At 35.2% G+C, this 139,778-nt stretch overlaps 1 protein-coding gene across 2 annotated transcripts; it reads left to right on the forward strand.

The window, feature by feature from the left end:
* Nucleotides 1-12,403: 12,403 nt before the first annotated feature.
* Nucleotides 12,404-87,731, forward strand: LOC138333074 (adipokinetic hormone/corazonin-related peptide receptor variant I-like). 2 transcript variants are annotated; one of them, XM_069281201.1, is made up of 6 exons: nt 12,404-13,878; nt 74,516-74,720; nt 77,595-77,699; nt 79,831-79,894; nt 81,757-81,845; nt 84,860-85,169. In XM_069281201.1, exons 1-6 carry the CDS (start codon nt 13,237-13,239, stop codon nt 84,961-84,963), a joined length of 1,209 nt encoding a protein of 402 aa, XP_069137302.1. In that variant the 5' UTR covers nt 12,404-13,236; the 3' UTR covers nt 84,964-85,169. The 2 variants fall into 2 exon arrangements, with proteins under 2 accessions (XP_069137302.1, XP_069137301.1); XM_069281200.1 differs by having other exon boundaries at nt 12,408-13,878; nt 85,032-87,731.
* Nucleotides 87,732-139,778: the final 52,047 nt, after the last annotated feature.

Raw genomic sequence — 139,778 nt, forward strand, 5'->3', positions numbered from 1 at the left:
TCTCTTTAGAGCTGAACGCGTGTGAATGAACAGTTAGAGATGATTGACGAGTACTTCTGATATAGAGAACTGTAAGCTCTTGAATAGGCTACTCTGTTTATTAGTTGTCATTGGAAACCTTCTCTGGAGTTTTTTTACAGTCTATTAAGAAACTAAACATGGAAAAATATCACGTAGAGTGTTTTAGTGTTTTTGGGGGCAATTCTTTATGAAAAATATTGAGCAAATATTCAAATAATTTCTTCTGTGTTTTACAGTATATTCTCATGTCAAGGTGAACAAAATTTGTATCATAGTATTTAATTCTGAATTCTAGACTAAAGAATTAAAAAAAATATATCTTTGCATAAGGGAAAAACGCTACATATCAGCCATCACACCTTTTCTGATGACTTTGTGATGCGTGTTTGTCACGTAGTAAAACATATCGGTTGCTAAGAGGAATAAATATGATCAATTTTTTAACCTCCCTCTCGCCCGCTTGATTTACGACCGGTAATTGTTATTAAATCCTTATTATGTGGTATCGGATTGCAGTCAAAAATCTAACTAGTTCTTTGCCCTTGAAAATGATGATTTTTAATTACCATTAAAACTGTAATATAAAGACCGATAACAGGAATTCAATAACACATTTTGGTTTTGGGCAATCTCTTTTAATTAATATTTGTGTAAACAAAATGTCATTGCTAGGAAATCATCCGTGAAGAATTAGATCGATATGCCGAAAAAAATGTTCGTTTTTTTAATTTATAATAATAAACTTATATAAGTGTAATTTGGAGAAATCGGAGAGTACTTGTTCGTGTTCTTTGATATTTGAATAATCTTTTTGTAGGATCAATCATGTTTTTTTCGTTGTTTTTATACTAAAGCTGGCGTTTTGATTGGTTAATTTTTTATCATAGCACTATATTTACATTTTCATTGCAGTCACACTATGTAATCTCACCAAGCGTAGTTGGCAGACATAGACTATGAACTCCAATCGCTTATTATGACGTCATCTTCATTGTGACGTCAAAATTGCCATGCCAGCGATCCCGGAAAACGGCTGTTAAAATGGCTGTTCCATCCTTAACGATAACGAATGATTAATTCATTTAAGATGCAACATCCCTTCTTATCTGAAAATAAAATTGAAACCAAATGAAAATATATGCATTGAACGTCTTTCACTAGGAATTCATAGCCAATATGAATGCGAACTGGACAGTGGCACATCCAACATGAAGCCTTCGCTTCATGGAATTTGCCTCTGTCCAGTTGGCATTCATATTGACTACGAATGCGAACTGAAATACGTTAAATGCTTCAATGAGAGAAATCCGAGAATGGTGCAAAAACCCGACGTTATCGACGATAAAACATTAACTTAGCATGTTGACTTAAAAAAAAGAATCACATGTAAAACCAAGCGAATGGCACATATAAATATATTTTTTATTTTATCAAAATAGTCTTAAAGATAACGTTATTTATTTTTACAGATTATAACATTTATCGGAAGCCGCTACGCGGATTCACACAGTTTGCGCACAACCCGATGAAATTGAAAAACAAATTAATAACACTTGATTAGAGTATAACAAGTCTTTTGTCGAAAGGATAATGCATCAAATCGGTTTTCTTGTCGGAGAAAGGTTAAATTTACCAAACCGTTCGTAGCTTGATTTTACTCATAATGACAAGTGTGATACTATGACAACATGAACATCACATTATCAAACACTCAAGTCCTACACCAGTATCGTATGGCATATGTAGGTAACCCAACCAATGGATTATCTTAATATTTTTATACAATCTAAATCAAATGAGGCCTACTTGCTCCAGTAGAACGACTTTCCTTGTAATACTTGTACACGATGATGCAGTCCGATCTACTACAGAGTTACTTCCCTTCGACATATACACCCAAAAGACATTAATGTTTTTTAGATTGAACAAGACAAAATAACCATCCTTAGTAGCTTTGTTTTGGTTGTTGTATTGAATTTTAAATTGATAAATAATAACAACAAAATAATGAAAAACAAGAGAAAAATAACACTATGTTGACGTTTTGAGAAAACATTCCTGATACAAATGTTGAATCACAATATAATAAAAGAAAATAATATCCAAGGCAATAGGTTGTGCTATTTCTTTTTTCTTTTTAAAGTCTCGCTGACATTCACGTATCTGGACTTGAAGGTTTACAAACCTTTAATATATACTTCAACTGAAATAAAAGTCATTGGATTTTACGGTTTCTTGTAAAAATATTAAAGAATTCATTTACGACGTAGCTAAGGTAAGTTAACGTTACAACATAAAATGTGTAGGTGGTTTTAAAATTAGATCAGTTAGTTCATTGATTTGCTTGTTTTACACGTGGTTAGTTGTATACAAGTTAAGGAATATCAACCATGTCCGTGAAGATTTTGGTATGGTTCGGGAGAATAAAACATGTAATGTATTGATTTGTCGTCAAATGATATTGCAGAGCATACGGTATACAAAAAGTGTAAGTAGATGTGCACTCTATATTTCTTTGGTGACCTAGTTTGGAAACACCAGTCTCTCAACGTAATATATATATATTTTTATGGTTATATTAATCACAAAGCAACAATAAAACACATCGATATTAAATAAGGTAAATCGCTTTCCAGCTGCGAATGAAAATCTGTTTTGCCAGCTGCACGGGTATTTTTCTTTCGATTGATACTATGTATGTACATTTATAAAGGGAGGTAATTTGACATTTCGAAATAGGACATCTGTTACCTTACGTTTGGTTGAACTGCTCGGCTATAATGGACACTAGCTCCTATAGGAGAATTACCCCGATTGACACATGCTGAACTTTGCATAAAAAACATCTATCTGTACCAGATGAGGACCTGAAGGTGATGATGTAAGGATGTGTATATCTTATTTTGGCCAATTTTGTGCTGTCAGTTAGTAGCACTGAAACCTGATTCAAGGACTGTTCGTAATATAACTTAAAAGCTGCTTACTGTTGTAACCTGACCTTATAATCTTTAGATGTCGGTAAAAAGGTGTCAATCTAATTAACAAACACTATTTGAACAGGATAGGGAAATATATTACCGTTTATAAAACAGGTTGTTAACGCGGATCAATTCTTTTTAAATATAAAACGCGATTTTTTTTCAAAAACGGAAAGAAATTTTATTCAATAGACATGTAAATAACAATTTTCCTTTCACAGAAGGACTCGCACACCAATTTCCATATTTAAATTTTGAACATAAACTTTCACCACTTTCACATTAGTTACAGATATATTCATTATTTACTCATTTATACCTCTCCATCATTCATATCCATAAATAAATTGATACTTTGTATATAATATTAAACGCGATAATTTAATTTTACCGGGTTTTAATTTTCGCGTTCTGGTTTCCAGGGTATAATATGTTAACTTTATACGATCATAGCAATGTACTGTTAGAATTGCGAAAGCATCATCCCTGCAAAAATAGCGCTAGTTATACGATACGGTAAGATGCTAACGATGAACACTACATTGTATGCTATATACTTGTAAGTCGTAAGGCTGAATGTTTGATAAACAAGCAATCAATCAATTTGGAACTATAGGCATACCAATAACTCTGTGTATTTGACCTTTTGAGTTAGGGTCAAGGGCAAATAACATTACCCATTAGTTGTTTAAAAATATAATTTATCACATCCTCAATTGTCAAGAACGTCTGGTAAGTTGAAAATATTTTGCAACAAAATATCGACTGGTGTGATTGTGATAACCAGACGAGTAGCATGTTTCTGATGACGTTGCATAACTATTATTCGAGATTCGAGATTACATTGTACATTACAAAACCAGTGTTTGTGGTTTCCTGCGCGTTGACGTGACAAATTAATTTTAAATTCTTTTATGATTGTGCACCGTGGGCGAGCCAGTAGCTGAACATGTGACATATTAGTGCAAAGCATGTCGACTTGGCAATTATTTGTCACAAGGTTGCAGCTAAAATACATCAGAGAGCATTGACGAGGGTAATCATACTGCCTCCATGTTTAACCTGTCATTTACAACGTTGATTCATCGCCAGCCAACACAACACGCTTTTTATGAAAAACCATTTGATAAAAAATCTATTAAAATTTCCATTTCATGAATGATGCCTAAAATGTAATATTCTAAAATCCATTTGGCGTTAAATGTTTAAATTATGTTTTTTTGTATATGCAAATGGATACTATCTGTGGAATGGAAATAAAGCAATAAAACAATGTATTGATATGTAAATCTTTTACTGACGATATTGATTGGTTTGGTACAAACTCCTGTCTGGTCTCGTTTATAGATAATTCCATTGTTCATCACCGTATTAATTTAGTATTATTTTTCAGTTTGTTATTCCTAACATATCAGTTATTGTGACATATGATGATGTGAAATTGATTTCGAATATATCTTCTCTTGTCTACTAGCATTCAAATAAAAAATTCTTTGATTTGTATTAAATAAACCGTAGGACAGCTGGATAGTAACATGCCCTTTATTTTGTTTCAAATTTAAAGCGGGGGTATGCGAGAAGTCATGCCATTTGGAAATACTAATTGGAGGTACATGCACATGAACTTGCCATAATGCGACTACGTAAAACGAAAGGTCATATTGTAGAAGGACACCAAAGCATTATATTCCACGTGCATGCCATTGATAGGAATCGAACCCGAGTCAATAGTATTATGAATTAAACTCTATCGTTATCATATCTAGAAGAAACATGGACCACAATGATCAAATCAAACCAACTCACTCCTTGATATAATTCTCCTTTTCCTAAATATTCCGCCTTCTGTGGATTATTTGATGTAGAACTACATAATTGTATATATGTCGCCTGCCTGGAGCAAAACAATCCCGGATCTCCGTCATTATAAATACAACTATACCATCTGAGCCAAAAACGTCAGTTCAATTCCCTTTTGATAGAGGCTACATTGAGGCACAAGTCACACTTACCCTCTCCTTTTACAATTCTGTATTATCCCTGACATTTATACATTGTATTTACCCAGACGATATACCTGAAGGCCGAATGATTGCAAAGACTATAAGATTTTAACTATTATAGCATCTTTATGAGAACTTTGTCGCCAAGCAATGTTTTACTTAACAATTCAGACAACAGGCGTCAGACATTCCTTATGTATTATGAAACTATTTTCAGAGATATTTTGTACGGATAATACTTTTTGATAATGTATTAAAAACGACACTGTTTAGAAATTAAGTGTGTTCTTTAGCTTTATAGATCTATGTTGGTCGTGTTCCGTCCGCCGTCGTCTGCCGTGCGTAAACGTTTCATACCAACAACTTCACCTCATTAATCGCCCCATGGTAGTAATATTTGGCCTGTAGTATGCTGGAGTAATAGACTACCAAGTACGTAGATGGTCACAGGTGTAAAACTACCCTGAAGCTTTAAACAACTTCTTGCCAATAACAAAGAGGTCCAGAAACCTTGAAATTGGGCATTTACCAGTTTTGTACAAAAAATGATCCCGCTCGCCATTCAAGGTCATATACAATGTAAGTCAAATATCTGATATTGAACATTTGACATGCTGGAATAAAGAGATACAATAGATCCAAGGTCTCAGAGGTCAAACGCATGCCGATGGGAATCTTCTAATAATATTTATGTACTGTTTTTAATTACATGTAATATGGAGTCATCAAAACTATCGTGGGAACAGCCTTTGTTTAATATGCAGTTTACATTGTATATCTCCGTCATGTGTATTTCCTAATTCCCAGCTTTATGACGGCTTCGACATTGACGTCCAGCATCATTATTTATGTCTCATCCATTAAAGTCGTGTTTTCGGTTTTCATTTGCACTAATTTATATGATATTGCGACCACTTTGAAACCAATACTTAGTTTTTGATACGTACGCTGTTGTCGCCAAAATGTTATAATGAGTTTAAGAAGGATATATAAGATTATACAAAACAACAAATTCATTATTTACTTTATAAACATGATAGAGCGTAAAATGAGTCATTTCAAGCTATAGTATTAATAAGATTAACCATTGTACCATATACACTCATTAACCTACATTTAGTTTCGCATGCGATTTTAGAAATTATTTAGACCGTTTTATTAATGAGTGACGATATCGATCTCTTCCACTCTATTTCCAATACCGGCAGTTGGTAGTCCTAATTGGTTCGTTTTCTGATATATTAAGACATTTTATTACCATTTTAAATCTCCGGATTTAGAACGATAATGATACATAAAAGCAGTCGTTAATATATATTTCAGAGAAATATCAGAACATCTATGTAGCAGCTGTCGACCAATAAAATAGGAGTGGTTCACTGCCGTACAGTAATCTACATGGCTTTCAACTCTTGTTAACTCAGATTATCAGTCGATATAGGTAAATCATGCAACCTTTTTTCTAGATGAAAAACACCAAAGCACGATTATGGAGGTACACGTATTGTTAGGATAACAGTTTATTCAAAGTTTACCTTAATGCAATGGGTATATAATGACAGCAAAATTGTGTTGATAACCTGCCCAAAACCGTGTAATTATACTTAATATATAGTTGTATTAAATGATTTCATAAATCCTTGAAAATCGTATTGTTTATCAATTTGCAATTTAAAAAAAGTAATTTAGCACAGGCTTCCATCTCCTGTTTACAAATGGCAATAAAACGCATGTTCTTGAAAAAATAAATATGGATTCGTTGTTATCATTTGTGACAAATTGACAAAATGAATAACTAAATCAACATGCAATCATAAAATCAACATTTTATGAGGCTTTCTGGTGCATCGCTTCAAATAGAAACATAGTAAGCAAACAATAGTCAGCGGACATTTTTATAATTTGAATATGCCGCGGTCGTTATTGTTCAGTAATTCTGAGGAAACAAGGATGTAACCAAGGCTACAGATAATAAACAGGAGAAATAGCCAAATAGAAGGAAATGACTAATCCTTTGTATGCATGTTCATAAAAACGGAGGTTCTAAGCTGTATAATTCCTTTTGATATATTTCGGAATAAAATGTGTTTAACTAGCGGTTACGTGAGATTATAGGTAATACTGAAGCCTATCATACTTCCCCGTCGGAGACAAATTCTGTGACATAGGCAGTATTGGACGGTCAACGACCACGTAAGCTGTCTGATGTCAAATGGCTTCAGGGTTTAACCCAAATAGGAATGAAGTAATTCATAGAATTACGAACGAAAAAGGAAATAAAGCTGTAATACAAAACGTGGCTCATTCATCTTTTTTTGTCCTGATATACTGTAGTGCGTACAGAATTACTAAATATAGTACATTTATTTTTCTTCTACTTTTTGAGCAATCTTAAATTGACAATTTGTGATAGCAAAATATTGATTTCTAGGCATTTGTCATTTGATAAATCTAGGTTGTCTGGTAGAAGTAAGCTTTAATCATTGTAGACTAAATACTATGACCACATTCTATAAGAACACGATAGAGTAATCATAGATACCCTTTGTATATTTCGGTCACAAAGAAACGTGTTTTTTGTATTTATAAAACCAACAAAGCAATATGGCAATATTTGAATTTGAGAAATACTGCTTTGGTTGTTATAAGGCGTCTGGGTTTCAAAGAGTTACACCATCGCTCTCTTTTAGGTACTAAATCGAAAGGCTAAGTACAGATTTTTTTTTTTAATTTATGCATTGTTGATTTAATATTAAAATAGGATGAGTTCAATTCTATAAAACCAATTACAGGTACAGAACAGTAGTTTAGATAAACTCAGAAGTATTGAAAGATGTCTGAATACATTTTAAAAGATGCATAATCGTACCGTGATAAAAAAATGACTGCCATTTTCAACAAAATGTTTCCAAATGTGACAACCTTGGCATGCATTAATATAATTCATAGCATGCAATAGAAATGTGTTAACTATAATTTAGTGTTTCTTTCTGTAGTATGTAATATTGAATCATATCGGCAAAATTCACTTTAACGTCAATTCTGGCAATGTAAGTTAAAAAGTTTTAAATTGAGATTAAAATAAATAAGCACACTTGTATTTCAAGAATCGTTTATGAGACAACCCCCTGTCGAGATCAGCCATTTTTGTTTTTCACTCTGTCTGTATCCGGTGCTCTCACCGAACCCTATATAAAGCGCGTGAATCGACACACGTGCGCTCAGCTATACGCGTACATACACACCTAGCAGTTGTCCACTGTGTATCACCTACTATTACGTAAACAAAACACTTACCTACAAAGGTATTTGGGGCTTGTTTGGCAACAAAATACATCAAATCCTTTAAGCTGTCATTTACATGTTTATTAAAATAAAATTTCCACACATATGAATAAAAATCCAAATGATTAAAGCTGACAATGCAAGTTAAAAAGTTATAAATTGAGATTAAATAAATAAGCACACTTGTATTTAAAGAATCGTTTATGAGACAACCCCCTATCGAGGCCAGCCATTTTTGTTTTTCGCTCTGTCTGTATCCGGTGCTCTCACCGACCCCTATATAGAGTGCGTGAATCGACACACGTGCATTCAGTCTATACACGTACATACACACCTGGCAGTTGTCCACTGTGTATCACCTACTATTACGTAAACAAAACACTTACCTATAAAGGTATATGGGGCTTGTTTGGCAACAAAATACATCAAATCCTCTAAGTTGTCATTTACATGTTTGTCAAAATAAAGTTTCCACACAAATTATAGAAATCCAAATGATTAACCGTCCACATATCTCCACGTATATTATCGTAACCGAAGTACTCGACTGGCCATGTGCACGTGACTACCTGTCCCGAACAAGCGACAACTACGGTACCAAGGACACACACGTGTCGGTGTACGTATAAAACCTAGTGTATATTGAAGTCTTTCAACAGCTCGTTTTGGATATTATTTGGGATTTAGTTGACAACACATTCATGCATTATTTCAATGAAACCTTGTCAGGAATGTGCAGTGTTTATTTTCAGTTTGACATTGTTATTTGCAATATCGGGGCATGTGTATACGAGACAAGTTATGTTTGAAATGACGCACGTGTGTCTAGTCCCGTGCTTTATATAGGGGGTTGGCCAGTGAAGTTTACTAAGCAGAGTAAAAATAAAAATGGCTGCCACTTCCTTGGATACGACACTGTCATAACTGGGGAATATCTCAGAAACAATTTTCCCAAAAAAAAAAAAAACATTAATTTTTTTTAATTCCAATTGCATGCTTTTTAACTTGCATTGTCAGCTTTAACCGTCCACATACTGTATCTCCACGTATATTATCGTAACCGATGTACTCGACTGGCCATGTGTACGTGACGTGACTACCTGTCCCGAACAAGTGACAACTACACTACCAAGAACACACACGTGTCGATGTACGTATCACAACGGAATTTCCAGTAGTTGTAATATTTTCCTTGTCGCGGTATAAAATCCAAATCCATTAGTTGTTCAAATACGAATTTATCAAATCACTTTTCTATGAGTCGGAAGGCGATTTCCGGAGTGTCCGAAAATCGACCCGTAGAGACCGAGCTCTAGATCCTAACTGATGACAAAATATGAGACATGGAATTAAATGTACAATTGATACAATGGGTGACACCTGACATTATATGACTCTATTAAGGCTGGTCGGTACTCGGACAGGTGAGATAATTAGCTTATCTATTGTCTGAGTCGTAAGCCTACTTCAAAGGGTAGATGAGCTATAAAAACACAATGAATAAATTACAATTAACCATATGTTATATATGTAGTAATTAACTGAAACAGAGTGAATAGATACATGTACAAAATGTAGCTTTAAAATATCATGTCACAAGAAGAAAATAAAGTTAGGAAAGTTTGTGGAAATCAAATTAAATAATACTGAATTAAAATTTTAACCAATGTTCAAAAAATACATAATGTAGCACTTATATCATAAAATTCTTCATGATATACGTGTAAAGCCTACTGTATATTGAAGTGTTTCACTAGCTCGTTTTTGACATTATTTGGGATTTAGTTGACAACACATTCATGTATTATTTCAATGAAACCTTGTCAGGTGAGTGCAGTGTTTATTTTCAGTTTGACATTGTTATTTGCAATATCGGGACATGTGTATACGAGACTTTCGAAATGACGCACGTGTGTCTAGTCCCGTGCTTTATATAATAGGGGGTTGGCCAGTGAAGGTAACTAGGCAGAACAAAATAAAAATGGCTTTCACTTCCTTGGATACGACACTGTCATAACTATGCAATCATTTTTTTTTCCATTTCAAATGCATGCTTTTTAACTTGCATTGTCAGCTTTAAATTTAGAAATCTTTAAGTTATATGTTATTCTAGCATCACGGTGCGTTGCGCTCGACAAATACGTTCAATGTAATCAATGCAGATCCCAATCATAGTAACGCAAAAAATAGTTAGGCTCTGCAAAAACAGTCATGCTCTATTGATCCTGAACTCCTCGGTTAGACACGTACGTATTGCTGCAGTCGAGCCACACAGTTATAGGTGCAGAGGATGTGTCTGGCGTTATGTCAAATCTGACCATCTTTATAGGACCATCAAAGCTGGCCAAATCTATAGTCGATAAGACAAGTCAAGGACTCAGTTGTTGTGGACAGTATTGTGTGATTAGCCCTGCCTTCACTTCCCTGTTGGGACTTTTCAAATTTCACCACAAAAATTGCAGCATTATGATATATATTCTAGACACGCAATTCTGAAGCCCTTGAGTAGTCTGCATGTATGCAACACCTCACAATATATTGATCTCATTAAAACCAAACTAAGGACTGTACGTTCTATTTGTACGAAATACTTTTATAAATATTTACAGCTGAAGAACATGCCAGAGGCTTATTTATAATAATAAATTCATCATCAGACCTAAAGAACCAAAAATTGCAGACAGGACTTAACCTCCTCAATCACAATTTAGTATTTTATTGATTGTTTCCAACAGATGCATTCTATGGTGCATTCTCATCTAGATTTTGACCTAGCCATTCTGACAAGAAAATATACAGTATGTCTCGTTCGTTGGAATGCTTTTAATACATGCATCTGCATTAATTACAATTATTATCATAAGTATTAGCAAACCAAACCGTTCTATATAACTACTTGTAACTCACTGTGTCCCAGTACCTAGACGAGCAGTATGACGACAGGATATCGAGATATGTTTGTAATGAGTTATTATAGTACACTGTCACCAAATGAAGCTAGCAAGGCGCTGTGGATCACCAACTGAAGGTAGCAAGGCGCCGTGGATCACCAACTGAAGGTAGCAAGGCGCCGTGGATCACCAACTGAAGGTAGCAAGGCGCTGTGGATCACCAACTGAAGGTACATGTAGCAAGGCGCTGTGGATCACCAACTGAAGGTAGCAAGGCGCTGTGGATCACCGACTGAAGGTAGCAAGACGCTGTGGATCACCAACTGAAGGTAGCAAGGCGCTGTGGATCACCAACTGAAGGTAGCAAGGCGCTGTGGATCAACAACTGAAGATAGCAATGCGCTGTTGATCAACAACTGAAGATATCAATGCGCTGTACATCAACAACGCTCGAGGCAGTCATTCTCTGAAGGTGAATTAGTAATGACTGCTCGCCACAGTTGTCACTAACAGATATCCCAGTTTGTTCTCGCCTATTTACGCTAACCTTGGATGGTCACAAACAGGTTGTTTTTAAGTAAACGAACATCCTTGATATTGTAGTTTTCACCTTCACAGCCACATCCCTATTCTGAACCTGTTTATAGATCTATCAAAGTGTTATCATCCAAACTGCGTTTTTATTGCAATGTCGTTAAATCATTTAATGCATGTAAATTGAGCGTCTATATTATCAATGATATGAAAACAAAGCACAGAAGCAAATGTATACACTTGAAAAAAAAAACCCTAATTAAATTATCGATACAGGAAGACATAAAGAAAAAAACATATTTTTCACAATATGTAATTGCCATTCTTGGCAAAGTAATATATATTTTACATTCAAAATATGAAACCAACTAAATTATATACCCGAGTAAATCTTTAAAGGCCGTAAACCTATTGATATCAACACATATTGTGTAAGTTAATACAACAATGGACTGCTCCTGGAATGATGTTGAAAATCACTTATTTTGCTGAAAATTGTAATAAATTTTCTTTATATTTCAGTATTATTCCTGACAATTGATATGTAACCTCAAGATTTAGATATATCGGTCGATTCAGCAATGCTAACTCATACTCTTAGCGGGCAACACGATAATGCGGATTCCTCCTAATTCGATTTCGAAGTTATACATCAGCTGAAAAGTTAAAAACCGGTAAATTACATTGTGATGTCTCGAACAGTTAACAACAAGCTGTACAATAAATGGATTTGGCATTTTTTGATATGACCTATTCCTTCATACGGTGCCTGTTTAATGCATACATTGATATGTGGTTAATGTGATAGGGTTTCTGAAATCGACCTAAGGCGACTACAAAGGATTGGCAGCCAGAGAGAGAGAGTAAGGAGAAAATCATGGGAACAATAGATTAAGATCTCGGTTTTAGAACCCTTATGGTGCTTTGCCAAATTCATGTATGTATCGGTAACAACAATATGATGAAATTACGAATGCGGACACTGGATTGTCCTGAGATAGGCGTGAGTTCTGTCCGAGTAACGCGGGTATGATCAGCATCGACCAGGGACTAATTATAAGCCGATACAATACCTAACACCACACACTGCACAAGCTACACGTCACAGTGCCTAATGCTTCGGCGTGGCTGATAGTAGGCTCTTCGCTACTACGCGCCACAACCATTCATCGCCAGCGCTGTAAACATCTCTCCTTCTGCGCATGACTTTAGATCGAAGACTATTTTTTGTATATTTTAGATCTGTTCGGACTGACAGTTTCATTAGGGATTCAGACGGGATAAAATGTTAACTGATGTGAGCCCAACTTCATGAATTATCGCTGACGGATAAAGATTGATCTGTATCGCATCAGGGATGATTTAAATAATTGTTAGCTTAAACTCCAAGTGATGGCCTCCATTCGGCGGCATAATATATCTCGGAAAACGTCAAACTTTTTCAACATTAAATATGTCAAATGATATAATTAATACTTCATTCCTTCTAAACATTTGAAATTTTTTTAAACATGTGATATTTTCATGGATATAGGATTTGCACAATATTCCACGATGGACTACCAAGACAGCATTTTTTCAACATTCCACAATAAAAGTTCAGAAAACTTTCAACAGTTTCCAGAGATGACGTTACAAGTTACCACCCCGATGCCCTGTGTGCCCGTGGGGTCGGACAATATGACAGAGTACACGGGGAACATGACGGGGTGTAAGTCCGTCCCACCGCAGGGTCTTCCCGAGGATATGACCTTTAATGAAAACAGTGTGGTGGCGGTGGCTGCCTATACGTGTTTGTTTGTGGTAGCCGCATGTGGTAACCTCACAGTATTTATCACCTTGTTTAGGAACAGACACGTCAAGTCTCGTGTCAACCTATTTATCTTACACCTGTCCATCGCAGATCTCATCGTCACTTTCATTATGTTACCGATGGAGATCTCCTGGCACATTACCGTAGCGTGGACTGCTGGAGATTTGACTTGTAGGATTCTCATGTTTTTCCGTGCTTTCGGACTTTATCTATCATCTTTTATTCTAGTAACTATTAGTTTGGACCGTTATTTTGCTATTTTGCATCCATTGAGTTTAAATGACGCCGATAAACGAGGGAAAATAATGCTGACTTTGGCCTGGAGTTTTAGCCTCGTTGCAAGCATTCCGCAGGTAAGACAATACTAAGTACCTCTTATATTTAATGACTTTATATACTGAAGACAAATTCTTATTTGTCCTCTACGCAGACTCACGAAATGTCCTTATACAGAGAAACAAACAAATATCTAATTTTATTTGAATTTTACCTGAAGATTTACTGATTTCATCTTTTATTGCTAAGAAAGGTAAAGATATTTTGAACCAGCGATACAGTTAGTACTAACTAATAGAGAAATCACCATAACCATAATCTAATATAAAGTTCATTTGATTATAATTGCATGTATAATGGCAAAGTGCCATTGAAAACCGACGACGGAATAGCTATTAATCATTAAAGGAAGATGGTTTTAAAGACGTCAGTAATGCTTATAGACTGCATTCCTCCATTTAAATCTTGGATTATTTATGTTAAGGGAGGTGTCTAGATACATACTTACAAAATCACCATAATATATAAAACTTTCAATAATTTACCTCGCGTGTGTACGTGAGACCGGTCTATTACACAAACGTTTGATAAAGAGATTGATAATCTAATTTGAAGTTAACGAACCGTTAAAGAGGCAATTTGTGGTTTCGAGAGGAAAGTAGATAGGATTCTTACGAGATAGGCAATCTGTTTTTGTTTACCCATCTGAGGCCGGATATCCCCGCCAGCGTTAAATAAATCATCTGTAGTAGTGCCGTTGATAAAATGGCCAAAGTATAGAGATAATGCTTACACAGCTCAAGAACTGGATTTTTTCAAGTCTAAGGAATACCAGAAAATAGATAAGAGTTACCTTTTGTTTCATATTAGAAAGTATGACTGCTTCGTAAGTGGGCGTATATTTCGTTTGAGTAACAGGCGCCACTACAAGTTCGCAAGCTTTGATGATGTACGAACAATATCATCCATTCGATTAGTGCTTCAAACATGCATGCCCAATTTCGTTTTTACAAATTGATTCAATATGTTTTGTCAAAATCGGTGGCGTGATGATAACTAGCTTACACTACCGATAGATAAGTTGTTATCGTTGATTCAAACTCAAGTGTTTAAAACAAGATGTGACTTAAGATATATGCAGATATAATGATGTGTTTAACACAATCTTTTAAGGCAGCATACACATTTTTATGAAGAAGAATTTCATTTGTAACGGCATTTTTTATAAAGGTCTATGTCAACATTGACCATGCAGTTTCTTTTGCTTTAATTTTGATTCAGATATTGTTTTGGTTATATCCATTCGTAGCTTGGTGAGTTACTTCACGTGTTAGTCATTGGTTAACATTCCCTTAACCCATGTGCTCCACAAGGTAAACGGAACGCGAAGACTGCCCTAAAGACCCGTGTGGATGTATGATGTTATAAATGACAGGCTCACTGAAAAATAAAACAAAAATCAAATAAATGCAGCTGTTAAATTACGTTATAGTAGTTAACAAAAAAATGTTTGATAAAATTGATTAATATATGTTAAAAAGGCAATAAATAAAACATGTATATCACTATCCCGACATAACTTGACTATTCATTATAATATCGAAGAACTTTTCTTTCTGCCTGTTATTTAGAGTCTTCATTACAACTACGCTGCAACAAAATGATAATATACCCTCGGTTTTTCTCTAAGCTGGTATTCAAATAGGTATGCTAGTAATCAATGACATTATAATGCCATCGGATGGGGTTGCCTTTAATCAACAACCTTCTGTAATATACGTAGTGCTCATTTAAATTCCACATCATTAAACACAAACTAATGTGTCCAGGAAGTGAGAGCGTCCTCTCTTATTTTGACACTACTAAACAAACATGAGCATTGTGTTTAAACTCAAGTGCCCAGTTGTCCAAAAGATAATTAAGCAGTTAAACAACAATATTTTTTTTTCAAGTCGAGATGAAATAAGTTCTGTGAGTATAAACTAATAGAATATTTAATAGCTTCTTTGCCTACTTGCTGATTTTACTGAATACATAAAATTATCGTCATTGCCACCCTCGGAAACCCAGTGTCTTAACTCCACTACGACCATATGGTGATTAACGTGTGTAACCGACGATGCGATATTGCAGGAAATGCGAAATGATAACTTTTTATGCATTGCCTGCTTTTTTGTATAAGTAGGAATAACAAAAATACAAAAGTGCTTTCCGATTCCTGTTTAAGAATCAGCCAGTTATCCAGTAAATTGACTATATCAAAGTGCATACATATATAATGAGCATCATATGACATTTTACATCATGTGGCCCCCTGCGCTTTTGCATTATAAGTTGCATTGGAAAGATATAAGGAAACAGTTGTCACGGAGGGTTCATAATATACCCCGATATACGAAACACTCTTTAGCTTGCAAAAATAAACCCAGTATAAGACTCGTATTACAGAACCTCATATAACATCAACACTCATTTCAGATGTATCCATTGTGTCATTATATTTATTTATATATATCGTAGTCTTCATTTGTCGCGTTTTTCAGACAATACCGATGTCTTAAGAACTTCGGTTAACAAGATCATTTAAAAGCATTTACTGGGGAGTTGAAAAGTATTTAACAATTTGTTCCATTAAATGCCCAGGCTTAATATGAGACAGATGTTTGAACATTACTTGGTATGCTATTTAAAAGATAATGGTGGCCATATTTACTAACAGAGTTACGTATTCCATAAATACATGCGGTACATAGTTTCTATTAAGTTTTCGTGTGGTTAACATATTTCTATATTGTAGAATCTATGCGCAGGATCAGAGAAAACTATCCTCTAGAAATCACTAATGAAGAAACCGAGGTAGTTTGAACCTTTGGGGGTATAATAGGCGTAATGTAAGGTTATCCAGCCAGGATCCAGACGTAGGCAGTGATCTTAATTGATAATCATGTACTCTGATAATTTATCTTCAGTCAAGAAGAAATCCACACCTCTCTCCCAGCTACATGAGCCAGTCAGTCCAGAACACGAATTTACTGTTATAATATACGATTCACAAAATGACTGCATGTCTTATCACTATATAGATTACATGTTCAAGTTTAAAAGTTAGTTTGTGATTCAATGAGTATAGCCGTATATATACTCGTATTTTGCAAAACAATTCATCTTGCCTGTATAACGTCTGACCTAATGAAAATGTCAAAATTCACAGTTATCAAACCAACAATACGTCACACCTAGATCATTATTACACATGATGTTTATCATAAATAATATGTAAATGCGTTACGAATTTTATTGAAGTAAAGATTAAAGTGTTTTTCAACCTGAAACGTGTCTAACTTAACTTTTTCTTAGCATCGGTCCTTCGATTTTATGCTTTTTACTAAGTGGGTTTTCATTTTAATTTTTATTCAGAAAACTTCCCAGCTTAAGTTAATATAGCTAACACCTTGGTATGATGTTGTTCTAGTTTGGTGTTTGTAACGTCATTAAAATAATCTTTTTTTTTGTGTGATTCGTAAAACATTATTGATGATGTGTTGGAAAACCTTTTAGGAAAGACACGTATCTGTAGACAGTTACGGAAATTAAAATACCGATTTAGGTTTCTGGAAAAGAAAATTGGTATAATCAAACGAATCAATATGAAGATAAACGACCTTGGCACCTCAGACTTAATTAATGGTTTACTCTATTGTGATGTTCATGTAACCAATTTTATAACACCCTGTTACTCTTTTGTGAGGATAACATATTAATAACCCTTAGCAAAACTCAGGATGTTGTGGCGATGTAATAAACCATTAGGTTTCCCATTAGAACACTGAAAGGGTGATATCGGACAAGTCCTCGACATAGAATACTTTTTTTTCTCTATTTTTCACACTCAGTATGGGACTGAGAAGGAGAGTAGAGTGTAAAGAATAAACCATGGTTCAGCGCATAATTTAAGTGCCAATAGGTGCCAGATCAACATTGCTTATCATCATAGCGTCTCTACGCCAATTAATATGACGCCACTATGGTGGTCGATGATGATTGTATGTTCGCTACACTGGCTATGAGATGGATGAACGGAATTACAAGCAATTGTTAGTCGTTAATCATTTAAAAGATATCATTAAAATAATAATTGTAGCAGGTCTTAATTGAGTAAAGTGGAACGGTCGCCTTCAAGCTTCGCATTGTAAAAACCTGCTATATAATCTCCATGTATTAGTTTACATTCAAATGTAATGGTGTTCAATGCTGGAACAGCTGAATCATGCACATGCTGCATTGTCTATAACTTAAATCATAGCGGCTACTTAAACGAATGGCTGTATTGTTTCTGTAAAGATTGCAGACAGCGCATTCAAAACTTGCTGAATAATTATGTAAACATTCAGAGATACATGTAGTTTGACAAGTTCTAGGAATTAGTTCTAACATTTGTAATTACCCTTGTTTTTTCTAATTAACGTTGTAACATTACAAATTGGAAAATACATATTTGTATCAATAATGTAATGTGTAATTTTCCGTGTCACCTCATTTACTGTTATATCACCGATCCCAGATAAATAGTCTTCATAACAATGGTGTTTTAACGTTTATGTCCTCGTTATATTCCCTCATTCTGCTGCCGTGCTGATACTATGTCAGGGACAATTATCAGGTTCAAATTAGTATTCCGAAAAAGGACTAAAATTGACAAAAGAGAAGTGTCATATTGAAGATAATTGATTATTCATTTTAGCCTAGAGGCTATACGTGTTAACGTTAATTGATTTCATCTACATTTTTGTAATGTTCAACTTAGACTCATACAAGCGAAAGACAATATACAGACCGTGGTACTACTTGGGACCCCAGAGCTCTTATTTTAGATTCTAAACGCGAGGAAATTGATGACAACCATACCCGAAACATCCAATATAAAGAAATGAAACTTGAAAGTGTCAAATATGTCTGTAATAATGTATTCATATAAAATTTCTAGAAGGCTTTAATTTCGGTAGGTGTGTCATAAGTGTCGGGTATTGAGTTTCAATACAATATTTTTATTGGCTGTCGAAACAATAGCAAGAACAGCATATCGTGTACACGAGACATGTTTGGCCTGATGCCAAATTTGAGGCAAAATTGTTGCTGTGTAATCAAAGCCAGGGGTCTTATATGCACTCTAGTATGTTTTCTTACACACACATGGAACTTGGTTAATAAATAAAACGGTCAAATTAAGTGATATATGAGGCAACATAACATCTCATGAGGGCAAAACTTTGGTTACGCTTTTATTCGTATTGCCAACAAATTGTATACACTGGGGTTTAAATTTTGATAATATACAAATTCAATTGAAAACAGAAACCTTATTTCACTTGTATCGTCCTAACAAGTCACCTATATCTATTAGTTCTTATTTGGGTCACGTTACTTACGTAGCTAAAGTCGAAAATAATTCACCGTAATGTTTAGTCATCATATCTATATAATATATACTATCAATTGATAGACGCAAAAGATAAAACTTCCATGGAAATGTTACATGATCCGGGAAAAGGGCCATTACCAATCATACAAAGGCGTGAATGTGTTGAGGTCATGGATAAGTAATGGAAACCTATACCAACTCTCCAGACTATAACTACCACGTCGTTGACCATAATGGCCTTTATAATAAGCGGAAAGTGTCTTGCTTTAAGGGTAATAAATATAACAATCGTCCGTCATGTACATCGTTATTGGTGGACGATTCAGGGCCTTGGTAGACGTTAAATAATTTATAATTTGAGTAAACAGTTGTACTGTTAAGACACTTGTTTAAATTCTACTCATAAAATCAATAAAAAATCAATTATAAAATAATAAAGAATTAGCGTGTTCTGCGATCGGTCTTATTTATTTAAAGATTCACAAGTTTAGGCACGAAACGAGAATCTTGAATATCTCACCTGCGAGAAAAATGGCCCAAATCCAAACAAAGCACGAGCAAGGGATTATTATCATGTGTATGCCTAAATCGATATAATCATATAAGAAGACAAATAATCTTCAGAAAGCGACTTCAGTATTCTATTCAGAAATGTTTTTTTTATAGTTTGCTTGAAGCGACTGTGCAATTGTACTGTGTTGAAGAAAGATCGGACTCTTCGTCATCATTTTTCTTTCCTGTTGACCGTTTGCTTCTCACGTTTGAGATTTTACTTTTTCCGTATATAGACCTCGGTACGGGTATATCCACAATAAGTCACTGAACCTCGTATTTCTAATCAATCTGAGTATTCTCTTGCATTTTGTCTGGCCTTACTGTGCATGGATTTAATGTGATTCTTCAATCTGACAGATATTGCTGCCGCCAGGTTTCAGATCGAAACACATATAGGGTTTCATATATTACATCATAGACGATGCCTGAGGGATCGTCTTTTAGACACATAATTTAACATTAATGAAAGATCAATAACTTAGTCTCGAAATTCCTTTTGCTTTTGCATAACCATACTCCCCAAAGCCTGCAAAGGCTTATTAAAAAAACTGAAAATATTATTCTATTTAAAACATAGCAATATCTATCAAAAATAATTTTATACGCCGTTAAAACATGGCTATGATGTCCTCTTTTGTTGTCCCCAGTACTTAATTTAGACTATTGTTCAAGTACTTGTTCTGTCTGTAGATTAGTACACCTTTCACTGTACATTAGTTTACCTGTAGCTGTAGATTAGTTTCAACTAATCTACAGTGCCAGGTTAACTAATGTACAATGAAAGGTAGAGAGTGACACTACATGCAGCATTGTAAAATTGGACAGATAAATAACAAATAAAATCAAATTCAAAATAAATGTAATAGAAAACTTCAATAAGACATATTATTACATATTTTCTGTTTTATATATTGATTCGTGAACATCGGCATAATCCAATCACATCAACCACAACGCATACAATTACTCCTTGTGTTGAAAATCAAGACTCTTTAGTATTTCGACAGCACAGGCATTCCTACAATGATGTTTTAATTTTAGATAGATATGTGTACTTTCTTTCTTTGAAAATTGAATGAATGCTTTCGGTATATTTCCCAATAATTTTACTGTTAATTGCTTCATTTCATGAATACATACACGTAACACATAAATCCACGTTTCCCAAATTGAATAATTTCGGTATAATTCCTTATCCAAGAATCACACAAAGCCTACTGAACAAATTTAAAATTTTAAGCTTTTTTTTCATCACTTTGCCGTTTTCACTGAATATTTCAATGTAGTTTCCTTTAGAATCCACTAAATCTTGATATTATGTTTTAGGACCAATCATATTCTTCATCTCATAACGTGAAGTGGTATATTCAAAATTAATACGTTTCCATGGTAATCCTCCATATCTTGTGAATTTCCGACAAGTTATATCCAAGTGAATGGCCTGCCTCTGACATAAAGAGCAGTTAAATTAATATATCACAAAATATTCTCTCTTATTGAAAATTTGATAATCATTTTAGATAGTTTGACTTCGTAAAGATCTGATCTGCATGGTCTGCTATCTATATATATGTTGCCTCTTGTACTGCTCCACTCAGAATGAAGAGAACTCAAACTCACAAAAACTTCTCTGGTAATAGCATTGGTATGGAATTTCATGAAAAAATTCATGCAATGCATGCACGACCAGAGTAGACATATTACAACAATTACTGTGCTGACATGTTCAGTGTCAAAGATGGTTGAAGGCCTTACCTGTAGCTGTAGATTAGTTACACAATAGTCATAGTTAGCATTGTACATCAGAGTTCCATGTTTTAAGTAAGAGAAAAACCTCAAACTGTAGATTAGTTACACAATAGTCATAGTTAGCATTGTACATCAGAGTGCCATGTGTTAAGTAAGAGAAAAACCTCAAACTGTAGATTGGTTACACAATAGTCATAGTTAGCATTGTACATCAGAGTGCCATGTTTTAAGTAAGAGAAATACCTCAAACTGTAGATTAGTCAAGATAATGAACAATACTCGGCCCTTTCGGCCTCGCATTGTCCATTATCTGGACTAATCTACAGTTTTTGGTGTTTCTCCTATACTTAAACAACAGCATTAAACAATAAATAAAAGCCTATAGCTAGTTGATTACTTAAATTACAGTTCTAAAAATCTTTAATCATACTTTATACTACATTGTGTTCAATCAAGTATTGACGAAACAGACAGGAAACAGATTGATTATTATCTGTAGTGTTATTTGTGTCGGTTCCAGCGTTAAAATATAATATATTAATCCCGCCTGTTGTATCGTTTTAAAATTGATAATTAAGTATGGACTTCACATAAAGCTGCCTCTACACGTAATTCCGGAACATGTTTTGTGTCGTAGCTTTGTATGAATGTGGCGTTAGAGTCCATGCTATTTTAGGATTGTATGTTTTTCTGAGGATTTGCGACTGGATGTTATAACGAATATGCCAAATTTAGATATAAATTTTATCAATAATTAATGTTTACTGTCTTCGGGTATTGATATTTTGTCGGTAGAGCTTGGTTATTGCTACAAAACAATGGTGATTTTCCATCACAAGACCATTCCAGTTCATACGGTTTTCCCGTTGCAAAGTGGTCCTTATAGCTTTACGTTCGGGAGGCTTTCAGAGTCTATATCAATCTTATATTTGTTGTTCGGTCCTTATAGCTTTACTTTCGGAAGGCTTTCAGAGTCTATATCAATCTTATATCTGTTGTTCTATAAGCTGTTTCCCTGTCTCCTATTTTCCTTCAGCATTCGATTGCAACATCTCGTCTAACATAATTTTATGGTATTCATTAGACAAAAATAGATACATGTAGACACATCTTTATCGACGCAGTTTTTCCCTATATTGTTGATAATCTAAAACCTGCCATAGAGACCGTTTCTGTTTAATCACTGACTCTTCAATAAAACCACTATACTAAGGACAAACACGATCAGTTTTAGTATATTTGAACTGGTGTGTATAAAGATAACTTGGCTATACAGTTCATTGTCCAATAGTTAGTGCATCGGTTTAACTTTAACGTCCTATTAACAGCCAGGGTCATGTAAGGACGTGTCAGGTTTGTTGGTGGAGGAAAGCCGGGGTACCGGGGAAAACCACCGACCACCGATCAGTACTTGGTAACTGTACCACATGGAATTCGAATCCGGGTCCCAGAGGTGGAGGGTTTGTGGTAATATGTAGGGACATCTTAACCACTCGGCCACCGCGGCCCCTAGTGCATCGGTGTACAAATCCTCGGTACCCAGTGATGCTGCTGTTTCAGGAGACGCTCATCCTTCTATACACCTGGTCATAGCTCTCCTAAAAAAATAAAAAATGTGTCTGTTTGGCGTACAGATAGATATGTATAATGTCACGGTGTTGGTATAGAAATTTAATAATGTATGAAATGGTACATAAAGTATCAGGTCATCAAGTCACTTTCATGAATATCAATATATGCGTGTATATTGATATTTGAGTAACATCTTTTCGGATTTCGCATCAACGATTTTTTTTTCGCGTAAACAAAATCATTCTTATCGGCATCTAAAGCTGAATATATAATCGGTGAGTGACCGTCTAACACAATGCTGCGTATTAAGCCGCTATATTTGGTGCCATTTCCCTGGCTTCGTGGTCCCTTATCAATAAGTCAGGAATTATGGAAACTCACAGTTTTGATAATTTCTGTATTTTGATAAAGCTGACAAAATACAATGACAGCGAAGGACAAGTCACGCGAGTCAATTATTAGGGGAGCTTCATATCGTTAGTATATGTGTCCTGAAGTATTTTGTATATGGCGGATGTTTTTTTTTAAAGTTAACTTATGCTGATTTTGTTTCAATGCCTCCATATTCTAGATAATGATTTCAGTATGGCGTAATTAGGAATACTAAACCGTCTTTCAATACTAAATCTGTAATAAGAATAATGATACGGTACAGTTATAATTTTCTACCGAATCGACGCTGTCTATGACATTCTCGAATGACAATTGCAATTGGTTAACGACTTGAAGAGCTGGACAAGTCTAATCTCCTCCCACAGAAAACAGAACGTTTCCCGTCAATACCATTATGAACGGTAGACTAGATGCGACCTAAGCTGGTAATTAGACATGGTTCCCGGAACATGCAACACAAACATCTATATTAGGTGTCCCTCGCGTGTTGTTTGACGATCGTGATATACTATTGTATGGACGTGCTTGTGGCTTGGATCAGGGATTATATTGTAATGACTTTTTATAGTTTCAAAGCTGGTGACCGAACGCACCGCACGCGTCATGGACACTTAGCGCTGATTAAAGGGTCGCCATTACAGGAACTTCTCTATTTTACTTGTAATGTCTATTTTACCTGAATTTTATATAGAAAACTAAGCGATAAACCAGGTCATTACGGCATAAGGATAACAAGGAAAAAGGATGTAGTAACTACTTTATACGCGATATGTTTGATGCCGTAATGATCAGTGTGGGACTCATCCAAATGTAGCTTAATTACCTCGCGGTGACATTCTTCCTCAAGTAACAAACTTACTTGATCTTGATGTCTCTGCACGAATCGAGAAAACGCCTCGGTACGACTGTACTTAAAAATACAATGTATCGCCAAGTAAAATAATTGTACATCCTATCGCATGTTCCCATGCATCATAAGAACACATCTGAGCTTTCTAACAACGCCATCCTGTTTCCAGACACGACAATGGTATAAGGAGATGGTTGCGGATTTGGCCGCAGTTGGAGTCTCCTTCTGATTTGATATGCGGACACGGGCTTCTGTTGTACTGTTACATGAGGCAGAAGAGTGATTATGATTATGAAATTTGGTCTTTCATTTATAGTAAATTCCATAATGTTTTCCTCACAACATAGCATCTCTCATTTATTGTAAATTTTATAATGTTTTCCTCACAACATATATATATAGCATCTCTCATTTATAGTAAATTTGATAATGTTTCTCACAACATAGCATCTCTCAGTTATAGTAAATTTGATAATGTTTTCATCACAACATAGCATCTCTCAATTATAGTAAATTTGATAATGATTTCCTCAAAATATAGCATCTCTCATTTATAGTTTTGATTTAATAAAACCTTCCTGTGCCACAGATCGCACTGCGGTGTAAATCAGACAGATTTTCAAAAGTCAAATGTTTCCGGTGAATCTGCTAGACGAAATAGGATCCCATGTTTTATTCTCATAGTGTTTCATTTTGTTTTTGCGTGTATCACAGTTAAAAAAGTGTGTGACACTAAATACTATATAGAATCCATGAAATAACAGAAATTGTACAATCATTTATAATTAAATGTAGTATTTATACCTGAGAGAATCAGTACTTTTGTTCCTTTAAATTGTACAACATTATTTATCATATCCACAAGTAAAACAAATCAGCATTTGCCATGAATTAACTTCAATTGGAAAATGTTATGTATGATTTGAAGAATTCGTCACGACTGCCACCTTGTTTCTATATATTTGTAGTTGTTAGTGGAGTACTTGGGCAAAACCAGCATTCAATGCGTTGAGGGGCAATTTCTTGAAAACTGATGCACCAAATGTGTCTGGGTTTTATCGGTAACGACGGGGTACAAAGGTTTTAAACTTCATCAAACGCAATGGTGATCATTTCTGTCGAGGAAATAATTGCTTGGTTGATAAAATACTTGTGACAGAAAGTATCGGCTGTGGATAGTTAATCAACGTATAATTTGAAAGATGATTGCATACCAAGCCTTTACTTAAGTTTTAAATAGTCGAAAAAGAAGGAAGGCATCGAAATCAGATAGCTTCAGATAATTAAAAAGACGAAACTGTATCTTCATCGACGTTTGTTTGCGTATCGTCTGTTACACGAACGGCTGTTATCTTCCGTTCAGTCGTTTGGTTCCAGTACATGCCTATATGTGGTATCGAGTAATTTCATATTAATATCTATGCATATTTTTTTTTATTGAACTATTCCAGTATTATCAGGTAGCTAGTGCTGAATAAAGACCAGACAGAAACTCGAAAATAAATATAAATGGATATTTGATCAAGGTGAGAAGTTTATCGATAGTCGATTTCCTTTCAAAGATTGTCTAGCTTGTTCATTTTCCACGCGTTTTGCAAACAAAAAATTATGACCGCTAAGATAGTTTCTGCTTGTTAAAAAATGAGTTCCCGATATAAGCTACAGGGCTAGTATCTAGTTGTTACATGGTGATTCGGAGATTCATTTAATTATAAACACATATTTACCCTATCCCAACTTTGTAACCTTGTCAGTTGAAGTTGGCGGTTGTTCAGTCACCAACTGTTTCCGCTTATCTCAACGTCAATATTATTGTGACGTCACAATTTCAGCGATCACAAAAGATGACTGTTCCGTCCACAACAATAAAGATTTTTTTTTCATTTTGAATCCAAAGTCTCTCCGGCTATTATTATTTAAAATTGTAATTAAATGCACCTATATATATATATCGACATTGAATTGCATTCAGATAGAAATTTGGGATTATGAATACCTAGAAGTGTCAACTGAATGCAAGTCAAAGCTGAAATAACGAACTGTACATCGTAAGACACCATTACCGCCTAGTCATTGATGTCCCTATCACAAAGCCTATCACACATTTTGTTACATCGTCATCTTGGTAAATCGCCTGTTTCCTGTGATTGATTAACACCATTTTTAGTAGGTAATTTAACACTATATTACATAAAAACACATTTGATTTGAATAATTAATATTTGTTTAATCAGATATAAGAATGAATACAGTTTAACACGCGGAAGGACTGTCTTCGTTTAATAGTTGATGTGCGTGAGAGAAATCAATTTTAATGTGAGAAAAACCCGATTTTACGATGGGCACGGGAATTTCTACTTGATATTTTATCATCTCGTTATTTAAAAATGAAAAAATTAACACCCATTTTTTTTTTTAAATTCTATTTTAACTTCGTTTATTAAAATTTGGACTTTTGGTGATCTATGTATGGTATATGTATATTATCCTTTATTTAAGGACGTTTACTTTGTGTGAAAACTCTTCATTCATAGTACATTAAGATAACTCCAACACTATATTTACTGTGGTGCATTTTGGTACTTGTTTACTAGAAGATACATTGTATATCTATATCTCAGAGTAATTTGCTTTTCTATAATATTTACTACTTTAAGTAATTCCTGCCCTACATACATTTGTAAGAATTTAGCGTTATACAACCCTTCCATTTCTGGCCAATATAATAAATGTATAGTTTCAGGTATGTCTAATTCTAAGATTTATTTGCATTACTATAATGAATACAATGACATTATCATTTGATATTTTTTATTTCTTTACACTCACTTAGTAGTCCAAAGCATATGACATGATATTGTATACGCCTACAAATCGTTCTAAAACAGCCTTAGCATCACCATAAGGGCACAAGTTTTATGTTTCAAGAGGATATATGCGTGTGAATTATATAAACTGCATCAGGACAGCTCACGAGTAGTTGTATAAGATCCAGCATTTGTTCGACCTAGCCCCGGTTTCGCCTACGTAACAGTCCTTACGTTGATGTGCCTTGACAAAAGTGTCGTCATTCTAAGGAACTAAAGATGTTATGGAAAAAACTCGGAAGTTATGGAAACATCCGTATCTTTTGCAATGCTTTCGCCTCTAGACAATTTTGAGGTACAGACTTTTCTAAAGCACAGGAATGTTGGAATAGGCTCGTATTGGAACAACATAAGCGTTGGTTTGTATTCGCCCTTGAAGTAGAAATATCAAATGTCACTCCGTGCTGACACGACATGTCAATACTGATAATGACGAAACAGTGACGGCTGGAAGTAACTTTACCTAAGCCTGAGGGAATTCAATAAAATGTTATATTCATTTATAATGGTGTAAAAACTCAAGTATCATTCTTGAGACTTTAATCTTTATCAAACTCAATAAATGTATAAAAAAGACTATAGTGGAATAGAAAAAATACGTTTAAAGCATTTTACTACAAACCTTGAGGAAGATATTAAGAACCTTTTTAATGCCCAAAATAGCTGTATTTCCTGAAAATGTGTAAGGGATGTTTACAGCAAAGGTTATTGTACGATAGAGTAGATTATAACAAAATAATGACAAAAGGCGCAAAATCTAAATAGAATGTATCAGAGTCTTCATTACCAGTAGTCACCGTCGGTTTAGGACTTTTGTTTTAAAGTTATAATTTGTTCCCTTGTTAAGAATGTCCATCTTGTCGTTAACATCCGTTCTCGCTGGTGAGGCCGCAGTGGTGGCTGAATATTTCATTGCTTTTTAAATACATCGTGATGTCTGCATATTGTATTCCACTGTTATGAGTATACAATTACACATGATAATTAGAAATAAATCACAAGCAAGTTAAGGTACAAAATGATGACTTTAATGACAATAAAAGAAATACGACGTATTCAGATATGAGGATGATCGAGATGACACATGTCGCCCACAAACCAGAGCTAACTGCATGATCACATATACTTTTCGTCAACGGCATAGACAGACTGAATCCTACGAACAAGTACTTAGAACTTAAAAAAATCATTAGGTTGCATAGCCGTGTGTTGGTATGGTGCCAGACGTTCTAGTTTACGTGGTTATTTCGGGAAGTTCTTGTAAACAATGATTATAACCAAACTACGTACCATATTGTTATATGGTCTTAGTTATGTGTCACTATTAACATATTTTCTATCATGGATCACAAAAGATACGCTATACCATCCTCAACAACACATTTGTGATAGATGAAGAGGCTTGAGTTTAAAAGGATTTGTGTAATGTCCACAAAACTATTCGCTTCAGAGAAACGAAAACGATATCTTCGTAAAGATCTCCGTAAAGATACCAACTATTGACAGTCGATGACGTACTGCTTATCACTAATATACATCAAATATATTCATATGCAAAATTGTTCATAAATCCCAGCGTCATTACTTTTAATGGTTATTGGCATCCAGTCAAATGTTGTTAGTGGCGAGGGTTGATAGACACATATGTTGAACACATTGGTATCACTGACAATATATCAACTTTAATGTCTCGGATTCGTATCATTTTTATGATCATTACTGTTTTGCTCCAAACAACGATTTTTACAACACATATCCTGATCATACGGATGCCTTTATTCTCATTAGTTTGACGTCAGATCTGGGGTGATTAGTGGTCCCAAGTAGATATAACTGTAAGGGTGCTTGTGTGCTTATGTATAATTATTTACTCTATTTCGGAGTTATTCCGGAAATTATAAGATGATAAATCTATATCATACATATGTATATCAACTGCCAGATGTATCTGATCTGAACAGTTTGGTTGTCTGTTAAACATCTCTTGCCATACAAAATTATTATTGCATACATATGTAATTAACTAGTTTCGTTGAAAATTAGTTTACATGTTTGTGAAAAACTAAATTTCAAAATTATGTTCTAATAAAAAGGCTACTAGTTGTCAGTAAACTGTTTGTGTAAATACGGACCAATACTAATTGTTATCAATGATACTCACTATAATACATATTTGTAACTTTTAAGGAAAAAAATAAATGGCAGTTTTTTCAGTGAGACTTGACAGCCGCAACACAACAACATAAGGAGGTGATTTATTTCATTGGTTATCACCATAAATGTCAGGTTAAATAAAGGTAACCATCGTGACGTGTACAACAACGATAGAAATGTGTGTTATTTGAAGAAGCTAACAACGCAATGCGATGATATCGACCAATAAACTTTCCTGTAGTCTTCGCAAATGTCAACATAAAATACACGAGTGTTGTTGTGTAGTAATGTTCTCAGCACTCTCAATTGATATTTCTAATCTCTAATTCAGTAACTTCTATATGTCAAAAGATTAACGCAAGAGAAATGAGAATTAAAACTAATGTTTGTATCTAGATAATCCTTTTTAAGCTACTTTTTCTTTATTCAAATTAATTTTGTAAAGTAAAGTCAACTGCCCTTTGAGACCTTATGGAAACAAAATAGCTGACACATTAAATTTTTGACATTTAAGTCAAACCTTAATGTCAGACATTAATATTGACATTAATAATATTAATGTCTTAAAAGAGTTTTACTGTTGTCCCCGTATACAATATACTCGGTAACCCATATACTGAGTCATAAGTGAACGTCACGTGATCGTACAGATTCGGAATCTTCCCTGATATATTACATTAACTTGATATAACTAAGGAGATAAGTACAGCCCATAGGTGGCAGTCAGTCGACAAGGGTATCGGCAAACCGCCGTCCTCGATTGACTAGGCTGTCTTCATTCTAGAGATGATTATGTGTTTCCAAATACAGAAAACAGATTACCGATGCGCGTTTGAAAGATATTTGATGACTGTGGATGGCCAACAATCGGTGTACAGCGTGATTGTTTGAGTTGGTTGAGATTTTTTTATCAACCGTCTGAGATTTCTAGTATGATTTTATTGTACTGTGTCTACACCTATAACAAACCTCTATTTCAGACATCATCTATTATGGATGGCATAGAGTCCGAGTGGTTTCTCACATAAGACTTTTTGTTTTACTGGTAGTAAATGGCCACAAAGACCAGAAAGTGATTTATTAGTTTGAGTAATGTAACTTACATAGGTACGCATGATTATCTTACATATAATGATGAATTGCTCATCAATATTGGACGTAAAACACAAAACGTTACTGTTTGTTTGTTTGTTTTATATCTGTATGATTTGTATGCTAACTTTTCAGTATGTGTTTACTGCTTCACAAACACTCTCTCTCAGTTTGACCTATGTTTGTAAAAGACCTATCTTTCCTTATGCTTGGTTAAGCTGTGACATTTTGATGAAACTGAAATACCAGTCTTTCATTTTTATAAAAAAATCCATCTTCTAACACATTGTAGTCCGAAAGCTATAACTTTTCAAATAAATATTTTCATATTGCTTCAATTATTCATCTCGCCATCAATGACCCGATTTTCAGCATGTCTCGTCTTGGTAGTGGCTACTATCGTAGGTGTTGAATCAGAGATACGGCAGTCTGATAGCGTTATAGAAAACCATGTATTGTAGCGTGCCTGAGGATAATTCAAAACCAAAATTTGAGAAAACTTATTGAAGCTGGTGTCGGACAGTCTAGATATTATTTAAAGATATTGGCATCAAATTAATATGACTCCTTCCGGCACCATCACCATCTGAATATATGACGTAACTTTGACCTAGTTTTGGATGATGTCTACAACGGCGCCTTATTATCTCTATCAAAGATCTTATTCTCCTGTGTAACTGTATATACTCAAGAATCTTTATTAGTTTATCTAATGCAATTACCATATTTACATTGATTATCAATCACGGTTTCGTAAATGTGGTCGACGTTTTTTCGCTTATTTCATATATTGACCTTTATACAAATTGTTAAGTTAATGCATTAAAATAAGGGAAAAAAATGTTTTATTCGGAAAAAATTACTTTTCTTCATACAAAAATAGCTTTTAAATGATACGATATGTATATCACTGAAACATAAAGATCATGTCCTTTTCAGATTCATTTTGATCGTAATCAATGTTCGGAAATAGAAGCAAAGTTAATATCACTCAATTGTGATGTAGTCGTATCCGACGAGGACCTTGTTCAGTTTCCACACTGACCGACATTGATGTATTGACTTTTTGTATGCGTTGTCACAACTAATTTAACTTTGTGGTAAAATAATAGTAACGTTATTTCACGTTGTTTCAAAATGTTAGGTAACTGTTGTATTTAAAATTATTGTTGTTTTTTTGCTTTTGTTCTTGATTTTGCTTGTTCAGGTTTTGTTTTTCTGTCTCAGTATTGGGTATCTAAATCGCGTGGGCCTATTCAGCCTTGTCAATATACCATACATTAACAGAAAACAGCCAGTGGTTAAACTGATTCAAGCGGTTTTTTCACCATGACGTGTATATTTTTTTTACCTATATTGAGGATCAATGAAAGCAAGGTATCATAAAACATAGGCTGTAGGTCTATTATCTTTTTGTATCTCCAATGACAAATTATTTCTTGTGACCTTTTTAGGGATTCTCGTGTTCATACAGAGGTGATGCACTGCATTTGAGTCGTCGCCCTATAAGTACCCCATGCTGTGGCTAAACCCAGGGTTTACTTGCCAAGGTGATAGTACACCATGGTTTGTGATACATTCATATGTCGTACAGCCGCATAATCTCTTCTGCACTTCATCATGAAAAAGTAGTTCCTTTCAATTGGATCAAAACGAATAAATATTAAAGCAAATACAAATATATTCTGGTCCCAAAGGTTAGTTGGTTGGCATTATGGTTCCATCTTTGTCAGAGCATATATGTGTGACACTGCGATGTTTTCTTTTCATGTAAAGGGCGAAATTATCTCGCTGATATTACATTTATTTTAGTCACAAACTCGTTTTGGCAGTTTCTGTTTTTCATACAAACCTGGATTTTCTGTAGACTTAATCTGGTTCGCTAAGCCAATCAAACAAAGTCATGGGATGGTTACTCAAACCTGCATTCACCGAAGCAAAAAGATACTCAAAGTGCAAGACTGCCAAGCTTAGTCAAAACTAAATATTACTTATGCAAAGATTTCAACTTTTACAAATATACATATCTATGAAATTAAACACTAATTTCTCAATCTATTCTTTGGTATTTATCGATATTAGAGCAGTAAGGACGCAGAGTTTGAAATTAAGGCCAAGAAAAATAATAAAAGCCTTTAAATGTTTACGATAATTAAAAAAAAAAAATCTTAATGCGGGAAATTGAATTTCCGATATTGTGGTGAACTCAAACCTTCTGAAGAATCTACACGGGTACCTGCTAGTTCAACACTCTGCCTTTCATTTGTGTCTCAAGAACCAAGTTTAAGAACCAGGCTATTAACTAGTTTAAGAACATAAACCAAAACCAAAACCGTCCATTTGAAACATGTCTACCCAAAGTGTCTAATAACGTATCATTGAAAAACGCCTACGCCGTTATCAAATGTATCTTATGTGTAATTATGTGTAATATAATTTCAAAGTAAATATAAGATATATTTGTGGTCTCAGTCTATCATCAAAACCTATCTCTTACAGAAGTAAATATTCAAAGGTCAAATGCAAATATCACGATATTTATAATGCAATATTGATACTAAATTGAATTATAAATATGTTACAGATCGTATCATGTCATGCAACAAAATTTCGGATACGTCTTAATATTTTAAAAACTAGAACAAATCACAGCAACCTGAAGTAAACGGAATTGGCTCCATATTTTGATCTAAATGTGATGTGGTCGGTATAAAGTAGGATCACATTAATATTCAACTGTTTAAACATCAAAGTTTTCTTATTTTACATCGACACAAAGTAAAAATAGTCCAGTTTTAATTAATATCTTTCAACTTAATCAGATCAAATCATGCGGATGTAAACGGAATTAGCCCCTGAACAATAGACACATACGTAAAACATTCAAACAATAAGAGACTCTTCTCAATGATATATCCATGTGTGCTGACGATTCGTTTCGATAGATTCGACTTCAATTTTGCTGAAAGTCCTTGAATCAGCTAAGTCCCGAGTGTTTATTTATTGGCGATGGTTGTGTGTATGGGTATACCTCGACCAGGAGAGATAACCCAGAGACTTCTTGACAAATAAGATGTATGAGCAATGCAAAGAGATGATGTTTTCATAACGTGCAGCATTCGAGCTTCATTCTGGATTGTCATAAGTTAGTAATTGGATTTATGGTCTGTCTAGACCTTGATATGAACAGATACGCTATGCAATCAACAAGGCGAGATTCATGATCATCCTATCTGACCTTTGGTTCGTGCAGGGCCTGTCGCGCATAGTATACAAATTACCAAGGGATTTGGAAATGTAGCACATTTCTAAAGGACGAGAACTTAACAATGCTGTTACCATGAAGTGCATGTCTCCACAAACAGTCTTAATAATGTCATTATTTTCTAAGAAGCAGCACGATAGTAGTAAAATATGGTTATAAGCATAGAAGGTATAGCGATGTATACCCGCGATTGACACTCTTGCTCTATTTGATACGCTGTATAACCTGCATAAAATAGCCATTTGTGCTTCTATCCTATTAATGAAACGACCCACGGCATTCAGCATGAGAAATGCAGCATTCGGAATTTTTCATTTCAATTATGCCTTCAAAGAATGTAAATGCATACTTTAGAATATAGCTGGTACAGCTTCGATTTTTTGCCGAACGCAGTTAGTGTTTTCCTGTTATATTGCACAGATATCTCGGAAATTTGAAATCGATTCATCTCGTCAGACAATGATCGTTTAGGTATCACAAAGAAGTGTCTGGTATTCTAGCATCGGTTTGCCCGATGTATAACATGTAAAGAATGTAACCTTCCCAGACATTTATTATCAGTTATAATACCATATCGACGGGAGAAAGAAACAAACGAATTGAGGTACTGACAATAATGGGTTTTAAACATTCCGTCTATTTATATTCACGATTTCAACCCAATTATTTGTTTCATAATTTCCCGTTGTTCACGAGATTCCACAAATAATTGAATTCGGTGCTACTGAATAAGTTAATGACATGCCGTTTAATTTTAGGATTTAAAGGGGTTTCACAATAACAATATCATGTCACTGCACCCCAGTAATTCGGCGCGAAGCCAACACCGGATTTGTCTTTTCCTCGTATAGTTGTAGTTGTGCTGTTTGAAATACGCAAAATGCATATTTAATCCCAATTTCTTGCAATAATCATGTCCTTCATATGATGCATAACCTAAGTAAATGTTATTTGTTTATATATATATCATCTTTATCAAGTTACGAGATTAAAATCACAAGAAATGTTATTGTTCTTGAAATATGTACGATGTTATTGATGAAAGAATTAAGATTATTCAAAAATTTGAAACGCTATAGGTAAAAGGTTTTGTTTCCGGAAATTGAACCTATATTTGGCCGACCTTAGATGTTTGTCTGGTTACCGATATTTATCTCTGATAAAAAATGCCTACTGGGTAAAAAACGGTGAAAGGGGAGGTTTGTCTACAAGGTGTATATGTGAATTTGGTGGAAAGTATAATCTTATCACCACTTCCACCATCAATACTACTGTCTATATTCTTTTTAAAACGTTTGTTCGAATCACATTCTAACTATAACATGTATCATTGATAGGGCCTGTGACGTAAAATAACTGTAAGGTACGATGACAAATGGGAAGAGTGTTGCTAGTGTTTAAAACTCTAAGCATTTGTTGCGTTTGATACTCAATCTATCACAACTAATACTAAATAACTGAATGGACGCGTACATAGATATATAGAAATGCATATGTTTCTCCCGAAAACTCAAATATATAAATTTCTTATCATTTTCTCATATTTATTGTTTTAAATGCTTAAAGAGAATTTAGTTGTTAACGTCTTATAAAGAATCTAAGTTGGATGGCTAGTAGTGATACATGGGAACGTCGGAAACATTCGACAACCATGATGTCTAACAGAGGCCCCGATCGGCTATAGATCTAAACGAATTTTGCAATCCAAATAAATTCGTGAAAGTTTGTCTCAGCGATCTTATATATACATAATTGATACTAAAAATGAATGTCCAGATAATTTGAAAATCTTCGAATGGTAATCTATGTGAAATAATGTAATTAAAGAATAAGTTAAAACTCGACAGACTGAAGATTGGTTGTGAATAAGGGCAGGATTACATGTCAATATAGACCTGACATATTACGTTGAGTATGAAGGCATTGACAATACGGGAGTTTCGAGATCCCAAAACGACGTGGGTAAAGTACAATTTATCGTCGATTTGTCCAACCATCCGGTGATTATGACGTTATAATTTGACGTGAGTTTCGTGACGTCATAATCACCGGAAGGTGGGACTAATCGACGGCAAATTGTACTTTGCCAACGTCGTTTTGGGATCTCGAAACCCCCGTATCGTGTTACGTCTGGTGTGAGATTTTGGTAGAAATGTCCTGGTCAAGGATGTACACACGCACTAGCCAACGACGAATGATTTGTGACGTCAATACTAGTGTTAAAATAGAAAAGTCTCCAAATATGAACACGTTTTACCATACAGACGAAATAATATGTGTTTTAGAACATAGGCTTCTTAATCTAAACTAAACTTAACTAAAATGTTCATGGAACATCATAAAATAAATATAGATGGTGAAATTATATTTTGCAAAATGAATCATATGAAGGGCATGATGCTTGCAAGAAATTGGAATTAAATATGCATTTCATATCCGGTTGTGGTTTTAAGACGATGACATTCAATCGACTGTTATTACTAAACTTTCCATTAACCGCAGCACCTGATGTATTCTACGTGTACAATGGTGAGACTACGGCTTCTTCTATTTCTGTGTGAAGAGAGAAGAGAATGGGAGGACTGGTTTGTCTTCAGACAATACCATGTGACTAAATAAAACTTTATATATACGCACCATGTCAAATATACTACAAACACCTATGGACCAGCTAAAATGTAATTATGTCTGTAAAATGCACCAAATAACAAAAAATATTGATATAGTGTTTGGTAATGATTGCATGTACGTAAGGTCATTTGACCTAAAAAGAGACCAATTACTATAATGTATCCCTAACGATTTCCCAATGAAACACAGTAAGTAATGTAATGCGTTTTAAACTCTTCTACGATGGAGTCTGCGCGAACGGTACCAGGAAAATGTAAAGTGCAGGCCATGTTTCGAAAATTTGAATTTATTAAAAAAAATCTAATTGCTGTCTGATCTTTTAAAACGTCAAGTCGTGCGTAATCGCTCTGTGCAAAACACATGTTTGCATTTAAATTCGGTGAAATTACTCAGAAACAAAAAAATCAAATTTCTTGTATGCATTTTGTTGCTATTTCCGTATTTTTCTGCGGAATTTGGCCATATGCAACGGATGCTGGATCTCGGTGCAATAGCAATGAATTGGCTCGGATCAAATCAATTACAGATATAACAACAATTGTACATTCCCATGTGACCATGGTTAAATTGTTGAAACTCTGTTGCAAATCATTCTGTTATTAAGGGTTCCCGATAGTGAGATACCAGGGATAAACATCCAAGCAAACATCTTCTACATGAACACAATCACACATCGCCAATCCTATGTTAAGGTAGTGGTGCTGCTATCATAGTTAACCAGATATTGATCTTCCTATGTCTGTATCCCACTTAACATCACGTACAACCTTACGTCTACAAAACACATTCGGTTTTCACCGAAAAGACAATAGAACTACTACATATTTTCAAACTGTCAATGGAAATATCTAATATGTAAAATTAAAAAAAAAACTATATTTCAATAATTCCTTTACCGAACGATCAAGGCTTACACCTACAATTGACACTGCAGAATATCTATATTGATAGCTTTAAATGGAAATACAAAAGGAATCTACGTTTGCGGTCTACCGATAGTGTAAATCCAGCAGATCATAGGAATATTCAGATGATAACGTTCAACTTTCGCCGTTGATATTGGAGCTCACTCCTTATTACCACTTTCAATTGGCATTTGTTTACACTATATATGTGCTATTGGGACTCGTCACTCTTGCTGAAATTGACCCAAGTAGAACTTGAACAGTTCTAACCAGATTTTCATAATCCATTAGTTGCCGAACAGAAGCACAAATTTAATCAACTCCATTTCTTTTTGAAAACAGCCACTGGGTCGGGATACATTCTGTCTGGAGCTTTATTGTCAGATATTTCCTATTTAGGGTTCACGATCCGAAATCCATGAGTGTGAAAGTATACACACTTCGACACTCGACCGTAATGATATATGTCTGAACTCTGTGTACTTAGTGATTGTAATAAGAATGTGCAGATACCGCGATAACATAATAGTCTGCCAATGATTATAGATCTTTTGTCCGGTAAGGTTCTTTTTGCATTCTCAGGAAGTGTTTGTTTTATCTCATAAGCAAATGGATCGAAAACTAAATGGCTTCGACATACGGTTTCGAAATCATAACATTTATATCCACAGTTTTTTGTTTGTTTGTTTGTTTCTTTTTTTGATTGGTTGTTCAGGAGTTAGATTACATTGTACTTCCTCTATTGAAACTGTACCGATTCTTTTGAACACAACAATCTTGAGATCGGCTACGGTAGAGCTACTTTGTAGATCGGCTACGGTAGAGCTATTTTGTATTTGCATATTACAAAGCTATCTGCTTTTTTGGATAGGTATAGATCACAGGGACCTGGCACGAAAATTTTTAACCAATAGTATACATATATATATATTATAGTATCAAGGGTATGAACTCGGCGATCGAAAAAAACGGACCTATTTTTTTAAAACCGTGATTATTTTAATAAATTGGTTCTATACAACATTGACGGATATCTTACATTAAAGAGAAATAATTTATCTTTCCATTGAGTGCTTGATGAACGAAATTGGCCAAGTATTGACGAAGTTATGGCTTGATGAATCAGGAAATTTACGTCAAATATGCTAGTAGACATTTCCCTGTCCGGTCGAAATGTCGTCTCGGCTCTAATGGGTACCTCAAAAACCAAGCCAAAATCACAAAATCTACGCTTGTGGTGGTAAACAGTACCCATAACTGTGTTCATCCACAATCTCCTTTGGAGGTGTCGTGACCCGTACTTTGTAGAAACTCCATTTAAACATCGTGTAGCTCACTTACTTTAACCGTCACCGCCATGTTCATTTTTCTCTCGGAACGCCCCTCGACTTTACATATCATGACTACATTATGCAAATTATGTAGTGTTGTACTTGTGGGTAAACTCGAGAAGCGTTCCGAAAAACAAATGAACATGGTGGTCACGGTTAAAGTAAGTGAGCTACACGATGTTTAAATGGGGTTTCAACAAAGTACGGGTCATGACACCTCCAAAGGAGATTGTGGATGAATACAGTTATGGGTACTGTTTACCACCACAAGCGTAGATTTTGTGTGTGTTTGTTTTATCTCATAAGCAAATGGATCGAAAACTAAATGGCTTCGACATACGGTTTCGAAATCATAACATTTATATCCACAGTTTTTTTTGTTTGTTTGTTTGTTTCTTTTTTTGATTGGTTGTTCAGGAGTTAGATTACATTGTACTTCCTCTATTGAAACTGTACCGATTCTTTTGAACACAACAATCTTGAGATCGGCTACGGTAGAGCTACTTTGTAGATCGGCTACGGTAGAGCTATTTTGTATTTGCATATTACAAAGCTATCTGCTCTTTTGGATAGGTATAGATTATGACGTCATATGTTTGCGATGTAACGACATACCGTTTGAAGAAAAGTAACAAAATAATGACGTAACAATCAGTGCCTACCCACAAGGGAGCTTACTCTGTAATATGAGACGGAATAGTTACAAAACAAACAACATCGAAACGTCATATTTATTCCATCATATCGATATTGATAATGAGCTGTTTTAATCGATTTATCAAATCAGCCAGGGTAATAAGATGAATGAGAAATGTTAACATAAGCCTTCTATATATCGTATCAGCACTACCAAATCATTGTTTCTGCAATTTTCGAAAACATATTGGTCATATGCGAAAGTAGATACCGCCAATATAAGATATATTTAAATAATAAAATTAACACTAAATAAAATATTTCGGTAAAGAGAACGTGTTTGATTTAGACAATGATGTCAGCTCACAAAATCGCAATATCACTTTTAATATGTTTACAAGGAAGATAAGTTAAAATTAATTTCTATGTAAAATTTGTCATACGAAAATGCTCAAAATAATCACAACATGGTATATAACATTACTAAATCCGCATTTGTTGTTCGAGGTTATTTAAGATATGGTGTTCCTTGAATATCAGTAACTACCAACACTATTTATCATGTTTCTTAGTGAGGTTGAAATTGCCAAACAAGTCATAGATGAAGCAATGAATTTTTTTTTCAGGAAAAAACCACTTTTAAATAAATATCGGTGACACACGACTTTAGAAGCAGAACTGCGCAATATGATTTGTGTTGTCCATTAAAATCTTGTTATAAACGCTATTGGCAGTATTGTGACAGCGCTAATCTAGTAAGGGATTGGAAAAGACATTTCGCAGATCTACAGCTAAGAGCTAGGTGTATAAAACCGTCAAACAGAATTTAAGGCGATTTGATTCAGAAATACATCTTTATATTCAAAGGACGTAGCTTCATCTTTTTGTTGTGCAGTAATGAACTGCGCATGCCCATGGCTCAAGGAAGCAGACTACAATATGTACTTCTAACGCAATTACAAAACTTCCGGACATCGATCTTTGGGACCGAGAATAAATGTGGACGTCAGACCAAGTACATGTAGGATGATGCTCGAGTTCCATACTAAGACGAGTACAGCCTTTGTCTTTTATATTCTTTTATGGCTGCTTTGTCTATCGCACAATCCCCAAAGGACTTAAAACTGCACAAAACATCAACATGGAAAGTACAATGATATTGCATAAATACCTTATATTGTCTGCTATTGAATTTAGAAAGTAAACTTATTAAATTATTCGCATTTTCTTACCACTTTTGCTTTTATTTATTTTGTTAATATGATTATTTCCATCCATTGTATTTTGTTTTTATTTAAAAGTCAACCAAATATATTATTAAATTCATTTTTTGTTTTTCAAACGTTTGCCAATAATGGTGTCTAATGCAAAGTGCAAAGTTGTCTTTGTATTTTAAGCAAGCACAGACTAACTTACTTCTTTACTTAACCCTGTCCTCGCCAAACTTGTCATTTCTGATTCACTCAAGATGAAGGATATAATCTATGTTAGTGTTATGACATTACGTGGTATTCTTCTTCCGAATTGTTGTGTACATCTCGCAAATTAATGATGTTTTATCCCGTATTAACACCCAATAGTACTGAGAAGCTTCTTACACGCTGTGTCTAACAAACCTGAAAGCAATTTCCGCTGCTATGGCTACAAGACATAGCGTATTATCATACAATAGACTTATCACCTGATTATCTCCCTTCCATCCAGACCAAGCTAAATATTCATTTTATGTTTAAAGTTTGTATAGGATCATTGCAGATTAGCGAGATATACGATAGTTGGTGTCAATGAGTATGTTTTGGGTATAAATGGATTTCTCCGGAATATCAGCTTAGATGGTCTATGCAAGGTTTTGCGCATTTATAGTTTTGCGTCAAAGCATTTATACGTTTTCTAATTCTTAATAAATCTGGTTATTATACTAAGTACGGATGTACCAGGCCGCGCACATACACAAAGCTGTGTTCTATATCACGTGACAAAGCCTGGATGCACGCTTACAAAGGCGTTAAACTAAAAAAATAGATGTGCAAGGTTGTGTTTTATTTGGTCGATTGGGTTAAGCGTCCTGTTTACAGCTAATGTCATTAAAGGAAGGCCTGCTACAGACATTATTCTGTGTGTGTGTGAATGTCTGTATGTTGTGGACGGCTGCGGATTATTTATGTTTTGTGTCCTTCTAATAGTGGAATTCACTTGATAGATGTGCACAAAATGAATATTTTGGTTTAGTTAATTATTTTACATCCTATTGATAGCCAGGGGTATTTAAGCCGATCACCCGTATATGTGGTGTCTCTGTGTGTAAAATGCGAGGTGTGTGTTTTGGGAGACTGCGGTATATTCATGTTGTGTCTTTTGCTATTTATAGTGGAACTCTTGCCCTTTTTAAAATGCTATATCGCTGAATCAGGCCGCCGATCGAAAACACCAGGCAGTATATCCAATTCGGTCACATGCAAGTTCAATTTTACACAACTAATTTAGTCATATAGATAATTACGAATTGATATGAGTGTTTTTAAGATATGTTAAAATTTTTCTTGAATATACCAACCGTATATTTCAATTGCAATTGTTCGGTCTTTTATCTGAAGCCAATTTACATTGAACAATGGATGTCTTTCAAAGAAAAATGATTAAAATTTCTAATCAACTCCATCTTGAATTAAGTGGCTATCCTCACTGCTGAGTTAGTGATCACTAAAATGTAGATCAAAGGGCAACGTCATGAAATATATAAGAGCCAATTTATATAAGATCCTGCAGATTGATTTGGTATATTTCCTACCTATAACATTACGCTAACCATGCCATTAAGGACAGGAGCTTCCTCAACAAAGCCGTCCATGGAATTAATCAGTCGTAGAAGTTGTAACGTAATCGGCGCATTCCGTGAAATTGAATTGCAGAATCCAATCAAAATATCTCGTACTTGCTGGCCTATATGGAGGGTTGTCCCACTAGTGCTAGTCCATGGTGATCAGATGGCAGAACCTTCATTTCTGCAGTACAATTTAAATCATAGATGCATTAATATTTCCGTTTTTTTTATTAGTCAACCAAATAATCGGTTCAGGTGAATTTGATTTTCGATTATATTTTTTCTTTCTAACCTGACACGAGGAAACAATTATGATATTGTTATACTGGTTTTTGTTCTCAGAACCAGTCAAGTATCTCTCTCACTGTCTACAGTCAAATAATTGTGATTAAAACCACAAGATGCCTTTTAATACGATACTTACAATAACCAATGCTATGGAAAGGTCATCAACAACATCAATAACAATCGTTAGGAGGTTCCCAGTATGTTGGATATTTTTATGGTAAAGTTACAGATTATTGAGATAGGACGTGCTTCAGAGGCTGTATCCTGGTGTTATATCTTTTCCTCATTATCTACTGAATGTAATGTTCTATTGTTGTGTGTTCGTGACTGGATAACGCATGAAGTATTAATTAACAAAATTAAAAAAAAATCGTGTCTTGATTTAAATGAGAGCTAAACTATTTTGATTAAAGGCATGCTTAGGTTTTAAGATACTCATTCATTTTTCAAGGATACATTTCAGATTATAATAAATAATATGAGTAATAAACGTCATACGTAAAACAGATATAAATTTAAGTATTACCAGCAAGTATTACAGTCCCTAGTATGTAAAGTATTCAAACACATTCCAACCGTTTTATTTAGTATAACGTCAATCAGCCGTCAGTGACGCCGGTATAATTAAAAACGTATCTCCTATAAACCATATTTATAGTTATAAGAATTAGCCCATACTATGCTATTGGGTAAATGACGTGATTACATGACTGGCCCACCGTTCATTGCTAATGAAGCTCTACAATGTGTGTTTTCTACCTCAGGGTTTGTTTTATATGACCTAATAGAACAAGATTTTAGTGATGGATGATATATTCCCTTAGGAACAGTAGAAGTATGGCTTTGAAGGAGTTGACGAGCCCACTGATCAAGGAGAAATCGACATCAAAGGAAACATAAAGCCTTCATGGTTTATTTATTAAATTTTTATTTAATGGACAGACGCAAAACAACAGTAACACAGCTTTATATACAGGGACGTCCGTATTACGATATGTAATGGGATATCTAATATAGCTGGTAAGCGGACGTAATCATACTATAATGATGATACATCGGGGATTACTTACTCTCATCCAAGACCCCAGTGTTGATATAGATTACGTAGGTGTACGATAAGTGTAATCATCCCCAAAACGAAACTTGATTGAAATCATTACAAAACGTAACTCTGGGATCACAAATTAGATGTACATAACAAAATGTTCTATCAAATAAAAATACAATAAATAGTTAAATAATTTAACATTTGCATGAGGAGAATATCTGTTTCATGATTCCTGTTCAAGATACCTCATATACTGCATTATAATTGTCTTTTACTAGAAATCGCTGGACATAATATATCCTTTAGCAGCCGTATGAAATGACTCCGGTAAACTCAGTAAATATGCCTATAAAAGATCAAAACATACTAAAATCAGAAATTGCAATAGATTAAACACAGTAATATAATACTTGTATATACCACGAATTGTGTGGGAAGCGGATTACGTAGGTATACACGTACCAAAGTCTTGTTGACAAATCGAATATAACTTTACTACCTTTTCCCCAAGTCTTATGAACAGATTATGTTCCGACAAATGTTATGTTCAGAACACCAATGATGTAAAATCGCTTCTTTTAAAATTGTTTCGAAATACTCTATAGGAAAATGTTTCGTACCATAGTACGCAATTAATGTTCCAATACATGACTGGATGTTATACCTGGAATCAACATCGGAATATTCGAGTTACCTAGTCACTAATCTGTAATAGGAGGCATTTTATAACTCGACTGTACATTAGTATCATCTAATTACAATATTAATTCTAATATAATAAAGGTGATAAATATTCCCCTGTAGAAGGGAATATGTGTACCCCAGTGTTCTATTTCTACTTTATACGTCCTCAGAACACGGAATATCGTTTTTGGAATAAAGATCGGTATGATACATAAACCGACAAAAGTCATAAACATATCATAAATTAAGCCATACGTCGCCAGTTAATCCTACCGATTACTTATCAATGGCGTTTTAATCCATACATACCGCTAATAAAAAACTTTGATGTGATTGCTGACAATATATCGCTAGAAATAATTGAATGGTTATAGGATGCTTAAAGCTTACTATTCTATTCAAGATGTTAAGCAATTAAATATTTCACAAATATCGACTTCTTTTATACACATTAATGCTAATTTAAATTACTCGGTAACATATGGTTGTTACTTTGTGAATGAATCATGTTCTTAACGTCAAAAGGCCTGTTGATGATTTATCACCAAATATCTGACTATTTCTGTTGTTTTCACTTAAATAGTTTCATTGCTTCTGCCATTGCTTTAATTAACCTTTCACCTTTTTTTTCGGATGCATTTAAAGTGTTTGTACCCTTGTTCTTATTGAGATCAGTTCATCAGTTCTATAATGTCTCTTATACTCTATGTGGTAAAATTGTTGCCGTTTAGTTTAATTTTGGTTGTTTAAGTTTTATTGATGTAGAGAATGTATGTTCGCTATCATTTAAATATTAACTTGAATACATTTTTTATGTTATGGAGATATTACACAAAAATCTGAGTGTACTCTACAGAAACAGCGAAGCGGTCTATGATGAGAGCACACTAAGATTTTTGTGTTATATCTCTATAACATAAAAATCTATTCAAATTAATGCTTATAATTCAATTAACTAAAGTTAATCTCTTTAATATTCAAAATTCATTTTGGGACTCTTTTGTCTATGAAATCATTACGCCGTCATCTCAACCAATCAGAATCAACGTTACAAACGACGACGCCATTTTTTCCTTTATGGGCTGATAAAGTAAATTTATAAGCCAATGAAATGCTCGTAAGAAGCAAAATTGAATTATAACATCGTAACGTGATGTACAGGTAGTCAACAGGGTTATATATATACATGTAACTTTATTTCAAAACTCAGAATGTTTTAGTATTTTGCTTTTTTACTTGTAACGTTCAAATGTCTATAGGAATTGGTCACTTTCAATAAAATACCGAGTTACAAACGATAATATATCATTACAAGTTTCTGCTGTTCACCATTTCTATGCTGCGTGCACGTTCTCAGACTCTAATGAAATTCATTAATATCTTTTTGACATACCTTTGACACATGTGTGATTTACTTGTATAATATTATGGAAATCATTTCAGTTTCGGAGATTTGGTTTATAGTATAGTTGCATGATTTATCTCATATTTGCCCATCATGCTTGCGTCATATTGCACGCGCTATCTTTCCCTTGAGTATACAGTATAATAGATATTTCGGTATCTTTTAATTTTAGCTGTTAACATATTCTCCCCCGAAAGCAAAGCTACGCTCAGACTGATATACGATGTTAGCATCAGTCTGGATGTGACACGCGAAGGTACTTTGAAGGGCATATACCAATACAACATACAATATTATTGTTTATTGTTTTCAAATGTTAGTGCTTATATGTATAGTAATATAAACAGTATGTCAGGTTAAGTCGTATATTAATTCATATTAATTTTACTTTGGCTTCTGGATTGGACAATAATAATCATATTTTTTTTGTTTCACGGGCGATTTCGAATAAATCCATTACAAGGAGATGTAATAGTAGGCAACTGGCGCCTGAAACATATAAACAAACACGAAATAAATGACTCAGGTCAACGGAAACACATTGCAGGAAATACACCTTTATACATCGTGATTGTTCCTATGTCTTAATCGATTTTTAGTGATCATCTAACCAAAGATTGTTTACCTTAACCGTGCTTTACGATATTAGTCTCTTAAATGTCCATTTTCTTTCCCTATAAAAGTAATGCAAATCTGGCAAATCTGAATAGTGATAATAGACTTGCTACATCAATACCAACTGGTATCAAATAATTGTTAAGTAAAATCTATTCCAATCACGTTTCCAAAGAGCGAGGAGACATAATTTTAATTAACAAAAATTACATTTATGCAGCGTCAGTAGCGAAATGGCGTCCGAAAGGTTGATGACGTTGGCGAAGAATGTAATTATACTGCTTTGGTGCAGGGACCAACCTTTTCTGAAGTCCAATGACATTTGTTTATTTGAACAGGAAAATTGGAGATAAAGACAATTATCCTAGCGAGGAACGCCTTAGCCATCGACGTACAGAGGAAAGGCGATTCAGTAAGTGCAAGGACAATAAAAAACGATGAACGTTGAGTTTTATACTAATATTTGTTTTTAAATGTTAATCAGGAGGCATAAAACAATGTGACATACGTTGCGCCCTTATCTGAATGGAAATATAAATTGTTGATCAGCTAAGGAAAACACGCACAGTGACATATAATTCGTAAGATGGTATAGATTTAACAGAGACGATATTGTTTAATGAACTGTCTGACCTTTGTATGTCTGAGCTAGGTGATGTAAATAAGCAGACTTTACGTCGCTCAATGCTGTACATATAAGCCGCTTTGTTCTGTTACTACTGTGTAATCGCCTGACATCTTCTAATTGGTTCTAGTTCGTTCCTATACCATGCTGATAGAACTGATAACCGTACAATATATGTACTGGAGTCAGTATAGATTCATCAGTAATGCGTTACTCAAATTGTTAGATGTCAGTTTTCGATTTACATCAGGTGTGATGAATACAAGTTTAGACTTCACATCAAGGTTTGTAAACATGTCGTCTCCAATGATGCCTTTTGCATTACTACAAAATGTGTTAGTCCTTATATAAAGTATTGGTGGTTTTTTTACTTCTTGTTTTCAACAAAGGTTACATTTATTATATAAAGTACATGATGTTAGTTTAGGAACAACAGAACATTGGTCTTCCTAATACATTCCTTGGCATCGTCTGACTGTGGCCTCAAGTATGTAACAATTGTGATAATATCTATAATTGCTTTTGTGTTAATGTAATAAATATGGGAATAACAAGTGTTATGTTCTTTGACAACTTAAGAATCATGTCTATTAACGTATCCTTAAATAATTACATGTATGATTGCACACAATGAGCTGTGTACTCATAATGTTGCATAAATAGCTACAAGCAAGTTCATTGTTGCCCAAAGTATGAAAATAAAAGATATTTACATCATCAATAAATGAATAAAAACTAAATCAAAGTTGTTGACGTTTATTTCATGTTAATACTTTCTTTTCGATGCTTTAGGAGATGGCGTCAAATAAAGTCAATCATCAGTCAATCAATCAATTCTTTTATTCCTCGAAGATGAGATTTACAAAACAAAAGAAATTTCAAAATATTTTACAATGCTTGTATCTTACATTACATGTTAATTATATTTCATCTGGCAGTTCGGTAATGGTATTCTCTAATTCTAAAGCATCACTTTTTGTGGTTGTAAAACTTTCTAGATGTGATTTCCAAAAATTCTGCGCTGTCATTTAAGAAAAGTTCGTATTCTTCCTGTGATTGTGGCTTCTTCTTGAATGCTTCACGATCCATTCCAAGTAATGTTCATGTGAAAGATTTTTTTATATACGTACATAATTCGGGTCCATAAGTCGCGAGAATCTTTATACTAAATTAATTATGTCCGCTTTTGTAAAATGGCACTTAGATGTGAAATGGAGAATGGGATCGATATAAAGTTCCTCGCAGTTTTTACATACTTCCTCATTTCATGTTGGAGTATAAGTTAATATTTTGATTACATATCGTGTTATATGCATGCAGGGTATCTTCCACAGTATATGCGATGAATAGTACGTACAGTGTATATTTTGGAAGCGGAGAAAATCTCCGTCCGCAAGTATTCGGTCCCTCAGTAACATAGTTTCATAGTAATAAATCGACGAATTTACCAGTCTTTTCCACACAATTTTGGAGGAATATTGTGCAAAGTATGGAAAAAATATTTTCCTCATCAATATATGAATTAAAAAAAATTGTTGACGTTAATTTCATGTTAATACTTTCTTATCGATGGTTTAGAAGATGGCGTCATATAGTCAATCGTATTTGTGTGTCTCTCAGTAAAACATATCTGAATTAATCGATCGCTGACTTCCACTTGTTTATCTAGGCTACAATTGGGATTTTATCATTATCTCTTAATTTGACCCGCAATTTGTTTACGATACGCACGATCCATGGCTTTAATCATTCATAAAAGATGTGTACGTTTTTTTACATATAAATAACTGCGTAGTATAGTACCTTTTTGCACTAACAATTCAAGGCAAGATTTGTTTGCCACATCTCTAATCGTTTGCGTCAGCCAACATCTGCGTCTTTGAGATTGATGAACCTCTATCATAGGGTCCCTATTTTAAATTCAGAAGCTATAATATATATAATCACTGACTGAAGTGTTCCTCTGCTGTGCGTTTACAGCCTATAACACAGAAATATCAATCCGTGATGGAAAGTGTGTTGGTTATGACACGATAGACGTTAGACCTTCAATCCGCCGACGAACATGTTTATGAATTCTATGATGTATAATGGTACTAAATGAAGACTATGAAAAAAAAATTATGCGTTATGCCAAGTATCAATATCAATACATCATATGGAAAGACTTCATTCCAAATAACAATAAGTCACCGCTCAATATCCAATTGGCTTTGTGACTTGTCCCCGTTTTGAACTTTGGTTCCGGTTTTGTACCTTTATAGATGTCAGTAATGTTTTGAATAACAATTATTCTTTCAAGACACTTTTTCTTTTTTTATATAAACAAAGCCTCTTTTGACATCTGAAACTCTTATAAATAACAAAAATCAGATTACTTTTTTTTCTTAAAGTTGCCCCATGTTGAAACTAAAATTGTATATGCATGCATAAAAATAGATCCCTTCACGTTACTATTTATTTTATCCTCTCAAAGCTAATGTCCTTCAAAAAACAAGTCAAAATTACGTTCATCATTTTTGTATGTGGAGCGAGAGTCCTTCTGCGTAAGAAGTTGACCTAAAACATACATCGTGTTTGTTTAATATATTTTAATTCACCTTGTAATGTAAAAAAAAATGAAAACAAAAAAAAGCAAACAAAGATTTAATCTCAATTTCAAAAATGTTTTCGTAAATGCTGGTCTCCCAAAAACGAATCGACAGATCCTCATTTCTCTTTAATAGGCCCAATGGTGATTGTCAGATTATGCAGATGTAAATATAAAGATGCAAACACACATTTGTTGACTTCAGTGTTGTACACAGGATATAACGGCAACCTAGTAGCCAACCGTTCTCCTAGCTCCTAACAAAAGTCTTTGCACACATACAATATATGCCAAAATGAGTAGACGTGTGAAGGGAGAACATGTCCCCGTATTATCTTACAACGTCTGATAATAAGATTAAAAGAAAGCTGATTATTTAAAAACAAATACAACACAAACTACCGCATTCAGATTGATACCTACCGTTTGTTACGTCTTTAAGCTACCGGAGTCTAGCAAGAAAGATTTTAAGAATCAATAGTTATGTTCTACATGCAGGTACATCAAGGTGTACTACGTGACCGTTTTGATGAATGTGTTGTGTCATATTGTAACCGTAGGAAATAGAAGCTGTAACCCTGATGAATACAAGCTGTACAGTGGTTTGTAGTTCTAGTCAAAGTGGATACCGAGCGGATACATCAATCATATATTGGTACTTGGAACTACACTCAGGCCTACTTTGAAGCATTCCTCATGTGTACTTTCAAACTTTAACCTATTAAAGTACTTTGACATTTGTTGGTCTGAGTTTGCTTGGTTCATGGTTTAAGTTTTAAAATAGTACATATGTATCAATATTTATTCAATGTGACGAAATGGCATATGATATTCCGATTGTAAATGAAATGGGTCGGTGCGGTTTGTATAAGTGTTAAATAAGGTCGCTGTCCTGTTTCCCTGTTTCTACACGTGTAGTCAGTTTGTGGTGGGGTAACATGTCGTTATGCATACCATTCATTTACTTTACTAACAGGGTGCATGGAAGAGTGATATTGTGCTGTCCTGCTGTCCAGAAATCGTCATGTATATTTCTATCCCAATTACACCACTTAAAGGACCCAATCATACTGAGATATGTTAACTATTCAGTATACGTGCAGAATTATCTCATTATTATATAAAATGTTTGCAGTGGAGAAACTTTCGTTTTTGTCGTGGTTGAACCATGAATATGCAAAAAAGAACTCGGTTTATGGTCGTTTATGTATCCCACAGATCATCGACGGATATCACCCACCAACAAATTTGAACGCTCCAAACCACAAAATACAATACCGAAGAACATAAATTATACAATATTTCTTCTTTGATCATGATTTAATGGTTAATCCTGGAATAATTTTTTTCTCAAAAATATAGCCTGAATACCTTTATGTTTTACCAAGATTAAATAAATGTTTTTGTGTATATGTTCTGACAGCTGTTGGTAGGTCGTTATAGACAAACGGCTATACTAAAGCCAAGGTTATCACAGAAAACATCAGTTACCTTGGATGTATATCTGGTAAGTTCATATCATATCCATACGTATTTGTGTCGGAAATAGACTGACCGACTTAACACAACATCAATCGTAACATACATGCCTGGGTATATCATTCTTTAGACCTACAGAAACGCTCGTATATTATAGGCGATAGGAAAGATATATAACAATTATTTCCGTGAGAAAGTTATTTTGTTAGAAGAGAACGACTGGCTTAGCAGCAACTCACGGACCAGGATAGCGGTTTATGGGTTAGTTTGCGTATAAGTATTCTGTTCCCGTCATATTACATAGAGTATATATATAATATGTTTGATACAGGAAAATCTTTTACAACAATGGAATATAGGTTTCGTGATTAGAATTTCAAACAATCTCGGTACTGAATAATTTAAAGCTTATTGCCAATTGTTAGATCTAGAGCTTGTTTGTTTTCCACTAGTACACATAAAGTATATATCCTTTTACACCACCGAAAGATTGATTCGGAATTTACGACAGCCTATAACATGTGTAACATGAAAGAAACAGACAACTAAAACATAAACTGCCCCGTAAACTGCTGACGTAGGGACAATTCAGTTTTGTTTGTGGTATTACATCTTCGGTCAATGCCAGTTTCATTTTACGCTTGATACTATGGCCGCCTCACTTTACAACATTACACTGTTTAATGCACATGGAAGCGGACTTCAGGGAAATTAGCGACATCCATATGGATTCTATATCGTAACACTGAAAGCTATTCTCAATCTGATAGTTTCCATCTAACATTTAAGTCGTCATTAGTTGTTTGATTGGTACCGGCCATGCCACAGTATCGGTTAACTTTTACTGTTTTTATTTTGATGGACGTACATGTTCTCCTGTGGGATTTGTATCCCGTGCTTGGGTTCAATCAAGGAGGAAGTTCGTAAAGGACAAATTCTATCTTCTTTTTTATGCAGAAATGATATGTCAGAATTAGCGGCATACGACGCTGTTTGTATGCTCTGCCATCCATACATGGTAATGGCAATTCTGCTTCATTAGAACAGAACTTCTGGATCTTCCAACCAAACTGAATTTATTTGATGATATGTATATTCATACACATATTGTGATCAGTTAAGCCATTTCATCTTATTTTTTTGATTATTTAATATGTATAACGACATGCATGCTAAAAGGAGCATCTTGAAGAATGCTAACTTTAAAGTACATTGAATCGTCGCACATGTTGAAATTTCAAATCAAAGTGCCCATTATATCAGATATAATTTTGTAGATACCAGTACTGGTTGGAGGATAATGTTTGGAGTCATAAATATATTATTGTCTAAAACAATAGGTTTTATGTTACATTTCATTTTAACCCTCATATGGAGAGTGTGATGCGAAAAGGAATTGCCTGGTAGACATGCCAGTATGCAATATATCTACGAAACTAAATAGTTTAACCGTTCGCTGAAAATTGACCGATAATCATCATCCTTACAAAATTTAACGCGTCTGAGCAAACAAATTATATAATATCATTTATGAAACTTCATTAATTGAGTTAAGTGATGAAATTTCACCCGTGTAAGCACCAAGGTAATCAAGTAATTGAATGACGTGAGTCGAGGCAGATGATGGCTCGAGCAATGTTAAAGCATAGTTTGACATACTGTCATTATGCCTTGACTGAAGTCTGATGTGGAGTAGATCTGACGGTTTCTGACCCTACCTTGACAAGATAATTATACATTTGTCCATAAGTGGTGTCATATGTGTGACGATAGAATATAATTAATTTCAACCATTCGCTGTCAAAGCTATTTTTATGATCAGAACTGGTAAATTTACTTGACAAATTAAGTAAGTGTGAAATACAAGGATACATACTCAAGCACGCCGTTAATATAATAATCACCTCAGTACTACCCCTGTGTATTATGGATCATTAATTGAAAAAAATCTTATGGAAAGCTTATGTTCTTCATCCCTTTAGAAAAAAAACCCAAAAGCATTAAAATATTTCACGTTACTGATAATTTTTTATAGCGTTGGAATGCCTGATCGTTTAGCTATTTGATAAAGCATATTAAGTCATATTACCTAACCAAACTCCCATTAGAACTGGTTTATTCACGATATCATTTTTAATGCAATCTAAATTGTCCTTTTAATATTTATGCTACCATTGGACGTATAAGATACATACATTTGTGTGCGAGATCCCTTTGAAAGGCTAAGTTTAGGGTAATAACGAAAATATCAACCAAATATTAAATTACACCAAGCTGCGATAAGGTAAGAAGTATGTTGTAGCCTTGCAGAATCACAATTGAGTTCTCTGGAGTCTGATCTTAACCTTGAGTTTGCAGTATAAGTCAATATTTATGCAGTGTTTGTGTATAACTAAGACATTAATGTCATCCCACTGTATATATGTCCTGAACATTGGAACACTATTACTGCCGGTATAGATATCAACTTGGCTTAGACTGGCTCCACAACAGCACGGCATAATCCGTGATCAAACAAAAGACTTAGGCATGATAGAACAAATTCAGAAAGTCAACAAAAATGAGTTTAAGTACAGACTGTATGGTTTTATTAGTTTAACGTCCTATTAACAGCTAGGGTCATGTAAGAAGGTGCCAGGTTTGTTGGTGTAGGAAAGCCGGAGTACCCGGAGAAAAACCACCGACCAGCGGTCAGTACCTGGCAACTGCCCCACATGGGATTCGAACTCGCGACCCATAGGGCTTGAGGTAAAATGTCCGGACATCTTAACTACTTGGCCACCGCGGCCCCACAGATTGTAATAGGACCGCTTTTTCCTCATAGCTTGTTCCTCGTGTACATTATGGTTGATATTTGCAATGGAATCGATTGAATCTGATGGAGGACTTGGCTCTTCGATTGGATATATATTTTTATTTCTCTAAGTGGAATAAATTTCGATTCTTTATTTTGATCAGTTTATGTAGCAATAGCAAAAGGTTTTTTTTATGTTATCATTATAAAGGATATCTACGATTACAAGAAAACGCATGTATGACGTATACAAAGTGCTAAGGTTGTAGAGATATTTGTATATATTGCAAGTTATATCAATTATGCAGCATGACTTATAATGTCACGAATGTATTTTCGCTTCAGTTGGCAGGTGTAGATGTTTCTCCAAGGTGCAAAAGACGTCATATTGAATCATTGGCAAGTACATATCTGTATAATACCAGATGGCAGAAAATGAATGTTGCAGTGTATCTGTATTCGATATATTATGTATAATTAATGTTGTTCCTACCGTAATTACATTTTCTATTCCCCTCCGAATACGCCTACGTAAACAACAGTAAATCAAATGACAACCAACGAATCTCCGATACAAGATTGATACAAACGAATCTAATCGAGCGGTGTAAGAGAAACTACCAGACATATCCATCATTAGAAAAAGTAATTTTCGTTCTTACTTTAAAGTATCAAAATTGGAAAAAGAATTGATGTCGTGAGGTGCACATCGTATATGATGAAACTATTTGTTATACAATAAATATTATTTAAAACATTTTATTATTCCTTTTTTTCAGCAAGTTGGCAGTTTTGCATTAATAGTGGGTACTTGCCAATTATTTGTCTGCGTGTTTAAACTATCTCTTTCTCTGAAACAATATATAAAAAACATTAAATGACGTAGTTAAATAATGTTGTCTTCTATTGTGATCAACATTTTAAGAAAAACTACAGGGGAATTGGTAATGTGATAGTATAGGAAGTAATGTAAAACTGTTTTCATTTCTCAAATATGACCAATTTTCTGTGTCTCATTATGTATAATTTATTGTCTCGTGAATAGAAAAACAAAATATTCAGCCTGATGTATAGTTATGTAGAGTCTAAACGCCATATGGAATATGTGTCAACGACATCAATATATCTTGAAAATATAATTTACACATGATATATAATGTCGGATAGGTTGCCGTAACGCAACAAAAACATAAGATAAGAAATAGTCTGGCGTCTGAATTAGAAATAGCGCAGGTTCTCCTACGGGATACATTTACTTGTGTATAGTAAAAGAAATTACTTTTGTATTTACAAAATCCATCTGTGCAGTCAGCCACGCTTATTATATAACTTAAATATGACCAAATAAGCGATATGATTGGTTATATGATTGGGGGGGGGGGGGTGTGTGTGAATTTTTAATCATATAAACATATCGATATATCCAAACTTGTGTTGTAGATAAATCCATTTTTCACTCAAATGGTTTTGTGATATATACAAAATATATATGTAAATATAGATATAAATGTACAAATAAAGCTGATCAGGTTAGCGCATGATGATTTATCTATCAAGTATCTCGTGCCCAATAAGACTACCGCTAAAATGCATAGGTTTACAGCATTCACTTTGGAAAGACGTATTTAAATGGTAAATTATTGTGCTACTGATAATACATAACAAATGTTCCTGCCACATGCTTACACAAATATGCTTAATCATTCTATAAAAGTAGGTAAAATATATATTGATATTAACTATAAACGTTTCTATTTTACAACGATTTCGGAACAAGTTATACCACTTACACAGATCATAGGCATGGGTGTCACCAGGGAGGGGTCTTTTGAGTATGAGGTAACCACAGAGCTAAGAATAAATCCACGTGATCGGGGAGGAGATTTTCAAATATCAAAACATTGGGGCTTTTCTCCTAGCCTTAACACGTAAATGTAAGACACTGGCCATGATTAGGGACTTTTGGTCATAGTTCTCGTCTTGGAAACGTTGTAGAATCATAATACATAAGGGAGTGCACTGTCAAGTGTGTTTTTACAAAGAACAATGCCAGGTCGTCTCTTTTGATTATATTTCCATTTACGTCCTTGTGGGACAAAAACAGCAATTTAATGGCAGTGTTTTCGTCAGGTTTGAAAGGCTGATGGACGTTTTTTGAGGTTCAAGCTCATCAAAATGTCATTGAGGTTGCTTCTTGACAGCTTACTTGGTCACAATGAACCCTCTGCAGATAAACCTGCCAGTACTTATTAGGAAGCACCCGTCTTGGTAAGTCACTGCAAAGGTTAACCTGTCTGGGTGAGAGTTTGAACCTTCTGTCCCTTTACAACAAACTTAGCTCAGGTTAGATTTATTCTCCCTGTCTTTACCGATTGTCGTCTATTCGAGCACAATAAAGCAATTTAATAGACAAGTATTGATGCTTTCAATTTGTCATTGAAAACAGTGGCACGTTGTCGTTTTGAAAACTTCAAATCGGTTTAGTTTATGACTGACGTAGTACAATATATAATCAACAGCGTGAAACGTTACATCACTTGCGAAAAATAATGGATCATTCTGGACCACAAAATAATAGTCTTCGTTCTTCATCTCAACTTCTTGACTTTATAAACGCAACTATATTTGAAATAACCTTGGTTGTTATATGCATTTCTAGTAAATAGAACTTCCAATACAAAACCTTCGATACTAGGAACTACTTTAAATAAAAGAGAAATCACATGTTATAAATGAAAAATCAGTTAATGGAGATTTAATGTTTAAATAAAACAGATTGACTACTAAATATAGAATATTTCAAAATAAATCCGTTATTTTTTTTTAAATTCGTTAGTCCATTGTCATCGATTCTTTGTAGTTGTAACAAACATATCGAGTACGCAATTAGTAGAAGGACAATGCTCAACGGCCTGTCAATAGGAGTACTCGTTCACATGAGGGGTTGAGGCATACACACCGTTAACATAATCAACAAACCAATGTGGCAGGGACATCCATTATTCTTCTTCAAACGAAAACTCCATTATACGTTTTCGCTACTGAAAAGTGTGTTAATTAACAAATGAAGGAAATGTTTCTTCCTGATAAACATTACTAAGGGAGGTGGCACTTCACACTGCACCTGTTAACCTGTTTGTGAGGCATCTGGTTTCAAAGTTTTCTATTTGTATCTGGAATCTAAAGGATATCATGACGTATATCGCGATATTTATTATTATTCATAATGTAAAAAGATCAATAATGCCAAAGTTTATTTGAATATAAGATGCTAATTATTTTTTTATTCAAAATGCAATATTCAAAAAGTATCATCAAAAGCTTGTTTATAATAGAAACATCAAAATCATTATCAAATCTTTTCAGTAAGTCGCTGTAACGAGGAAACATTTGGCGCAGATGTTACATCACTCAAGGAAAAATCTTACATTGATATGTGTATTAGAAGAGTAATGGTTTCTACATTCATTTAAAATTGGCAGATTTTCTGTTTGTAACATTGAAGCTGACGTAAACATTTAAAGAACAAGAATAACAAAGGAGATCTATAAACTTGCAGCTCCCGCCACCCTTCTAATACATCCATTTTTAATGAAACAATCATGAGGAAATCGTCTAAAAAATGAAAATATCTATAATTTTCAAAGAAGCACTTTTCATTACAGATGATAAATTGTATATCGTTAGCAGCAAGTAGATAGAGTAATTTCTGTTAATTCTCCAAGGATTCAACTGATTAAAGTACACATACACATTACTAAGCTGACTTGGTGCGAGTGTACTACTCCTCGGCTTGTAAGGAAGTAGGTTCTTCACCGACGTTCTTTGTTACCATATACACAATAAAGTTCAGGTAGTCGCTCATTAGCCTTAATATTTAATCCTGCACTTTCCTGGCATCAGATTAATCCCCAGATCTAAGCCAGGTCTTTCAAATTATCATACTAGAATTAGGTGTGGAATCAAATTGTACATAGTCGTGTATTTAAACAAATATCTGTTCAGTACACGCAACAACATATTTTCCATTTTGCATTTGGTAATTTTCTAATGTCCTGGAAATATGTTATTTTCTTCTTTCATTCTCTGCATTTAATATTGAAAGATTAACATTGGTTTTTATATTCCATGCGACATATTATCTAGTACAAATTAGAATCAAGCACTAAGAGTAACTATAAATGTATATATATATAATTGTGAGCTAGGTAAATCGGGTATATCGATTTAATGTTTTCTTTCGTTATGTGAACTCCCACAATGAGTAAATACATGTACTGTTACCCACACAAATATTCTGCTAGCGAGCGTTTAGTATATTCTCAAACACCGTGTGACAAAAAAGTATTTGAAAACAATGTCGGTCGTTTTTGTTCTTTTAGATATTGGTTAGTCCGACGAGGCTCTGAATAAACACTATGAGCATCTCTCTTCCGTATGTAAACTTGGACACCTTTCTTCCGTTATCCCCATGCGTATTAATGGATAGATATTCTAGTTCATCCTGATACCAATCATATACCAATCTGCTATGTTGGAGTTCTACACATCAGACTGGACATTGTAGAAACGTTTCACTCTATCGCTCCATTGTTACCATATTGTTACTTAACGCAAGTGTATATCGGCTTATCTCGTCAATACTATGACATTTTTCGGTCTGGTCCAAACACCTCGCGGGAGAAAGTTTTTTTTTATAGAACAGTCATAAATGCAGTTTGGTCGAAAACAAAGATCATGTCAACTTTCGACTTATAAAAAAAACAAAAACAAAAAGAAAAAAACAAAACAATTCCTACATGATTTCGCTGTCAAGATTAATAACAATAGATTGTCATGCTCTGAGAGATAAAATGGATTTATTGACCTTTCACACATATTTTGGACTTTTGACTGGTGCATCTTTGAATACACCTAATCGACTTTTGAAACTGTTTTCTTCTAAGGAAGTTTGAATACCATTGCAATGTACCGTTGTTGGCTTAGTGGGTAATTTGTTCCGACATAATAGCAGTTACCCTTCACCTCTAAGTTGCGAGCTTGAAACGCTACTAAGGCAGATACTGATCATAGATATGTGTTTTTTCCGAGTACTCTAGCCTTTTCCATCACCTAAATCTGCCATATCCCGAAATGACACTGACTGTTTATATAACATTTAATGCAATAAACTCCAAAACCGTTAGTGTAACACTACCTCACAGGCGTATATATCGGCAGTCATATTGGTAACACTTTATATATCATTTTTATTTATAATCTACGAGAAAGTGGTGTTATGTCCCCGTATTTGATATATTCACACAGAAAAAATGCTTTTATACAAATTATCGAAAAATTTGGAAGATAATGCTATAGAATATGTGAAACGAAGAACAAAGGGATTCCTAAAAGGGTAGACAACTCATACAAATTCACAAGAAATAATAGAGGACATGAAGTTAATTCATGACTATGATATATAATTCGATTTAAAAAAAAGGTTATGCTTTGATATGATTTCATTTCTGGCGTTGGCACTGATACCACTAACCAACAAAGGAGAGTTCCTGATTTAGTTAACACTCTTCCATCACTCATATGTTGTATACTATTTAAGATATGTCGTGATCAAAGTGTCTTCTAATAACCGTTCATTAGTGTAAAATTCGCATCCTTAACACACAATATCATATATCTAAACAACAAATAGATATTGCTGTGAAGAGCTGGAAATGATAGGATTACAGTATTGATCGACTTATCATCATAGGAAATGTATTTGGTTTTCCAACAAAGCAGTCTGAGTTCTCCCCTGCCATAACGGATGCAGGTGTGGATCCTGATAAGTAAAACACTAAATGGCTCTTAATTGTGCAGAACGCTATTAGGCAGGCTGCAGACATGTCCTTGAAAGTGAAATAAATCATTTGATCCGACATACACATTAATGGTGAACATGTAATACTTCAATTTCCTCTGATCCATAAACTCATGTTTGCATCACTACGTCGAGACTATTTAAAGGTCCTTAATGTGTCCCACTTACTTCAGTCATGTATTAGGTAAAAAGCTTCCTTGTTGGATATACTGAAATCGGTCATTAGGTGAACTCTCTCTGATTTTTCAAACTTTACAGGTAAAGAATCGATTAGGACTTAGGCTATTGATGGTTGCTTTACAGTTGTTTCACATCCCCTTGGTGGAAGCATTTGCAGATACATCAACATGCATCTGCTTGCATGTATGACGCCTTGGTATAAGATGCATACCAACGGTGTTAACCGTCCACAAACATGACGACGTTTAACGGGTATGTGTTATAATGGTTTAACACGACATATATTTATACAACTCCTATACATAGATAAAACATGATACAAAACTGTATAGTTGTGCCATATGAGTAATACCAGATATAGCTAACAAGTGACAATAAATACGAAGAGATTATATCTTGTATAATCAGTTAACCATACCAGATGAGATGAGGTGCACCTCATGGCTGTTGATTTTACAAGCGTGTATCGATGTCGATACAAATGACTATTGACTATTTCGTGACACAATAACAACGTTTAATCCTTCATCAATTACCACGGTGGAACGTCAACATCATCCACGTGTAAGTTCGAATTTTATAGCACAGAACCAGCTCTCATAAAATCCGGGCTAATAAATTAACTGTACGTAGGTGAGTGCGAGGATTGGTATAAAACGCTGTATAAGAGTATGGACGACGACGCATTACTGCTTCAACAAGTAGTATTTTCCGAAACAATATATGTGTGTAGTTGTTGTCAGTGGTAAGATCCACCTATTATACAGATTATTTTAATTGTACTTTGAAAATTGTTAACATTGTGTGATATGAACCGTAAATGACATTTTGATGAGTATGACATTTTTATGATAACCAATAGCAAAATAACAAAATTCATAACGGAAAATATAGTGTAGGTGTCAGGAGAAAGGTGATTTAGACGTCATATAACAGTAATTAATTACAAACATATTTTGATGATAGCTATTTTATCCAGATCATACATGAATATTAACAGCCAAGGTATTACTTATTCAAATTCTGGAATGTGTTCCATAACATTATATTTCATTTCTGAAAATTGAAACGTGATTGAGTAAATCAATCAATTAATTAATCAATCAATCGATCATTTGATTGATCATTTGATATATATGTGTTGATGTTCAATCCATTTCAGTTCCTCAGAATTACCATTTGTTCTAAATTGTGTCCTGGAGAGCTAAACCACAACTGAACAGAATCGGCTTTAAAATAATTAGCATAATACCGTTTTTTATTGTGCCTTATCAACAGATATAGAGCTTTAATGCAACTTTCTTTTTGTAAAACCTATTAAACGGAATTGTCATGTTTTAAGTTTAAATAGTCGGCTGTAAATTTGTTATTTAATTGTGATCAGGTACTAATAAGCTCTTTTTCCTACAGTCGTTTAAATGGTAAAACTCTTTTCCAATATTCGATGCCAGCAAAAAAAGATGTAAAAAATAATGCAAAGTTCAATGGCTTTTGTAATTTAACTGCGAAACTTAAGAAAAAAATATCTTACTGGTCGTTTGTATCCGAAGATGTAATTTGAAAATAAAATGAAGGTCGTTTTTCTGAGTAGATTCGCGTGCGAATCTCTAACTCGTTCTAAGCGATATGATTGTAATACTGATTGGCCCTTAACTAATGGTGATAAAGCAAAATTTCTCATTAGCCTTTAATCAAAATGGAGCACGGGATTACGTGACATAACAACTAAATACAAAAACCGGACAGAAAAGAAAACTGAACGCTCGGCCTTGGAATAACACAGTTCCGCTATGCATTGTGGGATAACTATGTTGAGTAACTATACAAGACGTAGGCGAAAACGGGTCGACAACATTTGGAGTTTAAAACCTAAAACACTGCCTGAAGTTATGTTTTAAATAGCAAGTATAGCAAATGAGATTTGTTATTACTTATATAAACATATACTCAGTACCCTGGAGTTGGTTTGATTTACATTTTATTTCATTTCAAAAATATTTTATTACATCAAATGATTCAATTTCGATAACATCGAAACTGTGATAGGCAGAAAAAACATCAATTTGAAAATTACCCATAATGGAAATCTCATAATCTGACAATGCATATTTACCTGACTTATGGTCAATAGGCATCAGTAGAGAAAAAAGAAGATATTTTAAGAGCGTTGGTAGACACCTAAAGCTGCAGTAGTACATATCGTTGGAAGCTTCATACGGGAGTGTTCGTTTGGGTTGTGAGTGTTTATAATCCCGTTATGACCTTGTAAAGCCTTTCCAAATTCATCACACTATTACTTATGTTCCTAGAATATTACACATGCTTAGATTATAGTCGGTATAGTCGGGCAATATGTTTTCTTAAAGTTTATTTGCAAAACAAATTTCTCTTTTATACGTTAATGGAGAAATACTGATTTGAAGCTTAATATCATCTGATTGAAAGACATATCAGTGAAGGAATTCGATATGACGTACAAATGAGAGTCCATAATTGATTAATCTTATTTATTTGATATGTGGATAATGTTGTTTTCGTTATTATTCTGATGGCAAATAATAAGGATGTTACACTAAATGTCTAGATCTTATAGTAGCACCAAAATAATAGAAAGTGGCACCGGCCATATATGACATCCAGGCACACATCACCAAACAAGCACTTCAGAATAATTAGTTGTTCCTAATTAAATCTAGTCTTGTAGGCTGAAAGCGTGATATATCGTCGACATATCATACGGTTAGGGAGTAGGGATGTATAATGTAATTGTAGAGGGCCTGGACCGCTGTGCCTGGCACCATATGTATGTTGTTACTACGGAACTGTTACCGGAATCCAGTGTGGTGCGCTCAGGGAAGCTCAGACCCGTGCTGCTGTTGGATAAGGACAGCTTAAGATTGGTAATGCTGTTAGAGCTAGCCACAGGAATCGTTTCTAATGATGAATTGATCGTGGCCACCTATAGACGGAGTAGTTGGCATCCGTCGAAGTAAGGAAGAAAGACGTATATGACATTCCTGAATCAGATTATAGTGTTTTGATAGTAGCATAACCGTAAAGTACAATTATACTTAAAGCGGAATGATCAAATTATCGTCAGTTATCATTATAGACGTGAATAGCTATTATACCTAACTTTGATGTTCAATATTCTAGACAAGGATTATTTAATGGATGCAAATTCAATTTGAAAATGTAAATAACTGATAATTGAAGAAACTAAACTTTTGACTTGTTTATATTAATGTAGGCATGCTGTTGAACAGATCGTAGCGATTGCATGCCATACCTAGATAATGCACTAATCTATTCAAAATTTTCACGATGTATTGCATGCTAAAAGGCAAAAAGTGGTAAAAATATACCTATAAAACTAATTATATATTATTGAACTCAATAAACATTATATAAAGGTCACAATAAAAAGTTATTATGGGATTCCTTTATCTTCGATAACTTGATAATATTCATAACAATGATTTCGGCACATCGAACGCATGGCACAAGGTTACATGGAACATAATCCAACCTTACATCATTGTAGATGAAAATTATCTCCTTATTTAAAAAATGTAATGGAAGTAGTTATGTCCAAGTACATTATGGTTGCAGTACGATAATGGGTATTATGTGTTATATAAGATAACATATTCCATAGCGTATCTGTATTAGTCGTTTCTATAACTTAACTGATTTTTTTTAAAATTTGCAATTAAGCATGCAAAGACAGCAAGAGGAACTAATAAATTCGACATTGAATGATGTATACTTATAGCAATGGATGCATTTGTTATGATTCGTACTTAATTATTATAGAATGCCTGCCTTTTACATATTTTAGACAAACGATGCACCCAGATTCGAGCAGAAATCTTAAATAAGTGCCATTTTAGCTGAAACACTCTTGAAATAATGTGTGTGTATCTATCTGGTGCGACATTTACATTTGTTATTGACAGAATTAAACTAAGCCTCCCAACACATCTACTCAAGGGTAGTTATACATTTTTTTCTTTTATATCGTTCTTCCGTTTGTTTCCGTTGTTAAGCTAAGTTGAATGTTGAAATTAAGTTGAATGTGTAAAACTAGTTTGCTGTATCATTGTTTATGAAATATGTATGAGTAATCCGATTGGTTTATGGCCAATTATTGATAAATATTCAATCGCGTTAATGCGTTAATGGTGTCAAAGTAATAAAGAGCTATTGTTGATAGGTGCTACAAATCTGCTTAATCACTGTCTCGTTTTTTATGTACCATGAAGGTCATATAAATATGTAAGTTGTGAAATAGGCATAAGTAAGGGTATTTGTATGAGCTTCAGTTGTGAAATAGGCATAAGTAAGGGTATTTGAATGAGCTTTAGTTGTGAAATAGGCATTCGTAAGAGTATTTGTATGAGCTTCAGCCTCTTTCGAAGTCTGCAAAACGTAAACCAGCCTGAGGATATAGGGCAATCAGACGTACGCTTGCCTTGGTAAGGCTCTACAACAAATTGGAAAACGTCAATACATGTATCACTGTTATGATCGGTATCGTAATTGGCTTGGATTCATTAGGTGTCTGACGCCTCTTTACCGGGAATATGTTCTAATTTGCAATAGTATGAGGAGTTATTTGAAATATTTTTCACTAAAATTTCTTTACAAGAAATACAACTTTAAATTTACAATTTAGCCGCATTCTCACCACTTTTGACAGATATGTACATCTTCGAAAACGTTGTTGTGATTAAGAACACCCTTTTGTACGTAACGTAATGATAACGTAAATCAAAACTTGAATGTAGAATGTTAACGCAGTTTTAAAGACGCAAACAACATTCGGTTTTCTGAGCTTACAAGCACATTGTAATATAAACAAAACAAAATACTTTATTGACACTGCACACGCACAGAACGGTGATATAAGATCACGATATAACTTTATATCTTGTCTAGACACACTTTATTCAATTGAACACATTTTCATAACATGTCCAAGGTGGTGAGCACATCATCACATTGCCCTATCATTTCTGACACCTACTCCTCTAAAAGTACTAGCTGGATTTATTTGAATCTAGTATTGCATGTTTATGTGCTTCTGGGAGAAATATTCGCCGACTATAGACAATGACAGAAGGTAATACCTATGACCCAGTGTTCTCTATTGGGTAGCATGCTAGTCCGGCTGTAAATAGAACCCATCAGAACCGCCACTGATGGACGCATGGCTGTAGGTCCCTGGAGTCCGGGCTACTGATATACTTTATCACAATGACGTTGGCCTGACATCAACAACAACCTTAATGTCACGTCAATTAGGCTCCCGCCACATTTAGCCACACGTCCAAATACATTACTTATGCATACGACATTGTTAAAGATCTACTTATTCCAAATAAGCATAGTTAAAATATCCATCGAGGTATGTATATTACACTGGGTTATCTACGAAAATGCCTCTCGTACGCGCGACCAGTAATCAAATTTAATCTAAAAAACATCCTATTTGCATATCCTTTGTTGTACGTAGGGAGGAATTGGTGAGCTCAGGGATATTAGTATGCATTGGTGAGACTTGTCCAGTAACCAGTCTTAATTCATTGGAAGCAGACGATCAATCAATGGTGATGTGTTATATCTTATGTTTAACGAAACTTAATATTCTTCCTCGACCCGCATTATTATGACCTCTGTACTCTGACCTCAAATCAAGCTGCTAGGTTATCTTTCATAATTTGAACTTTACACATACATTTGGTTTGGTTACACAAATTACATAAATCATAAAACCGCATTTTTTCCCCTCAAAATTACACATATAAGTAGCGTTTTGCGACTATTTACAATGTGTGGTATTGTAATTTGCGATATGGAAAAATATCAAAGCACTAAGGAAGGCGCATGCACTTTCGTGTCCTAATCTGTCTATTATCAGAGAATCCTTTCGTTGATATCTCTCAAGAGTGACACTTTGTCTTACTTTGTTTCACGTTGAGTGTAGCATTCGTGCCAATAGGGATATCTACGAAATCAGTTCCTATGACACGACCTATGGATGTCATTAAAGCATTGCTTCCTGCTTCCAGCCTGCCCCACAGCAGCCAACACGCCAAACAACGAAAACTAACAGCTCCAGTTCGCTGTTAGCAAAATGTTACCAAGCAGCCATCGTGCCTATATACATATATATAATATGATATGTGTTTAGGTGTGTACATATTACATGAGTAAAAGGTTAGAAGGTTTGTCAATTTCTAAATATCTCTTGTGGTATTTAGGATGTTCTCTAATAGACTAAGCAGAATAATACTAATCCTATTTTGACTGCCAGTAATTCTTTCGTGGCAACATAAAAATAACAAAAAAATACTTACTGTCTTATTTTATTATGTAAATATGTGATGCTATATGGACATACCCACCTTGTAACGACATGGAAATATAATTCTCATCTAAACCCATGACTTTTTTCTGTATATATACCCAATAAAATAAAACGCGTATGTATTCAATTGTATTGTATATATTTATAATGTTCATGGTAATATGCCATTACAATTTATTTAACTGATCATGTACCAAATAAAGTGTAAAAAACACTACAACATGAAGAATACAGGCTTACAGAAAGTGCAACGCAATCCTCCGAATGTTCCGAAATCGAATATAATAGACATAACTATGGAAAAAAACAATTACTACCGAAGACGGTGTTTTTAAAAACAGTAAAAATAAGCAAATGTGTTGAATAATAAGCACCTATATTTCAAGTTTCCTCGGTGAAGAAAACTCATCTTAGCTGTTACTAAGCATTAAATTGACAGTTATATTCTTGATGACTAAGAATCAATAAAAGGGTTAATCGTAGTAAGTATCCTAGTCTGGGATATTGATCTACAGGATACAAATTAACGTATTATAATCTGTTTCTGTATTATAAGGTAATGACCTTTTTTGAGTTATTAACTATTTATCATATTCCATATTGGAAATATGACGAGTGTCAATGCGACAAATATATCTTCGAGATATTAAGGCGTGGTATTGTCATTTTTTCTCGTTGTGTTGAATGGGTTGACTACCTTTATGCCAATTCCCAAACGTCGGAAGAGATAGTAGATGTACAGTTACGAAATGTCTCATTAATTTTCACTTATGTTTGTCAATGTTTGTCGCAGTTACAGTAATCTTACAACGTGTTCTATCACGGTTTTGCTAGACTGTTTTATTTATATTGTAACAATTAAATGAAGTTGACAGTGAGTCGTTTAAAGCAGCATCACTACACTACTGAAAATGAGACATTCATTACTCAGAATTCTGTGCTGATTTCTTTTTTAGTGCAAAAGTCTCTGACGAGTTCTTGGAGATTAATGAGTGTGTTTCTGGTTAGCTAATGAAGTCGTCCATTCCAATAAAGCATACATGAAATGTGGTACAGATCGGGAGATACCTAGACTGCCTCAAGTATTTATAGCATAGTTTTGGCTTATCTCCCGGGTCACCTTGTGATAACATACTCGATAATATGAGAAAACGTACGACTCTGAAACAGATTTGAACAGGGAATTGTATTTTTAGTTTGCAGCATAGTTGCATTGGAAACCCTACCATACAATAGTATTGTTATAATCAAAGTATTAAATTGAAATTCACAGACACTGCGCGATATTCAGATTTGAAATTGGAGGATCGTAGAGCTTTACTTTGTATGAACAGTCGAGTTTCATTGTTATCCGAAGTTTTCTGGGTGCTAGACCTCTAGCGACAAATGTAAAACTTGTCAATAATAGGCTTTCTGTGTCATATCTGGTATGTAATTCATTGCATGTCCTATCTAATCGCTCCATTGTGCGTTGCATGTCAAATCGAGATTAGCTGCGCTTAAGGGCTCTATGTCATATTCCATAACCTAGTTGCAGATAATCTGTCGATTTTTGCCGTGTCCAAGCTGATTGATCAGTATTCAACCATTTAGCCCCCATGGTCTTCTATCACTGACAGTTTTGAATAAAAGAATCGTTACGATAATGGCCTTGAGCTTTGAGTGTGGATGTCCAAATCGTTTAAAATCCAACCTGTAATCGTTGTTGTTTTTCGAAGTTGTCTTCTTGTGTAGATACTGGTATTTTGTTTTTGAACTGTTTTAAATTCCTACCAAGCGACACCAATTACAATTGTTACAATGCTTTTAATTGTTTGAAATATTGAGGGATATTTTAAAACAAAAGGTTGAAAAGTGAGATACAATTATTAAAGATGCCCAAATTATGTTTTTATCCGTTACTAGTTTGTTTCTTTCCACGTTTGTTACTTCCAAATAATACACCATCTGACACTAGGATAGTATTTTACGATTCATTATTCGAAGATGAAATATGCCATATATTTTAATATGTATGTAATTTGTTCTGCAAGATATTTTTTCTCCATTCGTCAGGGAATGTAGGTTATCATAAGACGAACCTGACTAGTATACACATTGGTTTCCTAGCAACGCACGCACGTATTCTCAAAAAAAGTATTTATCATGCAGAGATCTTTAGATAAATTAATAAAAAGCGATGGGACATAAAAATCTCAAGGATGAAAAATAAAAGATTTCGATTGATGTTAACATGAAAAGGTTTGTTTTGTATCTTACGTTTATCCACGTATCGTGCTAGTTCCAGAAATGTAATCATAACCGTTTATGTTTTTATCAAACAAATTAATTAAATCAGACGCTACCTTATGTACATGATGTATCTATGTGGTTAATCAATTGTGTGCAATTAGCAATGGATATCATGTTATTTGGAAACAACAATCATTTTGTATCCAATGTGATAAATGTTGAATTATATGATATTATTTTCTTTAAGAATGCTCCACCGTCGACAGAGCATAAAACGAGACTCATCATTTGAACAATAGTTGATGTTTAGCATATGTACATACGTCTGATTAACACAAAAATAATATAAAAAAAATTAATTTATTTTTCCTTCGGTACATGCGCAGTCAGCACTTCATTTCATATAAGACATTATTTTTCTGGATGCAATTAATTATTGTTAATATTTTTATTTTGAAGTAACCTTAGAAGCTCAAATTTTTCAATGGTCGTAATGGTATAAAGTAAGTTATTCTTGTAACTAAGGAAAAATACTTATTGGTCTACTAATGTTTTTGATAGAGAAAAATACCGTTTGTCAGCGGTGGAATAAGATTAATTAGTGTATAAATATAAAAACAATACCTGTGTTCTTGGTTATCCGGTAGGGTAGGCAGAACGAAAACAACGAATAAAAACAAAATGGTATTCATTTACTTGGTTTTTTTTCGCTCAAAGACGTATTCCTATATGTTCCTCTTTTTCAAATATCGTAAATTCTAACGCCCTGTTTTTCATGCACCTTGCTTGAAATAAACCAATCATTTCGCCTTCTCACACCTGGCATCTTTACCGATAGCTTATGATTGGCGACAGGATGGTGTGCCATTTCTACATTCATGAATAAAATATAGACAGGAATAATGGGCCTAGTAATATAAAATCTCGTAATCTATGTTATCTGTTTTTATCATGTGTAAAAGGCTTCATCCCTAGACGAAAATTGATTTCACAGAAATATTGGTTCGTAAAGGTTGTTCCATGAAACACAATAGACATAAGCATCATTAAAAATGTTTTGTCTTCTTCCTATCCACCTCGTGACTACTGAGCACCTGTTTGGTCGCTCACAACCTACACTGTATATACCTAAACCTGTATGATCGTGTGTTGCAGTGTCAGTTCTCGTTCCACATTCTCCCAACCTACACAGTAGATACCCTACGCCTGTCTTTTTCTGTGCTGCAGTGTCAGTTCTCGTTCCTCATTCTCCCCACCTACACAGTAGATATCCTACACCTGTATGATCGTGTGCTGCAGTGTCAGTTCTCGTTCTTCATTGCCCTCACCTACACAGTAGATATCCTACACCTGTCTGGTCGTGTGCTGCAGTGTCAGTTCTCGTTCCTCATTCTCCCCACCTACACAGTAGATATCCTACACCTGTATGATCGTGTGCTGCAGTGTCAGTTCTCGTTCTTCATTCTCCCCACCTACACAGTAGATATCCTACACCTGTATGATCGTGTGCTGCAGTGTCAGTTCTTGTTCCTCATTCTCCCAACCTACACAGTAGATATCCTACACCTGTATGATCGTGTGCTGCAGTGTCAGTTCTCGTTCCTCATTCTCCCCACCTACACCTACACCGTAGATATCTTACACCTGTATGATCGTGGGTTGCAGTTTCAGTTCTCGTTCCTCATTCTCCCCACCTACACAGTAGATACCCTACACCTGTCTGTTTCTATGCTGCAGTGTCAGTTCTCGTTCTTTATTCTCCCCACCTATACAGTAGATATCCTACACCTGTATGATCGTGTGCTGCAGTGTCAGTTCTCGTTCCTCATTCTCCCCACCTACACCTACACCGTAGATATCTTACACCTGTATGATCGTGGGTTGCAGTTTCAGTTCTCGTTCCTCATTCTCCCCCACCTACACAGTAGATTCCTACACCTGTATGATCGTGTGCTGCAGTATCAGTTCTCGTTCTTTATTCTCCCCACCTACACAGTAGATATCCTACACCTGTCTGGTCGGTTTGTGTGTTTGCAGTGTCAGTTCTCGTTCCTCATTCTCCCTACACTACACAGTAGATATCCAATATATGTATGATCGTGTTTTGCAGTGTCAGTTCTCGTTCCGTTCCTCATTCTCCCCACCTACACAGTAGATATCCTACACCTGTCTGTTTCTGTGCTGCAGTGTCAGTTCTCGTTCCTCATTCTCCTCACCTACACAGTAGATCCCCTACACCTGTATCATCGTGTGTTACAGTGTCAGTTCTCGTTCCTCATTCTCCCTACCTACACAGTAGATATCCTACACCTGTCTGTTTCTGTGTTGCAGTGTCAGTTCTCGTTCCTCATTCTCCCTACCTACATAGTTGATACCCTACATCTGTATGATCGTGAGTTGCAGTGTCAGTTCTCGTTCCTCATTCTCCTCACCTACACAGTAGATATCCTACACCTGTATGATCGTGTGCTGCAGTGTCAGTTCTCGTTCTTATTCTCCCTACCTACACAGTAGATATCCAACATCTGTATCATCGTGTGTTACAGTGTCAGTTCTCGTTCCTCATTCTCCCTACCTAAACAGTAGATATCCTAAACCTGTCTGTTTATGTGCTGCAGTATCAGTTCTCGTTCCTCATTCTCCCCACCTACACAGTAGATACCCTACACCTGTCTGTTTCTGTGCTGCAGTGTCAGTTCTCGTTCTTTATTCTCCCCAACTACACAGTAGATATCCTACACCTGTATGATCGTGTGCTGCAGTGTCAGTTCTCGTTCCTCATTCTCCCCACCTACACCTACACCGTAGATATCTTACACCTGTATGATCGTGGGTTGCAGTTTCAGTTCTCGTTCCTCATTCTCCCCACCTACACAGTAGATATCCTACACCTGTATGATCGTGTGCTGCAGTGTCAGTTCTCGTTCTTTATTCTCCCCACCTACACAGTAGATATCCTACACCTGTCTGGTCGTGTGTTGCAGTGTCAGTTCTCGTTCTTTATTCTCCCCACCTACACAGTAGATATCCTACACCTGTCTGGTCGTGTGTTGCAGTGTCAGTTCTCGTTCCTCATTCTCCCTATCTACACAGTAGATATCCAATATCTGTATGATCGTGTTTTGCAGTGTCAGTTCTCGTTCCTCATTCTCCCCACCTACACAGTAGATATCCTACACCTGTCTGTTTCTGTGCTGCAGTGCCAGTTCTCGTTCCTCATTCTCCCCACCTACACAGTAGATACCCTACACCTGTATCATCGTGTGTTACAGTGTCAGTTCTCGTTCCTCATTCTCCCTACCTACACAGTAGATATCCTACACCTGTCTGTTTCTGTGCTGCAGTGTCAGTTCTCGTTCTTCATTCTCCCTACCTACACGGTAGATCCCTACACCTGTCTGGTCGTGTGTTGCAGTGTCAGTTCTCGTTCCTCATTCTCCCTACCTACACAGTAGATACCCTACATCTGTATGATCGTGAGTTGCAGTGTCAGTTCTCGTTCCTCATTCTCCTCACCTATACAGTAGATATCCTACACCTGTATGATCGTGTGCTGCAGTGTCAGTTCTCGTTCCTCATTCTCCCCACCTACACAGTAGATATCCTACACCTGTATGATCGTGTGCTGCAGTGTCAGTTCTCGTTCCTCATTGTTCCTACCTACACAGTAGATATCCTAAACCTGTCTGTTTATGTGCTGCAGTATCAGTTCTCGTTCCTCATTCTCCCTACCTACACAGTAGATACCCTACACCTGTATGATCGTGTGTTGCAGTCTCAGTTCTCGTTCCTCATTCTCCTCACCTACACAGTAGATATCCTACACCTGTATGATTCTGTGCTGCAGTGTCAGTTCTCGTTCCTCATTCTCCCAACCTACACAGTAGATATCATTCACCTGTATGATCGTGTGCTGCAGTGTCAGTTCTCGTTCTTATTCTCCCTACATACACAGTAGATATCCTACACCTGTCTGTTTATGTGCTGCAGTGTCAGTTTTCGTTCCACATTCTCCCTACCTACACAGTAGATATCCAACATCTGTATCATTGTGTGTTACAGTGTCAGTTCTCGTTCCTCATTCTCCCTACCTACACAGTAGATATCCTACACCTGTCTGTTTATATGCTGCAGTGTCAGTTCTCGTTCCTCATTCTCCCTACCTACACAGTAGATACCCTACACCTGTATGATCGTGTGTTGCAGTCTCAGTTCTCGTTTCTCATTCTCCCCACCTAAACAGTAGATATCCTACACCTGTCTGTTTCTGTGCTGCAGTGTCAGTTCTCGTTCCTCATTCTCCCTACCTACACAGTAAATATCCTACACCTGTATGATCGTGTGTTGCAGTGTCAGTTCTCGTTCTTCATTCTCCCAACCTACACAGTCAATATCCTACGCCTGTATGATCGTGTGTTGCAGTGTCAGTTCTCGTTCCTCATTCTCCCTACCTACACAGTAGATATCAAACATCTGTATGATCGTGTTTTGCAGTGTCAGTTCTCGTTCCTTATTCTCCCCACCTACACAGTAGATATCCTACACCTGTCTGTTTCTGTGCTGCAGTGTCAGTTCTCGTTCCTCATTCTCCTTACCTACACAGTAGATACCCTACACCTGTATCATCGTGTGTTACAGTGTCAGTTCTCGTTCCTCATTCTCCCTAACTACACAGTAGATATCCTACACCTGTCTGGTCGTGAGTTGCAGTGTCAGTTCTCATTCCACATTCTCCCTACCTACACAGTAGATACCCTACACCTGTATGATCGTGAGTTGCAGTCTCAGTACTCGTTCCTCATTCTCCTCACCTACACAATAGATACCCTACACCTGTATGATCGTGAGTTGCAGTGTCAGTTCTCGTTCCTCATTCTCCTCACCTACACAGTAGATATCCTACACCTGTATGATCGTGTGCTGCAGTGCCAGTTCTCGTTTTTATTCTCCCTACCTACACAGCAGATATCCAACATCTGTATCATCGTCTGTTACAGTGTCAGTTCTTGTTTCTCATTCTCCCTACCTACACAGTAGATATCCTACACCTGTGTGTTTCTGTGCTGCAGTGTCAGTTCTCGTTCCTCATTCTCCCTACCTACACAGTAGATACCCTACACCTGTATGATCGTGTGTTACAGTCTCAGTTCTCGTTCCTCATTCTCCCCAGCTACACAGTAGATACCCTACACCTGTCTGTTTCTGTGCTGCAGTGTCAGTTCTCGTTCCTCATTCTCCCTACCTACACAGTAGATATCCTACACATGTATGATCGTGTGTTGCAGTTGCAGTTCTCGTTCCTCATTGTTCCTACCTACACAGTAGATATCCTCCACCTGTCTGTTTCTGTGCTGCAGTTCCTGTCCTCGACAGATATCATATACATAGCTCCTTCTGGTAACGTGTTACTCTGTCATGTCATCTCATGAACCTATCATGGCTATAAAATAATATGCCAGATCTATAAAAGATGTAGCATTGTCTATTCTTGAGCTATAAAATCATGGAGCAGACCGAACACACGTATAACATTTCAAATCTCCAGTTTTAATTGACCGACTGGGACAGACATTCCATAACTTTTATTTCAAAGACTTCAAGAATTCGTAGACAATGTAAAACATGATACATCAACTTGATAAGAGATTGACGATCCCATGATAGGCGTTACGTATATAGGAAGGTATAAACAATCATTTGTGGAAGGTATACAATGGCTATAAAAGGGAACTCAAGGAACCGACAACCTTTCTTTACTTGCTTCGTTGATATGACAAATAACGTTAAAATCAAGGGTTATTAATAATAGATTATGTCATGGTATGATCAAGTGCAGTTGTGTGTTGGAGGGTCAGCATATTACCAGAGACAAAACAATCGACATGATTTGACTCCCGACACAGTCTTTCTGATCTCAAACATGTTAATAGTCTGTGCTCGTAATCTGGAGAAATACACATTGTAATTTATCCTTAACTGCAGACAAATAGGAAGAAATATTGGGAAAATATTCTGTAACAAAAGAAAGAAAACATTAAAAATGCAACCATTTCACGGGTATTGAGCATCTGGCAATATTGGCAAAGCAGTATTCGTCGTTTGAAAAACAAAGTCTATTTCGATATTGTGTCTAATCGTGATAGACGTCGACGTCTAGCTATTGAATAAAACACTTATCAGTGATATCAAACACTCAAAGCAGTAAGAAGACCATAAAGTGTATGGAGCATGTCCTTCAGTACTTATTTTTCAATACCTGGCATAGTAACTAATGCATTATATGTTGTTTTATATTTTTCAGAGCGTTATATTTCATGTGGAACATCATCCCGAACATCCATGGTACACCCAATGCGTCACCTTCAACTTCTTCCCAACAGCCAAACATGAACTCGCATACAATCTCTTCAATATCATCACATTATATGCGCTTCCACTTCTCATCATATCAGCGTCATATTCACTCATATTATTTGAAATTTCAAAGAAAACCCGACAAAGTAGAGGTAAGTTGATATCTTTTTATTTTTATTGCTTTAAGTTTCAATTTTGATAGCTTCATGATGTGAAAAGTCTCAGAGCTTTACTGTACGAATATATCAGAAAAAAAGATAGGAAACATCATTATGTGATAGAATGTCAATTAAATACTGTATCGCCGAATCTTTATCACTAAATTGTAAACTAATTATTACTTGGATATCTTGAGATATGAAACTGAAGATTTGAAACCATACCATCACACGAAATTATTACGTAAATCAACTTATTTATACCGACTTATTTCGCGATCAACAAAACGAACGCTATATTGTAAATGTGGTTGAATATTTCACAATCCACAAAACAAACGCTATATTGTAAGTGTGGTTGAATATTTCACGATCCACAAAACAAAGACGATATTGTATGTGTTGTTGGATATTTCGGTATTCACAAAAGAGAAAACGCTATACTGTACGTGTGGTTGAAATTTTTTTGGACATATTATTTTCACGAACTTATCGCCCGCTAAATACGGGAACATAAATATTACACGAACTATATAGGCTTTATAACTTTGATTTATAGTAAAATGTGGAATTGTTAGAAAAAAAACTTACAAGAGAATGGGTAATGAATTATAAATGAGAGAGAAAACTGGCAATTTGGGTTCCATTGTGTCATAACCCTACCATAAGTGTCATAAATCAAACTGAATTCATGATCAAGTTTATGTTTGAAACAGAAAAAAAAACTAAAAGTTATCCGGGAAATCCTTTAGTGCTCTCGGGATCGACTATTTCAACCTGATTTATATGTTCAAAATATAATACATGAGAACGATGAGTGATTTGAAAGGCCTTTTACGACAGGACAACTCATGTCAACAAAATGTAACTACGTATTGAATAAACCTTTTCTTGCGGAAAAGAAGACGTTATAACTTCCTGCAATAAACTCACTTAACTTCGATCAAAGAACTGACGTAAATATCACCTATACAGAATCTGAATAGATTCGTATTGATTACCGTAACAGTCGGATAATAAGCGTCTTTACTGTTGTATTTGTCAATGTTAGGTATAGGTCCAGTCGATCTGCGTCTTAAGAAGGATTATCTGAAGGCAATTATTACCTTTTTGTAATTTTAAAACAAAAGGTATGGCCAATTGGGGCGGAAAAAGGCAAATCAATAAAACTCGAGCGAAATGCGAAACGATATGCTTTACTCAACGATCCATAAAATAAGTTCGTAGTGAAAAAAAGGATAAACATCATGTTTTGTTCTTCGGGGCACGTTGATGGAATCTAGGTCAAGGTCAGCGTAATGTGAGAATGGTGTTGTAGAATTTCTATGGCATTAAGATTAATTATACGTGGATTAGTTATTGACATTATTTAATGTTACCCCGTACAGTATACTTGTCGTCCACCATTGACAAACGTAACACGGTAAACACGATGAGATAAAGGACGTATGCTAATCAAGACGTTAAAGTCAGTCATGTTGACATATTCGGATTAAAGTCATTTAAAGTAAGTGTAATTGAATCACAAGAAACATTCTATTTTCATTCTACCCATCATTATCTCACCTATACACATTATCTGTTGTTCGCTAATGGATTTCGCATGTCCGAATTAGAACCGGAAACGGATAACACCGATGTTGCTTTATCAACTACAACAACTAAACCGTCATACGGATTTAATGATCCGCCCGGTAGTTACCGTTTACTTCTATTTCTGGTAGATAATGTCCTCGTAATTCTATAAAAAACAATCATTATATGGCTTACACAGTATCTGTCCAAACTATAAAAGTACATTTCACATTTTGTAAATGACATATAATTTTTGTTCATTGCTAACATAAATTTATTACGACAATCAATACCACCATAACACTTAAGAAATTATCTTTCACAACATAAAATAAAAATTGGTGGTAAGATTAGAACGCCAGGAACACCTATATCGGTTACAGTGACATAACAAAATGCCAGACTATCTGAGTTAACAACGGTAGTACACTTTACTGTGTTGCAATGTGACAAAGAGATAATAGTCAATTTCTGTGCGTTAATCAGGAAAACGCCTGAAAACAGTCGAGCGTTCCACTTAAAATCATCATTTAATTTGCTTTGTTAAAATTGCCCAGGAAGTGGTGATAAAAGTGTAATATTAACGTTAAGCTACTGACTAGAATTCTACAAACTTATCAAGTTTTTTTTCTATATTTATTAATTACAAATAAAAGCTATTTCAGTTAAGAAGTGTACCGTTAAAATATAACAAATATAAATAAATATACTTAAAGTGCATGTCAATTTACTTTAATTTACTATAAAACAACTACTATTGATTTCGCAGTTTTCCATTGCAATACAGGTTCATGAAAAGTAACGTTTGCGAATTTAAGAAACTGAATGAAAGTTGCTTTAAACATAGACATGTGGAATTTATGTTAACTTTTTTGGGTCGTTAAATTCGCGAGAGTTAATGTTACGTAAACTAAAGGAGGTTTACATTATTCATAAACCTTTACCTAGCTAACATGTTTTATAAGGTCAAACGTCCTCTAGATATAACCTAACTATTATATTTGTACCATACACATTGTAATGCAATCGTTTATGTACATTTGTAATGATAATTATTAGTCCCTACAACCATATGAAAGCTGTGTGTTTGTTCTGAGAAGAATACTGGAAGTTTCTTTTTTTAAATCCTGTATAAAACTAATACTTAAAACCCAAGCATTATGAATTTGACTTTGAAAATACAAAAGGTAATTAACAATATAATTACTGCGTTTACCGTTTTAACCGTATTCACGTTAATGGTATTAGCAGATGCTAATTATATTAACCTGGTAATGCTTTTATTTTTTTCAGAAGAAACTGGTTTATCTGCTAAGGCGCGGAGTCGACTACGCCGTTCTTCTATGGGCAACATTCGCCGTGCACGTTCTAGAACATTAAAGATGACGTTAGTTATAGGTAAGTTTACACACAAAAAAAGGGAATTTAAAAAAAATCCATAAAAGAGCACTTAAGATACGGAAGTTCTCAGTACCGATATCCAACTTATCGACCTTGTGAAACCTAAGAAACGGAGTTCAAAGAAAAATAACTTCTATTGTCAGATCTTATTAGGGTAGTTTGAGACGACTAGTATTAATGCACGAAGGGAAGTGTGTCCATACCACACGGAACTGAGAAGGCGAATTGACGTTAAAGGGAGTTTAAATAGCGTCACGTCATTATTGGACGTTGTGTACACCACATATTTTGATTACGTCATCGATTTGTGTCTGTAAATATAGCAACAAAATGTATCATGAAACACCCGGGAAAAAAACGAATTATTAAAAAAAAAAAAAAAAGAATTTCTAATCTCAACGTCTGCTTACGTGAGACCACTCTATTACCGTTATACGGCATTATCTTATCGACAGAATGATACAAATAACATCGGCTGCATCAACAAACTTACTCGTTCATGACGTAAATCGGCGCTCGTGTAATTCAACACATCGGAATGTAATTGGTACAACTGGTGCCCATGATCACTCCGCTGTATACGAGTAAAGAAAACACCTGTCGAAATATTTTATTGGAGTTCTTAAATGTTCGCGTAATACCCATTTCTAAAACACGTGTTATCATTATATTCTAACCGTATAAATAATTAAGATAGATCTGCGGTAGGGGTGTTGATATAGTTTTACAATTATAAATCAGTTACTTTATAATCAGAATCTTATTGGCCTATCATCAAGACGCTAACTTCGTTGATGATCACACAAGAGATATGCGTGCTTCAAATATCTATACAAATAGGAAAATCTTATATCAATCTTGATAATATTTTTACTTATATAAAACTAATTGAAGGTCTCTATGTATTTATGTTTAATTTGACATAAGATTAATGCTTATAGATATAAAAAACATATATTACATAGCTGTATGCTAGCGCACTTCAAAGGGTGAATTATAATTCAAGATAACACATTTAGTCAGTGGTAAGAATCGGGAATAGTTCTTTTTATCAAATGTATCAGATATGATATAAATGGTACGACCGCTATTCCTCAGATACGTTTTATCACATATTGCTATAACGTAAAAGCATATTGAGAACATTTGTTTAAAGTGGATAGTCGGTAAAAGAAAGGCTACAGTAGGTGAAAATGGCGTTAAGATATCCAGCATAATTTCATATGAAATAGAATAATAAAATGTGTTATCAGAATTGCTCTGCATGCGAAGATATTAATTTATATTATAGGAATCCAAAAAGGTCCTCCCGACTGGCTATGTCCGTGTTGACATTTTCACGCAGCCTTTTTTTCCAAGTGTTGGGCGAATTTATATCTAAAACTCGGCTAAATTTATACCAGGATTTCCTATAATTTCAATGGTCAAAACTGGACACAATAAGCAGAACTTGACCGTCGTTTTGATATGTAATGCCATTAATAAGGCCAATTTACACATTAAGACTGATTTTCTGTGCTCGACTATTCATTTTAAAGTCAGCATGCTGGAGCGGCGGTGCATGCTATATTGTAATTACTATTGCATATTTATCATTAGTGTGTTTGTCCTCTTATAATCGTGATGTTGATCTTTACACTGGTACCGAAATGTTTACTTTGAGTGTGATTTCAGTCATTTTGTTTCTGCTGTTATACCCAACTTCCTTTTATTCTACTGATATGAGCTGTATGACAATTTGAAAATTCCTCAAAATGTGTTTTCGCTAGCATGTTTTGCTGACCAATTTCACTAATACATTAACTACCGTAACGACCTATTCTGACATAAGATACATTCGGGAGTCTTTAAAATAAGTAATTTTGCCGAATTGATGGTATATTTTCTAAATTCTAACACGAAGAGTAGATATTAAAAACATTTTCAATTGTATGCTGCAGATGTATTCTCTGTCCTGTTCTATCAACACTGATGCTGTATTGACTGACGCCATTGTTCTCAGTATGTATATGGTATCCTATGTCGCCCTACCTGCCATAATATCTTCTTTGTTCGATATCGTAAATCACCGTGTTTTACCTCTATCATCTTTGCTGATACTGACCTTTGGCTTTTTTGTCTTTTTCAGTAAGTGTATTTGTGCTGTGCTGGACGCCTTATTTCGTTATATCAGCATGGTGGTGGTTTGACAAGTAAGTCAGAGTTGTATTATTGGTATGGAGACATCCTCCTGGCACATGATTTCAAATCTGTTATATGCAGTTAGTGTTTCACATACCCCACGATGTCACCACATTTATATACAGGATTAATGGCTATAAACATTTAAAATCTAGCGTAATTTATTAATTACAATTCATTGATTGCGACATTGCCATTGTTTTAGATATTGTAATTTTCACTGTTTTGTCAATGTTTTTTGTGATAAATTTAATTTTCTGATTGGCCAATTAAAAATGCTTGAGTTGATGGAATCATAAGCTAAAATGTATTTTTCATTTTATCAAATAGTATTTTTTATTGATAAGCATTGATATCACTTGGAAATTCCAAATTTAAAATTAAAAATTTTGGGAGAGTCCGATATGCAATTTCATAGAATTTGCAAAGAAATTTATTTTCAAACCGATGCAATTTAGCAATAGTTACAACGATGCTTGATTAAGTTGGAGTCCTCTGTGCAACTATTACTTTTGTTATGTTACTTTATTTTTTTCTATCATTTTATCATTGCATTGAGACACCAAGACTATAGAGAATTTTGAGTGAACATGTTGGGTAGTGTATCAGTATGAACGATTTTTTCTTTTAAGTCACAATATCCGTATCAGTCTGATTTTTTTTTCATGATTTAGAAGAATGTTGAAAAAAAATCCTGTTGTAAATCATGCACAGACAGGATTAAATCGAAGTCGTGATGATCGATAATATTTCGGAAACTTTTGATAAAAATCAAATAAATATTGAACATCGCTAGGTGGGTCCCACTTAGTCAAACAAGCCGAAGTTAGCCGATATTGTAACGTCGTTGCCGAGAACGTCATGTGACTACCGTTACTACTAAAGTCTGTCCGAACTCTTCCGAGAACGGATCATGAACGTCCCACAATAATCTTCTATGGCGGCCAGTTTAAGATGAAGGCATGTTTACCAGTATCGACTTTCATCAACCGCTGTACCAAAGTTATTAAGAAATCATTGTAAATATTCTTTGATATATACTAACAATATCGAAGTCGAATCTAACTTGACTATTTATTGATAGTTACGTATAGTGTGCCTGTAAACATACATGTTGCATTGTTATATAGAATTAATGTGTAAATGTTCCTTACTAATTTTCGTGATCTTAAAACCAAATTTATTTATTATTTTGTTGCCACAAAATTCCGACACATTCCTAAAATACCAAGACTATTGGTGTAATGTCAAACGCAAGGGTACGAGACATGGTTATATCAAGGCAAATTGAATATACGGATACAATAACGACCAAATTGTCAGCTAACATCTTTTGAATACTGTGAAATCAATAAATGTTTATATCTTTTTCTCAAGACGCTAAATCTATTGAGAATTGCCTGTTGTTACAGCCAACCAGTGGGTTCTATATCTAATAGAAAAGTGTCAAGGCTATTGAGAATAACGCGGAAAAGCAACCATTAAATAAATACCTATTTCCAATGCTTTATTGTAAACACATCAATCCCGGTCACGATGCCTCGAAAACAGGTCATGTTACTTTGGTTCTGAAAAAACCCTCTAAAGAAACATTTTTTGCGTTACGGATTAAGTGAAACTGGTTCAGTAGAGAGATACGCTATACGCTATAAAGTTTCCTCAAAGTGCTATTTTACGTCTTCTTCTTAAGCGTTGCCGTTGCTTTCAATCAAGCAATGATTGATGATCTGAAAACACACACATTTTCGACGATTTTATCAAATGCCTATTTATGTAACAGTTGAAGTGCTTACCCTGTAATCAATGAAGAAATAAATGCTGTTTCGAAAGAGTTAACTGTTTTTATTGATCCAGTTTTTTTTCTTTATTCCAGAGATTCCGCTAAGAAGTTAGACCCAAAGATACAGAAAGGCTTATTTCTATTCGCTGTTTCTAACTCGTGTATGGATCCAATAGTTTATGGTAGGTAAATTACATACCGATAGAAATGTCATTTAAAGATTCCATCTATATCATGACTGCACTCGCCAGTTTTGTGTGCTGAGCCATTTCAATTTTTCGAACATTAATTGATTTACATAATACAGAAAATCCCCGAGTAAAGTTTTCCTTTTATCACCAGTCTGAAAGAGAATTGAAAATAATGCAATAAATGTAGTGTATTAAAGAAAGCAATACGAATCAGAAAGACATTATATCCTGTGCTTGAGAAGGGTAATATTGCGTTGTCAATGTTTGACAAACCAATGTCAATGGATTAAACTTAAATGAACAAATGCATGAAAGTAATGTCAATGTCAATGCCATCCTTTTAGAGGTTTTTACCGATACGATATTTTTTATGTTGTGTTCAGATTTATTGGTGGAGTCTTATATCCAATGTGTTTTCCAGACATCCCTTTAAAAATGATGTTTGTAGCTATGGAATAAACACTATCAGCTTCGTGATTTACTAAGACAATAGGCCATTCAGGAATCTAACTAACATCTCTGCAATATGAACAAACATTCTTCACTAGTGATGGATCAAAAACGGTCGTTTGGATAATTTTCACAGATAATAGTACATTCGTTACAGAATTGTTAATGTTGTGGTCGTGACATATCATTAACACAACTTCAAAAGGCGAGTGCTCGTTATTCCAAACTCGCAAATGTTATCTTAAACGACATAACAAATATTTTATGTACATTTAGCCAAGGAATCTTAATCATACCATGGATTAATGTCGTACTTCACCTTGTATAATGCCCTGAGCTCGTTAAATGATTACCAAGACATTCTGAACAATCTTTAATATGAATATTAACACGTTCTTCTTATTTGGCATATTATTAATGATTAGAGGATCAAAACTATCTGCAATGTGTTTTTGAACTTTCCTTTTTTATGACGTTTTTTATGCAAGAACACTTCCTTAAATAGATAGTATATTAAATGGCTTTGATATGATAAATAACGAAGTGTTAGGAAGCATTTATCGAAAGGTACCTATCATCTTGATAAATGCAATTCATCACAGTTTTGTATTTGTCTACATATTAAAAAAAGAACTTGCGTTGAAATATGTTTTACCTTGGTTGAATAGTTAGGTTAAACAGTTATAAATGTAAATAGCGCTTTGAACAGAAGAAGAGAGGTCTTAATTCTTGGATTTAATAAGAATATAAACGAATGGGAGAAACATTATAAAAATCATTCATTCATCAAAATGTTATTTTCGAAATATAATCGTTTCATAACAAATATTACAATTCCGCCTTTAATCTGTCTGTCATCACGATGTCGTTGTCAAGCCAAACTAGTTTTCCCTATCTATTAAAATGTTTGAAATATTGATAGAAATACATGTTTAACCCAGTTGGTAAGAAATTGGAACTTGAGATGTTGCTACTCCTCTTTTGTATTAAATTATAATACATACATTTCACAACTTTGTGCTATATTTATCATACAAAACTGAAATGCATGGGACTACTGCATATGACACAAAATACGCATTTATTCTGCCTGTTGCATGAAAGCATTGCGTCCGTAAGATTTCTGTTTTTAAAATTAGCGCTGTCATATTTGATTTTGTATTTTAAAACGAAAATATATGCCGCCCTAATATTTTTATTGAATTACAGTCATTGCGACATAAAATTTTGATAGAATACCACAAATCACAGTCCATAGCAATATCTTATATGGTAGGGTGACCAAAACAGTACGGTCAAGCGCAGCCATCTAGGGTAGTTTGCTTCAATATTCTTATTCTAAAACAAACTCATTTTTATCGATGTCTGTGAGTAGAGAGTAAGGCGTTTCCAAGAACATAAGCCCAAATATATTTCAGTAATTTCTCAAAAATATCTTTATCATGAAATAAGGTTTGGTTAGAATATCAAACCAGACACTGAAACCCAACCATTTCATTTATTAAACCATGAAATCATTAACGCAGAATAAAGTTTGGTTTTGGTACCAGTTTAGACCGAATATTTCTCTTATTTTACCGTAAAATACTTCACATAACATAGCATATATAAAACATTACAACCCAACCATTTCGGTTATTTTAATAAAAAAAATCCTTAACATAGAATAATATTTGGTTAGAGTAACTAAGCATTATAGCCCGAACATTTCGGTTATTTAGATATAAAAGCCCTAACAAAGAATAAGATTTGGTGAGGGTAACTCAGCATTATAGCCCGAACATTTCGGTTATTTTAATATAAAAGCCTTAACAAAGAATAAGATTTGGTTAGGGTAACTCAGCATTATAGCCCGAACATTTCGATTATTTTAATATAAAAGCCTTAACAAAGAATACGATTTGGTGAGGGTAACTCAGCATTATAGCCCGAACATTTCGGTTATTTTGATATAAAAGCCTTAACAAAGAATACGATTTGGTTAGGGTAACTCAGCATTATAGCCCGAACATTTCGGTTATTTTAATATAAAAGCCTTAACAAAGAATACGATTTGGTTAGGGTAACTCAGCATTATAGCCCGAACATTTCGATTATTTTAATATAAAAGCCTTAACAAAGAATACGATTTGGTTAGGGTAACTCAGCATTATAGCCCGAACATTTCGGTTATTTTGATATAAAAGCCTTAACAAAGAATACGATTTGGTTAGGGTAACTCAGCATTATAGCCCGAACATTTCGGTTATTTTAATATAAAAGCCTTAACAAAGAATACGATTTGGTTAGGGTAACTCAGCATTATAGCCCGAACATTTCGGTTATTTTGATATAAAAGCCTTAACAAAGAATACGATTTGGTTAGGGTAACTCAGCATTATAGCCCGAACATTTCGGTTATTTTAATATAAAAGCCTTAACAAAGAATAAGATTTGGTTAGGGTAACTCAGCATTATAGCCCGAACATTTCGGTTATTTTAATATAAAAGCCTTAACAAAGAATAAGATTTGGTCAGGGTAACTCAGCATTATAGCCCGAACATTTCTGTTACAGGGATGTTCACCACAGCCTTCCGTCGAGAAGCAAGGAAATGGGGTCGTTGGATAAAAGTTCAGATAGGAATGAAGGCTAATAACAGATGGCCTAACTCAGTGTAGTCCTCCTTACAATGCCTTTGTGACATCCGGCCAACACACACACTTACACATAGTTTACTCTGTTCCAGGAATGTTCACCATCAATTTCAAGAGGGAGTTAGTTCGATGCTGCTGTTGTTTGAAAACGGCCTTGAAACGACAGAAACTTCGAGGTGTCATGGTACACTACCAGTCCTCCACCAGACGAACACCCATCAACTTCAAAAGTGGTTCTTACTTCAAGGGCAAATTTCAGTCGAATCAGTTCTATGAGGATAGTGAGGTGGACACAAGTACCGGACTTTCTAGTCGGTTTTCCGGACCTATGGATTCCCCACGCACGGTGTCAAATCACGCTCCGATATCAGTGAGCGGCAGTGCAATGTCATCCAAATGTAACAACGAGTCCCGGGCTAATATAAACAACTTTATGTCGATTAAACTTACGATTGATACTGAGTCAAGCAACTGACTGGATATTCCCATTGTTGGAAAGATCTGCACCTGGACATCGACGAAGGTTATTTTCACCTCAATAAAATAGAGCACTGTCTTCAATGAAAGTTTGCCTTCCAGCAGTGACACATGTCGACAACAATATTCCGTCTTTGCATATTGCAGTTAGTTCCCATGCGGGTAGGTATCCATTGTTACGTCATTATTTTGTGAGCGCAATTCGCATCGGTTTCTCCGTAATGCATGACGTTACGCTCGCAAACACATGCCGTCACGATCAATACCTACCCGCAAGGGCAGATAAGTCTGTGATATGCAAATACAGAATTTAATGTTACATGAATACACGGCATTCAGTGTGAAAAATAGAATGACATTTCATACATACTCGTTGAGAGGCAGTTATTATGTCTGAAGAGAAATAGTTATGACGGTTATACTGTTATTTATGTACACGTAATCTGTGTATTTGTTGAAATGGAATTATTTAATGGTAAATATGGGTATGATCTAAACCAAACTGTGATATGTAAACGATAATAATATTTAAGGATATATTTTCAAGACAATAAAAATCCTTGTTCATAGAAAGTTCCCATAATTTTCGTTCATATTCATGTGCCATTGAACGTAACTGGGCTTTTCATTGTCTTGTGAAGTACTATATTGTCTGCTTCTACCAGAAAATAACTGGATTCATTATTAATCTCAAGCTTTTATGACACTTAAATACATATCATAATAGATGCTAGGCATAATAATGGTCAGGGACAAATAACAATTTTATACGATAGGTATTAGGTAAGCATCGGAAAAGTATGACTCGTGTAAGAAACCATAGACACGAAATAAGTCAGTTTAAGTCAGCAGACAGAGAGCGAAAATAGAGCAAGATCAAGGAACATGTCGTATGATCCTAAGGTCAATTGATATATACCAGGAATTACGTCAACATAGAAACCCTATGGGTTTACATAAACTAATGTTTATGGCTTTGTCGACGTAGACAGAAAAAAAGTAATCATGTTTGTGTAATGTTCACTTGAGGCTCTTTTAAGTATGTATTGATTTACTCATCCTAATTATATTTGTGTAATAGAACTACATCTTTTCTATGTAGTCCAAATGCCGTGAAGCAATAACAATAATAAGATAATTACATGTGCAGTGGTATGAACTAGCGCTATCTGCAATGAACAAGTCATAATCAATAAAGAAAAGAACATAAGAATTTATCCATGGGTATATAATGAAAGTGACAACGGTCGTATACCGATATATGTTGCAGTCATGTACAAGTGTTCAACAAGCCATCGAATCAATTAAATTATGCTTAATAATTTGGCCAACATTCGCATGTTCTTAGTGTCATTTCAGTTGAAACCAATAATATAAAAAAGAGAAAAAATGGATATTTACATCATGCTTTCAAATATGTATATGATGTTTATTTATAAAAGATGTGATAATGATCAACAAAGGGCATTTCTGGTTTTAGAGAGATAAAAGTTTTCGTGAGACAGCTCGAACGCGAACGTAAATGTTTGAATAAGTACATTTATGTAAAATATATTATGTATTTATGGCCCTGGTAGCAGTGTGATAAGGAGATTATTTACCCGAAGGTGTAATATTACATCTGAGGGTAAATAAACCTTCATATCTCACTGCCACCGGGGACATTAATTTGGTATTATACCGAAAATTCACGATTCGCTACACTGGGATAAATTTTACGATGAGTAAAAAATCCCGTTTTACGCTTCGTCCGTCATTGTTGTACAATCGGAAGGGGAGATAACTCCGTGTGAAAGACGATCGGTCACCTAGGGGCACGCGCCCCAAGGAAATACGATGTTAATTTCCCCCGAGGGAAATATGACGTTTTAATTCCCTGTCATGTGATATGTTTCAACTAATAACAAATTCTGTTATAAATACGAGGTATATTAAAACCGTTTATGAATGGTCAGAAAGAACCGTTGATTCGGGAATATGTTGACTACGCCGAAGACGCGAAGTATGGTATCACGAGAATAAAATGGTAAACAGTATCCCACGATCCCTAATAGTTATTCTATCTTTTCCGATTCATTTGTAATCTTCAAACTGAACATGTGCCTTTGTATGATGTGTAATAAGGAGTCTACCCGTCATCTGTGTGCTACCTATGTTATTGATTTGTTCATAAAGCATTTTGTCGCTTAAAATGTTGGAAGCCTTTTCCTCTGTAAGACAATGTTCCTACAACGGCGATTTTTGTGAAAGAGGAAAAGAATATAACCATGTACTTTTATCTTTGTTGAAGCAGATCATTCCAATAAAATATCTCATTTTTTAAAAGTTGTTTGTTCTTTTGTTTGTATACTATAATTACTATCATTCCCATTGTAAAATATATATTTGGCACTTGGCTAAAATAGCCAATTAATGTCGTAATCTTAAAAGTGTTTTAATTCAAAGCATCCACTGAAGATACAATATAGTAGATCATCCAAATAATACAAGTTGGCTGTTTAGTTGTATAATTTTATTTACTTCCTATTTTAGGGTCTTTTAACGAATACGCCCCGATTATATTCAGTGTGTGCATGTTTTGGGGGGCTGCAGTATTATCATAATATGCCTCTTTGTAATAGTGGTGTCATTGACCTATTTATAGCATTACCTCATTATACCATGCAGCCAGACACACATAATAAGTACAATCCACCCCGTCAAATTATACTGACAACGGACAAACCAGTCTTCACGCTCATTTTATGCTGAGCGCTTAGAAGGAGCAGAGGCATCCTGGAGCAGAAACAAAAGATATTCTACGAAAATTGTTTTATACATCCTAACAACTATTTTATATTAATGTTTTGTGCAATTGAATATCATGGGAATGACATTTGAGAAAAGAAAATATCGATAAATTCTGCAAGATTAATAAAACTAACTTTTCTACCAATTCGTCTCCTATCTGCATATAAACATTGACTTAGATAAACAGATCTCCCTACTTGAGAGTATTTCGTGGAAGCAAAACAAGTGTCTGTCCATACTTGCATTCGTCTATAGTTTCATTAGTAAATATAAAGTAAACAATTTCTCCCATACATGATACAAAGTTAGGAGCCATTTCCTTGCGTGAAATTCCGAATCCTGCGGGTTTGTATGTCCTCATATAAACATTGTCCCACAAATGTCTATTATATAATCTTCCGATTCAATTTCTACCATTTAATTAGGCAGATTCCCCGTAGAAAACCATCCATCAACCTACGGTCACTTCCAAACGAGTGTCTTAAATGGGTGTACACCTGTAGTCCAAATGTAAATTTCTTGTGGTATAATGTCAGAGACCTAATCATTAGGTTAACGAGTTGAAATGTAATGTTTTAAACCGACAGTCATTTGTAATATTAAAACAATGACAGTCGTATTATTGTACTAATTCGTACACTAGTTCATTGATGTATATGTAATTACCCTCAATATCTCGGTCTTGTAATTTCAACTAAATTTTAATCCATATCGAAAATAAAGATATTCCTTCAAACAAATATCATCACTTTTTCCTGCCATGTCATCATAACAAACCCGCCGCTGGAAGTTTATTGGATACCAATTCATCACGAATCTATGGCTATATTTTAGTCTGACTGGCATAAACAGTCATCAAGTAACTAAGTATACAATAGTGGTGTCGTGATACAAAGTATTGTTTTCCATATACATCCTTTGAAAGACACGTAATTTCCAGTCCAAACATGTACCAATGACGATATTTGATGGTATATCGTCACAGCTATAAATCATAAAACGTGGTTATTCACTTTCGAATTAGCTCATAGATTTTCAAAACACTTAAATATACTTCCTTGCTGTACCTCTGACACAGGTGTGTTAGACTGTTCAGTGTATCACGGGTCATTGACAACAAGGTATTTACCTGTAATTAACTGTAATTACATATATCAACTCCAAATAATCCACTACTACATACAAATATTACCAAGGTATTGATTTGCATATCCTTGCAACATCGCCTAACATTGCCGATTTAACACGACTGTTATGACTGTTATAGACAGATAGAAATATTAGCATATCTTATTCATTGATAATGAAAAACCACCAACATTAAGATGATACATGTACTCTCAATACGTACAAAGACAACAGAGCCGATTAGGTGCCTTTATCAAAGTGTAGACAGGTTTCCAAGAGAAAATATTGTCACCCATGATACTTTCACTTGTCAGTTACTCTTGGGATACCAACAACTGATTTTGGATCTCCCGATACACTCACTAGTAGTGTGATAAGACGGATTTCATTTTTTTACTCATACATAAGAACATTGTCGCTCATGGACGGTTGTTTCTCTTAGTTTCCTTGTTTATAAGAACTCTATGGAACACATACGTGCAGTCTCATCAGAAACTGAATAGATATAAACAGCTAATCTCGTTATCGTTTGAATGCCCATAAGTCCCCCGGCTTCAAGCACTCACCATATACATTGTGGTATGTCCATACCAGTATCTGTTTTGCTCACAGGGATCTGATAATTAGTTACAGATTATATAATCATGGACACACTAGAGTGCCTTAAGAACATTTAAGACGTTTTAAAGGTCTAGAAAAAACCCCGAAAAAATCATACTCTACATGGTACTATATACAATGTACGAGAAAGGTGGAAACTCACAGCTTCAAAATTGGTATCACGCCTACCTATAGCGGCTATAAAAACACATTTCTAGTACATCGTCATAAAAACGGTTAGTACCGTTGGAAAGAACGATGATTTCCTTTCAAAATCATCATACACATCTATACTAAGTACCGTCATTAAGACGATATATGCCACATTATGACAAGCATCTTGAAAATCATCTAATTAGAATTCATCCTGTCTGTGTTGCCGATATAGTATGTATGAGCGAGGTTTCGGCTGTAATCTCATTGGTCAATTTCCACAGCTGTATATGTTTGAATAGTAACGGCGAAATCCATATATTGATATACAACGTCCCGAGAAGAGAGATTTTTATAGCCGTCCAATGAAATTGCAGCCGAAGCCTCGCTCACTCATATTACATAGGCCATGACAAGCTATACGCATGACAAGTCTTGTCGCTTGCTCACTTATTACATAGTCAGATGGTCCACTACTTGATTTTGTCAATATTGGCTTTAATTCATCTTGTCTCAGTTGCGTTTTGAAAAGAACTACTCATACCCGATACAAATTATTGGAAGATTCACTTTACAATTTTATATATTAAAGAAAATTATTAGCAAAAAGAACACCCATTTTAGTTTGAAATCAGTCATGTTTGTCACTTTGGTTTACTAAATCGCAGTCCATTATCGGCTATCCATTGTGATATTGCTTCGCCTAACCATACATTCCAACATCATTGGGTACAGACTGCGTGAGCATCGTTTCCGCACTCAATAGTTAAAGTAACGAGTGACCCATTGAACCTGAATCCGTATTTAATGTTAAACGATGAGTGAACAAGTTTCTACGAATGCGCCGCTACCATTGGTCAGCCAGCTTTATATGGAAATACACAAGGCGGTACATGGACTTTTCCTTTTGACGACTAAAGTGGGTATCATTATATTCAATGATTGCATTCTTACATGTAATTTTACATCAATTATCGTGGTAAAAGTAAAAAAAAGCATGGTTGAAGGTGTAAAAGGAACACTTAAATAGACACATACACTAAGAAAATCAGCTTGACAAATGGCAATGAGATCATATTAAGACAACAATACCAGTAGTTTAAGTAGATTATATTAATATAGATACTGTGTGATCCTAGTGACCGAATGGAGTCTATATTCTAACATAACCACCCTCGATAGGTTATAAGCTCGAATTCTAAGTACATTGTAGGACGGTTATCCGGTACTGCCGTAGGTTTTTCCTATGCCGGGGTCTCCGGATCTTCTGTGAGCTAAATTCCTGGAACTTCCATAAACACAATCAGTACAATAGAAGAGCCTGACAATAGGTAACTAAGCCTAAGGAGACCAGGGTACATTGACACCTTCTGAACGACTGATATTTTTGCTGACGCAGTCACAAAGGAAGTTAATGCCGCACGTTATATATAGAGAGTCGTTTTCGTTACATATGTAAATGGTGCTTCACCTTTCCTCATAGCGACATTAATTTTAACGACATGTCGGATCGCCACATTAGTATAGATTTCAGTCATTATTTAACAGACACAGACGAGAACAATTAATATCATGTCATTGAACGTCCACTTACAGGTCTTTGTTCGATATAAATATGCATTAACATTTGAAAAAATATCCGGGTTGAGAAATATAAGGCAGACGTATTCCCTATGTAACATTGTTGTGATGTAGACTTGAAAACAGATCATAGTTATAGGTTTTTAAATGTGTTTGCCATTCCCATTCTCATATGTATAAGAAAACAAAGCGTCTCGAAAGAATCATTTTTGGTATTATGGGGATACCACCTTGCGGTTTATGTTTGTATATTAGATAGTAAAGATATTTATTTTGAGTTCTTGTACTCTCTGCTGAAGCTTTGTTTTATTTTTTAAAGAAATGACCATTGTGTTACGAACTCCAGCTCTACTGAGCGTAATCTGCCTTAGCGACCACATCTGTATTAAAACTTCCTGCTTATTTAAGACCACTTAGGATCATCAAGTGCCATTTATAAGCCAACTTGGCCTAGGTATAAAAACACTTATGTGTAGACTAATCAGCTATGTCAGAATGATAATAGGAAACTCCACAGGCATCTTACAAAAATATGTTTTGTCAAAGAAATGTCAACAACTCAAACATTGGTGGTATCACTGCCGAATACAATGAACAGTTTTGTAGTTGGTCGACGACGCCAATAAAATTCGATTGCTCCGCAGTCTAAAGCCAAACCTCCGACATATCCGTCAATTCGCCAAATTAACCACGAACACATGACTTTTTATAATTGAATTGCTTCATTTATACTTTAATAGTTCTGTTATCTTAACTTTTCTGATGTTCATTTACCAGTCACAAAAATAGGCATAGCCGCATAGCCTTAGGTTGATATAAGGAGAAACAACTCCTGAAACCAATTTAAGGTACTCATTAAACATATACATATATAGGTACGCACGTAGCCTCAATACGATGGTTAGTAAATGGACAAATACAATTGACAGGAATTTTGTGTGATCTTTATTGAAACGGGGGTGCTATCGAGTAAAATTATGCAGGAAGACTTGTATAGGGAAAATGTATCGCTCTTTCCAACAACAGAAACCATTTTATGAAAATCTAGAGATATATAAATATGATGTGTAGCCGCTAAAGCTGCGTGGGTTGCAGTATACCGGTTTATCGGTTTCTGATCAAGACCCGTGAAAACGTCTAATGTGGATCTAAATATGTATAAAGTGTAAGTAATGTTTCGTGTCGTCCAATCTACATGGAATAACGATTCATCCGCTTGAGCTACCAGAAAAAAGCCAGAAGTGCAGCTATCAAACTTTTGGCAGACACTGCGGAGTGTGTATAATGCTAACTAAGGTACTGACGAGACGAGTTAGTGTGGAAACGTGCATACACGACCAGTTATGACTTGACCATCTCTAGATCTGCATTCACATCAGTCAGGGGACGCTGGGGGTCAGTGTCCAGACATCTGAAGAGGAACACATGAAGACGTCTGACTGCAAAGGAGCAACATCATTGACATGCTTGAAAATAACGATGTCATAGAAAACACAACATTATAATGTCTTATTTCAGTGAATATAGAATGACACAATTTACACAAGTGAAATAAAAAATGAGGCAAAATATTGTTCATGGTATAACAATACAGAAACGAACAGTGTTGGTTAAGTAACAAATAAAAATTATCGCAAATTATGTTTCGAATTAAAAAAAAAAGTCAATCATCAACAAGGTGAGTTTGATTCTAACAAAGCATGTCTTGTTCTATACAAAGCTCCAAATCCGTTATTTCTCTTCACTATGATTTAACAAAATTGACTGAACTGGTGTTAAGGCACGTAGTCACTTTAACGAAGAGGAAGAAATAGTGTCCCAATATTGAAAGTCAAATAAATATAGACTTAAAGAGACAATTCACTCAGGCTAATTCTTTTACATAACCAAGAAGCAAACTATAGCATTAATGTATTGTTCTACATTTCTTATGAAACATAAAACATAAAATATTGACAAATTCCACGTCATTGTTAAGTATTTTAATTAATATCGTTGAAATATAAAATCGTTGATCAATACGATGAAGCAGGTACAATATGGACGCTGTACCCAACCCGAGCCAAAGTCACGCACGTTAAACAAGTGAATTAAATAATCACTGAGAAGGCGATAAAATGATTTTTAGGCAAAACAATTCACCTAATAAGGTAAATGTTCTCTTAGACTGAATTGTCCCTTTAACCAGAACACGGTCGGTCGGAGCGCGCGTGTGACATATTTATATGCATGCCGCGAATTAGACAGCGACATAAAAGCAAAATAACGTAATGATATGGACATTTCAGGAAGGAACTAGCCTCACCATTACAACATGAATATGATGTATTTTGAAAGAGTCGAAAAGCGTAATCGTAAAAGATGACAGATCTACAACCATTATTGTGAACTTTTCCCGTGCCTTCGGGGACGCAATTAAATTTTATTGAATGGTCTATAATGATAACTCTACGAACTATAGCGGATGTCGTGACGATAACCATTTGCATAATCACAGTTTTGAAGAAGCATATTTAAGGATACATGAATAATTGACACCATCGATGATATGAATGTGGTGGCGTGTTGCTGTCATCGTGTTATCAGGTCGTGCTAGTGATATCTCGACAACGTGACAGAACATAACATAATGTAACAATGCCTTATTTATGTTAGTCCGGCCCCGATCAGAACCTAATTTACTGAAATCAAAGACAACTTAATCAAATTGATGTTGTTGAAAAATTAGTTTATTAATGAAGTAATCATCTATCAAAATATTGGTTGTCATACAATCATTATAATTATTTTACATTTCTATTCAGCATTATAAATGAGAAGCAGTAAAGTTAGAGTATAGATTAAATTAATGAACGATTGGAAATTTGTCATTACGGGGTCGAGGGTACATGAGGTTGGCAGATTGGAGATAATGGACACTCTTTGTAACAAAGGTTTCTTCTGCGTATATCCATTTAGTAGGACCGACACTCGATTCTTCTTAATATTCATTCTTCGAGAATATATGTAAATTTCTGAATTTGAGTCAAACGACAACCCCAGTATTACTAAATAAAATCTAGTTTTTATCATTGTAGGTTACCACTATACTAGAATGAAAATGATTCTTAATTGTAAAACATACGAATATAAAAGATATTCCTTATATACATCATACTGTGATTCGTAGGCAGAATTAAATTGAATTTAATCATGTTAATACAAATGAACTTTGTTTTAAAATGTGCCATTATATCTGCATTATATGTACCTTATTCCAATGCATGTTGAAACAGTAAAAAGGATTAAATTTAATAAAATTTATATACATGCACATAGCACATTCGAAATATCATCATGTTTGAGTTAGCATCTACTGAGACTTTGATGATTTCCAGGAATTTTCAATTCTAACATCATTGAAGCAGGGAACTATAAAAGTTTGTCCTTGAAAGAGAAAATACGGAATTATATTGTCTGTCACCTCTTTTCCTCTGTCAGTAGATAGTCAGCGCTGTTTTGGAAAACAGTCACGTTCCACGATCTCGAATACACGTGATATGCAGATCACGTGTCATTTACACCATATTATATCCCCTCCTTCTGGTTAAGAATGAATTGTATAAATATAGAAAATCGCATTCCTCTTCAATCACGAGAACAAAAGTTTTTTGTCACCATTCCTATGATAACATAGGCGAAAAAGTTCAAAGCTGTGCAATAAAATAAATAGAGACTTGACTGTTTGCTGCGTTAAAGTCGTTCTTGTTAATTTATGATGATTAGTGAAAAACATAAAAAGTACATCATCACCAAGAGACCCATTAACCGACATAAATCGGACAAGGCACATGTATCCAATTAATCTGTTTCTAACCGTAATATGATGTTGTAATGTTGAAACGTCTAAAATATTTTATTGACATATTTACCAGCAAAATACAAAAAACGCATGGCATTCCCTTATGAACAGTACTATTCGCCGATAACCAGCAGATATTGCTCTCACACTGACACAGTTACCATGATATTACCAATCTAATTTCCGAATCTTTAATTATAATTGTGATTTAAACACTAATCATATTTATGACAGCTATTGTAAACACAAGATAATTACACTTACAATATGCATGCTTTTGATGTGCATTTTAAAGATCTTTTTAAATATTAAGCAATGCTCATTAGTGCCATTCGAAATTTTCAGAGGACCACGGGAGGAATTATCAATGTATTAAGTTTATTGTATTTAATTTCAGGTAAATAAGCAATATCATAATTGTCCCATATCGCTCACCTGCTCCTCTGTTCATTACTCAAACCTTGACCGTACATTAATGTATATAGGTCAAGGTTATTTATTCAAACCCATCGGTAAGGCTCTCACTATTAAGTGAACTGTTAAGGTGACGTTGAAGAATGCAGAGATAACCTATATTTCTATACACATAAGTAAGTAAACACCACCAATAAGCGTGCTATGAAAGAGGAAGATTTCAACCATTTGGGTATACGGCAAACTTATTTCATTCTACCTTCTATTCCCATAGCATGATCGTAAAAGGCGACTAAATCGCGTTCTGTCCCCTGGCTGAGCACACCATAGTCTATAAAAGTGATAATTTCTGCTCCTACTTATCGTTCAGCATAAAAGGTCAGTACAATGTGACTGGGTGGAATGAGCTTGTTTGGTATTTCTTAGAGTGTTTCCCTATCACTATAAGCAAGAAACACAACAATTCCATACTGTGGTCTTCCAAAACTGTTTCCAAAAAATTATTTGTGTAGCTTACTTTTGTTAAAGCTGTTCTCCAAATAAAAGTTGTGTTTATTGTCTGTTTGACAATTTATACTACCACTGTTCCCAAATTATTTGTATCCATAAAGATGTTATAGACCCATTGTGTTAAACTATTAACTGTAACTGCTATCTGCTGTCAGCCTAATCTATATTGTTTTTCCACTCCGCCTACACAGAACCTATAAAATTCGTTTTACCAAATCGTGATTACAGCTGCGCTTCAAATGTGTCAGTGAGGTAGGCTTCGATATTTAAATGTTGCTGCTGTGTCTTTGTAAATAAACACCAACATCATTTTAATGTGAGAAAGTTTATTGCAAATGTATTTTTAAAGCAATATCAACAATTGACTCATTTCAAAAACGAAAATATTTTTTTCTAAAATGTCAAGCGGATGGAAATTGTTACGTAAATATCACAAAACTGTTATTTACCTAAGCAAAGTCCGAAATAAGCAATTTTGTCAGTATCAATTAATTTCTTTGGTCGTAATTCCCTCCTACTATAAATGTTAAAGATGCTCCACCGCCGGCAGATCATAAATGATATTCATCACTTGAAGAATAATTGGTGTTTAATCGTGTATAAATATGTCTAATTAACATAAAAAATAATATAAAATAATTTATTTTGCCTTTGGTGCATGAGCAATCAGTACTTCATTCCATATAGGATATAGTGCCACGGATTTTTTTCGGGATGCAATTAATTATTTTTCATATTTTTAACTTGAAGTAAAATTAGAAGCTCAAACTTTTCAATGGTGGTTATGATGTAAAGTAAGTAACTTTTGTAACTGAAGAAAAACACTTAATCGTCTGCTCCTGTTTTTGATAGTGAAAAATTATCACTTGTCAGCGGCGGAGCATCTTTAAATAGTGTTAGTATTTAACACCGACAAAGTTTAGAACAAAATCACATCAACGTGTAGGGTTCTGAGAGTTTCTGAATAATAATGTTCTATTTTTCCATTTTCTTTCATATAGAATACATATATACATATTCCTAAAAAAGCCCGAAGTAATGTTCAATTCATTTTAAACTAAAGGATGAGCAAAATCTGATTGCTTTTTTGCTGTATTTCCTTTCTGCATCACTCAGTAATGATTCCTCAAGTCTTTTTTTACTTATATTTATTTTCTGTTTAGACTTATTTCGATTTTAGTTACGTTAATGAAATATGCTTTTACAATTGCACTAATTGTATAATGTGCATAAAAACAGAATAGAGAACTCGTTTCAATGTAAGCTCATATATCTACCATGATGATTTTATTTCAGACAGACAGATGAGGTATGTTACTAATGTAGTGCAATGAATGTCGTAGATGACACAGATTCGCATACAAATTATTTATATAAAAAATATTTTCATGAGTAAATGTCAAAATTGAAATGCTAAAAATATACGTTTTGGTAACGAATTCCATTACTTGCTTAAAATGCCCATCTTTATCGAGATATTAGTCTTGATATGTAATGTATTTTACGATAAAAACGTATTAGACTGGACCCTTAAGACTGCATTTAAACTATTTTCGCGCATTTTGATTTCCCACAGAATATACTACATTATGTAAGAAGATGTTCGGTTTCAATTACATTTTCAAAAGTTTTAGGATGACATAGTCGGGGAGTGGATATGACGTCAGTGATAGTAACCCCTGGAGTATCGAGGATGTGTCTCTTTATACGTACTTTTATGTCATTCATATTTCCATTGCATTATTTCTTTTTCAAAAGCTATTGGTAACACACTAGAATTAGAATTCTGGAACAATGCACTTGACATTTAGCACGGAAAGCATTCATCCTGACTATTGTTTTCAAATCCGTCTGGGTGTCAACGTTCAACAAAACAATAATAATATTGTTCTGAACGACAACCCACAATTAAACTAAAAAACTCGACGTTATGTATTTATTAATTCTTTCATTTCTGTGATCACTTATTCGTTACATCTTTGACATGTGATTTTCTAACATGTTACTGACGCTCACCATATTTATATCATTGTCCCATGTTTTAGAAAAAAGGAGAAGTCTATATATGAAATTTGTTTTGAATTTTCCCTCAGAGTAGTAGCGGTTGCCATTGCGGCCGCCACCAAAGGCATGACATGATTTGGTGTTTGTTCCTTTCTTCTTCTTCTGAATTACTCTTACTGCAGTTCCCAAAATCCTGACGATTTATTAATATATAAAGAACCACTTTCATTGTGTTAATGACCTGCACAAAACTAACTTTGAGATTTGAAAACATACTGAACGTTTTACGAACACTTGAATTCCTTACAAGAAATTGTTCAAAGTGTAAGTGAACTGTTAATAGAACTTTTAGCTCTTCGATCAAATTTAAATCAAGTAATAAATTGCTAAATTTCTTAATGGTACTATTTGTGTAATCGACGGGGTATTCCTTGCGACTTTTATAGGTTTGGTAGCAGTAAAAGTTTCTTACATCGCCATTTATCTTTTCGTGTCTATCAAATTCAACAGTTCCGACGTATATAGACGGCATTTTATTAACAATTAACCCCATTGAACGACTCTTAAAGTACATACTTCTTTGCAAACGGATCCTTTGTCGACTATAACGATTTTTAAACTATCAAATGTACACTACTATTGTCTAAATAAAATTATTCGTACGTTTAGAAGTAATATCCGTCTTTCATCAGTGTTCACCGCCATACATTAACACTACAATTAAACCAAGTTTTAGAAGCGTGGTCCTGCCACGTGAGACATATAATATCTTTCAAATATGTTTCTATATTTAGATTAGGACTGGGCCTGTATTTGTCGCTTGCTCAGGAACTGAACAATATGTACATGTATATCCCAGGGCTTGTTGTGATCATGGTGGCGGACAATGATTCCCGGAATCACTACACCTTTGTCGGAAGCAGATCTGTATAGCCAAAGCCATTTATATAATACCCTTTTTACACTCAAAGGCTTTAGGCTGAATGACATTCCCACAATAAAGACCTCCAAAATCAAGGACAGGCTGTTTTTCTTTCTTAACATTTTATTCGGGTCATTTGTCTGATGAATGCGACAGTGTGCATATCGCACTGGTATTCATAACGTCACACATTACCTGTGTAAATGGTTTTGTAACACGGGATAAAGGATAAACTCTTCCTACTATTTCCATAAAACTTTTCTGAGCCTGCATTGAAAGTTAAAAGTGGTTTTCAGTAAAGCATCATCTAATTATGACAACCCAACGAAGTCATACCGGTATGGTAAGGGGCCGTAGAACAGGTGTGGGTTCAGACTTCTCGGGAATTCTTTCCGATCATACACCTTAATACTAACAACTATATAGCAACACGCCACCGAGATATGTCAAAAGTGTCAGTAAAAGTAAATAAATGTAATAAAGGGACGATAAAAAATACGGTTCAGACTGAAGTCAATACTAGACAATACATCATGCTGTCATATAGGTTACGTGTGACAATATTTTTCACTTATTTGGGTCCCAGATATTCGACAGAAACATCATTCATGTTGACATTTCCATTATACTAATATTATTGGCTTTTCAAAAGTGAGATCGCAATTAAAATTACAGTAACAAACCCACTGGGACTCTTTGTATGATAGATTTTAATGAAGACAAATGGTCTTTGACTCATATGATAAGTTAGACGCAGTTATTATCCGATATAGTCCCGTATGGATCGTACATCAAACTTCTGCAAATACCAACTTGTCAGGACAGTGCACCGCGTCCTCCCCTGGGCCCCCTCACTTAACGGTAGATACCTATTGCTGTCTCTCAGTATAGATCAATAGTACGCAAGACCCTTACACAGCAACAAGATTGGATGGTGATATAACGCCTGTAAGATGATTGACGTATTATATTTAAACGACAGTGTATTTCAAATGACGCCAGGTTACATTGAGGATAGGGTCAACAAACAGATCGACAGGTTTTCCGGTAAGCCGTCATTGAAACCTTTTTTGTGCTTTATCTGTCATTGGATTTCAAAATTTAATACCATTACCGGGGTTTCTTGGACATTGCGAAACGAGGTCTTGAATACTTTGTCATATGAATTACTCTTTATAATGGCTGAATAGCGTTGCATTACAAAGCACTGTTTAATGATTTCATTTTTCAACATCCCAACTCCTCACTTTTGTGTCTAGTAATAGCTATAAGTTGCAATGTTGTGCGATGTTAATGCATTAAGGCAAGGTTTAAAAAAGTTTTTTGTTAGGGTTTCGAAGATTTTTCCTAAAAACAAATCTAACATGGTGAATAAAAAGGGCTTCGAACTGATGTATTCAAGCATGGCTGAACAGGTCTCATTTCACGTGTCAATTGAGTATCTCCATCCAACCCAACGAATCAGTTTTAGACAATTGCTATATGATTAGGGAATACGGGAATAGGGAATAGTCGATTTCATATCAATTAACTGATATTAGGAATGCATAAACACCAAACAAATAGAAAAATTAAACTGGGGACCAAAAGAGGATTATATATGAATTTAGAAGGAAATCCATTTAATTGTACTCTGAGCCTTAATGAAAAACCAAAAATTAAATGTTGCCAACAGACGGCCTTCCAGGTATGGTGTGTCTGATAATGTAATACGTCTATTGGCATTCGGTAAATGTGATTTGAAAATAAAATCCTTCAGTTGCGAATAAATCAATGGTGCCTATATAGCTACTGACACCATCATTCAGTATACACAAAATAGGACCAATAGTTATTACAAAAAATATTTAATTAAATACCATTAAGGATGTATTCTTCTGAGGTTTCAGTCCCGTTGAAGTCTCGTTTCAACATAGATCAAAGAAGTTTTGAGATTTTAAAATACAATTTATCAGTATCTGTCGCAAGTTGCCAGATGCAAATTTTGTCAAAAAATTACATTTCTATTTTTAGGAGAATTTTTTATACGGGGATTTTAAGAAATGGCCCATTTGGCGGCCATTTTGAAATTGTGTCTTTTTTCGCTTCAAGTAGAGCCACAGTTTTATCATTTTTTACTGAAATTGCTTTTACTTAAATCATCACTGCGCCAGCATTTTTAGATGTATTGAGCTAATTTTTGCTGCAAATTGTTACTAGGTTCGTAGTAATTAAAATATTGAGCATTAACATGTGTATTGATACACTTTTGTGACTTTATTTTTACATTTAATGGTAATTTGGGCACTTTTATTTTTTACTCTAAATTACTGAAAAATAACAAAAATTCAAATGGAGCGAAAAAGTAAGCACACGGACCCCCAATTTTTCTTCCTGATTTATAAAGAACAGCCGTTTTCCTATTGATATGCAAAATAATAACAAAAGTTTAATACCAGAACTTTTTCTATAAAGGGTTAAATTTGGCAAAAATGGCTGAAAATGGTGCATTTTGTAGCTCAAAATTAAGGGGTAGGGGTAGCATATGTTGTTATTCTGAGAAAAAATATTAGTCTAATTGATAAAATCTGGTATATTTTTAAAAAAGACTACCAGAAAATGAATTCTACAAACATTCATACATATCAAACACCTCATTAGGAAATTATGGCTTTAATCTCTATCTTATATGGTCAAAACGGCAAAATTCCCATAAAATCCAATATTTTGTCAACTAGGTGTCTTTGAGGGACAAAAGCTCAAAAACGAGCACACGGACATATGTTTTTTATTCCATTTTCTTTTATTGTATGAGCTCCTTTTTCAAAAAATCTATATGAGAAAAAAAGTTTAATACAAGAAAATTTTGACTTCTCAGAGGTGTACATCCTTAATACTTTCTAAAAATAGCGAATACAATATTCAATTGTTTAATTGTAAGATAGTTACCTGTCGGTTATGTGAGAGACCATCTGGTACTTTTGGAAAAATAATAGCGATAGAAATACTATTTAGAGATAGAAGGCCGGGCAGAACGGAGGCTCATTGACGATAGACGAATTGATAGTGGACCATATCATTGAAATAATTTTAAAATGATCGTATGAGAATGTTAGTTGACCATTTTGAGCAAATTCCAAGATGACGGAATAACTGTAATAGTAGAATCTATAATGTTAAACTGCTGAATAGTTGTGGTATAGTTTACTTCATGCATAAATCGATATCGTACTGCGTACCGGAGTATTAATTAGTCTATTAAGTCTATCATGTCATTTGTAAATTGTTTATGTTTCGAATTCGTGAAATATGTGATGTTAGAATAAAATTGAGTTTAACACAATCTCTGATGTTTACTAAAATAATATAAACGTAACTTTGTCTGAGCATTAAATGATCATCTTACTGAAAATGAGCATTAGCAACATCTACTCTAGCAAATTAAAAATGATTATATCGTCCTCCATAAGAATTCAAATTCCTGTATTACTAAGATGGTTAATTTTGAAAATGTGTTTAGTGAATGACTTCGTCACCTTACCATTAAATGTATTTATATCAGTGCCATAAATCACGTTAACCTAACATCTCGCAGAATTCCGTCAATCCATGGTTCAAGGTCACAAGCAATTTAATAGAGGCCGTATCGTTTACTTACTGCAAGTATATAAGTACAGTATTAAGTTAACGATGATGACACTATTACTTTGATACTCGCCTCAAGACGAGGTCTTTGGAGACCAGTCAGATACATATGATGCTGTATAAAGACGTTTTGTGAAAAATCTATTATATTTTATACTGGTCTTAGACCTTAAGAGCAATAGGGGAGACCCAGACACTGTGAATACTCCCGAGAATAATTTCTAAATTCCCATAAAGCATGTAGACAAAATGTGTTGATAACCAATCACTTAATGTAATAATTATAAACTCTGCTAAACCATTTTGAAAGTAGGTATATCCTTTGGTAGGCGTCGAGTGGATAAAAAGCCACTCAGAATAATTATGATTATATTAATTTGTCAAATGTGGCCGTCCGATGGATTTAAATAAAAGATGTATAACAGCATTCAAAAACTCAAGTTAAGGTTGTATTCTTCTTAGGTTTCAGTCCCGTTGAAGTCTCGTTTCGACATAGATCAAAGAAGTTATGAAATTTTCAAATAAAATCTATCAATATCTGTAGCAAGTTGCCATTTGCAAATTTTGTCAAAAAATTACATTTCTATTTTTAGTAGATTTTTTTTAAACGGGGATTTTAAGAAATGGTCCATTTGGCGGTCATTTTGAAATTGTGTCTTTTTTCGCTTTGAGTAGAGCCACAATTTTACCATTTTGTTCTGAAATTGTTTTTACTTAAATCATCGCCGCGCCAGTATTTTTAGCTGTATCGAGCTATTTTTTGCTGTAAATCTTTACTGGGTTCGTGGTAATCAAAATATTGAGCTTTAATGTGTGAAATGATACACTTTTGTCACTTAATTTTAACATTTAATGGTAATTTGAACACTTTTATTTTTTACTCTAAAATACTGAAAAATAACAAATATTCAAATGGGCCAAAAAAGTAAGCACACGGACCCCCCATTTTTCTGCCTGATTTAGAAAGAACAACCCTTTCCCTATTGATATGCAAAATATAAACAAAAGTTTAATACCAGAACTTTTTCTATAAAGGGTTAAATTTGGCAAAAATGGCTGAAAATGGTGCATTTTGTAGCTCAAAATTAAGGGGTAGGGGTAACATATAATATTATTCTGAGGAAAAATATTAGTCTTATTAATCAAAACTGGTATATCTTTAAAGAAGACTACTGGAAAATAAATTCTACAAACATTAGGCCGGGATCTAGGGGGGTCTACGTGCAACCCCCCCCCCCCCCCCACAACTTAACGGACCAATGTTTTTCTGAAGCCTTATGACCCACTGATAACGAAATCGAGAGGTAACATTGTATAAACTGGGATGAACTTCCGGTTATGACGTCATCAAGATGGCCGCCATCTCGAATTTCACTAACAATTGAAAAATAGTCATAACATTGACATTTTTCAACCGAAGAAGACAAATGAAGCATCAAAATGACCACAATAGAACAACAAATACATATCAGGACCATATAATCCAATATATGTAGTTATTTCTACGCAGGAAATGAAAAAATCGGATTTTAAGCTCAAAAATGGTAATTTTTTAGCAAATTTTTCATATTTGGCTTGACGCAGCAAAAATGTTTGCCAACAGCAAACTATTATTTCTAATCAGTTATTTGACCTCTTATCAATCAGTAAAAACGACACCAACAAAAAAACAATGTTAACATTGTATAAGCTCCGGTTATGACGTCATCAAGATGGCCGCCATCTCGAATTTCACTAACAATTGAAAAATAGTCATAACATTAACATTTTTCAACCGAAGTAGACAAATGAGGTATCAAAATGATCATAATATAACAAAAAATTCATATCGGGACCACATAATCCAATATATGTAGTGATTTCTACGCAGGAAATGAAAAAATCGGATTTTAAGCTCAAAAATGATAATTTTTTAGCAAATTTTTCATATTTGGCTTTACGCAGCTATAATTGTTTCCCAACAAGAAACTATTATTCGTAATCAGTTATTTGACCTCTTATCAATTAGTAAAAACAACAACAACAAAAATATGTAGAAATGCAATAGAGAATTATTGTTATACCATCATTTGGTATACAAAACATCACCGGGTGCGTATACAGGGTATATGATTGCTGTTTTTTCCAAACCGCTGACACTACAGTTTCCGGATGTCTTAGAAATTCCTGAAGATAACATTGACAATTGACGATCCATATCTTATCATTTGAATTATAAGTTGGCTTAATATCTAAGTGGGACTTGACAATTTCCTAACAAAATTCATTTTCATGTTCGAAAGTTTGTAGACTAGTAGCATCTCAAAATGAATTTTTACTGCACAACGCCAACTAATAGGGTATCAAATTAAAACTGAAGAAAGCATTTGTTTCCGTTAATACCACGGCACTTTCCGAAATTTGTTTCTTTTAGAAATAGCGCATCCACTGTTAACTTTATTTTTCTGTGTGTAACGTAAGGAAATGTCAGATGGTTACTGCAGTATCACATATTTCTTTCAATAGTTCTTAATGATAAGCATTATCTTTGTGCGTGCTTTCTCGCCAGAGTGTCGATGAGCTGATGAGCTGATGTGACATTACATTACCGGTTTACAATCTTGGTTCTAACTTGTCAACCGTCTATGGCCAGAGGTAACATCAAGAACATCGGGTTCGCGGATGTGGGAGCGCATCCTGTTTTCAACCTAGTGATTCACATATCGTATATGATGTTCCAGACCTCTCCGGTAGGATGGAAAAGACACCAGAGCCACATTCTGCGAAGGGTTGAGTTGCATCTCCTTAATTCGTATGAAGCACAATTCCTTATTCTTGTGAACCCTCAGTGACCATAGATGACACAGGTGAATTATTTGAGGTCATAAATGAGGTCTACAGTGAAGTTCCTCTCTTTGCCAAGTCTGGAGAGCACTGTAGACAACTTTTTCTGGAGAGTCTTCAATGGTGTATCCACGCATACACCAGATGCGACACAATTAGTACCTTCAAGGGACATGGGAAAGTCTGACCTCTAGGATATCACCTGTGCCATCTATAGTCGCACGAGTGTCCACAAGGTTAATGAATGGTGCTTGAATCATTCCACCATTCGAAGAATCTGGATCTGGTGTAATTTCCTGAGAAGTCTGAAACAGCATATACGATGTGTTAGAATCTGAAGGAGATCCCACATCCCTGAACCTGTTGTTCCTGATATAAACTCTGGCCATGGATGGGCCATGAAAGATGACAGGCTAGAACACCACTGGTAATGTAGTGTCACATCATCTCATCGACATCGAAGACGACGCCCTGGCTTTCGACGAATTGGATACTGATATCTCGATTACTCTGATTTGGACTGCATGTACCAGCTACCAGACATGCCGAGTCATGTCAGAGGATAGTGCAGTGAGGTGGGAAAGCACGCACAATGATAATGGTTATAATTGAGAACCAGTGAAAGAAATATGTAACATTGTGGTAACTATCTGACATTTTGCTAATAATATGCATAGGAAATAAACGAAACTGTGACTTGTCCTACCCGAGGCTAGATATTCTGTCAACTTTACATTCATGTTTCCTACTTATAAATCGCCAATAGTCAAACTTATTTAAGGAACTTGTAATACACAGGAAACTGTAGTGTCAGCGGTTTGGAGTTAGAAAAATAGCATATACCCAGTATACCCACCCGGTGATGTTTTGTAAACTTAATGATGGTATAACAATAATTCTTTTTTTGTATCTCTATATATTTTATTGTTTTACTGAGTGATTAGAGGTCAAATAACTGTTTACGAATAATAGTTTGCATTTGCTGTTGGTAAACATTTTTGCTGCGTCAAGCCAAATATGAAAAATTTGCTAAAAATTATCATTTTTGAGCTTAAAATCCGAATTTTTCATTTCCTACCTAGAAATCACTACATATATTGAATTATGTGGTCCCGATATGAATTTGATGTTCTATTATGATCATTTTGATACCTCATTTGTCTACTTCGGTTGAAAAATGTTAATGTTATGACTATTTTTCAATTGTTAGTGAAATTCGAGATGGCGGCCATCTTGATGACGTCATAACCGGAGCTTATACAATGTTAACATTGTTTTTTTGTTGGTGTCGTTTTTACTGATTGATGAGAGGTCAAATAACTGATTAGAAATAATAGTTTGCTGTTGGCAAACATTTTTGCTGCGTCAAGCCAAATATGAAAAATTTGCTAAAAAATTACCATTTTTGAGCTTAAAATCCGATTTTTTCATTTCCTGCGTAGAAATAACTACATATATTGGATTATATGGTCCTGATATGTATTTGTTGTTCTATTGTGGTCATTTTGATGCCTCATTTGTCTTCTTCGGTTGAAAAATGTCAATGTTATGACTATTTTTCAATCTTTAGTGAAATTCGAGATGGCGGCCATCTTGATGACGTCATAACCGGAAGTTCATCCCAGTTTATACAATGTTACCTCTCGATTTCGTTATCAGTGGGTCATAAGGCTTCAGAAAAACATTGGTTCGTTAAGTTGTCGGGGGGGGGGGGGGGGGGGTGCACGTAGACCCCCCCGTAGACCCCCCCCCCCTAGATCCCGGCCTACATCCATACATATCAAACACCTCATTAGGAAATTGTGGCTTTAATATCTTGTGTATATGGTCAAAACGACAAATTTCCCACAAAATCCACTATTTTGTCAACTAGGTATCTTTGAGTGACAATAGCTCAAAAACGAGCACACGGACATATGTTTTTTCTTCCATTTTCTCTTATGATATGAAATCCTATTTCCAAAAATCTATGAGCAAAAAAGTTTAATACAAGAAAATTTCGACTTCTCAGAGGAGTACATCCTTAAATGGTTATTTTATGGCATAAAATAATGATTGTCTCTAAATCACGTTGTTAAATTGAAGGGGATATTTTACCGTTAATATATGAAACAATTATACGTTTGAGTGTTAGCCGAGTTGTATATCATCTTTTGCCAATTGATATTAAAATAGAATAACGATTTGTAATAATTCTTTGAATGATATTCCATAAAAAATATTAAGCTCCCTTTTAGAATATTCATCGATACCAAAGACAAACATACAATGTACGTAAATAAAGGGATCATTAAACAGATACATTAGTGTTATCTTTAAAGCTATACTATAAAAATGGAATATGTTCCACAATTTCAAAAACAAACAACCACAACAAACCAATAAATCTGGCAAACATAACACTTACATATCTCATGACACGGAACACGATCTTGACGTGACCTTATAGCAGCTGACAGGCCGCGTACGCTAATTGTAATATACAATGCACAAACTAGAACAACGGCAATCTTAACATAAGGACTTGTCATTGTAATTACGTCTACCATGGCACACGAGGTGAATTACGTATGTGAGTCAACGTAATAGATATTATTATATATTAAAAGCCTGATCAACCATTAACGAAGCGTCTGATAAATCAAAATGACCTCGAACACTCGGGTAATGATTGACCAGTTATGAAATCTGACTAATTGATATCAAAGATTCAGCGAACACTATATGTATGTCATCCACCGATATGATCATTCGTTCGTTAGTTGTGTCTCCCGGTGTCACAATAGCCAATAAATCATAGGTGGTGAACAACAAAATCAACTAATTGCAAAGACGAAGGTGCGTGTATGCATGTTTATCTTGTATTTTTCTATTCCCATCTTTTTAGCCTTAGTAAGTCATATCATATGTGGTCAATAATTAATATATTCTTATTAACTCTATGTTATGAAATAACAAAATAATTTGTATAAGCTTACATTCCACGTTTAGTTTGGACTCATGGATCGATTATGTAGCATTTTGATAATGCGTCAAATTACTTTATTAGATAAGTTTTCGTACGTGAAAATAAAAAATCAATATTTTCTCATTTCAAATTACATTATATCTAAATTAATTTACTTCAGTGTTTTGCTAAGTTATCGCAGCAAGAATAATAAAATTAAGAACCATTTACAAACAATATATATGGTTGAGTTTACTTAAGGTATTTGTAATAAAATCTATACATCTTTCTCTTCTTCGATTTCCTATACATAGACGGTCTATTTAGAATAGCAACAACAGCGACCGTAGTCACAAGCGTTTTTCTCTTTCTTAAATCGAAACAAAGATTGGTCTTCGTTGTTTATAGTAAAATGCAGTTGGCAACGAACATATCATTTATAGAAGCTCCATAGGACAAATATAGGTTATATATACGTTGCCAACTGCGTTTATACTACATATACGCAGTAACATTGAAGATCAATCCTTAAATGACCTTCACTTTGGAAGAAGTATTTCTGCTAACGAAAGCAAATGTTACATCATCTCTATCGCCATTGTCTTTTCTACTGCGCGACACAGTCAATGAAGGATGCTTCAGATTATATAAACATATATGTTTAAGTATTATGTCGTTGAAACCACTTGATAACTGGGTTATGTAATATAGAGGTGTATATTTGTATTTTATGTTTCTCGCAATACAATCAACAATCAATCTTGTCCTTTGATATCTTACATCGGTAATTGTCTATTTGCTATTGAAGTATGTCGCATGTTAAAGCAAAGTATCGACATTCACAAGATAAATACATACATGAAAGAAAAAGATAAAATAGCGTTCTTTTTTTTATAATAAAAATGATAATACTTCTTCTATAAATGGGGGAAAGCAATTAAAAGTATACTTTATTTTCGTTACCAGACACGTGCTGTGCACGTGTTGATAATATCACACTTTCTCATCTAACTTTGAAGTTTGTAACAAACAATAAATGGCCATAATTTTTTTTCGACTTTTGCCCGATAGCGATGATCTGTTTCGGTTCTAAACTAGCTTACGTTTTTTGAACTCCATAGTAATGACAAATGCTTCTATTAAGAAACTTCAGTTTCTTTCACACGCACATTAATGTTTCCAAAAAGTCATTTATTGCAGCTTTGAGTGAACGACTTGCTTTATTGTGGACGTTTCCATAACGGGCTTGCCATTTATTTTTAATTTCATGCTTCCTGCTAAAACGACATAAAGATATCCCCGATCACTCATAATATGTGCTGTAATACACGCCTGTCACTGTTTATGTATTACTTTTAAGTGACGCCAGGAAGGGAAGGTAAGGAATTAATGGTGCAATTCTCTGCCGAATTCCACCCTGCAGCACTAGTAAACGGATCGGTATACGGATTTAATGCCTCATTTCCATCTCTCGTTTTATACAATGTAATTGCTGCACTGGATTTTTAAAGTTTAGAAATCGTGTCCATGCTTCTTGTCTTGATGTTGTCAGCAATTATATGATGTTCGCGAACTTTTAAGTTATGTTCAGATTGAAGTTGATGTGCAGCGAATAAACTTTTAGTGTTCCGTTCAGTAACAAAAAATGTGGTGTAGCAAATACGATCAGATCAAGCAGAATATGATAAAAAATGACACATCTCTCGAAATTTTAACAGCAATCAGCTAAACACCCGAGTTATAATTTGTGTTGTTATACAACGAAACATGCGTCACCTCACCCCGAGTCCATTGTTTTTTAAATTATCTGCTACTGTAACATTATTCCATTTAACGGTGTATATATAACACTTTTGAGCCGTTGACAGTATAACATGCAATAAGTAACTGCAAGGATCATTGGTGAACATTATGATTTATTCAGAAATAAAAATGATTTACCTGTCTTATTACCATAGTTATCATTTTCTCAACACCGATACAAAATTACTGTAAACCATGTTATCTTCGGGTATGTCGGGGGCGTTTAGAATTCATGAAAATAGATCAGTTTGAAAAAAAAATCAACTACAATAGAGCATCTGTCAATCGCCGTGAATATGTCGGTCTGCATGAAAATGCGAACTAAAGTCGACTCAAAAATAGTTCGTTTTACAGTAGCTAGATGTACTGATGGCTCCCCCTTAGCATGGAACTTGATCAAAAAATCATATATACTATGGTCAGATTGGAAGAGAGGGGGGGGGGGAGTCGCATCATTGTGATCAAAATATGGTAAGACAAAATGAAATGTATGAGATGAGGATGAGACCGGGGTCTTAATGGAATTAATGGAATTCACATCGATTTCAGTCAATGCAATCCCGGTATATTTTGTAATGTAAAACCAACTATTACAAGGAATACATTATCTGCTATTATAAATGTTTGGTATCGTACAGATATATGCAATTAAGTTTTCTGTGTTAGACGGGTCATACTGCTGACATCACTTCTTTGACCGATTTCATTCATCTGAAGAAACCGAACAAACGGAAAATAAGATTCATTGTTACTGTAGAATTCGGAATGAGATGAGACAGGTGCAAGCTATCCTGTATACACGTGTTATATATTCTTATGTAATGTTCACCTTAAGCTATTGAAGTGACTTTTACCTTAGAGTGTGTCAATTGACGTCTCATGCGCTTTATATAGGGGTGTATAGACGTCTCGTATCAAAGAAAAGCAATAACAAAATGGCGGATGCTCTTCCTTAGAAACGGGAGGGGTTGTCTCAGAAACGATTTCGAATAAAAATACTTTATTATTTTTTTTAAAATCTCCAATGCATACTTTTTAACTTGCATTGTCAGCTTTAACTATAACATTACAATAAACTATTACTAATTGTAATATACTGTAGTTTAATAAGCTAAGTGTGTCACTATGAGTATGTCCGACTTTAAAATGCGTAGAGGAACACAATACAAATATACAAACTATTCCCTTTGTGATTTAATAAAAATGTTTTCACTTATTTACTGTAAAACAGACGATATTATAAATGCTTATAAATCTTTGATTATGTATTTTTCAGTAAAATCCGTTGCAACGAACTCTATTGGCTTTGTATCTCTATAAAATTATTTCAGTTAGAATATCTCAATGTTCTCTTTCAAACATCTTTTATGCATTTAACTTCCTATATCCTGTTGGATGATGCATTTGATCTGGTGACAATTAACAGTAGAATGTTCATTTAGTATGTATTTTTAAGAATAGACAAATCAAAGGACATTGTAAAACATGTACATTGTATGTACATAAAACAGCTCACTCAGACAAAAGATCCATTATACATTGTAACAATATTGATTAATTTTCAAATGCTATAACACGTTTAACACACTGTAAACATATTACAATTGTATTTTTGAAACCATTCTTTTTTTTACGTTTTTGTGACATATAACAATTCAAGCAATCATAAAGTAATGTATATTATAGAGAAAAATAAAATACACTGGAAGTACCAATATCCTGTACCCATTGCACTGCTGAAAGTCTAGTAGACAAGATTTTCACGTTAAAATTTCAATTCCATATTTTTATACCCATTCGGCAATAAATACCATTTCACACATGCTATGAAAACCAAAATCAATACTTTTGTTTGAATACTCTTAGACTATAACCTGATGGCCAATTTACCGAACAGAAACGGTAAAAAAAATCTAATAATTGTATTTTAAATAGAAGTAAAGATTTTGAAATATATTCAATGTCACTTTAGATACAACTTGCTTAGCTGATGGTACGAGAGGTTTCTTATTCATATTCTTCATATTCCCAGCATTTTGCTGCTGTGCTTGTGATGTCAATGTTTTCCTGCAATAAAGGTTAAGGTATTTTGTGGATTATATGCATAACCTAATGTCAATAATACACACATGAACGCTATGTAAATAAATATAATGGCTTTCGATGAATGACTTCTGTTGCCTATGTAATAATGTATATTTTCTCTTTATCTTTTCCTGTATAGATATATCCACAAAACTGCTTGACAGACCACTCAGTGAATACTGGTAAATTTAAAAGTTTCTAAATTTACACTCTCTTACTCATTAATATTAATAGCTTAACTTTATTTTCACGAATGATATTTTGTAGTGTAGCCTGTGTAAAAGCGTCGTTCACGTGACAGGGTGGAATATATATAAAATTAACCCGCTATTTTCGAAAAATATGCCGAGTATTATATTTCGCGAATATGAATAAAATCAGCGCATTTAGATAAATGACCGTTTCACGATATTAAAAACTGTACAGTAGACGACAAATTAATGACAATAAGCAGCTTGTGAAGGTAACGAAATCTGACATGGTCATTAATACATTACAGGATCGAACATTGACATTTCATAATGATGATCATAAGTTATAGATGTGACAAATAAAAAATAAAACATGAAAGGTTTGATAATGACAATGATATTCCGATAATGGTTATATGATATCATTTAACTGAAAATGAAAAAAATGAGAATAATGTATTCCTTATCACCTAATCACCGGCAAAAAACTAGAAATATGTCTGTTAGACATTAAGTGCTCGCTATACTACTTCCTAAAACCTTAATTTACAGAACGATATGCATCTACATGTATAAGGCTTCTGCGGTGAGATATTTTGCACGTACAAAACTGTAACACCTAATTTATAAATAACCCGCAGATATACATATATACTTTCAAGCCTATATGAAATCATCCTCGGCAACAGGTGTACGTATGTAGCACTATCGCTCATTATCCTTGGGAGATGGTTTATGTCCTTGATGTATTGTAATAAATAATTTCCCTTTAATTACGTCTTCATAACTATAGATATGAAATGACTTTGAACTTTGTTAATTATGTTTCTTGTTTCATAGAGGTTAATTTGTTATCTTATTGATATTGTTACGATAGACTTGTTTCGCTGTTCTGTTCAAAATAGTCGTCCGCTACAGCACTTCTCTGGTGCACGTGATGACTTACCTGTGTCATGCTTGAATGTCTTTCTGGGTACATTAGATCTAGAGCTCATCAGGCACCCGGACTGATATTGTACAATCTTTTCATTTTATTCTGTTTCCTTTACGCAAGGCTGGGTGATTTTATAAATAATTTATTAGAACCGTAGCAAATACGGTCTATAGTCACTGGGGTTAGTAAGCGTTTGTACAACATATATGTATACCTACGACCTAGGATGATGTGAAATACATTTTGTAATAAAATCTGCTGAGTAAAAACTGTAAATGTCTTTGGCCGGTACTAAAAGTTATCCGTTTCGTCACTTTCTTTTATTGACTACATAAACCTGATTTGCATTGTATTGTTCCGGAGGTTTCCAAAGTCGATCAGATGCTTAGAAAATCGTGATCAATGCAAGAGTTTGTATGACATGCCGCTTGAAGTTTACACAAAATGAATGTGTTTAGCACTGTTTAATGTCAATTTTTACAGAAAAACGTCGCTGATAGAAATCTCTGATTTTTGAAAGGTTGGTGTCAATAATCACGGCGAAATCTATTAACAGTATAAGACAGTGACTTCCGGTATTCCGACGCGTTCGCAGTTGGAATTTGCGCATAGCGGGTGTACACAGACTACACACCCAACAAGGAAACCAATAGGGCGAGAGTAAATAATAACTCTCGCCCTAATAAATATCATTCAATGTCGTCAAAACATTGAAGTTTTTAAAAAAAAAAAAAAAAAAAAAAAATCCTCAATCGTCCTTCAATGTACCACTTGGATCATCAATGGATGCTCATTAAGATCGTACTAAGAGTACTCAATGGCACTGGTGAAGGCACGAATACATATTATCAATACATGTTCGTATGTAACATGATATTTAGATTTCTCTTTTTCTATTTCAATTTTTCAAATATTGTATTGACAAAGAGATGTAACCATGTCAACAGGACTACACATCAGGTATAACTCATCATAGTCATCTCCTTAGCCTTCTTTTTAATTTGATCATTCACTCGTCTTAAAAGTATCCTAAAAACGCCGCTACAGACACATATATAATTGATTTTATCCTTGTTTATGTGAAGCCACATGAACAAATAAGGCTAAGCGCTACTTATCGTTTGTCCGTCTTGCCTTTGAAGAATTTGTTTACATCCAGTTGTGATGAATATGGACGGTTCTTACTGTCCACGGAGTTCTCACATAAAGTTTCTCTGTCTAGTTCAAGACGCACTTGGGCGAAACCATTGAACCGTTCCTAAAACAGCAACAGAAAAAATTCTTATTAAATAACATAACACACGTTTTCTAGGCTTGCTTCCAACAACAACAACAGTTCTTAAGGATGTACTCCTCTGAGAATTCTGAATTTTCTTGTATTAAACTTTTTTTCTCATATAGATTTTTGGAAAGTGGAGTTCAAACCATGAAAAAAAATGAAAGAAAAAACATATGTCCGTGTGCTCGTTTTTGTGCTACTGTCACCCAAAGATACGTAATTGACAAAATATTGGATTTTATGGGAATTTTGCCGTTTTGACCATATACACAAGAGATTAAAGCCATAATTTCCTAATGAGATGTTTGATATATATTTATGCACAAAAACTGGCAGATAATCATAAATGCCAAAGATTTACATAACCAAAACCATAAGCCAAGGCTAACTAATATCCAACGCAGTTCAATCATATGAGACCATGGACACTATGCTGTTTTGTATTTTTACAGCTTAATGCAATCATCATTATCCATATCTTCCATGCATGAAATTCAAGTTGCTCTCTTTCTTCCTTATCAGAAATTCAATTTACGATGCCTTTAAGGTTTAGTCTGATAACATTGACTACAAAATAGCTGTTATGAAAACTACAACAATTGTTTTAACTCGCCTTTCAACATCCCTACATAGCAATCTTAATGGAATCGACAATATCTGAAACTTGACAAATCAGAAGCCTTCTTTATATTTCCACTATACTAATTACTAATATTTGACGTCATATTATTGTCATCATTAAGTTACACTTAAAAAATGAAGGTTTAAACATGTATATGTAGGTATAATTATGAACATTGATATCAAAGCTGCAAGTACCAGTACACGTATGTGATGATTATTTCTCGCGTGTTTACGTGTTATGTAACGACAGACTCCGTGTATCTATTTGATATCAACGGTTTTATGATTGCCAAAAGGGAACGTTACATGTCGTTACGAGAGAATGATTAATTCGCGTAAATATATGGAACGTAAATTCACTTTTCATCATGGAAATCTACGTTTACGTAGAAATACCAATACGTTGTGTAAAAAACATTGGAATATTTCTTCGGTGTGGAGTATAATGCCACTTTAAGTACGTTCTTCGATTAAAACTCGACCATAACGAACGGTGTGGTATCCTTAGATCCCAACGGAAATCAAACATCTTCTCACACATATAACGGCATAGTCTCGGAAAACGCAACACATGCAGTATGGAATTGTAGTTATGGTTGTACAAGTGACAGGCGATAGAATCATTTACTATAATCTTATCATTATCCATAATCTATCGATTTACTGATTCTTCGTTATCGGATCGTCGGGCATCTTACGTAATGTCTACAAGTAAAAGCAGGAGGGAATTACTTTTCTTTATCAAAGCAAGACAACAACCTTTTCCAAGGTCATTGGGACCAAAGGCAGACATTGTGAGTATGTAAATGTAACTATAAATAGTTATTCCATGTTAATCCCTTTCTCTTTTAGAATACATTCACCGTCAGATACAGGCCGGTATCAAGAATTTCGAAATGATTATTTTCTCGTTTATATATCCTATTGCAATGAAATCAACAAAAACACTTCCAACTGAGGTACCAATCAACACATTGCTTCTAATGTTGTATCAGTATGTTTACCTTATAAACACTACACCAAAAAGGAGGAAACATCACAATACACAAGTAGCACAGGAGAAACGTTATAAACACTACACGAAAAATGAGAAACATTATCACCCACAAGTAGCACAAGGGAAACCTTATACATACTACACCAAAACGGAGGAGACATCATCATATACAAGAAGCACTAGGGAACCTTATACACACTACACCAAAAAGAGGGAAACAGCATCATACACAAGTAGCACAAGGGAAACCTTATAGACACTACACCAAAAAGGAGGAAACATCGTCACACACAAGCAGTACAGGGAAAACCTTATAGACACTACACCAAAAAGGAGGAAACATCATCACACACAAGTAGCACAGGGAAACCTTATAGACACTACACCAAAAAGGAGGAAAAATCATCACACACAAGTAGCACAGGGAAACCTTATAAACACTACACCAAAAAGGTGGAAACATCATCACACACATGTTACACGTGGGAAACCTTATAAAACTACACAAAAAGGAGGAAACATCATCACACACATGTAACACGTGGGAAACATTATAGACACTACACCAAAAAGGAGGAAACATCATCATACACATGTAACACGTGGGAAACCTTATAGAAACACTACCCCAAAAAAGGAGGAAACATCATCACACACATGTAACACGTGGGAAACCTTATAAACACTACACAAAAAGGAGGAAACATCATCACACACATGTAACACGTGGGAAACCTTATAAACACTACACCAAAAAGGAGGAAACATCATCACACACATGTAACACGTGGGAAACCTTATAAACACTACACAAAAAGGAGGAAACTATCGTCACAGACATAAAACACGTGGGAAACCTTATAAACACTACACCAAAAGGAGGAAAACATCGTCACACACATGTAACACTTGGGAAACCTTATAGACACTACACCAAAAAGGAGGAAACATCGTCACACACATGTAACAACGTGGGGAAACCTTATAAACACTACACCAAAAAGGAGGAAACATCGTCACACACATGTAACACGTGGGAAACCTTATAAACACTACACCAAAAAGGAGGAAACATCATCACACACATGTAACACGTGGGAAACCTTATAAACACTACACCGAAAAGGAGGAAACATCATCACACACATGTAACACGTGGGAAACCTTATAAACACTACACAAAAAGGAGGAAACATCATCACACACATGTAACACGTGGGAAACCTTATAAAACACTACACCAAAAAGGAGGAAACATCATCACACACATGTAACACGCGGGAAACCTTATAGACACTACACAAAAAGGAGGAAACATCGTCACACACATGTAACACGTGGGAAACCTTATAAACACTACACCAAAAAGGAGGAAACATCGTCACACACATGTAACACGTGGGAAACTTATAGACACTACACCAAAAAGGAGGAAACATCGTCACACACATGTAACACGTGGTACACCTACTACACCAAAAAGGAGGAAACATCATCACACACATGTAACACGTGGGAAACCTTATAAACACTACACCAAAAAGGAGGAAAAATCATCACACACATGTAACACGTGGGAAACCTTATAAACACTACACCAAAAAGGAGGAAACATCATCACATATACGACATGTAACACGTGGGAAACCTTATAAAAACACTACACCAAAAAGGAGGAAACATCATCACACACATGTAACACGTGGGAAACCTTATAAACACTACACCAAAAAGGAGGAAACATCATCACACACATGTAACACGTGGGAAACCTTATAGACACTACACCAAAAAGGAGGAAACATCGTCACACACATGTAACACGTGGGAAACCTTATAGACACTACACCAAAAAGGAGGAAAACATCGTCACACACACATGTAACACGTGGGAAACCTTATAAACACTACACCAAAAAGGAGGAAAACATCGTCACACACATGTAACACGTGGGAAACCTTATAAACACATCAAAAAGGAGGAAACATCATCACACACATGTAACACGTGGGAAACCTTATAAACACTACACCAAAAAGGAGGAAACATCATCACACACATGTAACACGTGGGGAAAACCTTATAGACACTACACCAAAAGGAGGAAAACATCATCACACACGTATGTAAACACGTGGGAAACCTTACGTAAACACGTGGGAAACACCAAAAGGAGGAAAACATCGTCACACACATGTAACACGTGGGAAACCTTAAGACACTACACCAAAAAGGAGGAAAAAACGTCACACACATGTAACACGTGGGAAACCTTATAAACACTACACCAAAAAAGGAGGAAACATCGTCACACACAAGTGTAACACGTGGAAACCTTATAAACACTACACCAAAAAGGAGGAAACATCATCACACACATGTAACACGTGGGAAACCTTATAGACACTACACCAAAAAGGAGGAAACATCATCACACACATGTAACACGTGGGAAACCTTTAAACACTCACACACACTGGGACCTTATAACACTAACAAACGTGGGAAAACTCACTACACATAACACAGTGGGAAAACCTTTATAGACACTACACCAAAAAGGAGAAAAACATCGTCACACACATGTAACACGTGGGAAACCTTATAAACACTACACCAAAAAGGAGGAAACATCGTCACACACATGTAACACGTGGGAAACCTTATAGAACACTACACCAAAAAGGAGGAAACAGGATCACAAACGATAACACGGTAAAACACACACAAAATGTCCAACAAGCAACACGTGGGAAACCTTATAAAACACTACACCAAAAAGGAGGAAACATCATCACACACATGTAACACGTGGGAAACCTTATAAACACTACACCAAAAAAGGAGGAAACATCATCACACACATGTAACACGTGGGAAACCTTATAAACACTACACCAAAAAGGAGGAAACATCACATCACACACATGTAACACGTGGGAAACCTTATAAAACACTACACCAAAAAGGAGGAAACATCATCACACACATGTAACACGTGGGAAACCTTATAGACACTACACCAAAAAGGAGGAAACATCGTCACACACATGTAACACGTGGGAAACCTTATAAACACTACACCAAAAAGGAGAAACAAAACATCGCATCACACACATGTAACACGTGGGAAACCTTATAAACACTACACCAAAAAGGAGGAAACATCGTCACACACATGTAACACGTGGGAAACCTTATAAACACTACACCAAAAAGGAGGAAACATCGTCACACACATGTAAACACGTGGGAAACCTTATAAACACTACACCAAAAAAGGAGAAACATCGTCACACACATGTAACACGTGGGAAACCTTATAGACACTACACCAAAAAGGAGGAAACATCATCACACACATGTAACAACATGGGAAACCTTATAAAACACTACACCAAAAAGGAGGAAAACATCGTCACACACATGTAACACGTGGGAAACCTTATAGACACTACACCAAAAAGGAGGAAACATCGTCACACACATAAAACACGTGGGAAACCTTATAAACACTACACAAAAAGGAGGAAACATCATCACACACATGTAACACGTGGGAAACCTTATAAACACTACACCAAAAAAGGAGGAAACATCATCACACACATGTAACACGTGGGAAACCTTATAAACACTACACAAAAAGGAGGGAAACATCATCACACACATGTAACACGTGGGAAACCTTATAAACACTACACCAAAAAGGAGAAAACATCGTCACAGACATAAAACACGTGGGAAACCTTATAGACACTACACCAAAAAGGAGGAAACATCGTCACACACATGTAACACGTGGGAAACCTTATAAAACACTACACCAAAAAAGGAGAAAACATCATCACACACATGTAACACGTGGGGAAACCTTATAAACACTACACCAAAAAGGAGGAGGAAAAACATCACACACATGTAACACGTGGGAAACCTTATAAACACTACACCAAAAAGGAGGAGGAAACATCATCACACACATGTAACACGTGTGGGAAACCTTATAAACACTACACCAAAAAAGGAGGAAACATCATCACACACATGTAAACACGTGGGAAACCTTATAGACACTACACCAAAAAGGAGGAAACAACATCACACACATGTAACACGTGGGAAACCTTATAAACACTACACCAAAAAGGAGAGAAACATCATCACACACATGTAACACGTGGGAAACCTTATAAACAACATACACCAAAAAGGAGGAAACATCGTCACACACATGTAACACGTGGGAAACCTTATAGAACACTACACCAAAAAGGTTGAAACATCTCACACACATGTAACACGTGGGAAACCTTATAAACACTACACCAAAAAGGAGGAAAACATCATCACACACATGTAACACGTGGGAAACCTTATAGACACTACACCAAAAAGGAGGAAACATCGTCACACACACATGCAACACGTGGGAAACCTTATAGCAAAACACTACACCACTACAAAAGGAGGAAACATCGTCACACACATGTAACACGTGGGAAACCTTATAAACACTACACCAAAAAGGAGGAAACATCGTCACACACATGTAACACGTGGGAAACCTTATAAACACTACACCAAAAAGGAGGAAACATCGTCACACACATGTAACACGTGGGAAACCTTATAGACACTACACCAAAAAGGAAGAAACACATCATCACACACATGTAACACGTGGGAAACCTTATAAACACTACACCAAAAAGGAGGAAAAACATCATCACACACATGTAACACGTGGGAAACCTTATAGACACTACACCAAAAAGGAGGAAACATCGTCACACACATGTAACACGTGGGAAAACCTTATAAACACTACACCAAAATGGGGGGTGGAAAACATCGTCACACACATGTAACACGTGGGAAACCTTATAGACACTACACCAAAAAGGAGGAAATCATCATCACACACATGTAACACGTGGGAAACCTTATAAACACTACACCAAAAAGGAGGAAACATCATCACACACATGTAACACGTGGGAAACCTTATAGACACTACACCAAAAAGGAGGAAACATCATCACACACATGTAACACGTGGGAAACCTTATAGACACTACACCAAAAAGGAGGAAACATCGTCACACATATGTAACACTTGGGAAACCTTATAAACACTACACCAAAAAGGAGGAAACATCGTCACACACATGTAACACGTGGGAAACCTTATAAACACTACACCAAAAAGGAGAAAACATCGTCACACACATGTAACACGTGGGAAACCTTATAGACACTACACCAAAAAGGAGGAAACATCATCACACACATGGGAAACCTTATAACAACACCAAAAAGGTGGGAAACATCGTCACACAATAAACACGTGGGAAACCTTACACTACACCAAAAAGGAGGAAAACATCGTCACACACATAAAACACGTGGGAAACCTTATAAACACTACACCAAAAAGGAGGAAACATCATCACACACATGTAACACGTGGGAAACCTTATAAACACTACACCAAAAAGGAGGAAACATCATCACACACATGTAACACGTGGGAAACTTATAAGCTTATAAACACTACACCAAAAAGGAGGAAACATCGTCACACACATGTAACACGTGGGAAACCTTATAAACACTACACCAAAAAGGAGAAAACATCGTCACACACATGTAACACGTGGGAAACCTTATAGACACTACACCAAAAAGGAGAAAACATCGTCACACCACGACACATGTAACACGTGGGAAACCTTATAGACACTACACCCAAAAAGGATGGAAACATCGTCACACACATGTAACACGTGGGAAACCTTATAAACACTACACCAAAAAGGAGGAAACATCATCACACACATGTAACACGTGGGAAACCTTATAAACACTACACCAAAAAGGAGGAAACATCATCATACACATGTAACACGTGGGAAACCTTATAAACACTACACCAAAAAGGAGGAAACATCGTCACACACATGTAACACGTGGGAAACCGTTATAGACACTACACCAAAAAGGAGGAAAACATCGTCACACACATGTAACACGTGGGAAACCTTTATAAACACTACACCAAAAAGGAGGAAACATCATCACACACATGTAACACGTGGGAAACCTTATAGACACTACACCAAAAAGGAGGGAAACATCGTCACACACATGTAACACGTGGGAAACTTATAGACACTACACAAAAAGGAGGAAACATCATCACACACACATGCAACACGTGGGAAACCTTATAGACACTACACTACACCAAAAGGAGGAAACATCATCACACACATGTAACACGTGGGAAACCTTATAAACACTACACAAAAAGGAAACAACATCCACACACAAGCAACACTGGGAAACATCATCACACACACATGTAACACGTGGGGAAACCTTATAAACACTACACCAAAAAGGAGGAAAACATCATCACACACATGCAACACGTGGGAAACCTTATAAACACTACACCAAAAAGGAGGAAACATCATCACACACATGTAACACGTGGGAAACCTTATAAACACTACACCAAAAAGGAGAAAACATCGTCACACACATGTAACACGTGGGAAACCTTATAGACACTACACCAAAAAGGAGGAAACATCATCACACACATGTAACACGTGGGAAACCTTATAGACACTACACCAAAAAGGAGGAAACATCGTCACACACATGTAACACGTGGGAAACCTTATAAACACTACACCAAAAAGGAGGAAACATCGTCACACACATGTAACACGTGGGAAACCTTATAAACACTACACCAAAAAGGAGGAGAAAAACATCATCACACACATGTAAACATGGGAAACCTTATAAACACTACACCAAAAAGGAGGAAACATCACCACACACAGTAGCACAGGGGAAACCTTATAAACACTACACCAAAAAGGAGAAACATTATCACACAAGTAGCAACAGGTGGGAAACCTTATAAACACTACACCAAAAAGGAGAAACATCATCACACACATGTAACACTTGGGAAACCTTATAAACACTACACCAAAAAGGAGGAAACATCGTCACACACATGTAACACGTGGGAAACCTTATAGACACTACACCAAAAAGGAGGAAACATCGTCACACACATGCAACACGTGGGAAACCTTATAAACACTACACCAAAAAGGAGGAAACATCATCATCATACACATGTAACACAGGGGAAACCTTATAAACACTACACCAAAAAGGAGGAAACATCATCACACACATGTAACACGTGGGAAACCTTATAAACACTACACCAAAAAGGAGGAAACATCATCACACACATGTAACACGTGGGAAACCTTATAAACACTACACCAAAAAGGAGGAAACATCATCACACACATGTAACACGTGGGAAACCTTATAAACACTACACCAAAAAGGAGGAAACATCATCACACACATGTAACACGTGGGAAACCTTATAAACACTACACAAAAAGGAGGAAACATCATCACACACATGTAACACGTGGGAAACCTTATAAACACTACACCAAAAAGGAGGAAACATCATCACACACATGTAACACGTGGGAAACCTTATAAACACTACAACCAAAAGGAGAGAACATCATCACACACATGTAACAAGTGGGAAACCCTTATAACACTGACACCAAAAAGGATGAACAACTTCACACACATGTAACACGTGGGAAACCTTATAAACACTACACCAAAAAGGAGGAAACATCGTCACACACATGTAACACGTGGGAAACCTTATAGACACTACACCAAAAAGGAGAAAACATCGTCACACACATGTAACACGTGGGAAACCTTATAAACACTACACCAAAAAGGAGAAAACATCGTCACACACACATGTAACACGTGGGAAACCTTATAGACACTACACAAAAAAGGAGGAAACATCATCACACACATGTAACACGTGGAAACCTTATAAACACTACACCAAAAAGGAGGAAACATCGTCACACACATGTAACACGTGGGAAACCTTATAAACACTACACCAAAAAGGAGGAAACATCGTCACACACATGTAACACGTGGGAAACCTTATAGACACTACACCAAAAAGGAGGAAACATCGTCACACACATGTAACACGTGGGAAACCTTATAAACACTACACCAAAAAGGAGGAAACATCGTCACACACATGTAACACGTGGGAAACCTTATAAACACTACACAAAAAGGAGGAAACATCATCACACACATGTAACACGTGGGAAACCTTATAAACACTACACCAAAAAGGAGGAAACATCATCACACACATGTAACACGTGGGAAACCTTATAAACACTACACCAAAAAGGAGGAAACATCGTCACACACATGTAACACGTGGGAAACCTTATAGACACTACACCAAAAAGGAGGAAACATCGTCACACACATGTAACACGTGGGAAACCTTATAGACACTACACCAAAAAGGAGGAAACATCATCACACACATGTAACACGTGGGAAACCTTATAAACACTACACCAAAAAGGAGGAAACATCATCACACACATGTAACACGTGGGAAACCTTATAGACACTACACCAAAAAGGAGGAAACATCGTCACACACATGTAACACGTGGGAAACCTTATAGACACTACACCAAAAAGGAGGAAACATCGTCACACACATGTAACACGTGGGAAACCTTATAAACACTACACCAAAAAGGAGGAAACATCGTCACACACATGTAACACGTGGGAAACCTTATAGACACTACACCAAAAAGGAGGAAACATCGTCACACACATAAAACACGTGGGAAACCTTGGGAAACCTTATAAACACTACACAAAAAGGAGGAAACATCATCACACACATGTAACACGTGGGAAACCTTATAAACACTACACCAAAAAGGAGGAAACATCATCACACACATGTAACACGTGGGAAACCTTATAAACACTACACCAAAAAGGAGGAAACATCATCACACACATGTAACACGTGGGAAACCTTATAAACACTACACCAAAAAGGAGGAAACATCATCACACACATGTAACACGTGGGAAACCTTATAAACACTACACCAAAAAGGAGGAAACATCGTCACACACATGTAACACGTGGGAAACCTTATAGACACTACACCAAAAAGGAGAAAACATCGTCACACACATGTAACACGTGGGAAACCTTATAAACACTACACCAAAAAGGAGAAAACATCGTCACACACACATGTAACACGTGGGAAACCTTATAAACACTACACCAAAAAGGAGGAAACATCGTCACACACATGTAACACGTGGGAAACCTTATAAACACTACACCAAAAAGGAGGAAACATCATCACACACATGTAACACGTGGGAAACCTTATAAACACACTACACAAAAAGGAGGAAACATCGTCACACACATGTAACACGTGGGAAACCTTATAACACTACACAAAAAGGAGAAACATCTCACACACATGTAACACGTGGGAAACCTTATAACACTACACAAAAAGGAGGAAACATCATCACACACATGTAACACGTGGGAAACCTTATAGACACTACACCAAAAAGGAGGAAACATCGTCACACACATGTAACACGTGGGAAACCTTATAAACACTACACCAAAAAGGAGGAAACATCGTCACACACATGTAACACGTGGGAAACCTTATAAACACTACACAAAAAGGAGGAAACATCATCACACACATGTAACACGTGGGAAACCTTATAAACACTACACCAAAAAGGAGGAAACATCATCACACACATGTAACACGTGGGAAACCTTATAAACACTACACCAAAAAGGAGGAAACATCATCACACACATGTAACACGTGGGAAACCTTATAAACACTACACCAAAAAGGAGGAAACATCATCACACACATGTAACACGTGGGAAACCTTATAAACACTACACCAAAAAGGAGGAAACATCATCACACACATGTAACACGTGGGAAACCTTATAAACACTACACCAAAAAGGAGGAAACATCGTCACACACACATGTAACACGTGGGAAACCTTATAAACACTACACCAAAAAGGAGGAAACATCATCACACACATGCAACACGTGGGAAACCTTATAAACACTACACAAAAAGGAGGAAACATCATCACACACATGTAACACGTGGGAAACCTTATAAACACTACACCAAAAGGAGGAAACATCATCACACACATGTAACACGTGGGAAACCTTATAAACACTACACCAAAAAGGAGAAACATCATCACACACATGTAACACGTGGGAAACCTTATAAACACTACACCAAAAAGGAGAAAACATCATCACACACATGTAACACGTGGGAAACCTTATAAACACTACACAAAAAGGAGGAAACATCATCACACACATGTAACACGTGGGAAACCTTATAAACACTACACCAAAAAGGAGGAAACATCATCACACACATGTAACACGTGGGAAACCTTATAAACACTACACCAAAAAGGAGGAAACATCATCACACACATGTAACACGTGGGAAACCTTATAAACACTACACCAAAAAGGAGGAAACATCATCACACACATGTAACACGTGGGAAACCTTATAGACACTACACCAAAAAGGAGGAAACATCGTCACACACATGTAACACTTGGGAAACCTTATAACACTACACACAAAAAGGAGGAAACATCGTCACACACATGTAACACGTGGGAAACCTTATAAACACTACACCAAAAAGGAGGAAACATCGTCACACACATGTAACACGTGGGAAACCTTATAAACACTACACCAAAAAGGAGGAAACATCGTCACACACATGTAACACGTGGGAAACCTTATAGACACTACAACAAAAAAAACACCACAAAAAAGGTAATCATACATCTAGCATTCAAAACTTTAAAAATTCCACATGTGTAAATCAAGCTATAAAATGTTTTAATAATATATCTGCTCAATAGAACAACAGGTACTACATGTATATTTCATATACTTTTAATTGTGTTTATTATCAAATTTGGATAAAACAATCATTAACCTCTTTTGAATATACTGAATTGGAAATAGGAAAAAGCTACTGGCGACATAATCATTTGGATGTTAAATTAATTATTTGCATATATACTCTGTAGAAATAGAATAAGTAATGTAATTGATGAAAATACACTGCAGCAATAATTAATAGTGAAGGATATGTTCTCTTTTTCCAATTACAATCAGTGTAGACATATAATTTATTTTAATTTTACCATACATCCCATTCAACTAAAACCTGAAAACCTTGAAAACGTACTGTGTTTTAAAAACTGTCAATATCTAATAAATAAACTTCTCTTCAACACATCTGCTACTAAATTTCAACTTTAATTAGTCTGTAAATGGTATCAGTGTTGTCTCTTATTAAATAGATTGTAACAAATAACTTGTGCAAAGATTGTAAAAAAACAAAGCTTGTGAAAACCACACAAAATGAATGTGCACTAGAGTATTTGCCCAATAGAAAAACAAAAGTCCATGGAAATTCAAACACCACAGTCATAAAGTCTTTCATCTATGCACTGTCAAATTTAAATCACAGCATTATAGTAGAATGAAGGTTATTCAAAGGGGAAACCACGTCAGAAAAAATGAAAGATATAGAATTTGGGATATTATACAACACTATCATGGAAATAGAAGTTTAAATTTGTTATTTAATATGAATCATTACATTATATCCCACAAGGAGAGAAAGAGTGAGAATGTAAAATTTCAAACAGTAATGATAAGAGAGAATGTAAAACATTACACGATAACCACGAAAGAGAAAAAGAGAGAGAGGGAGAGAGACAGAGAGACAGAGAGCAGGTAAAACATTACATGATAACCATGATAGAGAATGTAAATTATTACAAAATAACCTTGACAGAGAATGTAAACTATCACTCGATAATCAAGACATTAGAAGTTTATATAGAGAGTCAAAAACATCCACAGAAACCTGTTAGGAAAATGGTCCTGACAAGACACCCAAACATTAGGAATTGAACCTTTTTTATGAGTCTCGCATCTGATCAGATGTTTTATTAGTGAATTTGTTGTAAGAAGCTGGTATGTTTTAGCACTAGCTTGAACGTCTAACAAAACGTTTCATTTTTACCATGCCAAACAAATAAGGAATGCCACCTCAGTTTGTAAAAGGCATTACCTTTATGTGTACTTAAATAACTGTGGTAGTCACTCAATACACTAGTGAACATACGTGTACTATACTGTCTCTGACATCAATCACCAAAAAAAAAATCGCAATCGAGCATCAATACATATTTAATATAAAGACGTGTGTTCCACATTAACTAGTATCTTAGACGGTTTTATGATTGCATGTGCAGTTGGTTTATCTATCATTGTAACTCTATTCTGCACCCAGGACCCATGCAATGTGTCTGTAAAGTTACACATTTATTCTGTATCGAACTTCATATTTTGACATCTTTTCCATATATCAACGTTTTTATCTCTACAATTGGAATATGAAATTATCTTATAGCAAAAAAATAGTTTATTTCACAGATCAGAAAAAGACAATTGTAGAATGATAAAGAGTAAGATATTAAAATAACAATCGGAAAAATAAGCGTTTATTATTTTCATATCATATGCAAATATTACAAGGTAAAATATCAAGACAATATGAATGTGGTGGTAATACCAGGTAACCATGGATATTATATACAGGTGGGATACCCATGCCTAGTAGGGAGGAGAGCTACAATGTTAGTAGCTTGCTTGCCCAATCTACAGGTGTGTCGTACTAAAACGTTAGAACATCATACCAAATCTGAGTAAATCACGTGTGTGTTTTCCATCAAATATATCCACTGGGTCAAAATAAGTCAAACCTGGTGAGAGACATCAACATTAGTAAGACATCAGGAAGAAGGTGCTTACACAGACAGACATGCAATTAATAGTTAACAAATATAATGGTGGATAAGATGACATGTTGGAAGGGGCATGTGTGGCTATATATACAGAAGGAGGGGAGGGGGCGGGGGGAGAGGGTTCGGGCGTGACTATATATACTGGAGGGGAGCATGGCTATATATACTGGATAGAGGGTTGTGTGGCTACATATATATGTATTCGAGGAGGGATGGGCGTGTCTATATATACTGGAGGGGACATATGGCTATATTTATCACATGGATCCAGCTCATAAATTTGGCATCTGCTGCCAAAGGTGGGCTTCACCATACCTTAATATGGAACAGAAAAGAAGAACAAATGTATTCTTCCTGAGTTACATCAGAAAATAAGGACATATGTATTCTTCCAGACTCACATCAGAAATTAGGGCAAATGTATTCTTCCAGACCTACATTAGAAAATAAGGACAAAATAATTGTATTCTTCCAGGTCTACATCAGAAAATAAGGACAAATAATAAAAACGAATGTTTTCTTCCAGACCTAGCTTCATCAAAAAATAAGGACAAATGTATTCTTCCAGACCTACATAAGAAATTAAGGACAGGTGTATGTCTATCAACAGAGTGGTTTCTTTTTTACAACTTCAGTGCGGTTATTTGAATCCATGCTTTCAGCAAAACAGAAGTCGTAGTACTTCATGAAGCAATATTAATTCAGAAAATAAGCTTTAAAAACACTTTGATAACTGTGATCTGTTTTGTAATGGCTTCGCGCCTGGTGTGCTTCTCTGTAAAGGAATTAGCTCTCTTTAGTTATCATAGAGTCAAGGATCAGCTATTCCCTCTATTTCCTGTAAGAAGATGTAAATGTACCAACCTAGTAGTTTAAAAAAAAAGATTGTTTAGTATGGAAAGACAGAAAACTATAAGCTTCCTTTCAAATTGTTCTATCTATCAACTGGAATCTAAAGGTCTCTCTTTATTTTCTTTATTTGTTTCAACATTTGACAAAGTAACAAATAGGATCATTACATTTATTAATTGAAATACTGCTACATGAATGTGGTAATTTGAAATGGCCAGAAATGTAATTGATGTGAATAAAAAACAAAACTCTCCCATCAAACATACATTCAAACTGATGATTCTAAAATGAGTAAGAGTTGCGTCAGTGTATATAATTATAATGAGGTGTTATGGTCCAAAGTCAGGGTGCACTTATTACTAGAGACTTCATCATCTTGGTCCGAGCCTCCCTCTAGGTCCACCAGAGAGCGGTTCACGTGACTGGTCGGTACTGATCCGCCGACGTGTACCAACTGGCTCACACGGTTTATCCTCATCTTCCCCAGTGGCTGAGGACCATCTACAATAACAGATGTGTAACGTATCATTGGTAAATATAGTCAGGTATACAACTGTAACAGGAGAGGAAAAAATGTAGCGGCTAGACCAGGATTCGAACTTTTGTTTGTTTGTTTGATTAATTTACGTCCTTTTAACAGCTTTTGTCATGTAAGGACGGCCTCCCATGTATGCGGTGTGTTGCGAGTATGTTGTGCTAGGTGCGTGTTGTAGGAGACTGCGGTATATTCATGTTGTGTCTTCTTGTATAGTGGAACTGTTGCCCTTTTTATAGTGCTATATCACTTAAGCAAGTAACACACCGCACCCGGTCACATTATACTGACAACGGGCGATCCAGTCGTCCCACTCCCTGTATGCTGAGCGCCAAGCAGGAGCAGAAACTACCATTTTATAGATTTTGGTGTGTCTCGGCCAGAGGACAGAACCCAGAGCCTTCCTCACAGGGGCGAACGCTCAAATTAAGGCCAAAAGCGAGGCGGTGCCAAGGGAGGCTTTAGGAAAGATAAAGTCAGTTAGGAAGACGAGAAAAGATAAGATCCTAAATTTAGTCGCCTTTTACGATCATGCAATAGGGGCAGCAGGTACAATTCTAACGCCCTACCTGCAGGACGACCGGGATTCGAACCTGGGACCCTCCGGACACTTACCGAGTGCTCTACCGACTGAGCTACCTGGTCACTGGTGATCGACCCAGTCCAATCCCATTACAGTCCTCCCTTCTTTCTCGAAAAATTCGCCCTCGAAGACATACAAGACCCTTCCAAACACCACCATTGTGGGTTAAGAATTCGCCCTCGAAGACATACAAGACCATTCCAAACAACACCATTGTGGGTTATATAGTTGGGTGCCAATTGTAATGAAATGTCTTGCTTTTCTCGTTGGTGTAAGATGAATATAGCTTTGCTTGGTTCCATGACTCGTGAGGTTCATGTCGATGTAGGTATAGATTTGAAAGATGAATGACTCCAGTATTTAGTCGACGTTTTATTCTGCTGTATTTACATCAAATATACATATGGTGCACAGAATTACAATTTACACTGCCAGATAGTATGGACCCAATGGGCCCACACACAAGTGTGCGTCCCAGTATGTCTTACTACTCTGTATCTATGTATATCTTAATCTCACTGGCCAGCCCCCTTTATATACTGATCAGATATTGCATACAAGTACAAATGACATGTATTACATGTACTACAACATAACATTATGACAGTGACAGCTAGGAAGCTATATTAGACTGACCGGTCTGACTGTTACATACAGTAGGCCTTGGGACATACGTGTACATAGCAATATATCTTCCTGTTTAATTACCGTTCTAGTTTTAGACAATGGCAATATTTTTATGAATCTCTAAAAAAACTGACTATAGAATTTTGTAACAGGAATGGAGAAAAACTAGCGGCCAGACCGGGATTCCAACCCGGGACCCTCTACACTAGCCGAGTGCTCTACCACTGAACTACCTGGTCATCGATGATCGGCGCAGTTCAATCCCCAATCACAAAATATCATAGCACTTATTGGTCTTTGTTAGTTTAACATCCTATAAACAGCCAGGGTCACTTAAGGATGTGCAAGATTTGTTAGTGGAGGAAAGCCGGAGTCATCGAAGAAAACCAATAACCACTGAACGGTCAGTACCTGGCAACTGCCCCACATAGGATTCTAATTAGCAACACAGAGTTGGAGGGTTTGTGGTTTTGTATTAGAACACATCTTAACCACTCAGCCACCGCAGCCCTTTCATGGCATTAATCAAATCCCGCGAATACATATGGCTTTAAACTCATACAACTGTCATGTATGAACAATTTCATGAAAACTAGAAATAGAGGATCTTACATGAGTGGCTTTGTAATATGAAATTTATAAATGAAATAATTTGAAAAACCATGAGCTTTAAGGCAATTTTGTTACAGTACATAAATTTAATATCCGTCACCTGCTGTCCAATCACATTACACCTTGACCTTAAACCAATAGCTGGAAATGTTGGGACATAATTTATTGACATGCATGTAATTATATAATATGCCCCCATCCCCATCCCATGATGATGTCAAAGCTGGGAAAAAGGTATTCATAATCTTAAGCAAAATGTATGTATAACGAATTTAGATAATTCATGAAAAATAACAGAAATTACAGTATAATCGACTAAGTCTTCTGGTAGAAAACATGTGTTTCTCAACAATGAATGTACACTATTATATAATTATGAAGGAGTAAGGAACAAAGAAAGATAACTCTTAGATAACAGTTCATTTCTTGCAGAAAACAGCACCTTCTACAATGTTATAGCTTAGGCCTATATATACATGCATTATTTTAATATCAAAAAAAAGTTTCAAATACAAATTCCTAAAAAAATAAAAGATTGATAATTATTGATAACAGCAGATGTGTTATATATGATTATGATCAGCGACTTCTGTATAAAACCACCTGCTGAATAAGATCACTTTCTTAGGATTCCAAATGTTTAATTTCAACACAGTTTGATTGTGTAATTAGGGAGTCTTTATAAGCTGGTTTGACTGTATATATCATTGAATTTAAACTAATACCAATAATGGACAGAGAATAACAAATATATGAAAAATTTGTTAACTATTGAAAATTGAAAAAGTTGATGGTAGCATACATGTATTTCTATCATACTTACACATACTACACTGGTTGGTCTAGGGCCATATACATGTACTTATGTCGCCTGAAGCTGTATTGCATGACTACCCATGAAAAAAAACAACCTTGTGACGTCATAGCGTCAACAAAATAACTATTTTCTCGGCGCAGTTTTAATAGTTTCTTTCAGAAACCAGGCTGGATACACACATTTTCCATGCATTGAGAATTGACTTCAGTCACGTTTTTTTTAATTGCATGATTTCAAAACGACGGAAAATCATACTTCAGTACTAGTAAAATTTCAATAAAACGATGAGGTATGAGAGAAAAATACTCTTTCGTACATATGTATGTGGATACGAATGATAGGATACCTGGATACGAAAGAGTCTTATAATATTACTTAAATGCACATTACAGAGTTTTCTGTCCTTGCGGGTAGGCACTGATTGTGAAGTTATACTTTCAAAAGCAAACTTTTTTTTTTTTTTAATTTTGCGCACAAAATAATGAAGTCACAATGATTACTAGCCTTAGATACTCTGGCCCTAAAACCAGACTTATACATTATGACAGATAGATGTCTGGTTTAGGACCAGAGCGCAATAGTACTTAAAAATCTGGAATTCGCCAACACCGTTTGGTATCGGGCCAGGTTATCTCGGATTCAGCCTGCTAATCCAGAGGCCGTGGGTTCGAATTCCGCCGGAGATGTAATAGTAGGGGAGGAGAAATAGGTTCCCATGTACCCCTCTGGCAGTTTTTCGAAACATGGTTTTTTAGGACCGGTTTGATGTCTAGTTTCATTTTATACGTGTTGCCATTGACAACAAGTGTCCCATGGGGGTCATATGGCGGCCATCTTGATTTCAGGTATCAAAAATGGCCAAAATGACACATTCGCATATATGCGCATAGATAGAGAACCAGACAACATTCAGGGGCAAATAAACATATTTTTTCATATGATTGAAGCATGCTGAATACGATTAAATCATGATAATGACGTTACGTCCTCTCATTTTTGTGAAATGACGGGAAAACACTGAAATTTTCAGCTTTTTTTCCCTAACAAAATCGATAAATGTCATATTTTTTATCACAAGTAAAAAAATTGATGGACAAATCACCTTGTAACAGTCATTTCGAATTGAACCAACCCTTGTGTAAACACATGTGTACTATAAAAAAATAGATCGCATCAATGAGGTCGGAAAAAGAGAGTCCCCCCCATAAAAATTTATCAAAAAATGACCAAAATAACACACTCGTATATACGATCATCGATAGCGAATCAGACAACACACAGAGGCAAATAACCACATTTTTTAAATATGATTGAATCATGCTAAATACGATTAAATCATAATAATGACGTTACGTCTTCTTATTTTTGTGAAATGACGGGAAAACAATCAAATTTTCAGCTTTTTTCCCTAAAATATCGATAAATGTCATAATTTGCATTACAAGTAAAACAATTGATGGACAAAACACCTTGTAACAGTCATTTAGAATTGCACTAACCCTTGTGTAAACACATGTGTGCTATAAAAAGATATATCGCAAGAGTGAGGTGGGAAAAAGAGAGGAACCCTCCCCCCCCCCCCACACACACACACCGAAAATAAAATGCAGAAGAAAAAAATTGAAAAACAAAATCAATAAATTAAAACTCCAAATATTATGTCAACACACATTGTAACAGTTATTCTGAATTAAACTGACTCCTGTCTAAACATATGTGCATTATTAAAGAATAGATTTATGGTTTTTAGCAGAAGAAGCGAGATGCCCTCCAACCCCCTCCCCGGATCCAGTAAACATCCATAGGCTAGTTCACATGTTATATCCATAATTCAGGCAGTTCCCAATAACCGTGAAATGAAAAAGGTGTACCATTGTGATGTCTGCTCATATATGCGAATGTGTCATTTTGGCCATTTTTGATACCTGAAATCCAAGATGGCCGCCATATGACTGGCAATGGCAACAAGCATAAAATGAAATTATACATCGTACCGGTCCTAAAAAACCACGTTTCGAAAAACTGCCAGAGGGGTACACGGGAACCTACTTCTCCTCCCCCACTAAAGGGACCAAACATTCTTAGATTGCCTAGTTGCGAAAACTTTGTCCCAATAGCACCTGTAGATAGTCAAAGGCAGACTAAATCCAAAACAAAAAAAGCCTCAAACTAGAATAGCTTTACCATTAAAGGAGAGGAAGCAGAAACAAGTTTTAAAGTATGCCCGATTTTATGGTTATGATATTTGTACATAGTATACATGAAACGATGGTTTGTATTTTAAAATGAGTTTGAGATCGACGAAGTCACATAACCATCGGATCTCATCATCATGAGATGATGAACGAAGGCAATATTTTTTGTGTATATATATATACATATATTGTATATATATATAAGCCGATAAAATGTCCCAATATCCATTTAGAGGGGTAAGTATATAAACGTATATTTACACTTGCTATGCTTGGTCACTATACGCTAATACTAGCCGATTTTGTTTACCATAACTGCATGGTAACATTGAACTTTGAACTTGCGTAAGAAAATAAAGAGTCTATGCAATAGACGATTTTTTACACGATTCAAATTTACCGCCTCCTTGTAGTCGTTTCAAATTTACCGCCTCTGCGTATATATTTGATTACTTCTGATTGGCTTATCAGCTCACGTGACCACGCTTTGTTTATGAGTTTGCGCACTACTCATTTCAGCGGACAGAAAAAATTTTCACAGGCGCCATTAATCGATTCTATCAACATTTCATTATTTGCACTTTCAAGTACTCTTTTGACTTCATATCTGTCAACGACATGTAACTATTTGGCAGTGATCATCAATTTTCGTTTCCGGGTAAGTTTGTTTACTTTTCTTCGCTTGAGGCACGAGCCTCCTGCATCCCGGCTTCAAAGGCTTCTCTGATGAGGCCCTGTAATTGTGAGGAGGCCATCGTGACCTCTGGTGAACTGGAGACAGGAATAGTAGGCTCGGCCCCAGAAGCTGATGTTGCTGTAGAGGCTGACGCCTGGTTGATTCGACTCCGTTTTGACACTGTAGCATTGACATATTGGTTTTGCAGGGCAGCTCGACGCTTAGGAGGCATTATGGTGTATCTGGAATTAAATAAGTGTGGCCAGCAATAATGAAGTTCACAAGAATTCCTTAGTTAAAATTAAATCAAAATTGTGCGTAAAATAACATGACGCTTTTGTAGACTTGAACTTTGATAATTCCAGAGTAAGTCCCCAAATATTAAGAACAAAGAAAACAAACATTGAAATTAATAATGTAACTGCGAACTTGTGACCTTAAATAAATAATTGTAATTGTAAGTAAACATTATCTCTATATATATATATAGTTAAAGAATGTTATTATTCAATTAAAAATTATATCAGAAATTCCAATAATAAAGGGGTAACAAATTGGTGTTCTTAATGTAAAAAGAATAAACAAAACAAAATTAAGATTATAATGATAGTATATTGAATCAATAATGACAACAAAACAACTAATAAATGTACGCGGGCACTTAGGCAAATAAAATTATAATGTTTTTGAGATGAACGCGGGCACAAAGGCAGAATAACGGGTACACGCCAAAGCAACCCAGGGTTTACACCTCTGCCTAAACAGATATATGGCGTATATGTAAGCCAAAATGGCGAACAAAGCCCCGAGAAGCTGTGTACAAAAACTTTTTTTTTTTTTTTAGATCTTATTTTTATTGATAGATGTTATAGAAAATGTGGAATGTCTTGATTCTTGAACAGAATGGTACATAAATAAATCAAATTGTCTTAATACTGTAGAAATACCTAGATGTCAGGCCAAGTGCCTGTTGCAAACCAACACAGGGGGAAGGGAGACAACTCCTGATAACTATGGGAAACAAATTAACGTTTGAGGGAGTATAAGATACAACCTTTGGTTGACCTATAATATGGCTTCATATTATGTTCAAACAGCAGCAACACCAACAACAGTCGAGTTAACCACATCCCCACCCAGCACCCAGTTTACTGCAACAACTGTGACTGCCAACATGTCAAGTGCCCCATCCACAACAATGGCTATTGGTGAGGGCATTTTTCCAGCCAACTCTCTCGCCTTTCATGATGACGTAGAGACAGACACTGACAATTCGAGGCATTTCGTGTCTCAATCTTTACCCTTACATTTGATGGTCTCTGACATTGTTCGACAAAAGATTTTGGCAAATAAATTCGTTGACATGAGCACGTTAACAGATAAAGACACTGATGGGAACATGACTATGGTCATCAACACCAATGATGACAAACCATCCTTTCAGCTAGTCAGGAAATCTGGTCCACCAAAGACTCTATCAATAGATGAATGGACAAATCATTTTAATATATTTATTGCTGTGTTTTGTAGCATAGATGCTAACAAAGAGGTTTTTCCCAAACTGCTTAAATACATGTCGATGGTCCGTCATCTGGCAGCAAAACATGCAGACTGGCGATATTATGACAAAACATTTAGAATGTTGATGGCCAACCCTGCATGTCATCTTCGCTGGGATGAATGCCAAATGGAATTGTGGCAGGAGGCCATGTCGCGTCGCGCAAACTTGTCTCAAAATACAAATGTCTGTCATCGCTACGCGCGTGGTGAATATTGCAGTGGGTGCAAATTTCTGCACAAATGTGGAGTTTGTGGGGCGAAACATGCCAGCTCTAATTGCCCGGTTTTGGGCTATCAGGGCAACCAAGGGTCATCTACCCATGGCAATTTTCGTCCCCCTCACTTTCGCTTTCGTGGGCCACGCTTCGGCCAACGTTTCAACAATCCATCCAACTACCGCTTCCCCTATCGTGGAAATGCCCGCGGGCATCAATGGCGCTTCGGACAATAAAGTAATCTCGCCGGTTGATCCAGTATTTCTTGCTCGTGCCCTTCAGGGTTATGACCAGGGAAAAGCCTCTTATTTAGTGAATGGTTTTACTGAAGGTTTTAAATTTCATTTTCAAGGTGAGCCATCTCATGAATTCTGCAATAATCTGGTATCGGCTAAAGATATGCCTGAAATTGTTGACGAAAAACTGGCTAAAGAAATACAAGCAGGTCGTATTGCAGGCCCATTTCCAAATCCACCATTTTCAACTTTTCATTTAAGCCCTTTAGGGGTTGTTCCTAAGAAAGAATCCAATAAATTCCGACTCATTCACCACCTTAGTTTTCCAGAGGGTTCTTCTATTAATGATGGTATTCATGAGGAGTTTACGTCGGTACAGTATCAAACAATTCAGGACGCAATATCTTTCTTGAAATGTACTCCAACACCATTTATGGCCAAATCAGATATTGAATCAGCTTTCAGGATTATTCCAATTCACCCCAGTCAACACCATCTGCTTGGTTTTCATTGGAAAGGTCAATTTTATTTTGATAAATGTCTTCCCATGGGCCTTGCAGAAAGTTGCAGAATTTTTGAGATGTTTAGCTCTGCTATTGAATGGATCATGTATCAGCGAGGCAGAACATCAGCCATTGTCAAAGTTTTGGATGATTTTTTGTTCATTGAACCTTCTTATGAGAAATGCCTTTCGAGTTTACAAGATTTTCAATTACTTTGTTCACAGTTAGGGGTTCCCTTGGCAACAGAAAAAACTTTTGGACCGGATAAAATCCTCCCCTTTCTAGGAATCACTCTTGATGCTATTGTCATGGAATCTCGTCTCCCACAAGACAAACTATCTAAATGTAAAGCTTTATGCCACGATTTCAAATGTCGCAAAAAAGTCACCCTTAAGGAATTACAATCTTTAATTGGGACATTACAATTTGCAACTAGTGTCGTGATACCAGGTCGGCCCTTCCTGCGTCGGATGATAGACTTGACCAAGGGCATAAAGAAATCGGGTCATAAAAAATTAAACTTAACGCGGGTGGGAAGAGCTGATATGGCATTATGGGCTGAATTTTTAGACAAATTTAATGGAAAAAACTTCTTCTTGTCAGATATATGGGAGACCTCAGAGACAATTCAGCTTTTTACTGATGCCTCAGCTTCTATTGGTTTTGGGGCTGTATTCAAGGATGAATGGTTGTATGGTGTTTGGGCACCCAACATTACAAAACCTCACATCAATGCCTTAGAGCTATATCCTTTTGTCGCTGCTATATATACATGGGGTCATCAAGTAGAAAACACGGCTATCTGGTTATTTACTGATAACATGAGTC

This window comes from Argopecten irradians, chromosome 10 (assembly GCF_041381155.1).
Source record: "Argopecten irradians isolate NY chromosome 10, Ai_NY, whole genome shotgun sequence".
Classification (NCBI taxonomy): Eukaryota; Metazoa; Mollusca; class Bivalvia; order Pectinida; family Pectinidae; genus Argopecten; species Argopecten irradians.

What these genes read in the sequence shown, in the direction of transcription:
- LOC138333074 (XM_069281200.1), top strand. Translation starts at nt 13,237, where the DNA reads ATGGATATAGGATTTGCACAATATTCCACGATGGACTACCAAGACAGC. An exon ending in AAAGATGACGTTAGTTATAG is followed by an intron (nt 77,700 to 79,830) that starts GTAAGTTTACAC and finishes TGTCTTTTTCAG; the next exon opens with TAAGTGTATTTGTGCTGTGC. An exon ending in TATGGATCCAATAGTTTATG is followed by an intron (nt 81,846 to 85,031) that starts GTAGGTAAATTA and finishes ACTCTGTTCCAG; the next exon opens with GAATGTTCACCATCAATTTC.